At 49.6% G+C, this 121,896-nt stretch overlaps 1 protein-coding gene across 10 annotated transcripts; it reads left to right on the top strand.

Annotated features, from left to right (window-relative positions):
• Positions 1-64,034: 64,034 nt before the first annotated feature.
• On the top strand, positions 64,035-121,207 carry NLRC5 (NLR family CARD domain containing 5). 10 transcript variants are annotated; one of them, XM_068992666.1, is made up of 47 exons: positions 64,035-64,329; positions 65,128-65,187; positions 69,578-69,646; positions 70,839-72,513; positions 73,770-73,853; positions 73,998-74,081; positions 75,426-75,509; positions 75,636-75,725; positions 76,388-76,447; positions 78,064-78,129; positions 78,621-78,704; positions 80,969-81,052; positions 82,031-82,120; positions 84,502-84,570; positions 85,360-85,428; positions 86,285-86,368; positions 86,795-86,878; positions 88,671-88,760; positions 89,988-90,032; positions 91,007-91,093; positions 91,892-91,975; positions 94,183-94,266; positions 97,008-97,097; positions 97,288-97,350; positions 100,152-100,238; positions 102,016-102,099; positions 102,924-103,013; positions 103,401-103,466; positions 105,436-105,519; positions 105,594-105,677; positions 108,148-108,234; positions 108,973-109,050; positions 109,855-109,938; positions 110,243-110,326; positions 112,134-112,217; positions 112,868-112,951; positions 113,605-113,688; positions 115,053-115,136; positions 115,521-115,604; positions 115,882-115,965; positions 116,107-116,184; positions 116,911-116,994; positions 117,081-117,152; positions 117,406-117,489; positions 118,888-118,971; positions 119,294-119,377; positions 120,312-121,207. In XM_068992666.1, the coding sequence occupies exons 1-47, from the start codon at positions 64,035-64,037 to the stop codon at positions 120,424-120,426; spliced, it is 5,607 nt and encodes a 1,868-aa protein (XP_068848767.1). In that variant the 3' UTR covers positions 120,427-121,207. The 10 variants fall into 10 exon arrangements, with proteins under 10 accessions (XP_068848767.1, XP_068848768.1, XP_068848770.1 ...); XM_068992667.1 differs by having other exon boundaries at positions 100,155-100,238; XM_068992669.1 differs by lacking the exon at positions 108,148-108,234.
• Positions 121,208-121,896: the final 689 nt, after the last annotated feature.

The following is a 121,896-nucleotide window of genomic DNA, read 5'->3' on the forward strand; positions in this document are numbered from 1 at the left end:
TGCAGTGATTTTGGAGCCCAAGAAAGTAAAGTCTCTCACTGTTTCCATTGTTTCCCCGTCCATTTGCCATGAAGTGATGGGACTGGATGCCATGATCTTCGTTTTTTGAAATGTGTGGACATGGGTGATCATAAACTGATTTTCATTGGTGACTGGAGGTGGTGACTCCAATTGCAGCTGCTCTTCCATGTGGTCTCATTATTTGAGCAAATTACACATCGCCTGGTTCCTGGTTTACAGCTACTGATCCAACAAGTGCTTCTTCCTTAATACCTATTAGTTAAAACCACGAGAAGCAGTTTGCTTTCAGTTGGCCAGACCAAAAATATTCATTTACCGTCCTGCTTCGGGTGTATCCACTCTGCTGCCCAGTGTAATCACAGTTTGGTCTGCAGGGACCTTGATCACCTTTTCCTTCCACAAAATACCCCACCGGCTGAACACTGATGATAAATGGGAATTCCATCTAGCGAGCAAGTAGTAGTGATGATTAAGACATTTGCATTGTCAGATGGTGGGAAATAAATTCCAAAAAGAGTCAGGGGCCTTCCATCTCAGTGAAATTTCTAGTGATGCAATGGTTGGGTGCGTGTCAAGATAGGTTTTTTCAGACAAGTTATTGGCATCTGGCCCCTCCTACAGCCAAAGAAACCAGGCACAACATATAATTGTCCTCTGGATTTTGGAGCAATGTCGTCCTCAATTGGGTGTGTCACTCTTGGCTTATTTACTTTCAGGCCCAAGTGACCTGAAAAGCTGCCTGTTTTGAGTGGGGTCCAGAGCAAGAGAAAGGCTGGCACCTGCTATTCGCTGCAGATAAATCCCTTGCCTTCTGAGTAACTGCTGAGCCATTGGATTTACACCTGCAATGACCCTATTTCCAAAGAAGTTCACATCCCGAAGTTCTGGATGGGCACAAACTTGGGATGCAATTCAACCCACAACAGGGAGAAGCGCTTCCAGGAGACACGATGATGATTCCATCAAACTCGTAGCTCAGCTCCCCGGCCACTTCGGGCTCTCATGCCTCCAGAACCAACAGGCAGAGAAGGGCATTATCCTATTGGCTTGGCTGGTTGAATCCAACTATCAAGAGGAGACTGGGCTGCTCCTACACAAATGAAGATAAGGAAGAACATGGGAATACAGGAGATCCCTAAGGCTACCCTGCCTGTCGACGGAAAATCCAATGAAGGCAGGACTGCTAATGGCCCTGACTCTTCAGAAATGAAGGTTCGGTCACCCCAGCAACCATGACCAGCTGAGGTGGCTGCTGAGGGTGTGAAATGGGTAGTGAAAGACAGTAGTTGTAAATAGCAACTACATCTGCGTGACCAGTTGCAGAAATGAGGCCTGTAATTATGAGTATTTCTTCCTCATTTCGTTGTGCTGTGTTGGTAGCTTCATGCACAAACTTGTATATTATGGATAGATATATAGTACATATGAAGTAAATATTTTTGTCTTATCTCCTTGTCATGTAACATAAGATGAATTAAAAATAGTTAGCTTTGCATCACAGAATGTTTTCTTCCTTTAGCCACGTGGCGTGTGGGGTCCTAGTTCCCTGGCCAAGGATCAGCAGGGTTCCCTGTAGCGGAATCGCAGAGTCCTAACCACCAGACCACCAGGGAAGCCCCCTGCATCATGGGATTTAAGTTACAGGATCGCATAGAGAAGAGTGACCATCAACCAAGGACTTGGCATCTTCTCCTGGGGAAAGGATCAGTGTGTTTGGATTATGGGCGGGACAGTCACATCACATTCCATGGAAGCAAGGCTTTGTCACTGACTTGATCTGGAGGTAAGTGTGGTTTAAGATTGTGAGGGTACCTAGCTGATAAAGGGTGCACTGGGCTAGGCCCAGTTATTCAAACACTAATCTAGGTGTTGCTGGGGGGTTATCTTGCAGATATCATTAACACCTACAGTCAGCAGACTTTAAGTAAAGGCGATTATGCTCTGCATCTGAGTTGGCCTCATCCAACTAGGTGAAAGATTGGAAGAGCCGGACTGAGGTTTCCATTAAGCCTGAGGACTGCAGTGTCAGCTGCTTCTCAAAAGTTTCCAGCCTGCTGGTCTGCCCTAAAATGTCAGGCTCACCCAACCAGCCTCTACAATCACATTAGCCCATTCCTCGAAAGACAGAAACAAGCAAATAATTAATCTCCTATGAATTGTTTCTCGCTAGAACCCTGACTGATAAAGGGTCCCAGCTCTGGAGGTTAGGGGTCCCACTCCTCAGGCTTATGCACCATATTGACCAACGGGGGTTTCTGCCAACAGACTGTGTCACTTGTTTAGAATCAGGCGCCTCCCTAGGCTCTGCCTGAGACCAAACCCATATGGGGGCCGCTCCTTACAGGCTTTGCTCTGTGCCTCGCCAGGAAGGTTTCCTATTCCCAAAGCGGCAGGGCAGGCTTGTGGGAAAAGGTAGAAGCAAGTTCTCCACTGGAAGCAAGTCCTTAGGGTGGAAGCAGGGGGAGATAAATGGTAGCTATCTCTGACTTGGCACCTCCGAGAGTGACTTTGCCCATGGTGGTACCCAGGGATCCAGCAGCAGCTGACTTTGTGCTGCCTCTTGTATTCATGCAGGTCTGAGTGTGCAAAAGCTTGTGTTTCCTGCTGCATAGCTGGCCAGCAAGCACGCAGGCAGGCACATGCCACGGGGTCAACACTCAGTGCTGCGCTCAGGGCCTTCCTGGTGGCAGGTGTGCCTGCCCTCATGGAGCTCACACCCTGGCAGGACCACGAAGACGAAACAAGGGAACCAGTGGACCCAAAACAGCAAGGACTGGGGCGGGGGAAGCATAGCAAGAGAAAGTAATGGGGTGAGGGATATTTTAGAGTGGTGTGCTTGGAGAAGTTCAAGTGGTTAGACGGTGGTCAGGGAAGGCCTCTGAGAGGTGATACATGAATGATGAGCTGGAGCAAACCAAGCAAAGATTTGGGGAAGAGTTGTCCAAGTGGCAAGAAAGGCAAGCGCAAAGGCCCTGAGGCAGGAACAAGGTCCGCAAAGCCACTGTCTTAGAAGGTGGCAGGTGGCTGGCGGTGAGTGAAGGGGGGTGGTGGGAGAAGGGATCCAGAAGTGGGGGGACGGATCACATAGGGCCTCCTAGGCCTTCGTAAGGAATGTGTGTTCTAGCCAAAGTGAGATGGGGTCCATTGGAGGAGTCACAAGGGAAGGAACAGTGTGGTCTGATGGCTTACAGTTCAAGGAGCTGGAATTTCATGGAGAAAGAGGGAGGAGAAATGATAGACATACAAGGGGTATAGGAGGGAAGGCTGCTCCACTGAGAGCCGCAAATCCAAGGTCAGAGCAAGGAGGTAAGGGCATGGAGCAGAGCGCCCGTGATGATGGAAGCAGGTGGAAGGATATGGGGACTGGGAGAACTAGGGGATAGGGTGTCTGAGGGGAGCCGCGGAGGGTGTCTCTGTGTGGGCTGATGCAAGATTCCACCACTAGGTGGCGCCGGAGGCAACCAGGGAGGTGTTTGCAAGTCTGAGGCCGCAGAGGTCGTCACAGGGAAGGGCAGAGGCTGCAAGGGCAAGACAGCTGGTTTGAGCCCTAGGGCCTCTACGACCAGAGCCCCTGCTTTTCTTCATCCATAACATAGACCCCCAGGGACATATAAAACTGCTCTGCCCACCACATGAGGGCCACGAAGCTTGAAATCATGCCTCCCTTGGATGGGTGTGCAGAACTAATCTAGAGGGCCTGTCCCACTGATAATCTTAGGAACAGTGTTATTTTTCAATATATTAGATAAGTGCATTTTTCCACTTAAATAGGGATATGAAGTTCCCTTTTGAAATACATTTAACTTAAAAAATTCCATTTAAAAGGTTAAGTAAATAATAGTCTAAAGCCTGTGCAGAGAAGACAGAAATCATAGCAGCTGAATGATGGAGGCCAGGAAACACTAAAAGCTTTGTGACATATAGCCCATGGGGGGAAAAAATGTTTTTAAGAAAAAAACATTTTTTTTTAATGTTTAAAAAAATATTAAGAGAAAACTTGAATCCCAGCATATGCATTTGTCTGTATTGGGTGGCTCCCGCGGGTGCAGGTGCGTCTCGGAGGAGGATGTAGCTGGGGGTGGTATCAGCCTGTGTGTCGGTGACTTGGGCGTTCTCAGCCACGTGCACATGCACACATGGTTATTTTCGTGTGCCAGCAGGTTGATTTGTCTGGGTGGGTGTATGGGTACAGGTGTACAGGTGTGTGCACGTCGAGTTACAGTTGCGGCACTGGGCTGGGCCGGAAGCCTGGGGCTGGCTGTCACCAGCCACCAGCGGGCAGCAGGTAGCCAGGCAGGGCCTTCGTCAGGCCAGGTCCCCTCTGTCTGGCGCGTGAGGTCCTCTGAAGTCCCTCTCTGCCTCGTCCCCACGTCCCCTGATAGCCCCAGGCTTCTGCTGAGAGCCCCAGTGGCCCTGGCGGAGGCTTTCTGAAAGTCCTAGGACTCAGAAAGGAGAGCTGTTGTAGGTGGTGTGGGACTCGTGGGGTCCCGGAGTGGCTGGCATCTGATTTCTGGGGGCACAGCTGGCTCTTCTGCAGTCTGGGCTCTGGGTCTCTTCCAGGGGTGCTCTATAGCTGTCTCCCCTACTTTCAGCCCCAAGATTGTTCAGATACTGCTAAACCCTTGGGCTCGTCCCTGGCTTTGTGGGGAGTAGGTCATTCTGAGGCTCCCACGTGGGCATCACAGGGGCAACTGGACCCTAGAGCCCTTCAGCTCTGCCCCGCCTCCAGGGCCACCACCCTCACGAACAGGAGGAGCAGCCCGGGTCAGCCCAGTGGTGGCAGTGACTAACCCAAATCTCCTGTCCTCCTCACAGTCCTTCAGTCCACAGGTATGTAGTGAGGTCCTACTATGCACTGGGCACAGCTGCAGAAACTCACCTCCTAGCGATGGGCAGCTTCCTCCCTGCCAGCCCTGAGGACTGAGGCCTCGCTGGGCCAGAGTGTATTAATGCCCAGCAGCTTTCCTCCCAGCCTGGCGAGGAGGAGGAGCCATGATGAGATAACAGCCGACTGTGGGCCAGGCAAGCAGTACCGCCTCTAATTCTCCCACCAACTCTAGGAGGTAGGTACAATGTGCCCATTTTATGGTTGAAGAAACTGAGGCTCTGAGAGGGTGAGTGATTTACCCAAGTTGCACAGCTGGTGAGTAGCCCACCCTGGGAGCCACACTCAAGTAGTTCACTCGAGTTGAGAAATCCCATTTCTTTAGAGATCCCGGTAGACACAGACTTTGTGATGGAATATGAAGGAGCAAGTCATTCTCCCGGGACTCAAGAGTGACAGTCTCCCCCGTCCTTGCCCTCGCCCCCACCGCAGGGGACCAAGTTAACAGTCTCAAGTGTGTCCTTCCAAATAGTCTGATGTGGACCTACATATATCAATACATAATCCAGGCCCGGCACTGTCATCATGTCCGGTTTATAGACACTTTTCTCCCTCAATGACACTGCGGGAGACAGTAACACCCCCCGCCCCCCTCTCCGCACCAAAAAAATATTCCCGTCCTAAGCCCGGGCTGACTTCCTGCACTGACACAATCAGCACGACGTATGATCCATTTATACAGAAGGTCCGGAGCACATCTGTGGTTCCGGGGGCTGAGGGTGGGAGTGACTGCTCATTGGCTGCTGCTGCTGCTCAGTCGCTTCAGTCGTGTCCGACTCTGTGCGACTCCATAGACGGCAGCCCATCAGACCCCCCCACCCCCGCCCCGTCCCTGGGATTCTCCAGGCAAGAGTGCTGGAGTGGGTTGCCATTTCCTTCTCCAATGCATGAAAGTAAAAGTGAAAGTGAAGTCGCTCAGTCGTGTCCGACTCTTAGCAACCCCGTGGACTGCAGCCCACCAGGCTCCTCCGCCCATGGGGTGTGTCGCTAAAAATGGTCTGGAGTGTGATGTTTGCACACACAACATTGTGATGGTTCTAACTGTACGTTTCAAAATGGTACATTTTAAGGTATGTGTATTTTACCAGGATGAAAATAAGGAGTATTAAATGAGATCATGCAAAAAAGCATATAACTCAAAAATATAGCTGGTATTATGATGATTATTAAGAGTTTAAGATGCAGGATTCTAAGTTTGAAGGGCTAGATTTTTCAAACTGAAATATGGTTGACTTAAAATGCTGTGTGGGTTCAGGTGTACAGCAAAATGATTTGGTTAACTTTACCTATATATGTATTACATATATATTACATATATGTATATTGACATATATTATTTTTAAGATTCTTTTCCTTTATATGTTATTACAAAATATTGAGTATAGTTCCCTGTGCTATACAGTAGGTCCTTGTTGTTTATTATTATTTTATTTTATTTATTTATCTTTGGTTGTGCTGGGTCAGGAAGCAACAGTTAGAACTGGACATGGAACAACAGACTGGTTCCAAATAGGAAAAGGAGTACGTCAAGGCTGTATATTGTCACCCTGCTTATTTAACTTCTATGCAGAGTATATCATGAGAAATGCTGGGCTGGAAGAAGGACAAGCTGGAATCAAGGTTGCCAGGAGAAATATCAATAATCTCAGATATGCAGATGACACCACCCTTATGGCAGAAACTGGAGGGGAACTAAAAAGCCTCTTGATGAAAGTGAAAGAGGAGACTGAAAAAGTTGGCTTAAAGCTCAACATTCAGAAAACTAAGATCATGGCATCTGGTCCCATCACTTCATGGGAAATAGACGGGGAAACAGTGGAGACAGTATCAGATTTTATTTTTGGGGGGTCCAAAATCACTGCAGATGGTGATTGCAGCCATGAAATTAAAAGACGCTTACTACTTGGCAGGAAAGTTATGACCAACCTAGATAGCATATTCAAAAGCAGAGACATTACTTTGTTAACAAAGGTCCATCTAGCCAAGGCTATGGTTTTTCCAGTGGTCATGTATGGATGTGAGAGTTGGACTGTGAAGAAAGCTGAGCACCAAAGAATTGATAGTTTTGAACTGTGGTGTTGGAGAAGACTCTTGAGAGTCCCTTGGACTGCAAGGAGATTCAACCAGTCCATTCTGAAGGAGATCAGCCCTGGGTGTTCATTGGAAGGACTGATGCTGAAGCTGAAACTCTAGTACTTTGGCCACCTCATGCGAAGAGTTGACTCTTTGGAAAAGACTCTGATGCTGGGAGGGACTGGGGGCAGGAGGAGAAGGGGACGACAGAGGATGAGATGGCTGGATGGCATCACCGACTCGATGGACGTGAGTTTGAGTGAACTCCAGGAGTTGGTGATGAACAGGGAGGCCTGGTGTGCTGTGATTCATGGGGTTGCAAAGAGTCGGAACTGAACTGAACTGTGCTGGGTCTTCATTGCTATGCATAGGCTTTCTCTAGTTGTGGTGAGTAGGGGCTACTCTTCATTGGGGTGCCTGGATTTCTCATTATGGTGCCTTCTCTTGTTCAAGAGCACAGACTCAGTAGTTGTGGCACAGACTTAGCTGCTTCATGGCAAAGTGGAATCTTCCTGAACCAGGGATCAAACCCATGTCCCTTACATTGGCAGGCAGATTCTTAAACAGTGGGCCATCAGGAAAGTCCTATGTATTTTATATGTCTTAGTCATTCAGTCCTGTCCAACTCTTTATGACCCCATGGACTGGAGCCCACCAGCTCCTCTGTCCATGTGGATTCTCCAGGCAAAAATACTGGAGTGGGTAGCCTATCCCTTCTCCGGGGGATCTTCCCAACCCAGGAATCGAACCAGGGTATCCTGCATTGCTGGTAGATTCTTTATCAGCTGAGCAAACAGGGAAGCCCATTCTATATATATAGTATTGTGAATTGCCAGTCAGTTCATTCGCTCAGTTGTGTTCAACTCTTTGCGACCCCATGGACTGCAGCACGCCAGGATTCCCTGTCCGTCACCAACTCCCAGAGCTTGCTGAAACTCACGTCCATAGAGTCAGTGATGCCATCCAACCATCTCATCCTCTGTTGTCTCCTTCTCCTCCCACTTTCAATCTTTCCCAGCATCAGGGTCTTTTCCAAGGAGTCAGTTCTTCACATCAGGTGACCAAAGTAGTGGTGTGAATCCCAAATTCCTAATTTAATCCGTCTCCTTCAAAGACAGATTTTTTTTTTTTTTCGCGTTGGTTTTGGTGTTGATTGGTTGGTTCCATTTGTTTTATTTTACTTTCTCATCCATTATCTCTGGGCCTCTCACGCTCTGCTGCCAGGCCCCTCAGCAGCCGGCTGCCCTAGAGATAGGCACGCCTCTCTCTCCACTGCAGGCACAGCCTCAGCTGTCACCACCCAGGCTGGGCGGTCACTGCCCTCCACGCACCCCAGGAATGGGAAATGAGCGGCAGCCAGGAGAACAATAGCACACCAGGAAGTCTTCCCCTCCTGGGAAATGGAGCCGATTAATGCAGCTCCCAGGGCCCAGCCGTGTTTGGGGTCCTGGGGTGTCCTGGGCAAAATCTCTGCCCTCTGACCCTGCTCTGTTGAGGCTGGTGGGCACACGACTGCTCATCAACCTCTCGCGGTGACTGTGGGTATGTACCCCCCAAGGGCCTGCTGCCCAAGGGAGAGACATAGGCTTCCCCTGGCTGGGCCTTGGGAATCAGTGAGGCCCGAGAGGGGGCTGGACACACCCTCCCTTTAGGGACAGTGTCCTGTCATACCCTTGCAGCCCTGGCTCCCTGCCTGAGGACTCTGCGAAGGAGGAATCGGTCATTTGGTCTCACATGCGAAGGGGAATTCTTGGTCCCAGCTGTGATTAAAACACTGTATTTTATAGTTTTTTTTTTTGAAAACACATTCATGTGACTCAGAATTCAAAAGGCATGGAATTCCCCTACCCCTTTCTCCCAGCCACCCAGTTCCTCCCAGAGGCAGCCCATGTTTTTAGCATCTGTACACCCACCCAGCAGTATTTGTTCCTATCAAGCAAAAGCCAATATATAGAGGTCCTTCTAGGGTCCACTGCCTCCATCTCCTTGGCTGCAAAGGGCAACAAGCATCCCTGCCCCATTCAACAGATGAGGAAACTGAGGTTCAGAGAGAGCCAGTGACCAACGCATGGTGACACAGTGAGTGAGTCAGGGGCCAGCTCGACCCCCTCTCTGACTCCCGATGTGTGCTCCTACCCCACCCCCACTCAGGGCTTGGGAACTTGTAAAAGCCCTGTGAAAGGAGTACAGGCCTTACTGTCTAAGTCCTGCCTCCGATGCCCATCTGTTTGAACATCTAGAATATGTTATTGTACCTCTCTGAGCTCAGATCCCTTGCCTATAAAATGGAGATATTTGATGGCTCCTTGCAGGCTTATCATAAGAACAGAATAACATAAAGCGTGTAAAGACCTCAGCAGTCAGCAAGCTCCCCCGGAGAAGGGAATGGCAACCCACTCCAGCATCCTTGCCTGGAGAGTTTCATGGACAGAGGAGCCTGGTGGGTTACAGTCCAAGGGGTCACAAAGAGTCAGACACAACTGAGCAACAAATACTATAGGCTCATCATAAGAATTGAATGATATAATGCATGTAAAGACCTCAGCACAGCACCTGTCTTTTCTACTCTCTTCAACAAGCATTTGTGGCAGGCCTACTATGTGCCGAGCACCTACTATGTGAAGATCCAGGGCAGCCACAATCCTGGCTCAGAGAGCTCACAGCCTAGCAGATCAGATAAGAGCTCAGGATATGTGGATGTTATTATCCAGCAAACAGTCACCTCTCCTCCTGGTTCTGTGAAGTGGGGGTGAGACCGCTGTACCCAAGTCTCCCCCGGAGTCTGTATCTCCCAGTGGAACGCGGAACTGTGAGAGGAGGGGCCAGCATCTTGTTCCCCACCCTCTGTGTCCCTGCCAGGGGTCACATTGGTGACCAGATGCTCACCACAGATTTGTGGAATGAATGTGCAGGGGGAAAAAGACTTGGGAGAGGAAAGCCCATCCCCTCAACACAAACACTGAGATTGCTCTAGGATGGGGGGATGAACAAGTGATGTGATCTCCTTTTCTATGACTTTTGACTGTTCAGACAGCCATTTTATGTTTTTTATGTGTATTTGTTTATTTGGCTGCCCTGGATCTTAGTTGCGGCATGCAGGGTCTTCGATCTTTGATCTTCTTTGCAGCGTGCAGGAACCTTAGTTGTGCCGTGTGAACCCTTAGTTGAGGCGTGTGGGATCTACTTCTCCGACCAGGGGTCGAATACAGGCCCCCTGCATTGGGAGCACTGAATCTTAGCCCCTGGACCACCAGAGAAGCCCCTGCATTTATAAAATTAATGTGATTAATATTGAAAAGTTGAATGGCACAAGAGCTCATCCAGCTGAACGCTGTTATGTGTCCAGTGACTGGTGCGGGTGAGAATTCAGAAGGGGAGGGGCTGGCAAGGACGAGGTGCCCCGGGAAGGCGTCCTGTAGAGGGTGGTCATGGAGACTGAGACGTTGGCACTAGGGGCCCCGATTGTTGTCAGCCTGGCTCCTGTTACCATCGAGGATGTGCGGTTAAGCTCAGCGGGGCAGAACGCCCTTCTCTCAGTGTGTCCTGGGCCTCCTGTCCCCGCTGGACCTAGACACCCCAGACTTTCCGAGCTGCAACTGTGAGGTGCCAGGTGAGTGCCAGTGCCTCCCTCCATGTGTTCACGGGCCCATAGAGCTCCTGGCAGTGGAGGCTGGGGGCACTGGGATGATGGGTGTGCTGCCAGGCCTGGGTGTGGCAGGTATTCACTCAAAACATTCAGACTTGTTCCCTTCCTATCTCTTAATCTTCTGGAAGCCAAGGACATGGGAACCCAACTGGCAGGAGTGGTCCAGACATCCCCCAAAACTCTGATTCCAGGCTACTCTAATGGCAAAGAGAACTTGAAGGGTGCCAGCAAGGGGATGGGGGTGCACTCCAGGACAGCGCCTGCCCCAGAGACAGGCTGTCGGTGATGGCGGAGGTTTGGGAATCTCCAAGGAGGGCAGGTCAGCAGGGGTGAAGCAAGAGCCTGGGGGGGGCGGGGGTGAGGGGAGGCCCTCCCACTGGCTGCTGTGTGGCCTGGAGCCACGCACCTCCCATCTCTGGGCCTCAGCTTCTTGCAAAATTCAATAAGGGAGGCTAAATACCGTGGTCTCTAAGGCAGAATACCAAAGTGTGAGACACGTACTTCTGGGGGGATGCAAGATAATGCCATCCAATACACAGATACAGCATTAAATACCCTATATTCCAAATCACAGGCTTTCCTGTGGCTCAGATGGTTAAGAATCCCCCTGGCAATGCAGGAGACCTGATTTTGATCCCTGGATCAGGAAGATCCCCTGGAGAAGGAAATGGCAGCCCACTCCAGTAATTTTGCCTGGGAGATCCCATAGACAAAGGAGCCTGGTGGGCTACAGCCCATGAGGTCGCAGAGAGTCAGACACGACTTAGTGACTCAACAACACATTCCAACTACAGCAAGGAAAAAGGTCTCAGTGCTAGAGTATCTTGAAAACCCACGAAGCTGTCTCACTTTTTCAATGGTTTTAATTTACATCCAGTAGCATGCTTCACAGTTAGGGTCATTGTCAAGCAAGAGTATCTGGCAAGAATTAAATATCTTTATTGTCATTATATGTTAACCTCTTTGCAAATGAGAGATAAACTTTACGTTTACATACATTTATTTAAGTAAAAAAGAATGGATTTGTTTAAAAAAGTATTAAGCAATTATCCTTGGACTGCAAGGAGATCAAACCAGTCAATCCTAAAGGAAATCAACCCTGAATATTCACTGGAAGGACTGGTGCTGAAGCTGAAGCTCCTATACTTTGGTCACCTTGACGCAAAAACCAGCTCACTGGAAAAGACCCTGATGCTGGGAAAGACTGAGGGCAGGATGAGAAGGGGACAAGAGAGGACGAGATGGTTGGATGGCATCCCTGACTCAATGGGCATGAGTTTGAGTAAATTTAGGGAGATGGTGAAGGACAGGGAAGCCTGGTGTGCTGCGGTCCATGGGCTCGCAAAGAGTCGGACACGACTTAGCGAGTGAACAGCCACAGCAGTTATCCAGGTACAAAGGAGATGGCAAACGTCATAGTGCAGATGGGGATGAGCAGGAGGTGGGGACTCTGGCTGGAGGTCCGCCTCTGAACCTGAGAGGAGGCCAGCGGGGGCTGCTGCACTCAGTCAACAGGCTCGGCCTCAGAAGCGCATCGCGTCCCAGGGAGTTGTGCGGACACCACCTCCAGGTGGGTCTGCCTGCCCCTGCCGCCCTCCTGCCCCCCGCTCTTCTGTGCGGTGCCTGCACCGGCCCCGTGGGCATCATGTGCCGAGTTAGCAAGCCTGCTTTCTTGGAATGTAAGTACCCCTACCATTGGGCTTGTGTCTGCCTGTCCACCCATCTGGGTGTCCATCCAGGGCTCCTCTGGGGGGCACCCACTGAGAAGGAGACTCCCAGCTCCGAGGCAGGGGCTGCCACACTGTAGCCTAGAGAGAGGACGGCCCTCTCTCTCCTGACCTCACTTTCAAGTCAAGCTCTTTGGTGAGAAGGTGCCCTAGTGGCTGTAAACAGCCAGATGTGAGAGTTTGTGTTTGCCTGGAACTCAGGGTTTTTCGGGGCTTCCAGTGAAGTTTGGAGCAGGGCCAAGTGGAGGGTCAGGTTAGAGGGTGAAGGTTAGGAGGTCAGTGTGTATTTGGTAGGATCAGGGGTTGGCATGAGCCCAAGCTGGAGAGGCTCTGTCACTGACTGCTGTGTGACCTTGGTCAGCTCCCCTACCTTCTCTGGGCCTCAGTGTCTTGCTCAAAACAATAAAGGCATAAGGAGGCTAAATGCAATGATCTCTAAAGTTTGCGTCCCAAGACTATAGATTCAGTTTGAAGTTCAGGCAGGGAGTGTCCCAGCAGAGGGACAGGTGGCTGGACTTAGTGCGTGGTTGATTCAGAGGCTGCATTTTGACTAGGATCGTAGGGTTCCAGTGTGTTGGGATCCTGAAGCTAGGGTATGACCAGGATCTCGGGCCAGGGTCAGAGGTCAGGGCTCTCTCTACGTGCCCTGAGCATAGCCATCTAACTTAGGCCAGAGTGAGGCCCAGTCCAAACCCTCATCCCAGAGAGGCTGAGCCATGGCCAAGGACCCCGTGTAACCCCTCTCCACTACCCTCCCTTCTCATGAATGAGAAGAGCACCAAGGGGATTCAGACAGCTTCCAGCAAGCCAGCTACCCAGATATCAAGGGCAACGGGCCATGACGACCCTTGGCCAAGTCAGGGAAGGTCTGAATCAGACCTGGGGTGTGCACAGTTGGGGATTGGTGGGGTGAAACCTAAGACTAGCCCCCAGCCCCCAGAGAGGAAGGACAGTCAGGAGAACTCAGGCTTCCCCACCCGACTTGGGGGCAGAAGCTTGGTATTGCAACCCCCTACCCCCCACCTAGCTTCTTCAACCTATTCACCACCCCCTCCCCCCAAGTAGCCCTAGTGGGGATTTATTGTAGTGTATTGATCTCTCCAACAGGCCCAATAAGATTCAGACCTTAAGACCCTTTCTCTTGCCTACAGACAGGGTCTTTCGGGTATAGCAGGAGGCAGGGTTGTGAGATCTCTTGGCAAAACGAGTCTCCTAGATTTACCTGGGCTGAGGGTGCGCTATGGGCCAGGCACCTTTACAAACAATGCCTCCTTTTATCTTCAGCACATCCCACTGCTGGCCCTGCTTACTGAACAAGGAAACAGGAGCTCAGAGAGGCTAAGTAGCTTGAAGGTCACACAGCAAGGCTGGTTTAGATTCTAACCCAGGTCTGAGCACTAGACTTGGCCCCTGGAACAAAATACATCCACCTTCTGGGCCCCTTAGGCTACACGGGAGCTTGGGTCCACTTCTGTGTGTATGAGGCCTCGCGGGGTGGGGAAGATACTGTTCTGAGGCCTCGAAAGTGAAAGTGAAGTCGCTCAGTTGCGTCCCACTCTTTGCGACCCCATGGACTGTAGCCTACCAGGCTCCTCAGTCCATGGGACTTTCCAGGCAAGAATACTGGAGTGGGTTGCCATTTCCTTCTCCAAGGCCTTAGGTTTGTCCTAAAACTAACCCCGCCCCTCCCATGCCAAAAACAGGCTCAACAAAGGTGGATTCGGAAAACCGTCACCTGGATAACCAGGTGCTGAAATCTGTGTGATCATTTCACTACCACTAGGGGGCGCTGGCGATGCTGAATGCCGCTGTGTCTTGTGAGGAAAGCACCTGCCACCAGCAGTTGGAGAGGGGGTGTCCCAGACCTAGTGGTGATGGGGGGGGGGATCCAGAGGGGCTGCCCTAGCCCCTCATTCTCTGTGCGACCTCGGGCTTCAGTTTCCCTTCTGCAAAGGGAGGATAAAGGCATCCTAGACCTACAGCACAAAGGGTGAGAGCTGGCAAAGTTGCCCACAGAACTTAAGAGATATTACCCTGAATAAATCACCAGCAATTCAATAAGGCCAGACTTCCACAGAATAAATTTCGTTAATATGCAACTTAGCCAAAGTAAACATTGGTGGAGCAGAGATTGCATGTAATTAACCGTGATTGATATTAGGTGAAGCTGCACTCAGCTCCAGGAGGACAGGACAGGGCTTTGCCCACTGCGTCCCTGAGCAGTGCAGGATGGCAAAGAGTGGGAAGGTGACAAAGACACCCGCTGGCCTCGTCCCAGGCCCCGTGACACCCTTCCCTTTTTCTTTGTTCTCCCAGCACCCAGAGCAGCCACCTGCCCATCGCCAGCAGCCAGGTAGAGCTGGTGGAAGACAAGCCCATGGGTGTCTCCATTCAGAACACGTCTGTGATCTTCAAGGGGTCACTGAGGTGCCGGGGGGCAAGCTTTCCCAGGCTGACCACACCTCCCTGGCCCTCTCTGGGCTGAGGGCAGAATAAAGGTCCCTGGCTCTTCGTATGCTGAGTTAATCCGTCTATAGATTTTGAAATTGACTCCTCGGTTGACCAACACACAACTGACTATGAGTCCTACTCCTGCTGGGAAGGCAGGGAGGCTGGACTCCAGGGCTGCTGTGTGGCTCTGACATTTAGCAATTGGTTATGGTCAGGCTATGGCAAGTGGCTTCCCTTCAGGGCTGCAGCCCGACAGGCTGTGTGACCTTGGACACTTCACCTAACCTCACTGAATCTGTTTTCTCATCTGTAAGATGAGGGTGATAACAGCCACCAGCCCACATGGTCGTTGTGAGATTTGAGTGAAAAAACTGTATGTAAAATTCTTAAGATTATACTTGGCCCAGCTGGTCCTGATTACTACTGCTGTGACCCCCCTGGTACCCCCCAGCATGAGCATGCTCGAGTACTTTTCAAGCAGCAGTAAAGATCGAGTGAAAGCTAAGAAGGAATAAGGCGGTTTGGAGATCTAGGACTCCTCCTTTCCTAGGGTCACTTCCCTTCCTTCCCATGCAGCCTTGGGTTAAGGGGGATGGATCTCCCACAAGGCCTTCAAGATTGAAGGCGGGAGGAGAAGGGGACGACAGAGGATGAGATGGCTGGATGGCATCACCGACTCGATGGACATGAGTTTGAGTAGGCTCCAGGAGTTGGTGATGGACAGGGAGGCCTGGCGTGCTGCAGTCCAAGGGGTCGCAAAGAGTTGGACACGACTGAGTGACTGAACTGAACTGAACCCTGTGCAGTGGAGAAAAAACTACTCCAGACTCAGTTTCTCATCTGCCCAACAGCGACATCACGAGGCCATTGAGAGGAAGTCAGAACCTGGGCCAGGTGGTGCAGTGGTGAAGAACCCACCTGCCAATGCAGGAGGTGCAAGAGACGCGGTTAAGATCCCTGGGTCGGCAAGATCTCCTGGAATAGGAAATGACGACTTGCTCCAGTATTCTCTCCTGGAAAATTCCAAGGACAAGCTACAGTCCACGGGGTCGCAGAGAGTCTGACACAACTGAGCAACTGAGCACCAAGACAGGAGGAGAAGGTGATCTAGAGGTAGGAACCGCTGTCCTGTCCCAAACCTAATACAAATACAAGTCAACGTTTGCAGGACTCGCTACTAACCAGCCACTTGACTTAGATTAACTGTGGAATCCTCGCAATCACCCAGCAAAGAAGATACTGCCAACACCCCCATTTAATGGCTGAAGAAACTAAAATTCAGGGAATCAAGGGAGACTTCCCCCACCCTGAGCTGAAAAGCAGAAGAGCATAATTTGAGGCTGAACCATCTAAATATCCCAAGTCCCTGTTTGTACTACATCATGACTGCTCCCACACAGAGTCTCTACAGAGACTGGCAGAGCGGGGGGTGGCCAGGCTGAGGGATGTGCCTGGCTCATTGGACCCTGGCACATAGTAGGTGCCCAGTGAACAGAAGCAATAAAAAATATTCATATCACATCTTCTTCATGCACTCAACAGTCGATTGGCAGTTAAGCTGCTTCCATATCTTGGCTTTTGCAAATAACACTGCAGAGAACATGGGGGTGCATATTTTTTTGAATTAGTGTTTTTGTTTTCTTTGGAAAAAATACCCAGAGGTGGAATTGCTGGGTCATATGGTAGTTCTACTTTTAACTTTAGAGGAATCTCCATACTGTTTTCCGTAGTGGAGAAGGGGACGACAGAGGATAGGATGGTTGGATGGCATCACTGACTCGATGGACATGAGTTTGAACAAGCTCCGGAGTCAGTGATGGACAGGGAAGCCTGGCGTGCTGCAGTCCATGGGGTCTCAAAGAGTCGGACACGACTGGCCGCTGAACTGAACTGAGCTATGTCAATTTACATTCTCATCACACTGCGCAAGGGTTCTCTTTTCTCCACATCCTCTTGAGTTCATTTCCAAATTTTCATTTTTCAAATCTATCCATCCTTGCCTTCCCTGTGGAGTCCTATGATTTCATGTGGCGCTATTTCTTTAATCATTGAAAACTTAGTTCCTGTGTAGTGTCTTCCAGGTTGCTCTATTATATCAGAGCCTTGGGGTGCTAATCCTCTTATTAACTGTGTTTGCTAGCTCTCTCTTGGGGTAAATGGTTTCCTTTGTTTGTGATATTTATTTTCTTAGACGCTCACCTTTAGTGGAATTTGGTTTTTCTGTGGACAGACTCTGCTCCCTGAATCACCTACATTTCCTTGAAGAATAATTTTGCAATTTGACCTGCCAGGGACCCCCAAGGTTACATCATTCATTCACTCCTGTCTTTGTAGGTCCATTTCTCAGCTCAGGAAGTCCTGCACCATGCTAGCAATATAGATGCATACACGCTTCAGAAAGGCATGTGCACGGGCTCAGGTTCTCGATTTGTCCCCACTCAGACCCACCCCAAAACTTCCTGTAGCTTGCTTTGGTGGGTGAAGTCATTTGGTTTCCATTTAACCAAGAGGAGGTATTTTCACTCCTCATCTTGTCTCATTTCTCTCCCTCAGACAGTGTTAAAACCCCAACCCAGTCTGGTCTCAACCCACAACCTGATGCTCATCTCTTTGGATCATCTTAATTACAGCATTAACTCTCATTTCCCTCTTCATCTTTAGTATCTGGGATTGTCCCTTTCTTTTGTTTGAGCTCAGCTGTGTATTAAATAAAACCTTTTGTTGCAAGGTACCCATTGGTTTGGGACTTCCCTGGTGGTCCCGTGGTTAAGACTTCACCTTCCAGTGCAGGGGCACAGGTTCCATCCCCGGTTGGTTTTATTTAATATACAGCTGAGCTCAAACAAAAGAAAGGGATGATCACAGATACTAAAGATAAACAGGTCAGGGAACTAAGATCCCACATTCCTCGTGGCAAAAAAACAACAAAAAAAACAAAAAACAAAAAAAAACACCATACAAAACTGAAGCAACATTGTAACACATTCAATTGTTGTTTAGTCACTAGTCACTCTTTGCAACCCCATGGACTGTAGCCCACCAGACTCCTCTGTCCATGGGATTCTCCAGGCAAGAATACTGGTGTGTTGCCTTGCCCTCCTCCAGGGGATCTTCCCGACCCAGGGATCAAACCAGTGTCTCCTGCATTGGCAAGCTAGTTCTTTACCGCTGTGCCTCCGTGGAAGCCTGACAAATTCAACAGACACTTTATGTGCTGTGCTTAGTCACTCAATCATGTCCGACTCTGCGACCCCATGGACTGTAGCCCATCAGGCTCCTCCGTCCATGGGATTCTCCAGGCAAGAATACTGGTGTGTTGCCTTGCCCTCCTCCAGAGGATGTTCCCAACTCAGGGATCAAACCAGTGTCTCCTGCACTGCAGGTGGATTCTTTACGGTCTGAGCCACTTTAAAAAAGTACCTATTGGTTCAATTTTTTGATGGGGAGAGACCCCCCTGAGCCCAGACCGACAGCCTGCAGATCACAGGTCCTGCCCACCTGCCCAGGTCACCTCGGGCCACACATCCCAGTCCCTGGGCACCTACCCATCCCGTGCACTGGCCCTGTTCCCAGCACAGGGTTTTTGCACATGCTGTTCTCCTGGGGTCCAGAAGTCCCCCCGCTCTTCCGTGCTCCATCTGATTTTCCTTATCCTCGGGGAAGGCCTCCCCACACCCTAACTAGGTGAGGTTTTCTCTCTAAGACCCCCGAACCACAGCCTGGTGCATCTGTCATTTAAGACACTCCTCAGGGGCCATTTTACATTTAGGTCTGGGATTATCTGAGGAACCTTGAGCCTCCTGAAGGTAGAGACCAAGTGTATTGAGCTCTGCTCTGTCCCCCACCTCTTCTCCCAGGAATGAAGCATGGTCACCGAGTCATGAATATTGTTACACAAAAGCAATGGCAGCATCTTTTGCAGAGTAACCCTGTGCAATTCCTTCTCTTTATGTGGATTTCCTCATTTAATCTTTGCCACAACCCTTGGAGGTAGCTACTATTATCATCATCCCCATTTTACAGATGAAGAAGGTGTGGCCCAGGAGGCCTTTTTCTAGACAAGAGAGGTGGACAAGGCAAGGGATTGCTTCCCTATCACACAGGCGAGAAAACCAAGGGCCAAAGAGAGTAAGAGGGTGCCCACATCACTGGCAAATTAGCCATGGGGTGACCTGGGCCCCAGGCATTGCTCCGGCGGCTTCCTCTTTTCTCAGCCTGGGAACTCTGGGTCAGCTTAGGCCCTTCCATCTCCAGAGGCAGATGACCACAGTGGTTCTGATGGGCCCCCATCCGGGCCATGGGACCCCCTCTGTGTCTCCCGCTGTTTTCCCACAGCGTCCTGTCAACCAGGCCCAGGTAACTGTCTTCAGCCTCAAGATGCTCAAGCTCTCCTATGAGAATAAGAGTATCATGGTTCCACCATGATTGTGTAAGTCCCCTCCTGACACCCAGGCAGGCAACTTTTTATGGCTTTCACTTCAGAAGAGTTGAGGTGGGTAGAGATAGAGGGAGGCGGGGAGGCTGGAGGGTGGCAATTCCACCCACACAGATGGGCCTCTGAAACCTCCAGGTTCTTCTCACTGCCCCCTGCTGTGACTGGTTGTGTTTCTAAACTATGACTGTCCTCTTGATCATCAAAATTGTACAAGTTATGGATGGGGTACCCCTGGTGGGGAGAGGGAGGGGAGTTGACAGTTTTAGTAATATTAGATTTCTTAAGCTGAGTGGTAGGGCAGGGGTGTTTGTAACACAGATCCCCAAACCACTGCCCGTCTCTATTAGCGCCACATGACTCTCCAAATCCAGAATTCTGTGGATTTTAGAAGGTAGTACAGGGCGCGTGCACACTAGGTACATTACAGGACACGCCCACGGGATCACGGTGACGCCCTACGGTCAAGCCCACTGATACTATCGGCACATGAATGATCACATGTGGCAGGATAAATACTGTATTTATATCATAAACAGCCTTCCATCCAAGTGGTCAGGTTTGCTGACAGAATGTAAAAAATCTTGCAGCCTTCAGAGCTTGTTTAATTTTGTCTTGTAAATGGGATTGACAGTCCTAGTGGTGGCGTGTGAGATCTTTGATCTTCATTGCAGCATGGAGGAGATTTTAGCTGCAGCATGTACTATCTAGTGCCCTGACCAGGGACTGAATCCAGGCCCTCTCCATCGGGAGTGCAGAGTCTTAGCCACTGGACCGCCAGGGAAGTCCCTTCAATATCTCTTCAGGCATGAAAATGACAGCCAACTGTAATGTAGGCACATGGTGGAAAATAGAGAAAAGTATAAAGAAAACTCACCGTGCTCATTCACAGCCATCACCCATTTGCCATAACTAAGAGATCAATGTGGGTTCTTTGCTTTTAACCACATTCCAGACTTCGAATTTCACAAGTTTTTTTTGCTGATATACTTTTTCTGTCCTAGGACCCAATCCAGGTTAGCATATTGCCTTTAGGGTTTTTTTTTTAATCTTTAAAAATTTTATATTATTAAATTTTTTTTTAATCTGAAAAGTTCAGAGTCCTCTAACAACCAGCTGTAAACCCTGTCCCCCAGAATGCCCATCTTTCCTCCTCGCCTGACTTTTCTCAGAGCCCCCTCTTATTTCTGGCTCCTCAGGACTTCCCTTCTTGCATTTGAATCTGATTATGGACATCATGCTTTTTAGGAATCTGTTAACCAAGACTTGGGTGTGCTGGAGTGCTTCCAGAAATCAGTTTTAAGCAGCTCTTCAGGGGCAGAGAGAGTGCCAAGCAGATGTGTCCTGGCCAGGGGAGAGCAGTGCCAGGACTGGGGCGGGGGGCCGCAGGGGGAGGAACCCCAGGGTGGCTGAGGGAGGGGTGGTTTTCTGGGAGGTGGGCAAAGGAGTTGCAAATCAGGCCAGGAGTTAGGTCGAGATCATGTCAAGGAGACTTTAAGGCCAGAAGAAAGGAGTAGAAGCACCTAGACAGCTTTGGCGTGGGGTGTGGAAGGACATTCCTTGGCTGCCACTGGTGCAGAATGGCTGGACTGGGGAGGCAGCAGCCTGAACCTTTGTTAAAACGATAAGAGAGAGGAGTGGCCCTCTGGGGTCCTTCACTGCACACAGGGAGCTCCAGAGGCTGAGAACCAGGACGCTTGCTCACGGTCACACGTCACACTCATGTCAGAGTCCATCTCTGTGGCCCCAGCACTTTTGTGTATGGATGGATGGGTTTCCAACAACAGCTATTTCGTTCTTACTCTGGGCCAGGCCCACATAGTTCCTGACTTCATGAATCATATAGCTTAGAGGGCATGGGCAGTGATAGATAATAACTAGCCAAACAAAAGACTGTAACCACTCATTGTGCCTGGAGCTATGAATTAGACAGGTGGTCAGAGAAGGGGCTTATACAACTCATAACCCCAAATTAAGAGGCCATTTGAAAGTTATCCAGGGCTATGGGTCTCAGACTTTGGCCTACATCAGAATCACCTGCAGGCGTGGTTAAAACAGATTCCTGGGCTCATTCTCAGTTTCTAACTTGGTGGGCCTAGGGTGGAGCCTAGGGTCTGCATCTCTAACAAGTTCTCTCCCAGGTGGTGCTAATGCTGCTGGTTGAGGGGCCACGCTTGGTCTCCAGAGTATAAACATGCAGTTAAATCCATAGCCAGCAGATGACATATCACTTGGCGTTGCTGATGGTTTCATTTCAGAGGTGGAGGAAGTGAGCCATGTGGGGAAGTCCTGGTACCCGTTCAAACCTGAAAGAAGCTGTTGAGAATGTGGATAAGTGAGAATCCAGGAGAGGAAAAGCCACGTGACCCCCCAGCTGCAGGTCCTGGGGAACTCCCTTCCGTTTTCAGACGACTGATGCTAGGCTGACCCCAAGAGTCCCTGGGGCCCACTGCTCCAGAAACCTCTCCCATCGCTCACCATGGAGAGTCAAGGGTCCTGGGCTTGCGGGTTGCTGTCTGCTGTGAGGAGGGCCCCCTCTCACAGTGAACCCGCTTTCTTCCCCCCTACCCCCACTGCCCTGGAGATATATCTATTGGGCTGCTGTCTGCAGGCCTCTGAGCCTTGTAGTTGCCCAGCCTTGAGACCAAAGAAGAGCCAGGAAACAGCAACAGAGACATCAACGGTTTATTAGACAGATCTTAAGCAGGAGGTTCTGGAGCGACTGGCTATGGTAGAGAGAATGTGGCAGAGGGGGAGAAGGAGGCTACTATTTATAGAATAACCAACATCATGTGGCTCATCAGTCACCAGGGAAACCAGCAGCGAGCGTGTGTCCCTCACCACCCTTCAAGTTAAGGACCACCACCATCTGAACCACGTCGAGGGCAGGTGTTTCCCTTTAATAAACTAGCAGGTGGAGCCACTCTGACCTCAGGATTGGAACAGTCAATCCCTCACCGGGGCCCCAGGGCAAAGGTATTCCTATGAGTGGGGTGTAGGTGAAGCAGAGAGTAGTCGAGCGGAGGGTGTACAAAGAGCAAGTGAACTTGTAGAGTCGCCTGATGAGACACCATCCCTACCATCCGCGCCTCCTACTCCAGGAAGGAGATTTTCTCAAACCTCTTGGATTCTGCAGTGGGGTGAGTGGTTGACTCAGCAAATCCCACCCTGGTCCCTCTGATGTCAAGCACAGAATATTGGTGGGGAAATGCTGTTCCTTCCTTCCAGGACTTATGACCTGACTTCTGGCAAGGGAGAAGACTCCAGAGTCGTGATTGGGAGGAAGAGGCACCATGAACGATGGAAGCAAGGGTGAGGGGAGGTGGGGGTTGGGAGGGCATAAACCGGAAGGGCCTGCCCGAGCAAAGGCCTAGCAGCAGGCATGGCAAATCCCAAGAGAGTGCTCAAAAAGTCTCTGCAGAGTGCCCTAAATATAGACAGAAGCACTTGGAATAATTCCTAGAGTTTCTTTTCTGGGGGATGGGAGCACAGGGCCAAATTTGCATCTCTCTCCTTTTTTTAAAGTATACTTTTAAAAATCATTGTGATTTTTTAAATAATCTTTATGTATTGATTTTCGGTTGTGCCGGGCCTTCGTTGCCATGCTGGCTTTCCTCTGGCTGCAGCGAGTGGGGCCTACTCTCTGGTGGCGGTGCGTGGGCTTCTCACTGCCGTGGTTCCTCCTGTCACGGCTCCCACGACAGGAACACAGGCGCAGTCGTGGCGGCACGCGGGCTTTGCTGCCCAAGGCACATGGGACCGTCCCAGATCTTGGACAGAACCCGTGTCTCCTGCACTGGCAGGCGGATTCCACACCACCGAGAAACCAGGAAAGGTTTCTCTTTTTGGCTTCAGGATTAAACTGACTTTTTCTCACACTGACCAAGGTAGGTGGTCTTGGCAGACCTGGAGAAATAAGCCCCAAACTATCTCATGTCTTAAAAAAAAACAGAGGGCCCTGATGTCTGTCTGCAACAGGACCAGGTGATGCTTCCCTAATCTCATGGGCCTTCTGCCTGTGTTTCTGTTGGGAAGACAATGAGATTGGAGAAATGGGATCCTGGTGACGTTAATTAAGGGGATGGGGAGGGCAGAAGAGCACCCTGGGCCTTGGATCCCCTCTGTGGATGGGACGATAGTCCCAGCACACATACGCCCCCACCCCAGGGCCTATGAGGGACCACCTGGGAGATATACCACTTGGGGGTGGGGGACAGGAAGAGAGGATGGGTTAGGATGTAGTTTTTCATGGACATGTGGATGAATGCCCTGCAGGCCATGGGGCCGTCTGCCCCGTGGGTCACTCTGTGCCTGGAGAGGTTCACCGTGGGCCTGTGACCTGCAGAGCAGTGTTGAGTCTGCCCAGAACTTCTTGTGGATGGACATCACCACTATGGGTGCCCTTTGAGGTCGTGTCTCCAACGTGTGGTCTGGAGGAGGGTTTGGGGACACATGCCTGAGAGTGAGGCTCTTGTTCACCTTCTAGGCTCTTCCCAGGCAGAGCCGCAAGCGCCCCTGACTCTCAGTCATCCGAGCTTTGTGGTCCTGGGTCCCCACTCTCAAGGTGCCATTCCCCATGGGGGGCAATGCACACCCACAACCCGGCCAGAGCGCAGACCCTGGCTCCTGGTTCAGTGGAGAATATTGTCTCTGTCACCCCACGGATGGCTCAACCCACCTGTTTTTTTTCGGTCGCGCGGGGTCTTCGCTCCTGTGTGCTGGCTCTCTCTAGCTGCAGTGAGCCAGAGCTACTCTCCAGCTGCGGTGCTCAGCCTTCTCACTGTGGTGGCCTCTCTCGTGGAGGGGGCTCTAGAGTGCTGGCTCAGCAGCTGTGGCGCTCAGGCTTTAGTCGCCCGCGGCATGTGAGACCTTCCTGGACCAGGGATCGAACCTGTGTCCCCTGCATCGGCAGGCGGATTCTTATCCACTGGACCACCGAGGAAGTCCACACAGTGGCACTTCAAGTGGCAACAAGAGCCCTGGGCTGGGAGGCTGAGGCTTGGTTCTTGCCCAGCCCTGGGCCTCATTTTCCCTTCCTGTAAAACGAGAGTGTTAGACCTAATGATCCCCAAGTTCCCTCTTGATGCTGACCTTGTAAGATATTTGTCCACATGACGTGACTCTAATGGCGGAATCTCAGGCACCGTTACTGGGGTGGGCATGAGGTATTTTGGAGAAGACCCTGCCTAGCACTTTCTGCTGCCTTCCCCACAGGACAGGTTGAGCTGGCCCTGTAGTCTTCTTGAATATCAGCATATTGGAGAAGGAAATGGCAACCCACTCCAGTACTCTTGCCTGGGAAACCCCATGGGCAGAGGAGCCTGGTGGGCTGCAGTCAGTCCATGGGGTCGCGAAGAGTCGGACACGACTGAGCGACTTCACTTTCACTTTTCACTTTCATGCATTGGAGAAGGAAATGGCAACCCACTCCAGTGTGCTTGCCTGGAGGATCCCAGGGATGGTGGAGCCTGGTGGGCTGCCGTCTATGGGGTCGCGGGTCGCACAGAGTTGGACATGACTGAAGTGACTTAGCAGCAGCAGAAGCAGCAGCCTGTGCATAGGGCTCTGGTAGAGAGGAAGGGAGCGGGAGCTAGAATTACCCTGGCTGGGTTTCCCAGCCTCCTCGTTGGTCAGCAGAGAGCATCTCTCAGACAATCTCTCTTCTCTCCCCCTGTAACCCCTTCCCCAGCTACCAGCAGAAGTCCCATTTTCTGACCTGCTTCCTGCATGAGTGGTCACTCATTTTCTGTCCCATGTGGTTCCAGTGTTGGGCAGGAAATACGGGACTGTGGGGGCTTCAGATTCAGATGACGGCAGGGAGGGTAAGGGGATATCACCAAGGTCCAGTTTCTCATAGAAGAGGGGGAGGATGGAGCCTCTAAAAAGCAAATCAGACTTTAACATGGAAGAGAAACGCTGATGAGCACCAGCCAGACCTCTTTACGATGCTCAAAGCATATGTCATCTTCCCACCTCAGTCTAGAATACAAGAGGTTTCTTTCTGCCATCTCAGTCTTGGGAGGTACCAGGCTCCCGAGAAGCTGTGTGAAGAAAATCCCTCACTGCCACGTTGGCCAAATGGAATGGGGAAATGGCACAGGAAGACACTGGTATGTGCAAAGTCCCTGGGGTAGAAGGAAAAATGAATCAAGAACCTGAAAGGAGGTCGGTGTAGCAAAGAGCAGAGGGAGAGAGGTGAGGCCTGGGTCCACACTGTGAAGGTGCAGAGAGGGCCTGGCCTTTACTTTGATGAGCAGGAGAGATGGCCAGGGGGCAAGGGCCAGAGCGGAACTTGGCAGAGGGACACTACTTAGGGTTTGGGAAGATTTGAGGGGACAGCACCATCTTCTGATCCAGGTTCTTTCCTCCTCTCTCGCCTCCAAATGCTCTCTTGGGCCTGTTTCTCTTCTCTTGGGGTCCAAAGCAAGGTCTGACCCAGTAAGCTGACCAGAGGCGCTCATGCAGGCTGGCAGGCAGGGCTCCTGGCAGAGGGGTCAATGTGGCTTCACCAGTTCCCAAGTCCTGAGTCCAACATGGAAATTACAGGCCTTGGGATGTAAGCCTTTGTGGGTAGTGACACCAGTTGGGAGACTCACTCTACCCGAGACAGCACCTCCAAGGGGGTTGGGAAGCCCAGGCCCCCACATTGATGCCCCAAGGGCAGTATGAGGATAACCAGACAGCTCCTTCTCCAAAACAGAAGTTTTCCCCATCACAAGCACCAGAGAGCTTGCTTGCAGCCCTCCCCTTGTGGGCCACAGCCCAGCCAGGACCCCACAAGGCCCTGGGGCTCATTTCCACTCCACAAAAGTGCAGCCCCTCAGCTTCCTTCACCATCCCGGGAGAGCATCTCTGCACAAGAGATGCAGTTAGCATCTCATCACTGTGGCTGGCCGGACATGCGGAGTTCCAGAGCTTGCCAGAACAGTGCCAACCTGCAGGACACCTCTCCCAACTCCTGCCCTTCCCTCCATGCCCAGAGACTCAGACCTAGGCTTACATCAAAAGACTGGGAAGTCCCCCAGCACAGCTGGCGGCATCTGCTGCTTCCTCCAGGGAGGAAACAAGGGCTGCCCAAGGCCAGGTCCTGTGGACACACATCCTGCCACCTGGGCTGCTGACCCAGGAGGTTAGGGCCCTTGTGTGGGACCAGCCTTGGGCAATGGGGAATGCAGGGGGAAGGCTTGGTCTTCAAATCTACGTCCAAATACCAGTATCTTGAAATAGTAGTTTGGAGTCCCTCTGCCTCGTTTTCCTCATCTGTTAAATGGGATGACGATTTCCACACAGTGGTCTGGTAAGGACTGAGTTTGTTTGGAGGGACTAACATGGTGGCCAAGAGCAGGGGTTCTGGAGCGCCCCTGCTTGGGTCCAAACCCCAGCTTCTTCGCTGCTCGCTGTGTAATCTCGACATGTTACCTCTCCATTTCCTCACCTGTAAAAATGGAGATAAAAAGGCTCCCATGGGGATTAAAGGGGCAAGCACAAGTACCTAGAGTAGGTACCAGTGCTCACAAATGTCAAGTATTGGTTTTACTCCATGGAAACGGTACTTCCCACACAAGGCAAATGGTGCTTGCCCAGTAAGTGTAGGCTCCACCCTCTGGTCCCCTTGACTGTTGCGTCTTGTGTTTCCTACCCCAAAATTCAAACACACAAGATTCCCTTTGATCTCCCATCTGTAAAATTTTATTACCTTGTTCATGCTCAAGTGTAAATGACTGGTAGTCATTTAACTTATACCAGGGGAGCAGCCACGCCTTCAGCCAAAGGAACGATGTGCTGGTGGTGGATTCTCAGGCCACCAGCCAGGCTGAGGGTAGGGGGCACTTGGGAAGGTAGCTCTCCCAGAGTTCTTCAATGATAATCTTATCAGCTGGCCAGGTACCTCGAGGGCAGAAAGGATACCAGCCCCGAGACCCAGCTTGGCTCCTGAGTGCTGTGTGACTTTCAGCAACTCACTTGACCTCTCTGAATTTCAGCTTCCTCATCTGCTTAATGGGATTACGTTTCTGCCTTTCTCAAGGGGCTGTTTGAAATTAAATGCACCTGAAAATGGTCTGCATTTGTCTCTCCAGATTGTGGTTATCTGTCCATGCGTCTGTCCGCTCTCGCCAGCCTGGGCAGGGAGCAGGTGTTCCGTGAGCACGAGCTGCGCTGAAGTGCACGTCCCAATCTCGGGACATAACCCCATCCATGCACCCAGTCACAGCCCACCATGCCCTGCAGTGAGCTGGGGAGGCTGGGAATACCCCATTTAGCAGAGGAGGAAACTGAGGCCTGGGAGGTCAGGGCATTTGCCTGAGGCCACATAGCTAGAAGTGGTGGCGCTGGGAATCGGCCACAAGCACTTGACTGCTGAATCTCTGCCGTCACATGATACCTGGTCATCAGAGCTGGTGCTGGAAGGGCAGCAGCTTCCCTTATCCCTTCTCACAGGGTTGTGGGATGGGCAGGAGAGCAAACACGCTAGGATGCCTCACTCGCTTCAGGCACAGGCTGCATCAGCCTTAACTGTAGGAAGTCAAGTTTTGGAGATCTCTACGTGGAGGGATCATCACCCTACAGACAGCAAACTTCAGGCTCAGAGAAGTAAAGGCATTTGGCCAGGAAGTTGAGGACAGGACTTGAACCCAAGGATGTCAGACCCCGATGGTTGTGCTTGTGACCACTACCTGGCAGTGCCCTCTCGCCTACACACCTGGCTTGAGAGGCAGGGGGACAGAAGATCTGGGAGTAAGCGCTGCTTCACTGTGGGGATGCCAGGGTGAGGTGGGCAGATGGTCTTCCTAGCAGGCAGACCTGTCCAGGGAATGTACCCTCTGCAGGAGGACAGGACCGCCTGTCCCCAGAGGAATGCAAAACGCCAGGGAGGTTGCAGTCAGTCCTGAAAGGGCAGTGGACCAGTGGCCATTCAGGACTGCTGCTGACCCCTCCGGGGGGCACCTTCGCGCCCTCTTAGCTCTCCTCCGGTCCCCTTTGTCCCACCCCTCCCTCGTCTCTGCCTGTGACCCTTGTGTGAGTTGGACAAGTTCCTTGACCTCGCCTCTAAATTCCTAGGTAGTGTGTTTAAGCACCGTCCAAAGGATCAAGGGCTCAGTAAGACCAATTACGGTTGTTCTTTTCTCCCCTCCCTTCATCCCGGAGAGCACCGAGGAACCCCTTGGGGCTGAGTCTCCCCCTCCTACAGAACGAGCATCCCTTCCCACCCTGCCCACCCCTCCTTAGCCTGCAGGGAGGCAGGGAGAGCGGAACTCAGCCCGAAGTCTACCGGCGCGCCCCGGGTGCGCCCACCCTCCTCCCTGCGCCTCGGTTTCACATCCACGGAAGGGGCTTGGGCTCCCCGCGTCCCTTGGTGCCATCTCCAGGTCCTGTCCGCACAGGTGGCTGAGCGCAGGAGGCACTGGAGCGGGTGTGCCGCCCCGCCCGTCCCGCGCCCGGGCACCGAGAACCCACGTGATTTCCCGGCAGAGGCAGCCGGCTCCCAGAGCCCGCTGCCCGGCTGCTCTGCGCCTGCTTTCAGTTTCAAGCAGAGCGCGGCGAAGTCGGGAGCGCAGCCGGTGAGTACGCAGCGCTTCGCGGGGCGAGCGGCGCGGGGAGGGTGGGGTGCGAAGGCGGCGCGGCAGCTGGAGGACTCTGGAGGCCGGCGTTCCCACGGCCCGAGGTGGCTGGCCAGGCAGATAGATGGTCAAGTATGGGAGGTCGGGCCGGCGGACGGCTGGACTGATGAACGGGTCAACAGCTTGCGGCGCCGGTGGGCAGGGCGGCTGAGCGCCTGCCGCCCTGCGGAGTTTGGGGGACGAGTGGGCGAGCCGCAGAGGAAAGCGAGTCCGGGTCACCCGGGTTGGGTTTTAGGACGCGGCTGCGTGCCTGCTCCCTCCCACTCCTCTCCACCTTCGCACCGCTCCTGTCACCTCCTGGAGGTTCAACTTCTAATTGCCTGGTCAAGAATTCAGAAGTCCCGCTGCTCCTGGAGCGCAGTTCAGACTTTTTAGCCGAAGAAGCTTTTTAGGATGGACAATTCCAAACACGTGCAAAAGTAGCCCTAGAATTTAGGTTGAGCTCTACAAATAATGCCTGTTCCGATATAACCAAGCCCCGTGTAACCACCGCGGTGGTTAGCTTCAACAGACCAGCCCAGTTTCGTCCCTGCCACACGTCATTTTGAAACAAATGGCAACCAGACATCACAGCAGCTCAACCGAAATTTTTCACAAAGTACTAAGAGATGAAGAGTTTTTAAACAGACGTACCCACGGCACCATCACTTTAAATTTTTTGACAGTAACTCCTTCATGTCAGATCTCCACAGACTATTCCTGATGAATATTTTAGCCCCATAAGTAAGAGCGGAATACACGGGTGGCTTTTTGTTACTTGCTTTTTGCCTTTTCAAGTCGTTTTCAGCCGTTTTCTCATGGAGAGCACGGGAGGAGGAGAGCTGAAGTTTGCTGGAATGGCCCATCTGTGTTTGCGTCCATTTCAGAAGTTACGGTTCTTAGGTTTATTTTTTAAGAAGTTGGAGGTTCTGCAGACTTAAAGCAATTTGAAAACCAGTACTTCCCAGCCTCCCAAACCTGGGGATAGCAGAAGGTGGTGTGTATCCTGGGCCAATACCTGGAGTCTCCTTTCTCCAAATTGCTTTTCTTTCTCTCTAAGAAGCTGTAAGCTCAGAAAAGCATGAGGCTCAGTCTCTTACCAGAGAACGGAAGGGGAGATAAAGCTGATGATTTCATGGTGCGTGCAGGTTCCCCATCTAGGGCGGTTTTCTCAAACCTTAATGAAAGATAGCATCCACTGGGCTGGTCATTGATTATGCCCACCTGCCTTGCCTGCAAAGCACAGCACCAGCTTGACTGGCACCTAGCATAGGAAGCAGACAAATCAGGGCTCTCAGCACCTTGAGTTTGCTTGGTTGTGGTGGTGGTGGTGGTGTTCAGTCGCTAAGTCATGTCTGACTCTTTACGACCCCATGGGCTAAAGCACGCCAGGCTTCCCTGTCCTTCACTGTCTCCTGGAGTTTGCTCAAACCCATGTCCATTGAGTTGGTGCTGCTATCTAACCATCTCATCCTCTGCTCCCCCCTTCTCTTCCTGCCCTCGGTCTTTCCCAGCATCAGGGTCTTGCTTGATGACCGTGGCTGTTGTATCTCTCAGAACCTCGGTCTCTCACCTGTAAAACAGGGATGATAATATGTCCTTCCAAGTGTGTTTTATGGGTTGCTGGATGAGTATGCCCTGTTTATGGTCACCCTCGAGGTATTGCACAAGCATGTGGGGTGAGAGTCCTTAACGAAGGCAGACAAGCAGAAGAGAAAGCTTTTTGGAAGAGTCTGACGATGTACTTGGTCTTATTCCTCCAACAGATACAGAGGTGATGGACGTTTGTGGCATCGGTCCGTCTCCCTACACTCCCTACATACACCTACCTCCCCTCTGAGAAAATCCAGCCAAATTACTTAGGATGTCTTCCTCTGTCTGTTATGGGTGAATTGTGTCCCTGAAAAAGATAATGGTGAAGTTCTAAGCCCTCTCTTTCAGAATGTGACTTCGCTTTGAAAAAAAGGTCATAGCAGATGTAATTAATTAAGATGCGGGCATAGGAGAGTAGGTGGGCCCTTAATTCATTATGACTGGTGTCCTTATGAGGCCGGCATAGAAGATAGAGATACACAGGGGGAGAAGACAGCCATGTGACACAGAGGCAGAGATTGGAATGAGACATCGACAAACTAAGGAAGCTCAAGAACTGCCCGAAACCACCAGAAGCCAAAATTGGCCAGGCAGAGCCCACGCCTTGAAGCTTCAGGGGGAGGGTGGCCCTGCCTGCACCTTGATTTCAGATTTCTGGCCTCCAGAACTATGAGAGTATAATACTTCCGTCATTTTAATTCACCCATTTTGTGGTCCTTTGTTACAGCTGTAGCAAAACTAGAAAACTAATTTGCCATCCCAGAATCTCCCCTCTGCTTGCCAATTAAATACATATGCAAATATTTTGTAAAAACTTTGTTAAGACTCCGTGCTTTCAGTGCAGGGGGCACGGTTCAATCCCTGTCCCGGGAACTAAGATCCTACATGCCATGTGGCATGGCCAAAAAAAAAAAAAAAAAAGACTTTTTGGAGGCATTCTAAAGATGTAAAGTACTGGTTTTCTTTACTAGATCTGTTTTTTGAGTGTTGGCTGGTAGCCCAAAGTCTTCACTGAACTCAGTCTGCAAGGCAAACACCCAGCTGATTTGAGTAGGACAAAAAAGTCTGAAAAATTGATCAGGCTGGAGGTTGGTGCCAAGTGTCTGGGGAAGAGAAGGCTTTTGGTCCCTGAGACTACCCTGAAAGACCATGTTTCTGCCATCCACTCCCCTTAAAATGAGGTGGAAGTGGTGAGGCAGGCAAGCATCTTGGTTATATATTTGGGACTTGTTACCCATAAAATAAGCATGATTATGTAACCTCCAAGCCATCTGGGGTTTCCTAGATCCTTGAGAGCTGGGTGAAATTGTCATGAAACCCCTTTACACCCCTTTGGGAAGCCCTAAGTATTCTCAAGCTCTCTGTGGATCTGAAAGGTGAAGACGAATGTGAGCTTGTTTCTTCTGGCCGCCTCTGACCCCAGACGCTTTCGCTCTGCACTCATCCTCTCTGCCTACGAGACCAGGGCATGAAACCAGCAGGTTACCCGGGGTGAAAAGATGGTGGGCCTGGAGAAACCTGAGTTCATTTGTTTACCCTACCAGTTTCCATTCCAGGTTCTCTGGGATAGGACTCGCGCTACATCCTGTGAGTCATTCCAGAGTCTTCTGATAAATTCCCAGAACCTTTCTAATTCCCAGAAAGGTTTTTAGCAGCCCTTCTGGCTGGGACGCCTCTGACATTTGGCAAAGGAGAATTTCAATGAACTTGATGGAATATCAGTATTCACACTCAGGTGAACTCTTTTCTCAGTTTGGTTTTCCTCCTTCGGGTCTTTTTTCTACATAGGTATATTCCTTTTTTTTTTTATAATGAACTCATAAAAACCAAAATGCAATTATACTTTTTCAACTAAGTAACATAGAATTATATATTGGAGGAAAATCAGTGGCAACCCACTCCAGTATTCTTGCCTGGAAAATCCCATGGACAGAGGAGCCTGGTGAGCTATAGTCCATGGGGTCGCAAAATAGTCGGACGCAACTTAGCAACAACAAAATGCTATGATATCATTTTTTTAAAATTTATTTATTTGGCTACAACAAGTCTTAATTGCAGCATGCAGGATCTTTAGTTGCAGCATTCGAACTCTTGGTTGTGACGTGGGATCTAGTTCCCTGACCAGAGATCAAACCTGGGCCCCCTACATTGGAAGCAGAGTCTTAGCCACTGGACCACCAGGAAAGTCCATGCGATATCATTTTTTAATTGTTCATTTATTTTTTTTGTATAGCAGAGTTTTATTAAAGTGAAAAGGGACAGAGAAACCTTCTGACATAGACATCAGAAGGGGGGTGGAGAGTACCCCCCTTGCTAGTATTAACAAAGGAGTTATAACTTTTTTAATTAGTTATTGCAATAAATCAAAAGATTGTCTCCAGGTTGTAAAGATCTTACTAGACCCACTCCCATAATGTACAGTATAAGATAACAGGATTAGGCAGAAGGTTTTCAGGAAGGAGAAACTGTCCTCAAGTAGCATACATTGTTGTTATATAATCCTTAGTACAGAGTTTAAACTGAGTTTGTTGTATAATCATCAGTTCTGGACTTAAAGAAAAAAACATTTTATGTAATTAAGACTAAGGAATGTAGAGGAAAAAAAGATGTTTGTCCTTTCCTCCGCCTTGAGAATTCCAGACCCCTGTCTCCGAGAACCCCAGACCCCTTTCTCCTCCTTGGGGATCCTGGACTTCTTATCAACCTGCCTAGGAATTGACTCTCTCACTCCCCACTTTGCTTTTAGGAGAATTATGTTGCCGAGGGAAAGGGGCATCGTTTTCATTCCATTAACTACTTCCTGCTATTGAGGGGCGTGCTGAGGCAACATGTTCTCCTGACCCTCATATGGAGGGTCTCTGATCCAGGGGCCCCAGGTAATAGTTGGAGGATGCTCTGGCACTTGTAGGAGCCTGGACAGCCTTTTGTAACTTAAAAGCTTTCAGACGGTTAGAAGCAGACCCCATTTTACAGTTACAGATGTAAGGCAAAATAGCCATTAAACCAAGTTAAAACCTAATCAAAATTAAAAGTCACATTATGTCCATAGTTAAGGTACAATATGTTATACCAGTCCATCTTAGGATTGCTAGATGTCATCACAGAGTTGAAGACAGTCCTTTCCTTGAAGCGGAGAAACCCACCATAGGAAGTCTTCAACTGATGAGGAGGTTGAAAAGCTAAAGCTTGTCCTGAAGATTCCGGACAAGCCCCCAAAATGATAGCTTACCGTGAACGGTGTCAGATTCGTGATCTCCGAAGAAGAAGATTTAACTTTGGGAACAGGGACCAGCCTTGGTCATTCAAGAGTTTTTGTATTGCAGAGTTTTAATAAAGTGAAGAGAGGCAGAGAAGGCTTCTGACATAGACATCAGAAGGGGGGCGGAGAATGCCCCAGTTGTTTAGTTTTTAGAGGCTACTATTCCACATAGTAAAATAATATAAAACATACAAAAAAGTATGTAATGAAAAGTAAGTCTCCCCTTCTCCCGTCTCCCGGCCACCTGTAACCGTTGCTGAAAACAGTCATCAGATTCTTGTGTCTCCTTTCATAGATTGTCTAGGTGGGCCTTTACAGACATATATATATCTGTGTGTGTGCAGTGTTTGTGTATAAATCCCCTTCTCAGAAATGATAGTATACTGCATATAGTATTTTTTATCTTGCTTTTTTAAATTAAAATTGTTTAAAATTGCTTACTTGTTTTTTGACTGTGTGGGGTCTGCTACTCGGGCCTTCTAGTTGCCGCGAGCGGGGGTGACTCTTCGTTGCGGTGTGTGACTTCCCACTGTGGGGGCTTCTCTTGTTGCTGAGCACGCACTCCAGGAGCACTGGCTGCAGCAGTTGCGGCTCGTGGGCTTAGTTGCTCTCAGCATGTGAAATCTTCCCGGACCAGGGATTGAACCTGTGTCCCCCTGCACTGACAGGTGGATTCTTGTCCACTGTGCCACCAGGGAAGTCCTATCTTGCTTTCTTTTTAATTGTAATTTGGAAATCTTTCCACATCAAAACAAGAAAAATCTGCCTTTTTCCTTTCTAAGAGCTACATAGTATTTTTCACAGCTTGTTGTTCCATAATTGATTTAACTATTGTTGGACAACTAGGTCTTTTCACATCTCTTATTATTCTAATCAGCACTGTAATGAATATCCTTGTGCAATCATCATTTTTACCCGTGTGAGAATAAATCTTTAGGGAAAACATCCAAGAGAGTATTTGCAAGGTCAAGGGGAATATTTTCTGCATATTTGCCATTTGGACTTTGATAAATCTGGCAAATTACCCTCCTTAAGTCTTGTACTGATTTTCACTCCCACCAGCCATGTGTGACGGGGCCAGCTTCCCACCCTCCACAATACATGTGTTATCAGATTTTCCGTATTTGCAGATCTGGTAGACAAATAATGGTGTCTTGGGTTTTTTTTCAATTCTCTTATGAATGATTTGAGGCATCTTTTCAAATATTTAAGGGTCACTTTTCACAAACTATTCATATCCTTTGCCTGCTTTTCCATTGGGTTGTTGGTCTTTTTCCTATTGAGTTTTGAATGCACTTTACCTATTAAGGAGATGTTTTGCTGAAAGTTTTGCTTTCAGGTTCAAAGGATTCGTTAACAAATGACTCATCATATACAATAAACAAATTTCAGTATTTAATAGAGTATTAATTGACTTAATTTCAATACACAGTCATTAAAATAAGAGAAATAGAAAAAATAGGGAAAAGTAACAGCACATACATCACCAAACTGGGCTGCCCAACATCTAGACTTAAGCAGCATGCTGGGAAGTCCCTCGCTAACAGCAGTCTGGAGTCCCAGTTGGGAAAAGGTCCGGATGGTGCATCCACCCCACAAGTGAGACTTCAAATTGTCGTTTCAGGGGCTCCCGCTTATAATTGCAGGCTATGAATTGATACCATCATCAGTTTGCATGCACAAATTCAGCTCTTTTTTTACTTTCACCTTTTTACAATGCTGTTTGTTTCACCTTGTGAGTCATAAGATTTCGTTAGACCTCAGGGGATTGGGCCAGACCCTCAGAGGTTCAAGAATTGCAAGACCCACTCCCTTTCTTATCTAAAGTAAGATAAGATTCATGGTGACTCTTCTGACTCACGGTGTCTAGGCAGATCAGAAGCAGGTCAGAGGCCCGCTCTCCTGAAGCCTGCACAAGACTTCCTTCATTTTACTTTCCCTAACAGGAAATTATCTATTTGTATTCAGCTCAGTTCAGTGGCTCAGTTGTGTCTGACTCTTTACGACCCCATGAATCACAATACACCAGGGCTCCCTGTCCATTACCAACTCCCAGAGTTCACTCAAACTCATGTCCATCGAGTTGGTGATGCCATCCAGCCATCTCATCCTCTGTTGTCCCCTTCTCCTCCTGCCCCCAATCCCTCCCAACATCAGGGTCTTTTCCAATGAATCAACTCTTCGCATTAGGTGGCCAAAGTATTGGAGTTTCAGCTTCAGCATCAGTCCTTCCAATGAACACCCAGGACTGATCTCCTTTAGGATGGACTGATTGGACCTCCTTGCAGTCCAAGGGACTCTCAAGAGTCTTCTCCAACACCACAGTTCAAAAGCATCAATTCTTCGGCGCTCAGCTTTCTTCACAGTCCAACTCTCACATCCATACATGACCACTGGAAAAACCATAGCCTTGACTAGATGGACATTTGTTGACAAAGTAATGTCTCCGCTTTTCAATATACTATCTAGGTTGGTCATAACTTTCTGGGATCAGATGCCATGATCTTAGTTTTCTGAATGTTGAGCTTTAAGCCAACTTTTTCACTCTCCTCTTTCACTTTCATCAAGAGGCTTTTTAGTTCTTCTTCACTTTCTGCCATAAGGGTGGTGTTTATCTGAGGTTTAGCCCAGCGTTTCTCATGATGTACTCTGCATATAAGTTCAATAAGCAGGGTGACAATATACAGCCTTGATGTACTCCTTTTCCTATTTGGAACCAGTCTGTTGTTCCATGTCCAGTTCTATATATATTTGTATTAGGAATATACTATCATTTAAAAAATATTTTATACTTTTTATTTTGTATTAAGGTATAGCCAATTAACAATGTTGTGATAGTTTCAAGTGAACAGGGAAGGGACTCAGCCATATACCTACATGTATTCATTCTCCCCCAAACGCCCTTTCTATCCAGGCTGCCACACAACGTTGAGCAGAGATCCCTATGCTATACAGTAAGTATTCTATCATCTTAAGTGGCTACATACTTGTCCAAAGAATGGTTGAACTGTGTTTGTTAGACATTTAGATTGAATCTTGTTTTCTCCTGCATACATGGACTGTTTCCTCTGTTTTATATTTAAAAAAAAAAAAAAAACACCTCAAAACAAGATGTGGCAGTTTAATTCTTTCCATAACCCTTGCCAGAATTCTTCTCAGGGAAGGAAGTATTTCTGGAAAAATGCTTCGATGGGATTGGGGTGAGTGGGACCTGTGTGCAAAGAGGTCATCAGGGATCAGCAGGTCAGCAGAGCTTGTGCGATGGCTAGGGGTGCAAAAAGTGCTCCTGAAATGAAGGAAGGAGGAGATAGGAGAGAAGGGAGGATGAGGAGAAGGGGGAGAGGAGCAAGGCTGAGCAGGAAGAAGACCCCCAGAAACTTCCTTGGGATAGGATGCCCAAAGTGCACTTTCATTGAGGAGATGCACAGACTTCATGCGAGGTGGGAACTGACGACAGAGGCTAGCACCGGCTCCACTCTGTGCTCATTAGCTCAGCACACATCTGCTTGGATTCGGCAACGTGCCAGGCTGTGTGCTAGGTACTGGGCTACAGCTGGGGACATGACAGGGTCCCCACCCAGGGAGCTGATGTGCCAGTAGAAACAGACAGCACCCAAGTATACAAGGATGTGCAGTAGACATCAGGTAACGGCGAGGGAGATAAGCCACTGAGCTCCTTTTGCCTGCAATGTAACAGAACCTGAGTAGGAGCCCTCTGTCCAAGGAGATCTGCCTGTGTGGGAGCTGTAAGCTTCCCCAGGCCATGGTACTTCAGGGTGTCTGAGCCAGTTCATCTGTCTCGGGAAAGATGGGGCTGCCCCAGCTGATTCCCAGCCCTGTGAACATTCTGGTGACCAGAGGGCCACTCACAGCCTGGATGGTTTCCTTCAGCTCTGTTTTCCACTGTGGACTTCAAAAAGGGTATATGGACTTTATTTTTAATTTTGTTGTTGTGTTAAAATACACATAAAAATTTCCCTCAGCCATTTTTAATGGTTTTGAAATTTATTTTTGGCTGTACTGTGTCTCCGTCACTACACAGGCTTTCTTTGGCGGCAAGCGGGGGCTGCCCTCTAGTTACAACGAGCAGGCTTCTCATTGCAGCGGCTTTTCTCGTGGAGCACGGGCTGTAGGGTGCATGGGCTTCAGCAGTTGCAGCACACGGGGCTCAGTAGTTGTAGCTCACAGACTCTACAGCATGGGCTCAGTAGTTGTGGCAAAAGGCTTAGTTGCTCCATCACATGGAATCCTTTCAGACCGGGATCCGAACCCAAGTCCCCTGCACTGGCAGGCAAATACTTATCCACTGTGCCACCAGGGAAGTCCTCTGTCAACCATTTTTAAGTGCACAGTTCAGCGCTTTCAAGGACATTCAGGTTGTGAATCCATCCCCATCATCCACTCCCATCACTCTTTTCATCTTGTAAAACTGGGATCCTGTGCCCGTTATCCAATAGCTCTCAATTCTGCCTTCCCCTCACCCCTAACAGCCGTCATTCTCCTATCTGCACGGGTGTGATTACTCTGAATACCTCATATAGGTGAATCAGACACTGTTTGTCTTTGGGGGACTGACATATCACTTAGCCTAGGTGTCCTCAAGGTTCATTTATCTTGTAACATGTTGCAGAATTTCCTTCCTTTTAAAGGCTGAGTAATATTCCATTGTATGTATAATCACATTTTTCTTCTTCATTCATCCATCAATGGACACTTGGATTGCTTATGTGTTCTACCTATTATAACCAAAGCTGCTGTGAGCACATGTGTACAAATATCTCTTCAAGACCCTGCTTTTAGTTCTCTCGAGCACATATCCAGGATCCAGCATCATAGTGTAATTCTACTTTTGATTTTTTGAAACACCTCCTTACTGTTTTCCACAGCAGCTGTGCTATTTTACTTTCCTACCAACAGTGCGCGAGGGTTCTGATTTCTTCACATCGTCCCCATCACTTTTTGTTTTCTGGGTTTTTTTTCAGTTGCCATCCTAATGGATGTGAGGTGATATCTCATTGTAGTTTTGATTGTGTGTGTGTGTGTGTATGCTTAGTTGCTCAGCTGTATCTGATTCTTTGTGACCCCATGGACTGCAACCTGCCAGGCTCCTCTGTACATGGAATTTTCCAAGCAAGAATACTGGAGTGGGTTGATGGTTTCTACTCCAGGGGATCTTTCCGACCAGGGATTGAACCCACATCTCCTGTATCTCCTGCTTTGGCAGGCAGAAGCCCATTTTCCTAACGATTAGTAGGGTTTCTCTCCTGGCTCAGTGGTAAAGAATCTGCCTCCAATGTGGGAGATGTGGGTTTGACCCCTGGGTCAGGAAGATTCCCTGGAGAAGGAAATGGCTCCCCACTCCAGTATTCTTGCTTTGGAAATCCCATGGACAGAGGAGCCTGGCAGGCTACAGTCCGTAGGGTCGCAAAAGAGTCGAACACAGCTTAGCGACTAAACAGCAACAACAGTGATTAGTAATACTGAGTGCCTTTCCATGTGCTTATTGACCGTTCATATATCTCTTTGGAGAAATATGTTTTCAGATCCTTTGCCCATTTTTTAATTGACTTCTTTGGTTTCTTGTTGAGTTGCAGGAGCTCTGTCTGTAGGCTGGATATCAACCCCTTATCAGATAGGTACTTTGCAATATTCTCCTGTTCTGTGTGTTGTTCTCTGGGTAGGGTCTTTTGACGTATGATTTAAAATTTTTTTATGAAGTCCAAATTTTTCTGTGCTTTCAGTGTCATCTCCAAAAAGCCATTGCCAAACCAAATGTCACAGCTTTCATTCTATATTTGCTTCTAAAAATTTTTATTGTTTTAGGTCTTACACTTAGGGCCTGATCCATTTTGAGTTAGTTTTTATATATGGTGTTAGGTAAAGGGCCAGGTTCATCCCTTCACATGTGGATATCCAGTTTTTCCAGAACCATTTGTTGAAAAGATTGTCCTTTCCCCCACTGAATGATCTTGGCATCAAAAGTAAGACTAGACTCCTTTTTCTATTCCATTGGTCTGTATGTCTGTCTTTATGCCAATACCACACTGTTTTGATAACTGTAGCAAGTTTTGAAATCACGAAATATGATTCCTCCATCTTGTTCTTTTTTTCAGGACTGTTTTGACTATTTGGGGTCCCTTGAGTTTCTGTTTGAATTTTAGGATTATTTTTTTAAAATCTTTGCAAAAAAGAGGTCATTGGGATTTTAATAGAGATTGCATTGAATCTATAGATCACTCTGGGTAATTCTGACATTATAACAATTGTAAGCTTTCCAATCCATGAACATGAGATGTGTTTCCATTTATTTATGTCTTATTCTTTCAGCAATATTTTGTAGTTACATTGTACAAATCTTTTGCCTCCTTTGTTTAGTTAACTTCTGAGTATTGGGTTGGCCACAAAGTTCATTCAGATTTTCCTGTAAGATATTATGGAAAAACCTGAACAAGCTTTTTGGCCAACCCAATGTTTTATTTATCTTTGATGCCATTGTAAATGGAATTGTTTTGGTCATTTTCTTTTCAGATTATTCATCATTCATATTTAGAAACAACTGATCTGTTTGTGTTGACTTTGTATCTTGCTGCCTTGCTGAATTTATTTATTAGTTCTAACAAGTTTTTTTGGTAGAATCTTTAGGGTTTTCTACATATAAGACCCTGTCATCTGCAAACAGATAATTTAACTTCTTCCTTTCCAATTTGGATGCCTTTTATTTCTTTTTCTTGCCCAATTCAGTGGCCAGAACTGCTGGTCCCATGTTGTATAGAAGTGATGAAAGCAAGCATCCTTACTTTGTTCCTGGTCTTAGAGGAAAAGTTTCCAGTCTTTCTCCATTGAGTATGATGTTTTCTATGTGTTTTTCATGCATAATTTTATTATGTGGAGGTAGTTTCCTTCTATTCCTAGTTTGTTGAATATTTTTATTGTAAAAGGGTGTTTAATTTTGTCAGTTTTCTGTAGCAATTGACATGATTGCATGGTTTCTTCTCTTCATTTTGTTGATGTCACACACTACACTGATCAGTTTTCATGTGTTGAACTATCCTTGCATTCTAGGACTAAATCTAACTTGGTTACAGTGTATGAACTTTTGATTTGCTGAATTTGGTTTGCTAGTATTTTGTTGGGAATATTTGCATCATGGTTCATGAGGGATATTAGTCTCTAGTTTTCTTGCAGTGTCTTTGTCTGGCCTTGATATCAGAGAGTGCTGGCCTCCAAGAATGAGTTAGGAAGTGCTCCCCCTCTTCAGCTTTTGGGAAGAGTTTGAGAAGGATTGATACTAGTTCTTTTTTAACTTTTAGGTAGAATTCACTATGAAGCCATCCAGTCCAGGACTTTTCTTTATTGGGAGATTTTTTTTTTATTGCTGATGTATCTACTTACTAGTTATGAGTCTATTCAGATTTTCTACTTCTTTGTGACTTAATGTTGTAAGGTTTTGTGTTCCTGGGAATTTGTCCATTTCATGTAGGTTATTCAATTTGTTGACATACAATTATTCATAGTATTGTAATTCTTTTTATTTCTGTAGAATTGGTAGTGATGTTCCCACATTCTGACTTTAGTAATTTCAGTCTTCTCCCTTTTTTTCTTAGTCCAAAAGGTATGCCAATTTTGTTGATGTTTTTGAGGAACCAGCTTTTGGTTTCATTAACTTTTCTCTATTATTTTTCTATTCTCCTTTTCCTTTATTTACACTTTAATTGTTATTATTAGGCAAACCATTCAATATCACGGTAATCCAAGTCTATGCCCTAACCAGTAACGCTCAAGAAGCTGAAGTTGAACGGTTCTATGAAGACCTATAAGACCTTCTAGAACTAACACCCTCAAAAGATGTCCTTTTCATTATAGGGGACTGGAATGCAAAAGTAGGAAGTCAAGAAACACCTGGAGTAACAGGCAAATTTGGTCTTGGATTACAGAATGAAACAGGGCAAAGGCTAATAGAGTTCTGCCAAGAGAACACACTGGTCATAGCAAACACTCTCTTCCAACATCACAAGAGAAGACTCTACAGATGGACATCACCAGATGGTCAACACTGAAATCAGATTGATTATATTTTTTGCAGCCAAAGATGGAGAAGCTCTAAACAGTCAGCAAAAAACATGACCAGGAGCCGACTGTGGCTCAGATCATGAACTCCTTATTACCAAATTCAGACTGAAATTGAAGAAAGTGGAGAAGATCACTAGATCATTCAGGTATGGCCCAAATCAAATCCCTTATGATTATACAGTGGAAGTGAGAAATAGATTTAAGGGCCTAGATCTGATAGATAGAGTGCCTGATGAACTATGGACAGAGGTTCGTGACATTGTACAGGAGACAGGGATCAAGACCATCGCCAAGAAAAAGAAATGCAAAAAAGCAAAATGGCTGTCTGAGGAGGCCTTTCAAATAGTTGTGAAAAGAAGGGAAGCAAAAAGCAAAGGAGGAAAGGAAAAATATACCCATTTGAATGTAGAGTTCCAAAGAATAGCAAGGAGAGATAAGAAAGCCTTCCTCAGTGATCAATGCAAAGTAATAGAGGAAAATAATAGAATGGGAAAGACTAGAGATCTCTTCAAGAAAATTAGAGATACCAAGGGAACATTTCATGCAAAGATGGGCTCAATAAAGGACAGAAATGGTATGGGTATTAAGAAGATATTAAGAAGAAGTGGCAAGAATACACAGAAGAACTGTACAAAAAAGATCTTTATGACCCAGATAATCACGATGGTGTGATCACTCACCTAGAGCCAGACATCCTGGAGTGTGAAGTCAAATAGGCCTTAGGAAGCATCACTACGAACAAAGCTAGCGGAGGTGATGGAATTCCAGTTGAGCTATTTCAAATCCTGAAAGATGATGCTATGAAAGTGCTGCATTCAATATGCCAGCAAATTTGGAAAACTCAGCAATGGCCACAGGACTAGAAAAGGTCAGCTTTCATTTCAATCCCAAAGAAAGGCAGTGCCAAAGAATGCTCAAACTACCGCACAATTGCACTCATCTCACACGCTAGTAAAGTAATGCTTAAAATTCTCCAAGCCAGTCTTCAGCAATTCGTGAACTGTGAACTTCCTGATGTTCAAGCTGGTTTTAGAAAAGGCAGAGGAACCAGAGATCAAATTGCCAACATCTGCTGGATCATGGAAAAAGCAAGAGAGTTCCAGAAAAACATCTATTTCAGCTTTACTGACTATGCCAAAGCTTTTGACTGTGTGGATCACAATCAACTGTGGAAAATTCTTCAAGAGATGGGAATACCAGACCACCTGACCTGCCTCTTGAGAAACCTATATGCAGGTCAGGAAGCAACAGTTAGAACTGGACATGGAACAACAGACTGGTTCCAAATAGGAAAAGGAGTATGTCAAGGCTGTATATTGTCAACCCTGCTTATTCAACTTATATGCAGAGTACATCATGAGAAACTCTGGGCTGGAGGAAGCACAAGCTGAAATCAAGATTGCTGGGAGAAATAACAATAACCTCAGATATGCAGATGACACCACCCTTAAGGCAGAAAGTGAAGAGGCACTAAAGAGCCTCTTGATGAAAGTGAAAGAAGAGAGTGAAAAAGTTGGCTTAAAGCTCAACATTCAGAAAACTAAGATCATGGCATCTGGTCCCATCACTTCATGGCAAATAGATGGGAAAACAGTGGAAGCTGTGTCTGACTTTATTTTTCTGGGCTCCAAAATCACTGCAGATGGTGATTGCAGCCATGAACGTAAAAGACGCTTACTCCTTGGAAGAAAAGTTATGACCAACCTGGACAGCATATTGAAAAGCAGAGACATTACTTTGTTAACAAAGGTCTGTCTAGTCAAGGCTATGGTTTTTCCAGTAATCATGTACGGATGTGAGAGTTGGACTATAAAGAAATCTGAGCGCCGAAGAATTGATGGTTTTGAACTGTGGTGTTGGAGAAGACTCTTAAGAGTCCCTTGGACTGCAAGGAGATCCAATCAGTCCATCCTGAAGGAAATCAGTCCTGAATATTCATTGGAAGGACTGATGCTGAAGCTGAAACTCCAATATTTTGGCCATCTGATGCAAAGAGCTGACTCATTTGAAAAGACCCTGATGCTGGGAAAGATTGAGGGCAGGAGGAGAAGGGGACGACAGAGGATGAGATGGTTGGATGGCATCACCGACTCAATGAACGTGGGTTTGGGTGAACTCCAGGAGTTGGTGATGGACAGGGAGGCATGGCGTGCTGTGGTTCATGGGATCACAAAGAGTCAGACATGACTGAGTGACTGAACTGAACTGAATTGTTATTATTTCATTTCTTCTGCTAGTTTTGCATTTAATTTACTTTGCTTTCCTAGTTTCTTAAGTTATAAAGTTAGGTTGTTGATTTGAGATCTTTCTTGTTTTTAAACGTAAACATTTATACCTGTAAAATTTCTCCTTAGCGCTGCTTTTGCTGTGTCCCATAAATTTTGTTTTTTTTTTCCATTCATCTGTAAACATTTTCTAATTTCCATTGTGATTTCTTCTTTGATTTGCTTGAATGTGGGCAGTCTTGTTTGCATGATTTTGTGAGTTTTCCAGTTTCCTTTACGTTATTGATTTCTAACACCATTGTGGTCAGAGACTATACTTTGTATGATGTTTATCTTTTAGAATCTATCGAGACATAATTTGTGCCCTTCAGTTCAGTTCAGTCACTCAAACTCATGCCCATCAAGTGGGTGATGCTGTCCAACCAACTCATCCTCTCTCATCCCCGTCTGCTCCTGCCTTCAATCTTTCCCAGCATCAGGGTATTTTTTTTTCAATAAGTCAGTTCTTCAAATCAGGTGGACAGAGTACTGGAGTTTCAGCTTCAGCATTAGTCCTTCCAATGAATATTCAGGACTGATTACCCTTAGAGTTGACTGGTTTGATCTCCTTGCAGTCCAAGGGACTCTCAAGAGTCTTCTCCAACACCACAGTTCAAAAGCATCAATTCTTCGGTGCTCAGCCTTCTTCACAGTCCAACTCTTACATCCATACATGACCACTGGAAAAACCATAGCCTTGACTAGACGGACCTTAGTTGGCAAAGTAATGTCTCTGCTTTTCAATAGGCTTACATACAGTCTATCCTGGAAAATACCCCATGTGCAACTGAGAATGTGTATCCTGTTGTTGCTGGGTGGAGATTCTGTATATATCTGTCAGATCTTATTGACCTATTGTATGAAGTCCTCTATTTCTTCACTTGTCTTCTGTTTGATTATTCTATCCTTTATTGCAAGTGGGTATTAAAGCCTCCAAATATGATTGTAAAATTGCTTATCTCTCACTTCAGTTCTATCAGTTTTTGCCTTGTATATTTTGGTTGTCTGTCATTAGGCATGTAAATGTTATAACTGGTATATCTTCTTGATATATTTAACCTTTTATTAACATGTAAAGTCCTTCTTTGTCTCTTATAACCTTTTTTCTAATTTAAAGTCTACTTTATCTTTTTTTAAATTTTTTTAAAATATAAATTTATTCATTTTAATTGGAGGCGAATTACTTTACAATATTTTATTGGTTTTGCCCTACATCAACATGAATCTGCCATGGGTGTACACGTGTTCCCCATCCTGAACCCCCTCCCACCTCCCTCCCCATACCATCCCTCTGGGTCATCCCAGTGCACCAGCCCTGAGCATCCTGTATCATGCATTGAGCCTGGACTGGCTATTTGTTTCACATTAGTCTAACCATTCCTTCTCTCCTTTGATTACTATTTTCGTGAGATATCTTTTTCCATCCCTTTACTTTCAATCTGTTTTTGCTCTTGAATTTCAAGTGGGTCTCTTGTAGACAGCATATAGTTAGATCAGTGTTTTTATCCATTCAGCCAACCTGTCTTTTGATTGGAGAGTTTAATCCATTTGCATTTAGGTTACTACTGATGAGGAGGGACTCATTTCTGTCATTTTGCTCTTTGCTTTTTATATGCCCTATAGCTTTTTGGTCCCTCACTTTTTGCGTTCCTTTTTTGTGTTTCGTTAACTTTTTGTAGTGAAATGTTTCAATTCTTTCTTAATTTTCTTTTGAGTATATTCGATAGCTAGTTTCCTTGTGGTTAACATGAGGATTACATTTAGCATCCTAATATAACATTCTAATCTGAATATAGTGATTTCACTTCAGTAATGTACAAACTCTGCTAGTTTACAGCTCCATTCCCACTGTTTTCCGTAGCTGGTGTCACAAAGTTACATCTTTATACTCTGTGTGCCTCAAATATAAAATAAAAATTTTAAAAATGCATTAGTCTCCTAGTGTTTGTAGAAACCAAGATTTGGAATTAAAAACCAATTACAGTAATACTAGTCTTTGCACTAATAATTGTTTTTCTTTACATGTATACATAAATCCTATAGAAAACAAAAATACAAACTATTACTGCAATAATACTAGCTTTTATAATTGTCCATATACCTTTATTGATATCTTTATTTTTCATATGGCTTCAAGGTACTGTCTGGTGTCCTTTCATCTTACTTTGCAGGAGTAACTTGAGCATTTCTTGCTGGGTGCATCATGAACTCCCTCAGCTTCTGTTTATCTGGGAATGCCTTGATTTCCCCCTTACTTTTGAAGGACAGTTTTGCCGGATATAGGATTTTTGGTTGGCAGTTTTTCTTTTAGCACTTTGCATGTATGGCCCTCTGTCCTCAGGTTTCTGAGGAGAAATTCGCAGATAATCATATTGAGGAGTCTGTGTATGTGATGATTCACTTCTGTCTTGCTGCTTTCAAGACTTGAACTTTATCTTTGAGATTTTAGTGTTTTTAAAATAATTTTATTTATTTTTGGCTGTGCTGGGTCTTTGTTACTGCCTGAGCTTTCTCTAGTTGTAGAGAGTGGAGACTCCTCTCTCGCTGCACTGTGTGGCCTTCTCGTTTTATTGACTTCTCTTGTTGTAGAGCATGATCTTTAAGGCGCACGGGCTTCAGTAGCTGTGGCACACAAGCTCAGCAGCTGCAGTTTCCAGGCTCTGAAGCACAGGCTTAGTAGTCGTGGTGACCCAGCTTAGTTAGCTGCTCTGCAGCATGTGGGATGTCCCCAGATCAGGGACTGAACCTGTGTCTTCTGCACTGGCAGGCAGATTCTTTACCACCAGGGCAACCAGGGAAGCCCCTCTCTTTTGTTTTTGAAAGTCTGCTTATAATGTGTTTTGATGTCGGTCTCTGAGTTAATTTCACTTGAAATTCACTGAGGTTTTTGAATGTTTATATTCAACTCTTCCATCAAATTTGAGAACTTTTCAGCCATTATTTCTTCAGCTTTTCTCTCTGTCCTTCCCTCTTCCTTCTTCTGGGGCTCCCATAGCACCTATGGTGGTCCACTTAATCATGTCTCACATCCCTTAAACTCTGCTCACTTTCTTCAGCCTTTTTCTGTGTCTCAGCCTGTATAATTTTCTTTATTCTATCTTGAAGGTCCCTGATTCTTTTTTCTGGCTGCTCAAATCTGCCTTTGAATCCCTCTATGAATTTTTCATTTTCAAGATTACATTTTTTGAGTTCCAGAATCTCTTCTTGGTTTCTTTTTAGGTTTTCTATCTCTTTATTGATATTTACATTTTGTTCACACAACTTTTTTTTTCTTTTTACTTTCTCAGCTCTTTGGGACTCTTTAAGGCAGTTGTTCTAAAGTATTTGTCTAATATATCCGTCATTAATTTTCTTCAGAGACAGAGTCTATTGAATGTTTTTTTCCTTTCAGTGGGCCATTGTTCCCTTTGTATGCTTTGCGATTTTGTTGTTGCTGTTGTTCTTGTTGAACACTGGACATTTGAATCTAATGTGTAAAATCTGGGAATCAGATTCTCCCCCCCACCTCCAGGGTTGCTGGTTTTGGTTATTGGGGTTTTGTTGTTTTTTTTTTGTATTGCTGTAAACTGTTTCTGTGCCTAGAGTCAACCTGAGATGTAAACTTGTCTTCTTATGTCTTTTCTGAACCTTTTCTTAGGCATGTGCAGTCACTTGATAATTTTCCCCATATGTGCGGTTGTTTCTGAATGTCCTTGTCTTTAATGTCTGGCTCCCTAAAGGGGAAAAGCAGAATTGAAGGAAGAAACAAAGGGCGTTAACTGAAAGTTGCACAGTCGTGTCCAACTCTTTATGACTCCACGGACTGTAGCCCTTTAGGTTCCTCTCTCCAGGGAATTTTCCAGGCAATACCAGAGGGAGTTCCCATTCCCTTCTCCATGGGATCTTCCCAACGCAGGGATCGAACCTAGGTCTCCCAAATTGCGGGCAGATTCTTTACCACTAGCCACTTTTAAATCTCCTGGAGGTCAGTTCAGCTGAGAAGAGGCTTGCAGTATGGAGGGAGTGGGGTGTATCAACAATGGCTGCTTGTTTCTGTTGCGCCTCTGAGATCAGAAGCAGCAGTCAACAGTTACGGCCCAAGTCTCCAGTATCTGGAGGACAGAGTCCTTTTTACCCACCCCAGCTCCTGCAAGCTGTGTGCAGGTTGTTCCAGGTGCACAGCTGACTGCTGTGAGTCTGAGCGGTAAGGGACAGGCACCTATTACTGTGTTAAGAGCTGAAATTGACCAAAATTAACCAAAATCTAACAGTCCAGACTTAAGTTTTCAACAGACTCCAGAGTTCCAAAACAGTTATACCAGATTCTGCTCACACCACTTTTGTCTAAATGAGGAGACAGAATCCTAATGCTTCCTACTCTGCCATCTTCCCCGAATCCTCTCTTGAACCATTGTTTTTTATATACATTCTTTTTTTTAATATTCTTTCCTGTTACGGTTTATCATAGGATACTGAATATAGTTCTTTGTGCTATACAGTTGGGTCTTGTTGTTTATCCATTCCACACGTAAAAGCTTACATCTGCTAACCCCAACCTCCCACTCCATCCTTCCTCTAGCCCCCTCCCCTTTGGCAACCAACAGTCTGATTTCTGTGTCCCTGAATGAACCATTATTTTAAAAATTTGAGACCATGTTGCTGAATTTCTTTCCTAGAAGACTGTGTGGATACAGAGGCTGCCGGCAGCTATAAAACTGCTTGATCCCCCAACATCCATCTTCTGAGGGGAGGCATGGAGGCTGTACCATCAGCAAAACCCAAACCCCCATTAACTCCTTGCCTGAGAAGTTGCTTCTGCTCTTCATGCCAAATGGAGGGAAGACTCAAACCCTGGGGAACTTGTACTCTGAGGCATTCAGGTCTTGTCACAGCATCTTATTTGAAGAGAGAAATAGCTTGCTGTTTTGCGTGCCTCACAGTAGTCTTTTCCTTATGTTCTTGAAGGTGTCCTGTGCATTTTGCAGCCACAGAATTCTCTTCTTGAGATGGACAAGTCAAGCTTTGTCTCAGACTTACACAGCAGAGTCAGCCAGATGATGTTAAGTGGTGCATGGATAGGGCATTCGTTGAATCATAAAGTGAGAGCAGCTGTGCTCTTTACACTTCTCTCTGATCCTTCCTGATTCGTCAAGAAGAAAGTCTCAGTTGACTGCTAATATCCATAATGCCTGTCACACTGAGGACCACCTTTTCAACAACTGGAGGCCAGGCCTCAGGGCAGAGCCCCAGGGCAGCAGTTTCAGTACCCCGTTTCAGTGGGCATCATTTTGGTTTTGTTTCCCATGGGTTTCTTTGGAGGGGTTACCATCCATGCAAGGCAAACGATACTAGAAAATCAAGTTCAAAGTGAAATGATTTCTAGAAAATGTTTAAGGAAATGATACTCTGATTCTCATATAAGGCAAAAATATTCTCCAATATGGGTAAAAAAAAAAGTCTTAGAACTTGTATTCCTCTTCCTCAAGAGTAAGACTGTGAGAAAATTCACACGATATATTTCTGAAATGTTTAGAACTTTTCAAATGAGTGCAGATTATATTTTATAGCATAAAAATAATCAAATGAGTACAGATTATATTTTATAGCATAAAAATATAAGAGCTATGGAAATGATTATTTTGTTCGGAAAGATCATTGGTTGAAGGCAGTGTGGTGCTTCAGTTAGGAAAGTGCCTCTGAGTTCAGTGGAGGGGTTTTTGAAAAGATTTTTTTTTTTTTTTTAAATTTTTGGCCATGCTGGGTCTTTGTTGCTATGTGAGGGCTTTCTCTAGTTGAAGTGCACAGGCGTCTCATTCTGGTGTTCTGTCTTGCTGCAGAGCATGGGTTCTAAGGCACAGGCTCAGTAGTTGTGGCTCACAAGCTTAGTTGCTCCGTTGCATGTGGGGTCTTCACAGATCAGGGATCAGACGCTTGTCCCCTGTATTGGCAGGCAAATTCTTAACCACTGGACCACCAACGAAGTCCTCAGCAGAGCTTTTAATGTCTTTTTCTTTTTTTAAAAAAAATTTGGGCCATTTACCATGTGGGATCTTATTTCCCCGACCAGGGATCAAACCCATGCCCCCTGCATTGGAAGCACAGAGTCCTAACCACTGGACCACCAGGGAAGTCCCTCAGCAGCGGTTTTTAATCCACTCTTTGCTTCTTGACTTCCCAGAGTCTGCAACATGAAGGTAACATCTGCCTTGAAAGGGTGATTGAGAATCTGCTGAGGAAATGCAAGTGGAATGCTGTAGCATGTTGCCCGGACCTGTGCTAAGAGCCCAGTATATGGATTAGCATCCACTGCCGATGGGCAGTCCCCCTCACTGTGCTGTAATCGTCATTATTGTCCCCCATCCTCAGAATGACCCTGTGAACTAGATGCAGAGTCATCACCCCCGTTTGCAGATGAGGAACTGGAGGTACAGAGGAGTTAGGAAACTTGCCCCAGGTTGCGCAGCACAACTTGTTGAAATCAGGATTTGCACCCAAGCCTCCTGACCCCTTATCAGCTCCACCAGTCCCTGTAAGATGGGCTGGTATTAACCCTACTTGATGTACAAGTGAGTCACGGCTCAGAGAGGGCAAGGACTTGCCTGGTATCACCCAGCAAGTCAGTTTGGGGCAGTGGAGCTCAGAACCGAGGCTCCAACCAACCAATCACTAACCTCCAGCCCTCTCCCCAAGCCTTTCTTCTGCCCACGGCAGTTGGCATGGGAGGACATAGGTCAGTTGATCCATTCTGGAAGTAGAATTCCTCTTCTGACTTTAAAGAGTGCAGCTTTCTAGTCACTGATCTTCTGTCTTCTTTCACTTTCAAAAAAATGTTTTCAGCCTAAACCACACAGGTAATACATGATTAAATTCGCTTTGCAAACAGCTGGATACCATGTCAGGGGCATACATCTCTATTACTCACTGCTTCCTGCCCCAGGCCTGTTATTTGAGATAACTAGTTTTTGAGATAACTAGTTATTTGAGATAACTAGTTTGAGATAACCAGTTTGGTGTGTTGCCTTCCAAAACTTTATCTAAGGCTTCGCATTAAAAAACAAACAAACAAGGGGATTCCCTAGAGGTCCAGTGGTTAGGACTCTGCACTCTCAATGCAGATCCCACAAGCCATGTTGTACAACCAAAAAAAAAAAAAAAAACACCTAAAACCAACAATTAAAAAAAAAACCCAAAACACATCTATTGGGCTCACTAACTGCAAGGCCTTGTTTTAAGCACTTTACATGTATTGACACATTCACAGCCCTGTGAGGTAGATACTGAAGGTATCCTTGGTTTATTTATTTATATTTATTTATTTTATTTTTGGCTGTGCTGGGTCTTTGTTGCTGCATGCACAGGCTTTCTTCAGCTGTGGCGAGTGGAGGCCAGTCTTCATTGTGGTTCGAGAGTGTCTCATTGCAGTGGCTTCTCTTGTTGCAGAGCATGGGCTGTAGGGCTCAAGGGTTCAGTAGTTGTGGTACATGGGCTTAGTTGCCCCGAGGTGTGTGTAATCTTCCCAGACCAGGGACCGAACCTGCATCGGCTGCCAGATTCTTAACTCCTGGACCACCAGGGGAGTCCTATCCTTGATTTATAGATGAGAGCATTGAAGCCTAAAGAGGCTATACAATTTGCCTGATGCCACACAGCCTGCTAATGATGAAATGTTTAGTTCCAACCTAGAAAGCTGGCTCCAAAATTCATGCTCTTAACCTCTAAGTTATAAAAACATGGGATTATAGACCTGGATGAAGACATACAGTGTTGGTGCTTTGTTTTCTATGTATTCTTCAAACAAATGGTATCATATTATGCATATCATTATTCACGTGTCTTGTTTATTCAGTTAATACATATAAGGATCCAGCCATGTCAGTGGTCTTTATGCCCATAACCCAGAGGTGTGGTCACACCAAACTTTATTGAGATATCAGTTGGTCAGACACGGCTGCAGGATTTCCGTATCCAGTATGCTCTGCGTATTCCAGGCTGTGTGGCTCTCCCTGGGCTTTCTGCCAAGCAGCTTGGTTGTAGAGTCAAAGGGTGGACACAGTTTAAGTTTTAGAAATCACCTCCAATTTGCCTTTGGAAGTGGGCAGACCAATCTCCAGGCTGTGAATTTGAACCTCAGGATCTAATTTCTCCCCTTTACATCTTGAGCCTTCTTTGCCCCCCAAACCGGTACATAATTTCTCCGGGATCCTCTTCAACCACATGGTTGGAGACGAAAGGGGGATTTCCAGGTCTCAGCTTCATTTTCGGTTTGGTGTGGGCGTGGGAGGAGTTGGCAAGGCAACAAGGTGCCAAGGAGCAGGCCAGAGGCGGAAGTGCAGGAGGAGTGTCAGTTTTCAGCGGACACCCTCAGGGTCCCATCTAAATGTGGCCATCTCGGTGGCCTTCCTGTCCCCAACCTCTCGAAGGCAAGAAGCCTCGGCTCTGCTGGGGAAGCAAGGCGCCGGGTACAAGGGAACACAAAGCCACTCTGCCCACCTGGAGTGGAGCGCTGGGTGGCAGTGTGGCCTAGACTAGTATTTCCCAAGCTCAGCTGGGTTGCTTCCAAAGGTGCCTGTGTCCCACCCTCGGAGATTGTGCTGTGATTGAGCCGGGGTACAGCCCATTGGAATTTTTAAAACCCTGGATGACTCTAACATGCAGGCAGGTTTGGGACCCACTGGCCCTCCGGAGGCCCAGGACCCTGTTGGGAAGGAGCCTTCTCACCGGCCACTTCTGGTGGGTGCTGGACCCAAACCGCCAGGGCTGAGCGGAAAAGGCAAGATCCCTCCCCGGCCACTTGCTGTCCACGTTTCAGAGAAGGGTGCACCCGGAAACCCCAGGGGGTCTTTTGGTGGAGAGTCTGAGCTGTCTGAGCAGGAAGTTGACTGGAATAAAGAAGGCCGTTTCAGTTCTAGTGATGGGGGCTGGGAGCCAGATTCCTGGTTTTCTAGTGACAAGAAGAGAGAGGCCCTGTTGGATTTAGAACAGGGACCACCCAGGCCTGGGGCTCAGAGTGCAGGCTCGTGCCACCCTCCTCAAAGACTTTGAGACAAGAAGATGCTTCCTCAACTCCCAGCTCTGTATCTTTCTAGCTGGTGGTGTGGGGAGGGCCCCTCACTGCTGGGAGCCTTGGTTCCTTTTTCTTTTTTCAATTAGTTAATTTGGCTGTGCCAGGTCTTAGTTGTGGCGCTTGGGATCTTTGATCTTTGTTGAGGCAGGTGGGCTGTTAGTTGTGGCATGTGGGATCCAGTTCCCTGACCAGGAATCAAATCTGAGCCCCCTGCACTGGGAGCAGGGAGTTTTGGCCACTGGGCCACTAGGGAAGTCTTGGGCCTCGGTTCTGCTTTGGTAGAACATGTGGGGGTGCATGTGACAGGTCCTGCAGGACCCTGTCATTGTGAGGGACAATAAAGATGATGGCTTTCGAAAGAAATCATCCCCATCGCACACCCTCCCCCCACCCCCGCTCCATGGAAATGTGCTGGGTCAAGGACCCCCCTTGCCCTCTCTGCCCACTTTTATGGATGAGGGAAGAAATGGCTGCTCACATCTCCCTGAAGGTACCCCATCGTGGGGACCCATGAAAAGAGGATGATTCCTGGGGTGGGGCTGCATTAGCCCTCACCTAGAAAAAGCCTGATAGCTTAGTCTGGCCCCACTTTCACTTCTTACTTGCTCTGAGTGTCAGTAGGGCCTTCCCCTCTTGGGACTTCAGTTTCCCCATCTGTAAAACGGGCCTGGGAACATCCAGGCCGGCTGGTAGTTAGGACTCTGCACTCCCACTGCAAGGGGCACGGGGTTCGATCCCTGGTCAGGGAACTAAGATCCCATATGGCCCCAGTGTGGCCAGAGGGGAAAAAAGGCCAGGGAGTCGGGGAGTGGGAGCTGGCATGGCTTCTTCCAGCTAGGTTCGCATGGCCTCAGGCATCCTCCAAAGCCTTGGACTGTGATCATCCACCCTGAGGGATGCAGAGGCCCTGAGTTTTCTGTCGTCAGCCCTGTAGACCTTGGTGCGAGAAGGCTTGAGGGCCTCTGTGGACTCTGGTCCACCCCGGGATCCCCAGGCCTGACCTGTCCACTCAATCCTGAGAAACCGACTCCAGCAGCACCTGGCTTGCCCTCCTTCAGATATTTTGGTCCAAACGTCTGGAGTGGCTGTCATGGCCGGGGCCATGCTTTCCTTATTGTCCCCACCAACCATATCCTTCCTGATCTTGAGGTTAGGGTTCTAGCCTTCTTATTTCTGGTCCTCTCTTCCCGCTGTCTGACCTCGGTCACCCTCTTCTGTCCTCTTTCCTCCCACCAGGGCCCTGGTGCTGGGGCAGAACCCCAGGTCTGTCAGAACCAGCCAGAGGACAGGGCTTCCAGCCACCCATGGGCCCTGATGCTCGGCTTGACCCTCCCAGACAGCCCGGGGAACAGGGACGGCCCATGATGTCCCCCTTGTAGAGATGAGGAAACAGAGCCCAACAAGTGAGCTTTGGGGGTGCGGCCAGCAGCTGTGACTGCCAAGCCCCAGCCTCGAGGGGCCTCCTTCTCAATCCAAGCAGGAAGAAGGAAGAAGTAGCCAGAGGTCTGTGACTCCAACCACATCCTCTCCTCCTTCCCTCCCTCTCTTCCTTCTACCCTGTGCCGGGCCGGGGCTGCAGAGGAAACAACACTGGTAATAATAGCTAATGTGCCAGAGGCCGCGTCAGGGGGTTTGCCTGCTTCACCTCCCGATGCCCTTGCCAGTTAACTGTTATTACCCCAAAGGCTGACCCTGCTGGTGCTCCGGGTCTCCAGTCACGGGCCAGTCCCCCACCCCCATTCCCCATCCATTGTGGGCGTAGGCTGCTCACACTGCACCCTGCCCTTAAGGATTGCCCTTGGCCGATCGGAATGCCCCTCCTCCACTACCTGGATATGGCCCATAGCCAGTGTCTGGCGGATGTGGCTATTGGAGGGGCGGGAAACAGCAGCCCAGCCCCCTTGCCTCTTGGCAGGATAGGCCTGTTGACCTGTCACTCACAGAGCTCCCCGTGGTCAGGCTCCTGAAACCGCATCTTTGCCTAACTTCTTCCCTTGCCCCGTCCTGCTTCCCTTTCAGCCTTAATAAAAAACTTCAACAGACACCCCTATCTTGGGTTCTGCTTTTAGCAGCCTGACCTTGAACATCCTCCTTTTATAGATGAGGACACTGAAGTACCAACCCATGGGGTAACCAAACCAAAGCCACACAGCCAGTACCGAGTAGAGACTCCAATCCAGGGCCCTGTTGCCAAGGCGTTTGCTCTTGTCCAGAATTAGGTGGTGTTCCCAGCTGCTGAAGGAGGGACTGACCAAGAGGAAATGACGGTGCAGAATGACAAGCCCTGTTGTTGGGGAGGAAGGAGACATTGCTAAAGAGGGAAGCCCAGTGGTAGCGGCGCAACTCAGTCTGGGAAGGCAGCCGGCAGGACCTCCCTGAGAAGGGAACAGGAGTTGATTGGAGCTGAATCCGTAAGAAGAAGGAGGAGTTTGCAAGATGGAAGGGAAAGGGCAGGGCATTCGAGGCAGAGCAGGGCATGTGTGCAAGGCGGGGAGTTGTGAAAGAGTATGGCGGGGTGGGGCCTTGAGCGTGGTCATGTGGCAGGCAGCAGAGGTGGTGTGAGAGGCCCGGAAGTGGCCAGGACCCAGATGGTGAAGGACCGTTTGTTTACTCACCCTTTGACCCTTTCTTGAGCAGCTGATGTGGACCTGCTCTGTGAAAGTCATACTAACTGTGGTGCCACCCTGCATCTTGCAGGTGGCGGGAAGCTATAGGAGGTTTAGACAGAAAAGAGACCAGACCAGAGCTGAGTTTTAGAGATGACTCCGGCCAGAGGAGTGCGCGTTGGCATGTGTGTGCATGTGCATGAGTGTGGACTGGAAGTTGGGTGGGGGCGGTGGTCTCCAGGCATAGGGAGCAGCAAGCGCAAAGGACTGGGCAAAGGAACTGGGTCCCCTAACCTCCACAGCACGGGATGCCCCGGATAGCAAGAGAGACTCCGCAAGAGCACAGTGATGAGGGCGACGTAAGCCAGGATGGAGCTCCCATCTGGGCAAGCCTCCTATGCCCACCCCTCAGTGAGACCAGCACCCCAACAAGGCCCCCTACCTTTTTTCCCTCTTGCTGTCTGGACCTGGACTGGAGTGGCAGGAGCGTGGGACCGCAAACCCACATGCCTGGATTCCCTTGGGAATCTTACTGTGTGATGCTGGCTTTTCATTACCTCTCTCTGAGCCCCATGTCCCAAGAGTGCATTGGTGATTCTTAGAGGTAACACATTTCCCAGGGAATCTTCCTGACCCAGGGATTGAACCCTAGTTTTTAATATGAACATTTTATGGCTTTGAAACAATTGTACCTGTTGAAAAGTTTTAATGTACGCAGTGGTCCAAAGAGTGCGGGTGGCCCTCAGTGTCCCTATCCTCGGATGCTCAAGTCCTTTATATAAAATGGCACAGCACAGTCAGCACTCCACATCTACGGGTTCCACACTTGAAGATTCAGATCCACAGATACAGAGAGCGAACGGTGCAGTGTAAAGGGCTCTCCTTTGCCTGCTTCCCCCACGTCCACTCCCCAGGTACAATCCTGTCACCTGTTTGCTTGTGTAACCCTAGAGTTGGTCTCTCTGTATGCAGATTCACACAGCACATTTAAAACAGACATATGCCAAAGCTTTTAAAAGTTGAATTCACTTACTAGTATTCTTTGGAGCTTTTTTCACTCAGCATCCTTTAGCTGTTCATCCACCTTGTAGCACGTAACAGTGGCCCAGCAGTAAAGACTTTGTCTGCAGTGCAGGACATGCAGGAGATGCAAATTCGATCCCTGGGTCGGAAGGATCCCCTGGAGGAGGGCATGGCAGCCCACTCCAGTATTCCTGCCTGGAAAATCCCCTGGACTGAAGAACCTGGCAGGCTACAGTCCATAGCGTCGCAAACAGTGGACATGACTGAAGTGACTGAACACAATGTTGCTTTGTTCCTTTTGGTTGCTAAATTATATTCTATTGTAGTGACATACCGTATTTTGCTTACTCATCGGTGAGTTATGGAAATTTTGATATTTTTCACTTTTTGGCTATGAGGGATGATAAACATTTGTGTATATGTTTTTGTATAAGTATATATATTTCATTTCTCTTGAGTATAAACCTAAGAGTAGAAAATTGCTGAGTTATAACTCTGGGTAACATTTTAAAGAACTGCCAAACTCCTCCAACGTGGCTGCACCATTTTGCGTTCCCACCAGCAGTATACAAGGGTTCCTATTTCTCCACAACCTCGTTAGCAGTTGTATTATCTTCTCTTTCATTGTAGATATTTGAGGGGGGTATGAAATGATATCTGGTTGTAGTTTTAATAAGAAAACTTTAATTACTTAATTTAAAAATAATTCTTAAAAAAAAAAAAAGGAATTCCCAGGCAGTCCAGTGGTTAGGACCCTGTACTCTCACTGCCTTTGTTCAATACCTGGTCCGGGAACTAAGATCCCATAAGTAGTGTGGCACAGCCAATAGTAATAATTCTTCCCATTTAAAATACTTGTATTACTATGTGTTTTAATACTATGTATTTTTCCATATTTTCCCTCTCAATACCATTGATCAAATAGTGGATTTTAAATGGGTGTGAAACTAATTTGAACTCTCTTCCATTCCTTAGATCAATTTGTTCTATTTTAAATCTGGCACCATCAGGTTTTAATGACATTTACTTTATAAAGTGCTTTTGTTTGGAAGTCTCTCCATTATTGCCTGCCTTTCCCAATGAATAATCTCTGATATAATTGCCATAGGTGTCCTGTTTTAGATGCTACACATAAGTGATATCGTATGGTCTTTGTCTTTCTCTTTCTGACCTACTTCGCTTAGTATAATAATCTCTAGCTCAATCCCTGTTGCTGCAAATGGCACCATTTCATCCTTTTTATGGCTGAGTAGTATTCCATGGTATATTTGTACCTCATCTTCTTTATCCATTCATCTGTCAATGGACATTTAGGTTGCTTCCATGTCTTGGCTATTGTAAATAATGCTGCTATGAACATAGCGGTACGTGTATCTTTTTGAATTATAGTTTTGTCTGGGCTTTGTCCAGGAGTAGGATTGCTGAATCACATGGTAACTCTATTTTTAGTTTTTTGAAGAATTTCCGTACTGTTCTCCATAGTGGCTACACTGATTTACAACAGCGTAGGAGGGTTCCCTTTTCTCCACACTCTCTCCAGCATTTGTTATTTGTAGACTTTTTAATGATGGTCATTCTGACTGCTGTGAAGTGGTACCTCATCACAGTCTTGATTTGCATTTCTCTAATAATTAGCAATATTAAACATATTTTTATGTGCCTATTGGCCATCTATGTGTCTTCTTTGGAGAAATATCTATTTAGATCTTTTGCCCATTTTTTAATTGAATTGTTTGTTTCTTCTGTTACCGAATTGTATGAACTGTTCGTATATTTTGGAAATTAAGCCCTTGTCTATTGCATTATTTGCAGATATTCTCGCCCCGTCAATACGTTGTCTTCTAGTTTTGTTTATGGTTTCCTTTGGTATACAAAAGCTTGTACATTTGACTAGGTCTCGTTTGTTATACTTTTGGTTTTATTTCTATTGTCTTGGGAGACTGACCTAAGAAAATATTGGTGCTATTTATGTCAGAGAATGTTTTGCCTATGTTCTCTTCTAGGAGTTTTATGGTGTCATGTCCTATAATTGTTTGGCCATTTTGAGTTTATTGCTGTGCATGGTGTGAGGCGTAAATCAACTTCATTGATTTACATACAGTTGTCCAGCTTTTTCAGTACCACTTGCTGAAGAGACTGTCTTTTCCCCATTGTATTCTCGCCTCCTTTGTCAAAGATTAATTGAATGTAGCTGTGTGAGTTTATTTCTGGGCTCTCTATAAAATGTGCCCTCTTGATGTAGATTGATCTGAAGTCTGGAACTTTGCTATTACCTTCTCATACTTCTTAGATACTCCATCAGTGCGTACTTTGATCTTCTGCCTTTCTTCCATATACTTTTTAGCCATCTTTTCTTTGGTCTGTTCCTTATTGTTAGACAAGATCTCCGAAGCTGTGTTACACAGACACTCGTACCAGTGCCACTTTAGTTTATACTTGTTCATTTATGGCTGTCTGGGTCTTCATGCCTGCTGGGGCTTTTTCCTTTGGCTGTGGCCCCGGGGGCTACTCTCTGGTGGCAGTGCTTGGGCTTCTCGTTGCCGTGGCTTCCCTCGCTGCAGAGCACAGGCTTCACTAGTTACGGCACGCAGGCTCAGTAGTTGCAGCCCCTGGGCTCTGGAGCACAGGCTCAATGGTTGTGGCCCACAGGCTTAGTTGCTCCACAGCATGTGGGCTTTTCCCAGATCAGGGATTGAACCTGCATCTACCGCATTTGCAGGCAGCTTCTTTACCCACTAAGCCACCAGGGAAGTGCTGTTTGTTTTCGTTTTTAGTTATGCTGGACCTTCGCTACTGTGCATGGGCTTTCTCTAAAAGTGGCGAGCAAGGCTGCTCTCTAGTCGAGGCGCATGGGCCTCTCATTGCCGTGGCTTCTCTTGTTGCAGAGCGCAGGTTCTAGTCCTGTGGGCTTCAGCGGTTGTAGCACTCGGGCTCAGGAACTCTGGAGTGCAGGCTCAGGAGCTCTGGAGTGCAGGCTCAGGAGTTCTGGAGTGCAGGCTCAGGAGCTCTGGAGGGCAGGCTCAGGAGCTCTGGAGTGTAGGCTCAGGAGCTCTGGAGTGCAGGCTCAGGAATTCTGGAGTGCAGGCTCAGGAGTTCTGGAGTACAGGCTCAGGAGCTCAGGAGCTCTGGAGTGCAGGCTCAGGAGCACTGGAGGGCAGGCTCAGGAGCGCTGGAGGGCAGGCTCAGGAGCTCTGGAGTGTAGGCTCAGGAGCTCTGGAGTGCAGGCTCAGGAATTCTGGAGTGCAGGCTCAGGAGCTCTGGAGTGCAGGCTCAGGAATTCTGGAGTGCAGGCTCAGGAGCTCTGGAGTGCAGGCTCAGGAATTCTGGAGTGCAGGCTCAGGAGTTCTGGAGTACAGGCTCAGGAGCTCAGGAGCTCTGGAGTGCAGGCTCAGGAGCACTGGAGGGCAGGCTCAGGAGCGCTGGAGGGCAGGCTCAGGAGCTCTGGAGGGCAGGCTCAGGAGATCTGGAGCGCAGGCTCAGGAGTCCTGGAGTGGAGTGCAGGCTCAGGAGTTCTGGAGTGCAGGCTCAGGAGCTCTGGAGGGCAGGCTCAGGAGCTCTGGAGTGCAGGCTCAGGAGTTCTGGAGTGCAGGCTCAGGAGCTCTGGAGGGCAGGCTCAGGAGCTCTGGAGGGCAGGCTCAGGAGTTCTGGAGTGCAGGCTCAGGAGCTCTGGAGGGCAGGCTCAGGAGTTCTGGAGTGTAGGCTCAGGAGCTCTGGAGTGCAGGCTCAGGAGTTCTGGAGTGCAGGCTCAGGAGCTCTGGAGTGCAGGCTCAGGAATTCTGGAGTGCAGGCTCAGGAGTTCTGGAGTGCAGGCTCAGGAATTCTGGAGTGCAGGCTCAGGAGTTCTGGAGTACAGGCTCAGGAGCTCAGGAGCTCTGGAGTGCAGGCTCAGGAGCACTGGAGGGCAGGCTCAGGAGCGCTGGAGGGCAGGCTCAGGAGCTCTGGAGTGTAGGCTCAGGAGCTCTGGAGTGCAGGCTCAGGAATTCTGGAGTGCAGGCTCAGGAGTTCTGGAGTGCAGGCTCAGGAGCTCTGGAGTGCAGGCTCAGGAATTCTGGAGTGCAGGCTCAGGAGTTCTGGAGTACAGGCTCAGGAGCTCAGGAGCTCTGGAGTGCAGGCTCAGGAGCACTGGAGGGCAGGCTCAGGAGCGCTGGAGGGCAGGCTCAGGAGCTCTGGAGGGCAGGCTCAGGAGCTCTGGAGCGCAGGCTCAGGAGTCCTGGAGTGGAGTGCAGGCTCAGGAGTTCTGGAGTGCAGGCTCAGGAGCTCTGGAGTGCAGGCTCAGGAGTTCTGGAGTGCAGGCTCAGGAGCTCTGGAGGGCAGGCTCAGGAGCTCTGGAGTGTAGGCTCAGGAGCTCTGGAGTGCAGGCTCAGGAATTCTGGAGTGCAGGCTCAGGAGTTCTGGAGTACAGGCTCAGGAGCTCAGGAGCTCTGGAGTGCAGGCTCAGGAGCGCTGGAGGGCAGGCTCAGGAGCTCTGGAGCGCAGGCTCAGGAGTCCTGGAGTGGAGTGCAGGCTCAGGAGCTGTAGCACATGGGCTTAGTTGCTCCATGGCATGTGGAATTTTCCCAGACCAGGGATCAAACCCACATCACCTGCATTGGCAAGCGGATTCCTACTCACTGTACCAGGAGGGATGTCCTTATTTTACTTTTTATTGAGATATGGTTGATATAAAATATTATATAAATTATAGGTATACAATATAGTGATTCACAATTTCTACAGGTCATACTTCATTTATAGTTATTATAATAAAGGAGCTAATAAAATAAAACTGATTAAATGATCATCATTTTATTGTTCTCTTGGTGAGACAGTGATCAGTGCCTCTGGGTTTTCTCATTAAGAAGGATGTTTACTCTCAATTATTTATAAACTTCTTCATGATGTATGAAGAGAGAAAGCTGCACATTCTAACCTCTTTGAGGTTTTATTAGGAAAGAAGGCTGACATCTTTGGTAAGAGTTAGTCCATCTTCATTTAATAAATTAGCTGTAATAAATCTACTGGATCGGAGAGGTATACAGTGGTGGAACAAGTCACTGTAAGGGGAATATTCAAATTGGAAGAGTAAGAATCTTGCTTGGGGAAGAATAAGATCTGTACATGAAGATGAGAAGGCTGTTTCTGGGTTGATGTCCTCAGGGGAGTTAGGAGTGAGGGTCAGTGCCTTCTTTACAGAGTTCCTCTTGGAATGTGGAATAATGATGAGAAAGCGGTCTGTCTCCTCTCTCTCTTAGGAGCCTAGTCTATGGAAAGAATCTGAAAGTCCAGCTCCAGGACTTGGCCCAGGAACTCAGGAGACCCTCTCTGTGGACATCCTAGAATATCTATAATGAACCAGGGAGCCAGGTCAGTGACCATCCCTTCACTGAGGATCTTTCTAATATAATCCTCTGTCTCCAAGGCTGTTTGCTACTGACGTTCACAATGACCAATAATGATATAATGTGTTTTTTCTTCCAGGGCTGGTTATTTTTAGAGAGTTTAATGTCTTACTCCAAGGGGAAAGAGCACTCATGGTGGAAACAAAGGCATCATGTTAGACGGGCTGGAGGAGAAAATTGAATTTGAAGGACTTTCCCAGCAATTATACCATCCAGGCACTCCTCACTTCCACCTGGCACCTTGCTGCCCTGGATGAGTTCTTTATGGGCCGCATGGACTTTGGACACTCTAGCCCGGAAAAGAAGCCATGCCATAGGCGCCAAGATCATACAGAGGCCATGGATTAGCCCTTGTCTGGTGCCACCTAGGGTTCCCAAGCCTTGGAAATTAACTGGCCTGAGAGGTAAGAAATCTCAGTTCTGAGCATGTGTCCTCCATGGACTTACATGATGATCTTGGGTATGTCCTTTACCCTTCCGCAGCTTAGCCTTTTCATCTGTTGAGTGGGGGCGGTGATCCACGCCGTGGATGTGAGCATATTTCTTGAAGTCTCAAACTCTGTGCCTGAGCAAGGAGTTGTTGCTATTAGTTTGGTTGAACAGGGGTGACCAGAGGAGCTGGGGACATGTGCCTAGTAGGTCTCTGCTGGGGGTCAAGGGAGAAGCTGAAGTCTGAACCCCAGAATACATGGTGTTGGCCCCAGCGTCTGGGAGTTGATAAGGCTGGCCCCTGCATGGGCCTCCTATCTTTTTCAGAGTTAGAAATGAAGTCTCTGGAGTTGTGAGGATTTGATGAAACAAATAAAGCACATAAAACAGAGCCTAACACACAGTAAGTGCTTTCTGAGCGGTTATCTCTATTATTAAGACAATAGTGCCAGAAAGTACATTTGGAAACGTTCTAGCATATTCCACCATGTGATGGATAACCAGTTACTCTCTAACTGTTGGATATTTAGGTTGCTTCCAATTTTTAACTATTAAAAATACTCTTGCAGTGCACAGCTTTGTAACTAAAAATTCTGTTGAAGTCCATGATTGTGTCCCAAGGCCAGCATATTAGAAATGTAATTGCTGAATCAAAGGGCCTTCAGACTTTTTAAGCTTTCACAAAATAACTTCTCCTTGCCTCATTTTAATACTCCTACCAGCAAGTTGTTTGAGTTCCAGTTTAGAAGGGGAGAATTTGCTTAGAGAGAAGAGAGGGTCTGTATTATCTAGGATTATATTTCACTGTGAATAGCAAAAGGGCCTAAGCAACAGTAGTTTAAACAGAATAGAAATGAATTTCCTTGTCATATATTAGAAATTCAAAGTCAGAGAGTCCAGGACAGGAAAGCTTTACTCTCCACCTTCTTCAGTGCTGGCTTCTACCTCACAATCCAATATGGCTGCCCAAGGTTTGGCCATCACATCAGCATTCCAGCCAACAAGAAGAGGTTAAGAATGATATACAACACTTCCACCAACGTCTCATTGGCCAAAATTTAATTACATGAGTATATCTAGCTGCAAGGGAGGCTGGGAAATAGTCTATTTCAGATAACTAGGAAATATTTAGGGGTTCTAGTACTAAGAAAGAAGAGAAGAACAAATACGGGGGGACAGGTATTTGTCTCTGCCAGAGACAACTTAGCTCAGACAGAGAGCAGCACAAATGGGTCCATGGAAACAAGAACAAATAAAGCATTATCAGGGCTTATCCACAGGGGATGAACTAAACCATCCGGGCCCATGACATAGGCATGGATTATTTTGGCAGAGAATACAGAAGAAGGAGATTAATTTCTGGGCCTGAGCTCTGGGCAATGACATCGAGACACTACAGAGAGACCACTTCTCTACCTTCTGTGTCCATCCCCTTAGCTGTGGGGAGTGGTTTCTGACTGCCCCTCCTGGCTTTCCCCCAGCTCACCTACTTCGCAGCTCACCTGCCTACCTGGTCCCTGTAGGGTCAGCTCCTCATGGACCCCATTAGCCTCCAACTGGGCACCAGGAACCTGCATGGATGGCTCGTGAGGCTGCTCAGCAGAAACCTAGAATGGCTAGACGCCAAGGTGAAGCTATTCCTCCCCAACGTGGACCTGGGCTCCGAATATCAGGCCCCAGACCCCACACAGAGGGTCATCCTGCATCTCCAAAAACTGCATACCCAGGGTCCGACCACCTGGAAGTCATTCATCCAGGGCGTGTGCATGGAGCTGGATGTGCCGATGGACATGGAGGTGCTGCTGATGAGCACGTGGGGCCATGAAGACGGTAAGAGTGGCTGTGGGAGGTGCAGTGCCGCCAGCTAGTGCCCGGGGCCTGGGGAGCCAGAGAGCCCCAGGCGAGGCCAGGACTTGCCTGGGTCACACAGAGACGTGTGGCCCAGCCAGGAACAAACTTCCGTGTTTCTGTGCGCCTCCCAGAGCAAACGCCCTAATGCCACCACATCTGCTGGGGACCTGGAGGACTCCTCCTTCCACCTTGTACCACCCCAGTTGCCCAGAAAGGCAGGATGCAGAGAGAAAGGACCAGGTGACTCCTTCCTGCCAGGAAATTCCTGATAGCCCATACTGCCTAAGAGGTTTCTTTTTTGCAAAGATACAGTCCTAGGCAGAGCCCTCTGGCCGGCACTTAGGGGCAGGCTGATTGGATTCTGTCCCGTTCAGTGAATGTCCCTTGGGCTCTTCCATTTACAGAGCACTGTAGGGAAGCTCAGAACACTGATTGTGTTCATGGAGAGGAAGTGAGAGCTCACTCAATAACTCTACAAGGCAGAGTATGGGGCAGGTGGGGATACACAGGTGTGCACTTGGGCACAGGCATGAATAAACATGTGCATGCACCCATATACTTGTATGTGCACAGAATTTTTGATATGCACGTGTTTCTGCCCCCAGCTGCCTTCAGGGCTCACTTCCAGCTGTGCCCTCCACAGATCGCCAAGTGTAGATTTCTGGCTTGCTAGGAACACCCCCTGAGGGATGAGCCCTGAGCCAGACTCGGGGCCAGATCTGGTCCCAGGGCATCCTAGCTCATCCCCATGGCATATCATCTCCTTCCCTCTTCCAGGCTTCCCCAGTCTTCTGGAAATTGGCAAGGAAAGCCGATCAGACTCTCAGCTCCACCCTGGTAAGGCCTGGGGTTTGGGGGAAGGGGTGGGATGTGGAGGGTGGGTGCACGCTAAGTCCCCCATCTCAAACCCAGAACAGGCTGGTGGTGGCTGGTCAGAGCCATTTTCCGTAAACTAGCCTCCTCGTGCGTGGACCCATTTGCACATTTCCCAGGCCCTCACCAGAGCTCCCAGCCTCGCCTGCACCCCATTTCTGCCCCTCAAGGCTTGGGCTTGTCTGAAAGCTTTTCCCATGAGTCTCACCTGGAGCCTCCTGGGAGAGTTCAAGGTTTTCAGCCCTTAGCCACTGCTGGAATCCCCCACCTGGTTTCACTTGGGGAAGCCCGTTCTCACTTCCCTGTCCCCAAACCTCAGGGCCTCAGGCTCCAAGCCCACAGACTCAGGCCTCTCACCATTCAGACACCCTCAGGCCTGACACTGACCCACAGTCTGCCGTCCACACCCAGGGAGCCTCTGACTGGTTTTCTGGTGCAGCGCAGAGAGGTTAGTGATCAGATGGTCCACTTCACTGATTCACCACTCTCTTTTCAGAACTTTTCTTTCCTTTTTGTTCCATCTTTCTTTTTTAACCATGGTCAATTACATAGCATCAAATTTACCACCTTAACCATTTTTAAGTGTACAGTTCAGTGTATTAAACACATTCACGTTGTTGCACAGTTATCATGTCATGTGAGAGGCACTCAGTCATGTCCGACTCTTTGGGACCCCATGAACTATAGCCACCAGGCTCCTCTGTCCATGGGATTCTCCAGGCAAGAATACTGGAGGAGGTTGCCATACCTTCCTCCTGGGAATCTTCCCTACTCAAGGATCGAACCTGAGTCTCTTATGTCCCCTGCATTGGCAAGTGGGTTCTTTTCCACTAGCGCCACCTGGGAAGCCCATGACCACCATCCATCTCCAATACTCTTTTTTCTTCTTGCAAAACTGAGATTCTATACCCATCAAATAATAACTCCCCATTCATCTCTCTCCCAGCCCCTGGTAACCACCATTTACTTTCCATCTCTATGACTTTACTCTAAGTACATTGTATAAGTGGAATCATACAATATCTGTCTTTTTTGACTGGCTTATTTCATTTAGCATAAATGTTTTCAAGGTTCATCTGTGTTGTGTCATAGGTCAGAATTTCCTTCCTCTTTAAGGCTGACTAATATTCCCCTGTATGTATAAATCCCATTTTGCTTATCCATTCATCCTTTGGTGGACTTTCGGGTTCTTTCCATAGTTTAGCTCTTGTGACTAATGCTGCCATGAATATGGATAAACAATATCTCTTCAAGACCCTGTTTCAGTTCTTTCGAGTCTATGTCCAGGACCCAGGTTCACATGGCAACTCTATCTTTAAGTTTTTGAGACACCTCCGTAGTGTTTTCCACAGAAGTTGCACCATTTGACATCCCTTCCAACAGTCCACAGGGCTTCCAGTTTCTCCACATCCTCGCCAACACTGTTTTCTTCTTTTCTGATAGTTGCCATCCTAATGGGTGTGAGGTAGTACCTCACTGTCATTTTGGTTAGCGTTTCCCTAATGATTAGTAATGCTGAGAATCCTTTCATGTGCCTATTGGCCCTCATATTTCTTTTTTGGAGAAATGTCTATTCAAGTCCTTTATCTATTTTTGAATTGACTTCTCTGGTTTTTTTGGTTTTGTTTTGTTTTAGGAGTTCTCTCTGTATTCTGGTTATTAACCCCTTATCAAATATATGTTTTGCAAATATGTTTCCTATTCTGTGGGTTGCCTTTTTACTCTGTGGGAAGGGCCTTTTGATGTACGATTTTTAATTTTTTTATGAAGTCCAGTTTTTCTATTAATTCTTTCGATATCTGTGCCTTTCGATATCTGTGCCACTTGAAGAAATAAGTGCCAAACCTAACGTCACAAGCTTTCACCTTATGTTTGCTTCTAACAGTTTTATTGTTTTAAGTCTTACATTTAGGGTTTTCATCCATTTTGAGTTAGTTTTTGTGTATGGTGTTATGTAAGGGTCCAACTTCATTCCGTAGCCTGTGGATACGCAGTTTTCCCAGCACTGTTGAAAAGACTGTCCTTTCCTCCACTGAGTGCTCTTGGCACCCTTGTCAAAAATCACTTTACCGTATGTGTGAGGGTTTATTTCTGGGCTCTCTACTCTATTCCATTGGTCTTTATGTCTGTCTTTATGCCAATACCACACTGTTTTTGATCACTGTAGTTTTTTAGTAAGTTTTGAAATCAGAAAGTGTGAATCTTCCAGAATTTTTTTTTCCTTTGGGGGATTGTTTTGACTATTTGGGTTCCCTTGAGATTCCACATGAATTTTAGAATGGACTTTCTATTTCTGCAAAAAAAAAAAAAAAAAAAGGCATTGGGATTATAAGGGCATTGAATCTATAGATCACTTTTGGATAGTACTGATAATTTCAACATTAGTAAGTCTTCCAGTCCATGAGTATGTGATACCGTTTCATTTATTTATGTCTTCTTTCGTTTCTTCCAGCAACATTTTGTAGCTTTCATTGCACAAATCTTTCACTTCCTTGGTTAATTCCTAACTACTGATTCTTTTTGATGCTATTGTAAATGAAATTGTTGTGGTATTTTTTTCTCAGATTGTTCATGTATAGAAATGTAGCTGACTTTTGTGTGTTGACTTTTTAGTCCTGCTACTTTGCTGGTTTCATTTATTAGTTCTAACAGCTTTTCTTTGTGGTGTCTTTAGGGTTTTCTACATATAAGATCCTATCACTTGCAAACAGAGATTATTTTACTTCTCTTTTTCAATTTGGACATCTTTTATCTCTTTTTCTCACCTAATTGCTCTGGCTAGAACTGCCAGTTCTGTGTTGAATAGATGTGGTGAATACCTTTTTCCTGATCTTAGAGGAAAAACTTGTAGTCTTTGACCATTGTGTATGATGTTTCTGTGGTTTCAGAACCTTTATTTCTGTAGAAGTACTGACTTTTTACTTACAGATGTACATGGTAATAACATCACCAGGCTTTAACAGAAAACATCCTTTTGGACCGTAGCCCATCAGACTCCTCTGTCCATGGGATTCTCCAGGCAAGAATACTGGAGTGGGGTGCCATTCCCTTCTCCAGGGGATCTTCCCAATCCAGGGATCGCACACATGTTCCCTCCACTATAGGCGGATTCTTTACCATTAACCCACCAGGGAAGCCCCATCCTAGCCCCCCAACAAATCAAAACTGATACCTGGTCCTTCTGTCCCTTATCACTGAGATGGCATAACTGTCACCTGGCTGTAACCAGGTCTGGTTGATATTTAGCTAATGAGTCCCTTATTAGTAGAAGACTTATTAAAATATTGAAATACAAGGGAATTCCCTGGCAGTCCAGTGGTTAGGACTCTGTGCTCTCACTGCCAAGGGCCCAGGATCAGTCCCTGGTTAGGGAACAAAGATCCTGCAAGCCACACAGTGTAGCCAAGCATACACACTTGGCTACATATATATATGCACACACTCTTACCCTGATTGCAGCCCCTCTTTGGGACCCCTGGCTCTCCCTGCAAACCAGCAACTAAAAATTTAACACCTGGCAGGTAAGGGGCCTCCTTCAGAGCCATTCTGATTGATCACTAAAGCCTGGCTTTAGGAATATCCACCTTTACTTCTTTTATTTTAGACTTTTTTTTTTTAATGTGGACCATTTTTTAAAGTCTTTATAAAGTTCGTTACAACTTTACTTCTGCATTTGGTTTTTTGGTCCTAAGTCTTGTGAGATCTTAGCTCCCCTACCAGGGACCCATCCCGCACCGGCTGCATTGGAAGGCGAAGTCTTAACTACTGGATCACCAGGGAAGTCCCCTGCTTTACTTCTTAAAATCCTTTCTTCATCCTCTTTCTTTCTTCCTCCCTTCCTTTCTGTCTCCCCTTCATTCTTGTTCTCCTTCCTTTCCCATCCTCTTCAGAAAACTATTAGCTCTTGAAAATCCATGCACCCAGACAAGAACTCATGAGACTAGTGAGAGTGGTGAGGACGTGTGGAAGAGGGAACTAAGGGGGATAAAGCACACGGGCGCAGGAGGGAGGGCACAGGCCTGCCCAAGCCTAGGGGAAGCTCCACTTCTCTAACCAAGAGTCCCCTTAACAGAGCTGGGTCCTTTCCAAGCCATTTAGTGCTTAAGGCTGTTGGCTGTGGGCCCGGCTTCTTGCATTCTGGGTTGGGAGGTCCCCAGGCCCAGGGACCCCCTGCAGACAGAAGCTGATGTGGGCACAGCCTTTGCTTGTTGTCGGCCTTCATTCAGTCCTTGAGTGTAGATATACTTGTCTGGCTGCTGCCTGTCTGTGGATCGGAGCTCCCTGAAAGTGCTGGGTACCTCCTCAACCTGAGCCCCCAGACCTCACCCCTTACTCCTCCTTTCTTTCCTTCCAGGCCTCAAGCGGACTTATCAGAGCTGTGGGTCCTCACCTCGCCGAAAACAGCTCAGGAAGCAGCAACAAGGTGGGTACCAAGGTAGGAAGTGGATTGCCTTGGGGCAAGGACCCAGACCCTGGACTCTGTCCCCTGATCACAGGCTTCCAGCTGGTCAAGGGCTCTTGTCTTCCTGGCTCCCAGGAGGTCCTGGGTGGGCAGAGGAGGGAGGTGGATCTGGCTGGGAGGCTTTGCCAAGCCCCCAGGGGCAGGACTTCTGCAGAGATGAGGGAGCTCAAAGCATCCTAGAGGTTGCAGCTCCATCACCCAGGCTTTTCTAGGAATGCTTCCAGGTCCTCAAGGTTTAAGGAGCCCCAGGGATGTGACAAGCATGACCTCAGAACTGGGCTCTCAATGACCAGGTTATAGCTGAGCTGGATGCCGGTATAGAAGCCTCGGGGGTCCCTGGGGAGACATGGAGGCTACTGAGAACCAGTCAGGACAGACAGAAGCTTCTCTCATTCTCCACCAGTTGTCCCACCAGCTGTGATACCCAGCCCCATCAGGCATAGCCAGAGGATTCGCAGCTGGTCAGAAGATTTGCATCAATATAAAATAGGACACTATGTCAGGGGTCCCCCCTCTTTGTGGGCATCTCCAGTGTCCCTCAACACTGGAACCCTCCCTAAGACCCCAAGCCTTTCCCTGAGCTACCAAAGATCTCCCAAATAACTCAGCAGTTAAAGTCAACACCTGGCACTGTAGGTGTTGACTATTGACCGGTTTGGAAGTCCTGATTGGTCAGAACCTGGGCCCATAGGTGGTTGGTGCTCATCCTTGACCTCGCAGAACTGAAATATTGTTGGGGGGAGGTGGTGGCAAAGGCAGGTTACTCCAGTATCATAGTAAAAGTTTGTTCCAATAAGATATTCCAAAGGAAGTGCCCCCCCTTTCCTCTCCCCCATCTTTTTGAAAACTTTACGCCACTTGCGTTGTTGCAAAACAGACAAGAGCCATGATCCACACGTCCCCATTCATTATTTCCATGTGTAAATGGCAGCCAAAGCCTGTGCTTCTGTGCAGCCAGTTAATTCTGGGAATTTGGGTGGAACAAGACCACCTGGGTGCCCTCACCATTTCTGCCCCCACACCCACACACACATGCAGAGCTGAGGCTGCAGGCTCCCAACAACCTGATGAGGGGGAGGGGGGTTGGGGGGAAGGAGGGAAGCTGGGGGCAGGGAGGCATTCTGCTCTCATGCTGTCTCCCTGTCCCCTGCAGAGTTGGCCAAGAGGTACCTGCAGCTACTGAGAACTTCTGTCCAGCAGCGCTATGGTGACAGGACCCCTGGGCTGGGGCAGCCATTGGCCTTCCACCAAGTCTATGTCCCTCCAATCTTGCAATGGAGCCGGGCCTCGGCGCCCTTCCACACTCAGGAGGGCGCCACGACAGGGGACCCCAAGGCAGAAGATGGCGCCGATGTGAACATTCGGGACCTCTTCAGTACCAAGGCCAGCAAGGGCCCAAGAGTGACGGTGCTTCTGGGGAAGGCAGGCATGGGCAAGACCACGCTGGCCCACCGGCTCTGCCAGAAGTGGGCTGACGGTCAACTGGACCGCTTCCAGGCCGTGTTCCTTTTCGAATTCCGCCAGCTCAACCTGATCACAGGTTCCTTGACACTGCCGCAGCTCCTTTTCGACGTGCACCTGAGGCCCGAGGCCAGCCCGGAGGCCATCTTCCAGCACCTGAAGGAGAACGCGGAGGGAATCCTGCTGATCTTTGACGGGCTGGACGAGATCCTCCAGCCCTGCTCCGACAAGGAGACCGCGGACCCCGAGGATCCGGCGTCAGCCCTCACCCTCTTCTCCCGCCTCTGCCGTGGGACCCTCCTGCCTGGCTGCTGGGTGATGGCCACTTCCCGTCCAGGGAAGCTGCCCGCCTGCCTGCCCACCGAGGCGGCCACTGTCCATATGTGGGGCTTTGACGGTCCGCGGGTGGAGGAGTACGTGAACCACTTCTTCAGCGACCAGCCGTCCCGGGAGGCGGCCCTGGCGGAGCTGCGGGTGGACAGATGCCTCTGGAGCATGTGTGCGGTGCCTGCACTGTGCCAGGTCGCCTGCCTCTGCCTCCATCACCTGCTCCCGGGCAGGTCTCCAGGCCAGGCTGCGGCCCTCCTGCCCACCATGACGCAGAACTATGTGCAGATGCTCCTCGCCCTCGACCCCCAAGGGGTCCTGCAGGCCGAGCCCCTGCTGGGTCTCGGGGAGGTGGCCCTGAGTGGCCTGGAGTCAGGGAAGGTCATCTTCTCCACTGGAGACATCCCTGCATCCACCCTGGCCTTTGGGGATGCCCTTGGTCTGCTGACCTCCTTCTGCGTGTGCACAGGGCCTGGGCACCAGGATAAAGGCTACGCTTTCTCCCACCTCAGCCTGCAGGAGTTCTTCGCAGCCCTGCACCTGATGACCAGACCCCAGGTGGACAGAGAGGCCCTCAGCCAACACGTCACCCTCCATTCTCGTTGGGTGCAGCGGACCAAAGCCAGACTGGGCCTGTCGGACCACCTTCCCACCTTTCTGGCTGGCCTGGCATCCCGCGCCTGCTGCTCCTTCCTCAGCCTCCTGGCTCAGCGGGAGGAGGAGTGGGTGGCTGCCAGGCAGGAGATAGTCCTGCAGGCACTGAAGAAGTTGGCCACCCGTCGGCTCACGGGGCCCAAGATTGTAGAGCTGTGTCACTGTGTGGGTGAGACGCAGGAGCCTGAGTTGGCCAGCTTCATGGCCCACAGCCTCCCCCAGCAGCTGCCCTTCCACAACTTCCTGCTGACCTACGCCGACATGGCCTCCCTGACCAACATCCTGGGGCACAGGGATGGCCCCATCCACCTGGATTTTGAGGGCTGCCCCCTTGAGCCCCGCTGCCCTGAAACCCTGGCAGGCTGTGGGCAGGTAGAGAATCTCAGGTGAGAGTGAGGACAGGGGACCTCTGGGGAGGACCTGGGGACATCCCTGGGAGAGAACTGGACTTTGGGGGGAGTGGAGGCCAACCAGTCTGGCAGACTCCTGCTGAGAGAAGCAGAGCAAGAATCTTGAATATCATAGCAGGGACTTATCCGGTTGTCCAACAGTTAGGACACCATGCTTTCAATGACAAGGGTGCAGGTTCAGTCCCTGGTTGAGGAATTAAGATCCCAGAAGCCACATGGCATGACCGAATTAATTAATTGATTATATGAAGAACAGATGGGCCCCTCCTTACAGCCCTTTAGCTTGTAACACAGTGAGGAAGCTCCATGCCTTGCCAGGAACTCTGGGGTCTAGTTAGATGTCCTCTAGTCATGGTTCCTGGATTCAGTCTTTCCCTCTCTTTGCCTCAGTCATGGGCTGGAACACCGATCAAGGCTGTGCTACTAGAGCCTATTGGGTCTGGACAGGTTCTTTAACCTTGCAACCCGAGTTTCCCTATCCCTCAGATGAATCAGTAATTGTACCTAACGCATAGGGTTGTTGTGAGAATGCATGCAAAACACTTCTTAACACAATTCCCAGCAGGAGTAAAGGCTCAATATGTGTAGTAGCTAGGAAAAAAAGGTTAGGGTACAGTAACAAAGAACCCCTCTCTTCCCTGGCCAAATACAGTGGATTAAATCATGTAGTTTATTATTATTATTATTCTTATAGAAGACTCAGAGGTAAATGGTCCAGGTCAGTGGGATGGCTCAGCTCCCACGATCATGCAAGAACCCGGGTTCCTTCCATGGTTGCTCCATCATCTCCTAGGGTATCTTGATCTGCGTGGTCACAGACACATCTGTGCTCTGGCATGGGGGAAAGGTGAAAAGATGGATTAGTCATGCCCAATGTGTTAAAGCTGGTCCTGGAACTAGGGCACATCCTTTCCACCCCCATTCCAGTGGTGACGACATAGTTGGAGTTGTATGGTCAATACTGAGCTGCAGGTGAGGCTGGGAAACACCACCTCTGTCTGGGAAACTATGTTCGCAGTCGCAGCTGTAGTGGAGGGAAGGTTTTGGTGGAAAGTCAGCCGTGTTTGCCATATATGTATTTGTTGCTACTGCAGCAATTACAACAACTCTTACTACTGCTGCTACTGCCGTTACTGTATTAAATTCCTCCTCTCAGAGGAGGGATAAATGATGACCTCCTCTAAGCCCTGCCCATCCTTGATCTTCTGCCACTTTGCCTCTTCCTGTGGCAGCTTTAAGAGTAGGAAGTGTGGGGACGCCTTTGCAGAAGCCCTCTCCAGGAGCTTGCCAACAATGGGGAGCCTGAAGAAGCTGGGGTGAGTCAGGCCTCGGAACCAAGACGGATCCTCAGCTGGGGATGCTTGAAACTCCCCTCCCTTCCCTCAGCCCTACACAGGGAAGATTCCTGGTCACCCCCTTCCCCATCCCTATTCCTCCCTCCATCTTTGCTTCCCCTGTAGGTTAGCAGGAAGTAAGATCACTGCTCGAGGCATCAGCCACCTGGTGCAGGCTTTGCCCTTCTGCCCACAGCTGGAGGAGGTCAGGTGAGTGATCTCCAGGAGGGCTCGCTGGTTGAGGAGAGAATTCACTGCCCAGGGCCCTCCTTGGGCCTGGACTGGGTGCTGTGTATTCCGTTAGGGTCTGGCCAGTACTTCTTCAGTGAGACCCAGACAGAGGAGGCATCAGCCTGAGAAACAGGTGGGACTGGGTCCAAACTCAAGGCTCCCAGAGAAGTGCTAATATTTTGGGCCATCTTGAAGGAACTTGAGTTTTGAGGCTCCCTCCCCTCTTTCTGTGACCTTGAGAGAAGGGATGGCAGTGTGTAGGCAGGTGCTGGGTGGGTACACATAAAGGCATGAAGCATACACATACCTTCACATTCATGCACATATGTCTATACACGGTTAAACTCACCTGCTCGCTTAAGTACATGCCCCACTTGCATGCAAACGTGCAGCAGAATATGCCTGCACACTTAGATCCACATACACATCTAAACACATACGCACGAATATACTCCTGCCTTGTATCTGGGACGTGTGACCTGAGAAGGGTGGGGCCAGGGATCCTCTCCAGCAGTTCCCTGGCAGGACCTCTGCTACCTTATATGGCACCTTGATGAGCTTTAGAAGTCACCCCTTCATCCAGGCAGATGCAGCCAGCCTCAGGGTGCACTGCTTGTTGAGAGGAGCTTTAGCGGGACTGGGCTCTACTCCGCCCCCTCGGCTGGGTGTCTTTGTTCACAGTCACTCTGGGTGATTGGAGAAAAGATGAAGATCACTCTCAATAATTACAAAAGGAAAGTAAATGTCAACAAGTTCACTGTCACCAATCCTTTGTCCTGACCAAGTGGTTCCACACAGAGCCACCCTTACATTCTTCATCTCTTTTGTCCCTCCAGCTCAGAATCCAGGCAGAGCTAGTTGTAGAAAGGTGGGAAATGTGAGGTCAGAAAGGACAGTGCTTGGCTTAGGATTCTGGATGAATCAGAACCCGAGATGAGGCCGGGAGCCACTTCTGCTGTGTCCCAGGCTGCTCATCACCTGGGAGCCTAGAGACCCTGATGAACTCAGGTCTCAGGCAGATCCTGAGTTAGAGGCCTGAGCAACGGGCCCTGGGTCTTTACACCTCTCATGAGACCTCACTGTCCATCATCTGCATCCCCTGGGACACCAGGCAGAAACTCCCCCAGGGGGACTGAACAGGGACAGAAGTGAGGCCATCAGAGGGCCTCTCCTCCCCCCTGGAACTGCTGGATACCATGAACTTCTTGTGGGCCCCTGTCTCATGTCTCCTGCATGATGATGGCCATGCCTGTCACCTGCCAACTGAGGCTTCCAAGTCTCCCAACTCCAGGGCTGAGGGACTGGGCCTTGGTCTCTCTGCAGCTTCCAGGACAATCAGCTCAAGGACAAGGAAGTGCTGAACATCGTGAAGGTACTCTCTTGCCTACCACGGCTCCAGAAACTTGAGTAAGCAGTCTTTCTACTGCCCCTACCTAAGACACCCCCCCCCCCCCCAATTCTTTGGAGACAAAGAGAGTCTGGGGTGGATGGGAAGGGAGATTCATTCCTGGCACCCTTGCCACAATCATGCAGCCTGAGCCGCAACAATGTCTCCGTGTCAACACTACTCTCCTTGACAAAGGTGGCGGTCACGTGCCCTACCATCAAGATGCTGCAGGTCAGGTGAGCACAAGTGGGGTCCTGGCCTTCAGGGTCTTGAAGAAAGGGAAGGAGAAAGTAGGGGATGGGAAAAGGAGGAGGCCACTGGTCTGTAAGACCTATGTGTGTATGCGTGAGTCTGTTTTACTCACATTGATATCTCCAGAGCCTAACTCAGGCTGGCACCTCGTACTCAAAAAAAGAATGGAAAAATAAATAGATGGATGAGTGGATGAATGAGGGAATGAATCAGCAAATCTAGGAACTATGGGCAGAGTGGAGGGAATCCTGAGTCGCATGTCGCTCTCCGTGGTGCTGAACTAGCATTGCCAGTTTAGGTCACGGGGTAGCTCAAATGTCATGCCTTTTAATCCTGAAACACTGACTCCTGTAGAAACTCTCAGCAGTACTAATTTTTATTGTTTTTCTAGCAAAAAAAAAAAAAAAGAAAAAGTGTTTTCCTGATTTTTTAAAACACTCAGGATTCATCTAGCAATGTCATAGTCACAATTGTACATTTTGAGCACTTTCAGCAATTTGTGCAATTGTCTAATTTTGAGCACTTTCGCCAATTCTGCCGTTTCTCTGTGAATTACAAATCAGCTTTCTCTGGAGATTTGGGGTAGCCTGGGGTGCACAGGTGGGGGTGATGTACTGGTTTCACAGCTCAGTGTCTGACCTTACAGGGAGACGGACCTCATCTTCCTCCTCTCCCCACCCACAGAGACAGCTGCTGAGCTACAAGGGTAAGGAACTAGGGATGGAGCGGATCTGGGCTCATTCTGAGAAGCAATCTGGGCTTAGGCAGCTGTGGGGAAAATGGCAAAGGAACTTAAGAAGAACTGGAATGTGGGGGTTTTCTTGCTACTACTTCCCTGAGAAATGACTTACTTCTCAGAGTTGGCCAAGGATTTAGCTTCCTCTAGTGTCTCTGGACCACATCCAGCTCCTGTGATGAGAAGGTATCCTCAGAAGTCTCAGAGTGATCAGACCCTTAGGGAGGGCATGAAGACACAATGAGTTTGGCATTACTAGGCAGGGAAACACTTCCAACTGAAAAAGAAGGAAGGCAATTATGGTTTCAGCATCTTAGACTTGTTCTAAGACTTGAATGAATTAACACATTTAAAGTGCTTAGAACACTGCTGGCATCCAGTTGCCATGCAAATGCTGGCTGTTTCAGCTGTTCATGGATTCTAGCTTGGCCATTCCTGGCTGGGCAAAAATAGGGAAGTTACCATCCCATTAAATTTTTTTTTCTGTGTTTCTCTCACACCTCCCCCTTGTGAGACTCAAGAGATGAATGAAGTTGTATGTCCTCATAAAGCTCTGAGCCTCAATTTGCTCACCTATTCAAGGATCTGGGGGCCTTCCCTGATGGCTCAGATGGTAAAAAACCTGCCTGTAAAACAGGAGACCCAGGTTCAGTCCCTGGGTTGGGAAGTCCCTGAAGAAGGGAATAACTACCCACTCCAGTATTCTTGCCTGGAAAAATTCATGGACAGAGGAGCCTGGTGGGCTATAGTCCAGGGAGTTGTAAAGAGTCGGACAAAACTGAGCAATTAATACTTTCACTTTTTTCATAAGGATCTGGGAGGACCAATATGTTTTTACCCTCTGACTGCATAGAGCTATGATGCCCCTCTGGCCATTAATTTTATATTAATTAGCATTCAGTAAAATGAGTATTTCAGTTCATCAGCACTTTAGCCACTTTTCAAGGGCTCAATGGCCATGAGTGACTCTAGTGGCTCCCATAGTAGATGCCACAAATAGAAAACATTTCCATCGTTGCAGAAGGCTCTTTTAGACAGCACTGCTCTAGAAGTTGGTGAAAACCTATGATGTCCCAGCTTCCCTGCAGCCCCCAGTCCTTTCTTGGTTTTCCACCATATGCACCTATGTACCATCCCATCCATTCTCCCAGCCTTCTGAACCACAGATGGTACAAGTGAAGACAATCACATCTTGAACAATAACAGCTTCTTTTTACTAAGCTTCAGTTTTATGCCTATGCCAGACACTTGACCATATGTTGTCTCATTCAATCACTTTATGTGTTGGATGTTGTCATCCCACTTTAGAAAAAAGAAAATGGAGGCTCAGATGGATGAAGTGACTTGCCCAAGGCCACACAGCTAAATATGGCAGAACCAGAATTTGAATCAAGGTCCCACTTGACTGCAGAGCTTGTTTTCTGCTGCTTTGTTGAATAGCACCTTCAGTACTTTCGAGCAACCGTCTTTGCTACTCATTGACTGTGGGTCATGCTGTAGGGTTACCATTTCCTAGAAACTAAGGGAAGAGGTTTGGTTCTTCATGCCTCGGTCTCCTGAGCCAATGTTGGATTTGTTCTTGCCAGAGACCCAGACTTAAAGGGAAATGCCAACCAGAGGAAAGAGGCTCAGAGGAGAAGCCTGGCACTCAGGTACCTCGGTGGGATCCATTGCCTTGAGGGGAGGGATATGATGTGGGGAGATGGTACCTTCCCAGAGAAGTCATGACAGGGGCAGGGAAGATAAAGGGAAAAGCAGATGTGTGGCAGGGAAAGGATATGAATAACCCATCCTGGCCTGAACCAGGAGCATCTGTCATAAGAGCAACACTAAAATCTGCTATTCAATGGCCCTCTGCTTTGTGCTTGGCACTGTAATATTTTATATCCATTACCTCATTTTAATTGTTTTGAAAACCTGCAAAGTACACGTTATTAGCCCCATTTGGTAGAGGAGGAAACTGAGTTGCAGACAGGTTAGGTGCGTTGTCTAAGGTCACTCGACTGCTGAAAAACAGAGCCAAGATTAGACCCGGCTCTGCCGGCCTCCTGGCTCCTGCAGCTCCCAGCAGCCACACTCAGAGCTACAGGAGCCATAGTGTAGCTTCTGGCCTTGAGCTTCTCTGCTCTGACCCCCACTTCAGGCTCCAGAAGTGTCAGCTTGGGGTCCATGATGTGGAGGTGCTTATAGCCCAGCTGCAGGAGGGCCCACAACTGGATGAAGTGGAGTGAGTATCATGGGGAGCACTGGGGCAGGAGGCGGAAGGGGAAGGCAGGGCAGCGTAGGCAAGGCCTTTCGGGTGGATGGTGTGGGGAAGGGCATGCTCTTCATTAAGAATTTTGGGGAATCAGATCATCAGGATGGCCACCATTATTTAGCACCTGTCAGGTACCAGGCGCTTTAACATACATCCTCTCATTTAATCCTTATATCTCTATGATGTAAGTACTGCTACTGTGGGCATTTTATAGTGGAGGAAGTTTAGCCACAGAAAGGTAAATTTGCTCACGGTCACAAAGCTAGGAAGACTCCAGGCCAGGGTTCAGGCTCAGTCTGACTCCTGTCCTTATCCTCCCAGAGGTCTGCAAAGCAGAAAGCTCATGACACTTAGGTCTTATCTTCTAAACCACAACCCTCAGGGTCCCTCACCCTGTCTTCCTCCCAGAGTGGCATGAGATGACCTTTTTGGGACTGGAGAAAATTGTCAGGATGTCCAGCTCCCGGGTGATGCCTTTGAGAGTGTGGTTTGGGGAAAACTGGAGGTCTTGTCACGTCACCAGGAAGGGACCCCTGCCAGGATCATCCCAGAAAGTCAAATGGGCTTGAAGCTGGGTTGGGGCAAGTTGGATGGGGTGAAGGCAGCCTTGATGACCAAAGTTTCAACCTTGATGTTGTCCCATTGCAAGAACCAAGACAGGATTAAAAGCTGGTTTTTTACCAAACTCACATACTTCCACCCAGCTTCCACCAGCTTCCAGCCAGCCACCATCAGGCCTGTCCCTCCCCCAGTGTCCTCATCTGCAGGTGGGCCTCATCACCCACCTGGTTACACAGATCAGACAACCTCTTAGCCCCTGTCCTCCTCCTATAGCCAGTCTATCCTGAGTTGTCCTTCCGCCTATATAGTTCCCTTGGGGCATTCTCTTGGGACTTTCCTGGTGGTCCAGTGGTTAAGACTCCACACTTCCACTGGAGGGGGAATGAGTTTGATCCCTGATAGGGGAGCTAAAACCGCACATGATCTGGGACTAAGATCCTACATGTGGCATGACACGACCATTCTCTTTTCTCCATCCTCTTCATCCACCTGCCTAATCTAAACCACTCTCACCTTCCACTTGCATGCCTCCTCACTAGGTTCCCTGCTTCCATCCTGGCCACCTCCACCTGGCAGTAAACTGCCTTTTATTGCTGCCTGCCCCTTCCGCTTGCTGAGGATAAAGCCCAAATCCTTAAATACTGTATGATCTAGAACCAGCCCGCAACCCCACAAGCCCCATCTGACCCCACTTTCCCACTCAGTCTTATTTACTTATTTCTTTGTTTAATTTATTTACTGTTTTGTGGCTGTGCTGGGTCTTCCTTGCTGCACTTTTCTAGGATTTTCTAGTTGCAGCTTTTTTTTCAACTAGGCTCTTCTCGAGTTGCAGCGGGGGGGGGACTCCTCTCTAGTCGCAGTGCACGGGCTTCTCACGTTGCAGCTCTAGGCACGCAGGCTTCAGTAGTTTCAGTTCCCAGGCTCTAGAGCACAGACTCAGTAGCTGTGGCACCCGGGCTTAGTTGCTCCGCAGCTTGTGGGATCTTCCCGAACCAGGGATCAAACCCATGCCTCCTGCATTGGCAGGTGGATCCTTTATGACTGAGCCACCAGGGAAGCCCCCACTCAATCTTTAGCCTAGACATACTGGCTCTTTTTCAGGCCCTTGAATGTGCTATGCCTCAGGGTCTTTGATTGTGCTCTCCCTGCTACCAGGAACCCCCTTCCCCCACCTCTCTCCCACCCCTTACCTGTTGAACTCCTCGTTTTTCTAGCAGGTAGCTCAAACATCAGGGAAGTCTTCTCTTTTATCCAAATTAAATCAGATCCCCCTAAAAGCATGGAGCTCATCACAAGAAGTAATTGTGTAGGTTGTGGCATAAGGAAACAGTCGATGGTGGGGCCTTGAAGTCAGGCTGCCCAAGTTCAAATCCCAGGTCCAACTTTGATCAAATATTTCAACCACTCTGGAAGTCAGTTTACTCATCAGTAAAGTGAGGATAATAATAGTGCCTACTTCATAGGGTTGTTATGAGGATTAAATATCCAAACATTGTGAAAGCACCTAGGACAGTTTCAGGCATATGGTACACAATCTTTCAATGTTCTTTATAACTGAGTCTCATTTATTGGAGTGATGCTTTGACTAAAGTCATTGAGGGACTGTGTGAATGCTGAGGGTGGAGGGGGCACCCCACCCAAGCTTCACAGGACATTAGACCCCTCTGTCTCAGCCTCTCAGGGAACCAGCTCAAAGATGAAGGCTGTCAACTGATGGCAGAGGCTACTCCCCAACTGCACATCACGAAGAAGCTGGAGTGAGTTGCCTGCCGCACTGTCGGGTACCAGGGAGGGTGTAGCAGAGCCCCAGCTGGTCCCTGCCACCCCCGATCCCCGTGCCCACAGTCGCCAGAAATGATGCCACTCCATGACCTCCCATGCTTTCTCCCAAATCCAGTGTGGCTGGAGTCGTTCAGCCACGTCCTGCCCTTGCCTCTGGCATGTGCCACCTGGGTCCCATTATGAAAACCCCTTGTACACGTAGAGCGTGTTCAGTGTACACCAGTAGCTTGTGTTCCAGTTTGCCCTGACAGCCGCCCCGTGGTGGTGGTGGTGGGGGGGGTGCAGTGTTTTATTGGCGCAACTTTAGGGTATTGGGTGGATGGGTGCTGGCGTGTTGTGTTGGGATGTTGGAGTGGAAAGTAGTATGTTAGGTGGGGATATGGTTTGGAGGTGAAAGGATGGGTTGTGGTGGTGGTGGTATGAAAAGAAAGGGTAGTGGGCTATTGGGTGTGCTGTGGTGATGCATAGTGTGGGGTAGGGTGCTGTTTGAGGGGGATGTGTTGGGTTCTTAGCATCAAGTGTGAGTTATGTGGGGAGGGAAGTTAACAGTGATTTGGATTCTTAGCCTTGGATTTAGACCCTGGCTCTGGCACTCAGTAGCTCTGTGATCCTGGGAAAGTAATGTAGTGTTTCTTGGCCTCAGTTTCCCCCATTGATAAAAATGGGATTAAAATGGTGGTTATCTTTCAGAGCAGAAAACTGAGGATCAGAAAGGCAAAAACAGTAAGTCAGTGCTTATTGCTCCAGCTGGAGAACTTTATTCTCTGTGTGGGGCAGGGGGTCACGTGCCTCTTGGCTCATCCACCTGGGCCAGAAGCCTTTGAGACGCCTTGGTTAGGGACCCAGGACATTCCAAGAGTGACAGCTGCTGAGCCAGGAGGAGAAGCTGGAGCTGTCTGGGGCCGGGGACTCCAACCACCTGCTGATGGTTGCCTCCCTCCTCCCGTCCACAGCCTCAGTGACAATGGGCTTTCTGTGGCCGGGGTGCTGAGTGTGCTGAGTGTGGTGAGCACGTGCCAAACCCTGGCAGAGCTACATATCAGGTAGGAACTCCCAGTGGGCCACCGTCACCCACTGCCACCCACAGCGTGGAGTGCCCAGGCTCTCCTGTCATCCCTCTCCAAATGCTCTACATTCTTTCTGGCCGTGGGACTTTGGGTCCTATAGAAGAAACTGCTGCTGCCCGCCCAGACCCGCTTTACAGCTGGGCACCCTTTCCCAGCTACTAAAGGTGTTGGCCGCTCACAGTTTATACCTCTTCTGAAGAACTGACCCAGGTGGATAAGATCCAGTGATGCCTGGGAGGGTACACCTCCGCCCTATCCCCCCAACCAGGAATAGCCAATGACGGAGGCAGAGGTGTAACTTACCAGCCCCCTTGCCTCAGGTGGGGCATGCATCTTTTAGTGAGATGCATGCACCCCAAGGGATCTGGCCAAGGATCTGCCCTGTTATGCTTCCCTCTGTCCCTTATTGATTTCTCCTGAGATCAGACCCTCAGTACATCATGTACGCGGTGACCAAGGGACTCTGCTTCTAAGGGGGCCTGACCTTAGACGGGGCCCGACCTTATTTCTGTAAGACTCTGTGTTCAATCTGGGCAGCTGAGGACAGATGTTAATAAATGTCAACATGGTCCCCACCCATAGGGGCTCTCAACTTATTTGGGAGGCCCTGCTTTAAACACTCCTCAAAGGAGGAAAGGGAGACCAAGTTCACCTAAGAGGTGGATTAGGGGACCTTGGTTCGCTGTATATAATTGAGCAAAGGCCCCTGTGGTGTTGCAAATGTCACTCCATTCACTTCTAGGAATTTATAATGAAGAGGTAACCATGATCGTGCAAATACTTAGTCCTGCAGGGGTGTTCGTCTGTGTCTTGGTTGTAGTAGGAAAAACTGAAAATAACTTAAATCTTTAACAATAGAATATTAGTGCTATTAGTTAAATAGACTAAATTGGCTCCAGAGAGAACTCGAGGGAACCATGATACAGCTGCAGCTTTAGTGCAGAGGGAAGACTGTGGCCTATTAAGTAAACATAAAAATTTTAATTCATTGTTTATATAATAAAGCTTTTCAATCACACTGAAAGGGAGTATAGTATAATGAACTCCCCAGCTCCCACCAAAAACTGTCAACATCATATAACCCTTGCTTCATCTGTCCTTTGAAATATTAATTTTTAAAGAGAAGCTGTAAATATATCCATTGTTTAAGAAAGAAAAAGAAAATTCTGTGGAAAATGGAGACTGTCTATTAGTGCGATGGTAACAGCCAACTAATAAAATTCAGAGGTTTGATAATGTAAAAAAAAAAAAGAAAAGAAAAAGAAAGACTGTTAACTGCATTAAGAAGAGAAAAGACTTGAAGGGCCCACTCCACATGTTATCAATACCATCAGTGGTAATTGATATGTGGAAGAGATTGTGGGTGATTTTTCTTTATTTTCTTTTTACTGTACTATGTTTTCTAAGTTCTCTAGAGGGAAGAAGTATGACTTGTGTAATTGGAAATATATTGGGTTGTCCCAAAAGTTCATTCAGGTTTTTCCATTCATGCATGTTTTTCCATTACATGGAAAAACCCGAATGAACTTTTGGGACAACCTAGTGAACTCCAGGAGTTGGTGATGGACAGGGAGGCCTGGCGTGCTGCGATTCATGGGGTTGCAAAGAGTCGGACACGACTGAGCAACTGAACTGAACTGAACTGAGTGTCTATAACCGGAGAAGGCAATGGCACCCCACTCCAGTACTCTTGCCTGGAAAATCCCATGGATGGAGGAGCCTGGTAGGCTGCAGTCCATGAGGTCGCTAAGAGTCGGATATGATTGAGCGACTTCACTTTCACTTTTCACTTTCATGCATTGGAGAAGGAAATGGCAACCCACTCCAGTGTTCTTGCCTGGAGAATCCCAGGGACGGGGGAGCCTGGTGGGCTGCCATCTATGGGGTTGCACAGAGTTGGACACGACTGAAGTGACTTAGTAGCAGCAGCAGCAGTGTCTATAACATTCAGTTGGGAAGGCGAGGTTAGGGCTGCACTGACTGTCAGTCACAGCCTCCCGTGGACTCCCAGTGCGCGTCCAGGCCCGGCAGTGGCCTCCCCATGTGGCGCCGAGCACCCACAGCCTCCAGGCACAGAGGAGCAGGAAGAAGGAAGAGAGGTTTCAGCCTGAGGCAGAGAGAAAGCAGAGCTGAAGTTTGATTTCAGAGAAAGAAAAGACTTACCAGGAAATGAGGGTCCATACCTTTGTGAAATTTCTGCAGTAGAAAGACTCTAGGCCCCCAGGAATGTTAGGGCAAATCAGAGGAAGTGCTGCAGCTAGAGGCAGGGGGGTGACCCCTTAGAGGCCCAGCTGAAAAAATGGCTTCAGGGAGCCCCATAAACCTCCTGCCTCCTCCCTCCCCTCTTTTCTTTGCAGCCTGCTGCACAAAACTGTGGTCTTCACGTTTGCCCCAGAGCTGGAGGAGCAGGAGGGGATCCAGAAGAGGTAGGGCCCTGACGTCATCCTGGCCCAGCCCTCAGCCCGGACCATCCCCTCCTTGAGCTCCACAGCTGGACTGTGCAACTCAGCGGCGGCGGGTGGGGATGGCAAATTCACGAAGGTGCAGGAAGTCAGCAGGCTCGGCTGGGATGCTACCCTAAAGGGGAGGCTCAAAGGATGAACCACCTCCCCCCTTTCCCAAAGTGGAACCTGAAGAGAGCCCTAGGGTGCCAGATGCAGCCTGGGACAGGGATGGAGTAGCCAGAGAGCTCCTCCTGGGAGACTGAGGCCCTGCAGCCTAAACCCAGAGGACCCCCTGGTCTGCAGCTCTGATTTTGGTCAGAACTTCAGGCTCCCTTTGGTGCAAGGATCGTTTAGAGGGTGTTTGCCTCCTCCAGGGTTCCTTCCTGGGTTTGCTCAGCCCAGCACACAGGCAGAGACTCAGCTCAGTGCTCGACTACAGTCTTCTGTAGGATCTGAGCTTTTGAAGGCTTGCTTGCCACTGAGGCAGACATCTTCGAAGGCACAGACGGTGATGAGATCAAAGATACTAAGAGCCAAGGTTAACTGAGAGGCAGCGAACTACCTGCAATTCACTTATATTCTCCCAGTGCCAGGCTGAGGGATTTGTCCCAGGCTACCCAGCCAGGAAGTCAAGAGGACCTGTTGAAACCAAGATCTGACTGTCCCCAGGCCTCATATAGGGACTGAATGGTGGGGAGTGGCGCTAAGGTTGGAGTTTGAGACAGTGGATAAGGCGTTTGCTGAGACTGGCCTTGGGATGTGTCCCTCCAGGGCTACGTTTCCTGACAGCCTGACGTTCCAGATGCCCTCTGAGCCGTCTCTGCGCTCCCCGAGGATCAGGTACCACCGTGATGGCCTGTAGGCTCCTCCGTGCCTCCAGCCTCCTCCCTTCCTGGGTGCAGAGTCTGTCCCCGGGCCCCAGCCCCAGGTGCTCCCAGAGGACATGACCTGCTGTCGAGGCCTGGTTTTCCTGCCTGTCACCTCCCTTGCCCAGCCCACCCCACATGGGGCTCACAGGGCAGCCCTCAGTCACTTCCCTGCCCAAGGTCCCCACCCCCGTTAGCCCCCCAGACCTCCAGTAGCTGAGGACTTGTGGGGACTCTGGATGCAGAGAATGGGTAGCACGTAGCCCCTTCTTTCCTGATCCAGGGGCCTAGGCCTTGGGGCTCAGCTCAGCCCCACAGGGCTCCCATCACAACTCTTCCAGCCTTCTCTCTGAGTCTGTGTCCATCCGAATTTCCCACTCTGGCTGTCAGTCTGTCTCTCCATCTCTCTCTCTCCTCTCCTTCTCTTATCTCTGTGTCTTCCCTGGTGGCTCAGGGGTAAAGAATCCACCTGCCAGTGCAGGAGACCTAGGTTCAATCCCTGGGTTGGGAGGATCCCCTGGAGGAGGGCATGGCAACCCACTCCAGTATTCTTGCCTGGAGAAACCCATGGACAGAGGAGCCTGGAGGGCTACAGTCCACGGGTTGCCGAGAGTCAGACATGAAGCGGCTAAGCATGCCTGCTGACTCTGACTCTTATGTGCCCGTGTGACATCCTGTGTGTGCCATGTGTCGGTCCCTCTTGGTCTGTCTGGGTGCCAGACACACCCTTCCGCCAGCCCCTCCACCTGTGTGCCTGGGGGCGGCAGGCCGCTCTGGCCCCTCTGCCAAGCGGTGCAGGCGCTGCAGGGCTGTGGTTCTGCCCTTCTCAGGCTGACGCACTGTGCTCTGCAAGCCCAGCGCCTGGAGCTGCTCTGCAAAGCGCTGGGAGGAAGTTGCCGCCTCGGTCACCTTGAGTAAGTGGTTGTGGCTGGCGGGCGGGTGGGTGGGGCCATCAGTTGGTAGGTATTAGTGTAGCGCATTTTGTATTGTTTGTTAAGATTTAGATCATGTGTTCATTCCCGGCTGCATCCCCTTAGAGAACCTGGTCAAAGTCGTGACTCATCCCCCTAGAACATAGCCCCCCCCCACCGCCGACATTTGACACTCTGTAGCCCAACTCTGATCCCTCAGGGGTCACAAACCTGAGGATGAGAACCCCTGGGGTTGGAGGGACCCCACTTGACCCAGTGCTGGGGCTGAGATCCAGCCTGGCAGCCCAGGACTGTATCCCAGTTCCCGGAGACACTGAGTGGCTGAGAAGCAGGGATGGAGACTTGAAATTTTGCTATCTCCACCCCTGCCACCCTCCACTGATTTGTCATCCCCGTTGCCCCTCCCAGCTTATCAGGCAATGCTCTGGGGGATGAAGGTGTGGCCCTGCTGGCTCAGCTGCTCCCAGGACTGGGCTCTCTGCAGTCCTTGAAGTGAGTAGCCCTCTGGGCAAAGCCTCTGAGATGGGATCTCATCAAGATGAGGGTGTGTGTGGGGGGAGGGGGGCAGAGGGGATGGTGATGAAGGGGTGGGGGCATATTCTGTGTCCCATCTCATTCCCACCTGGGATTATCATAAGGATCAAATCAGACAGGTGGTCCTATTCAGGACAGTGTAGCTACTACTGTGATTCTCGCTAAAAGAGAAACTAGATTCTATGACTCTGCAACCCAGCTTTTGAGTTGAGGTTTCACTTCTCAAACCTGGCTCCTTGTCTCTGTGCATGCTCTCAGGAAGGCCCAGGCAGGAAGGTCTGGGGTTTTGCCTGATTAATGTAACAGCTGGCAGCCATTCTGGCCCTGGGGTGTGGGAAGGGGCTGTTTGATGGGGCCCTGGCCGGGTTGGCAGGGACGGTTTGAACTAAAGAAGACACCCAAAGCAGTGTGACTGGACACTTAAGAGCCCTGCGCACCTGCCAAGAGAGGGAAGAAGTTCACCACGGGAGGGGGGCCCTGGAAGAAGGCCAGGAACCCCCAGACTTTGCCTGCAGCCAACCAGAGTTTCTAGGCCCTTAAAGGTCCCTCTTCCAGGCTCACACGCCCCCTCCTCCTCACTGGCTCTTCGAGGAGAGCCTTCCTGGCCGCAGGAACCTGGTTACAGGTCCTAGGTTCCCAGTGTCCCGGGACAAATTACATCACCTCTCTGAGCTCCTGGTTCTAGTCAGTTCACACGGAAACACAGAAGGGGGTGGCTGTGGCTTGGGCTATAACCCGTGCTGTGGCTTGAGAGTACTGCCCACTCCAACCGCCTTTCACTGGGAGGCTGGTTGCTTCTGTTCCTGTTCACAGCCTCCAGAGGGTGGGGAGGAAGACCTCACTGATGCAGGAAAATGTTATGCAGACGTGAAGTGAAGTGAAAATTGCTCAGTCGTGTCTGACTCTTTATGACCCCCATGGACTATACAGTTCATGGATTTCTCTAGGCCAGAATACTGGAGTGGGTAGCCTTTCCTTCTCCAGGGGATCTTCCCAACCCAGGGATCAAACCCAGGTCTCTTGCATTGCAGGAGGATTCTTTACCAGCTGAGCCACAGGGGAAGCCCAGGAATACTGGACTGGGTAGCCTATCCCTTCTCCTGGGATCTTTTCCCTCCTGAAAAGATCCTGACCCAGGAATCAAAACGGGGTCTCCTGCACTGCAGGCAAATTCTTTACCAGCTGAGCTATCAAGGAGCCTTCCAGAATATCCTCCTGTGACCTTGTCAATACTGGGAATGCCTGGCATGGCTTCCTGGTGTGGGTGAGGGTCTGCACCCACCTGCCAGTCTCCCAGTGGCTGGGGAGTGCTTTGTTAAGTGGCAAATATTAAAACACTAGGGTGGATTGACAGGCCATGAAAGAGGAAAAGCTCTGTTCTGCTTTTTCAACAAGGGGCCTCACGTTTTCACTTTGCACTGGGCACTGCCCCTCCTGGATCAGGTGGGGAAACCGAGGCACAAGTCACCCCAGATTCATTATAAATAGAGGGAACCACTGAGTTCTAATCTCAGCTCTGTCACCAACTTGTCTCTTAATCTTGGGCAAGACCTTGCTGCTCTCTGGGCCTCAGTTTCCCCGTCTGTGCAATGGGGAGTTAGCAGAGACACTCTGAGTAACTCTGGGGTTCCGAGTGTTCCATTGTCTGGTACAGGGAGGGGCAGCCCTCCCCAGCCCTGTGCTCTAACCACAAAGAGGGTGTTACTGAGTCCTGAGTGACCTCGTCCGCAACATCCCTCTGATTCTCCAGCCTCAGTGAGAACCGTTTGTCCCTGGAGGGCGTGCTCAGTTTGACCCAGTGCTTCTCTACTCTGCCGTGGCTTCTGCATTTGGAATTCAGGTGAGAGTGCCCCGGGACCCTGCCCTGTCCCTCGTCTGCCCCATTCGTGATGCCGCATCCTCAGGGCTCTGGTGTGATACCAGGCCCAGGGAACAACTGGTATGTGTCTGTGGAATGACTGAATAGATGAATGAGTGAAATATAGCTCCAGGAATGCTCAAATTTCTCAAAATTCACCGTGGGACACAATCCGTATACTGTCCCATACGTCCTCTCTGGACTGCCCCGGGAGACTTCTAAGGAAACTGAGAGCTCTCTGATAGCCATTGAATTTTCAGGGACCCGCCTGAATGGTGGGGTCTTTGGAGCTGATGAGAGTGTAGAAGGGAAGGCACCATTGAAAAGAATGAGATAATGCCACTGGCAGCAACGTGGATGGACCTAGAGACTGTCATACTGAGTGAAGTAAATCAGAGAAGGAGAAATATCATCAGTCCTCCCTTTTATGTGGAGTCTAAAGAGAAATGTACAAATGAACCTACAAAGCAGAAACAGACTCACAGAGAACAAACTCATGGTTGCCGGTGGGAAGGATCGGGGGAAGGGATAGTTAGGGAGTTTGGGATGGACTGATACACTCTTCTGTATTTAAAATGTTTAACCAGCAAGGCCCTACTGTATAGCACAGGGAACTCTGCTCAATGTTATGTGGCAGCCTGGATGGGGGGGAAGTTTGGGGGAGAATGGATACATGTATATGTATGCCTGAGTCCCTTCCTTGTTCACCTGAAGCTATCACAACATTGTTAATTGGCTATGGCCCAATACAAAACTTAAAGTTTAAAAAAAAAAAAAAAGAAGAAGGGAAGGCACCCAGCCAAGCAGCCCTGGGCCAGGCAAAGCAGATGTTCCATGGTTTCCGGTAAAGTCTGCCCATTCCTCCCCTCCCCATTCGGAGAGTAGGTGGCGCAGTAGCAGAAAGACCAGGTTCAGAAGTCCAGGCTCACTGCTCACTGGCTGTGTTGCTCTGAGCAGACCACTAGGACTCTCTGTACCTCAGCTTCCTCCTCTGCGAAGTGTGAGAATACTTCATTACCTCACGATTTTATTGTGAGCATCAAAGATCATGTCAGTGGTGTGCTTTGTATGCAGTATGCTTATTATCCTGTTTGCTGAGAAAACGGGCCACCATTAATTAAGCCAGCGTGTCTGGCCTCTTGCCTTGCCACTGCCCGGGAGGGGAGCCCTTGGCTCTTTCTTATGCTACTGCTTTCTCTCTGTCTACAGCTCTGCGAGCCAACACATCATCCTGAGAGGGGACAAAAGAGGCAGGTAAGGAGGAAGCTCTGAGGTTTGGACAGGGTATGGTCCCCTCTCTCTCTGGTCCCCACTTTCTATAGGTACCCCCACCCCCAGGCCCATACTGACCGTTAGCTAGAGACTAACCCACCCATATCTGACAGGCTGGAATGGATCACTTCTGTAGCCCTCTTCCCCATATTAATGTGCAGTAGTCAGCTGCCTTAAATCTCTTCTCAAAAGGCGGGCACGTGGGAGGGAGGGCGGAGCCGACGGGTGATGCCACCACAAAACAGGTGCTGGCAGATTGCGGCTGTGTGGGAGGGTGGCGGGGAGCAGCCCCGTCTCTGCCTCCGGAGACCTTTGTAGAATTGTGCAGACTCCTGCCTTCCTGTGAATCACTGCCCTTCCACACGCTGAGAATCACCTTTGAGAAACCAAGAACCGTTGGTGCTCTGAAAAAGTTTCCGTGCCTTTGCTGTAAACAAGTTGCTTCTGTGCCAGGGCTCCGGGCTGCCCCCTAGTGGAGCCCGGCCACCTGGTCTCACCTCGGCCGGTACAAGGGCGCCTCAGGTGGGGCCAGCTGGGCAGAGTGGATGTCCAGACAATGCCTTAGAGAAAAGCCTCGCGGTATCAAGTGGGCTACCTGAAGCCGGGGTGGTCTTGTTTGCCGAGCTAGGGTCTCCATTTCTAGGGACTCTCTGGGTTCTTGAAACCAGAAGGATCAAGGCACAGAGAGAGGAAGTCATGTGAATGCTACCCACAGTGATGGTCAGAAAGAGGAGGGCTCTTGTCCTCGCATCCCCCGACCTGGTCAGGTGCTGCCCACGTGGGCAGGTATAAGCTGTGGGCATCCTTGCTCTGACTTCCCTTCCCTGGGCCTCAGTTGCCCCATCCGTCCAGGGAGGGGCTTGACTGTGACAAGAGCTCCTTCCGGCCCTAATGAGTCGAGTCTTCCAGTGCTGATGCTTCGAATTTTCCTCTCAAGATGGTTTCCCCGCTTGCAGGGATCTGTTGGCTCCTGGATCTTTGCCAGAGTTCCGAGCTGGAGCCCGGTTGGGATTTGGTCAGCGCCACGTCCCCAGGAGCTTCTGGTACCGTCTTACCGCTTCTTGTTTGGGGGTAACCACAATGGGGTGAGGGAGTGGAGAGTCTGGGAGGGCTGCTGATGGGGCTGCAGGATCCAACATTCCCATTGTGGAGGAGTCACGTTATTTTCTCAGAAGACTTCCCAGCCCTACCGTGAGGGGCTGTGAGACCCTGGCTGGGCCCCTCCTGTCTCTGGGGCTTGATTTCCTCACCTAAGAAGAGAGACACCGTAGCTCATAGCTGGTGCCTGAACAGGGTTATCAGGGAGCGGGGAGAGGCAGGAACCAGGCAGGGTGGGAACACCTCATGGGGAGGGGGCAGTGGTGGGGAGTGAAGGCTTGGCTCCTGGGGAGCGTTTCTGGGTGGCTGGAGCTTATCTGGGGAGAGTGGAGGTGAGTGGAGACATGGGAGAGGCGTTTTACTTTTAGCGTAAGGACACTAGGGAGCCACAGAGGGTTTTCAGCACAGGAGAGGGTGGTCAGGTTTATACTCTTCCAGATAAGATGCCAGCAGGGTGGAGAGTTGCAGGAGGCGAGACTGGGAACCCAGGGGATGTTAAAGTAGCCCAGGTGAGTGAAAGTGGTGGCCTGGATGTAGGCAGGAGTCCCAGGAGGACTTGGGACTGGTTCAGAGCTGCTGAGCACTCAGGCAGCCTTGTTGTGACTGTCAGAGTAGGGGGCCTGGGGCCTGTAGGGGGTAGGGTGTTCCGTGTCAGGGGAGGGGCCAGTGGCCTGCAGGTTTAGGGGCTGGACAGGGGCCCTGAGCCCTCCCTGACCTCATCGTGCCTGCTTGCCCCTTTTCAGCCTCAAGGAGTGTCAGCTGGAGCCCCTGAGCCTCTCCCACCTCTGCAAGTCTCTGGAGAAGTGCCCAGGGCCCCTGGAAGTCCAGTAAGTACTGAGGACACAGCCCAGGGCCACAACGTGGGCACCTGCCCAGTGACCTGGGTGGGGGTGGCCTGGTTAGAGGCCAGGTGAGTCCTTCCTGGTCCCTTCCTGCCAGACCCCGAAGCCCGACCCCAGGGGAGTTCCTGGAGGCTCGCTGCCTCCCAGTGGCCCCAGCTTCAGGCACCTCACCCCTCCCCCTGAGAGAGGCTGTGCCGGGCCTGGGGCTTCATCTCCTGTCTGCTCAACTCAGGGCACCCGTAATCCCCAGTCTGCCCCCACCCCACCCCGGGAGCCCCACCCTGGCTCCCACCCGGGCCTGCCTGTGTGGCTGGAGCCTGTCACTCTGAAGGCCCCTCCTCAGGGGACCCCGTCCACCCCGGATACCAGCTCACCCTAGAATACCTGGGTCTGTGATCAGAGGCTAGGCTTAGAATCAGGAGTCCTGGCTCAGCTTTGTCGTCTGCGAAGTGGTCAGTCAGACTTTTCCTACCCTCATCATCGTTGTTGTCATTTTCTTATGATAATTACTATAAAATAAAGGAACCCAGGACAAACCTGCCTCACCTAAATAACTCAGCATCATTGTTTTCCTGGTGGCCCTCTCCACTTGTGTATACAGTTTTTCCCTGTTTGAAGTCATAGGCCAGCTACGTTCTGCAGTTGCACTTTACATTGCCCATATCTTCTTTTCCATTTTGTTAGTTTTTTTTTTTTTTTTCCCCTTGCTTTCTGGCTCCCGTTTCAAATGCCCTTCTGGCCCTTGCAACAAACTCATTATCCATTATTATTAACATTATCATTGTTAACAATATCCTTATGTTGACACCAGGAGTGTGTCCTTTCATGCCTCTCTTCTTGTTCAAATACATATGGACACAGAGGACAAGGGGGTGTGATATTGTTAACAGACACGATCTCAACAACCTTTTGTCTATCACAGAACATTGTGGCTTTCCTGAAATATCGAGACATGTGGAACCAATGAATTTTCAAACGAATCATTTATTTTAGAACAGTTGATGACTTGCTTTATAGAAAAGCTGCAAAGCTAGTCCAGAGTTTCCTCACCCACTTACCCCTGCTTGTTAATATCATTTATATCATGGTACATGATGTGTACGTTTCAGCATTCCTTGTGAGATGTAATGGGTAAAGGTTCTGTTGCTTTAAAAAAAAAAAAAAAAAAAACAGTGTGTAAACCCAGCATTGACCCAAGCAGAAGCCATGGCACTGTCTGTTGGGGGTCCAGTGGAAAGCCACTGGTGTTTGTGGTCAGACCACCCCTCAATGAAAGCCACTGTTCTGCCTGTGCCCTGAGCCCCAGACCCAGTCCTAGGACAGAGGAGGTATAGCGGAGCCTACAGCCTGGGTCCTGACAGGCTCCTCGCTTCCAACTCCAGAACCACAGGAGGCCCCTGCCACTGTTCCCCACAAGCTGGGTTCCCCGCCAGCCAGAAAAGCACATGTTGGGATGCTCCTGATATCCCCAGTGAGGGGAAAAGGGCAGCCTTCAGGGAACCAAGAACAGGGACAGAGAGAAGAAGGGAAGCAAGAGGGGAGGAGGCAGAAGGAAAACACTGTCCAATGCCTCTGGGGGGGAGGTGGTGGCTCCTGACCCCCAGGGAGGGCTGTATGTAAATCCCAGAGTGCTGGGAGATGCGGTCAGCACAGTCCACCAGCCAGAGCAGAGAGCACAGAGTGGGCATGAGGAGTTCCTCCTAAGTGGGCTGGCTTCTGATGAGTTATCTAGATGAGCAATCAGCTGGTTGGTCTGGTTTTCATGGACAGTTGGAGATCCAAGCCACCTTGCGTCTATTCTTTGCTGACCCATTAAATACCTGAATTGCCACTGGTCTGTTCACTACTTTGGGTTAAGGCAGCATTCTCTTCTTTACAGGTGTGTTCCACAAGGCCCTCAAAAGAATGATCCTTCTTGTCCATGTCTTTTGGGGAAAAAGATACCTACTATAACCCCTTAGAAATTCACAAGGCACAAGGGCAGATTAAAAGCTCTGAGAAGTCCTGCAGCCAAGAAAACTAATGTGACTTAACCCGGCATTTTCCAAGCATGTACAACCTTCCTTTTCCTCCAGCCTCAATGATAACTCAAGGACCCAGTATTCAGAGGGGGTGTTTTGGGCAGTCCTGGTATAGAACCCATCTAGGTTTTCCCGATTTCCCCCACCTCAGTCAGATGCTTTGTTTCTCAGATTGTCCTGCGAGGTGCTGAGTGACCAGAGCCTGGAGACCCTGCTGCACCACCTACCGCAGCTCCCCCAGCTAAGCCTGCTGCAGTAAGACCGGTTTCCCCAGTTCCCTGTGCAGAGCTGAGGCGCTTGCATTGGAAAGCCATTCCCTTCTGTCCCTCCATCCTTCTCTTGAGCTGTTTCATAATTTGACCTGGCACAACTCGGAGCTTAAGTCTGCTTCCAGCTCTTCCCTAATACTTTATCAACCTCCTAGGAGTTATTGGACCCCTCTAAGCCTCAGTTTCCTCATCTGACAAATGCGACTAATAGTCTTCACTCTCCCCCCAGGGTTGGGATTCAGACAAGACAGTTGCTCTAAAAGCACCTTGAAGAATGGAAGGCCTGTGACACCCGGGCCAATGTACCTCTTCCTACCCACAGAAAGGTCATCTGCTCCTCTAAAGAGATTTTACAGTTGTAGGTCATGTATACATCACACACCCGTTTTGAAAGGTCACCAGCTAATTCTGTAAAAGGGGAATTTAAACAGCATCCCCCAAAGTATTTAAAACTCTGTTTTCTAATTTCAGCTCAGACTGCTTAGAATTTAAAAAGGATTTACTTTAAATATTTTTCTAGCAGAGAGCAAAGCAGCTGTAGCTGAGATGGAAAAATATAGCAGAAAATTAAATTGTACCATCAAGAACATTAAGTACTCCTGCTAAGGATCTCTCAGACACCTGAGACGGCTCTCCGTCACACCCAGGATCTTACTTATCCCTGAGTCCTATGGGAGAGGAAGGAGACTTCTCAGAGGTGGGGAAGTGTTGGACTGTAGCCTGCCAGGCTCCTCTGTCCATGGAATTCTCCAGGCAAGAATACTAGAGTTGTTACCCATTCCCTTCTCTAGGGGATCTTCCTGACCCAGGGTCTCCTGCATTGTAGGCAGATTCTTTACCATCTGAGCCACAGGGAAGCCCCAAGCGTGGCAGAGCCCATGTCAAAATACAGAACCCACTGTGGCTCCTCCCTGCCAGGAAAGAGGAGATTCCTTGGGACACATAAGTTGCAGGTTAAAATAAATAGGTAGGAAACCCCAGACCAGAGAGGGCCTTCTCTGTGCCCAGGTCACACAGCATCAGTGCCCGACTCTTCGTCTGTCTTTGGAATGAGGTGACCAGCCTGACTCTCGCCAGCGCTTCAGCTTTGTATTACTCAGTCCGTACTGTTTGTACACTGCTCCGAAGCACTGTTTGGGGTGCTGGAGACACAGTGGAGAGGGAAAAAAATGACCAGACCCTTGTCTTCTTGGAGCTTACCTTGTGGTAGAAGGAGAGGTCAATAAGCAGAGTGAAAGCAAATAAGATGAATTCAGACAGTGATAATGTGTTTTCCTGGGTAATATGGTAAAGAGTGATTATTGGAGGTGATTTAGACAATGGTGAGAGTGGTCAGGGAACACCTCTAAGGAGGGACACTGGGGTATGGCCAGAGGGAGGAGAAGGAGCCAGCCTTGTGCAAAGCAGGGAACAGCATGCCAAGGAGATGGAACAGCATGCATGAGGCCCTGAGGCAGGGTGGAGCTTTGTGTGTTCAAGGAACAGGCAGAAGGCCAGTGTGGCCAGAGCACAGTGGCCTGCAGAGTTGTAGGAGAGAAGGTAGAGAAATGATCCTGGGCCCGGTCACACAGGGCCTGGTAGCCATGGGGAGGAGTTTGGGATTTTGCCCAAGGAGACCTGGAAAGGAGAGGAATGATGTGTGTTTTCAAAAGCTTGGTCTGGCGGCTGGGTGGAGAAGGGCATCCCGGGACAAGCATGGAAGTCAGAGCACCGAGGAGCTGTGCAGCCAGAATAAGAGACGAGGGGGCTGGGAATGGGAAGAGGAGAGGGAAGTATATAGATTCAGGGTGGACCTCGGAGGTGGAACTGACAAGACACTGATGGAAGGTTGATGGAGCGAGGCAAATGGAGGCACCAAGGATGCCTCCAGGGGCAAGGTGGAAGCATGTCACTTTCTCTAAGGCAATGCTTCGCAACTGGGGGTGATTTTGCTCCTTAGGGGACATTCAGGATGGAGACATTTTTGTTGTCGTTGGTGGAGGGGGCTGGAGGTTGTGCTCCTGCTGGCATCTAGGGAGTTGTTCAGCCGCTTGGTCGCGTCTGACTCTTTGCAACCCCATGGACTGCCGCATGCCAGGCTTCCCCATCCTTCACTATCTCTGGGAGTTTGCTCAAACTCATGTCCACTGAGTCAATGATCCCATCCAACCATCTTGTCCTCTGTCATCCCCTTCTCCTCCTACCCTCAATCTTTCCTGGCATCTAGTGAGTAGAGGTCTGGGATGCTGCTAAACTTCCTACTGGACAGCCCCCAATACCAAAGAATTATCTTGGTAGTGCTGACCTTGAGAAACTCTCACGGCTTGCATCTTCCCACTCCCTGTCAGCAAGGGCTCACCTGTTAGTCCTTGGGATAGAAGCAGTATAATAATAACAACACAGCAAGCATGGGGTATTGTGTTAGGCAGTGCACAAGCGCAATGTTTCAGTACTCGCAACACCCTCGAGGAAGGTGTGCCATAAGTAGTCCTGTTTTTCAGATGAGGAAACTGAGGCTCAGAGAGGTTAAGTGACTTGTCCAAGGACACAAAGCCTATAAGCAGGACTAGAGCCAAACCTAAGCCCACTTGACCCCAAGCTCCTATTTTTCCCTCTTGAGTCGCTGCCTCCTTCCTTATTGCCTGGCTCACCTGCCAGTGCCCCCATCCTTTGTGTCCAGGTTTCTTGCCCACCAATCTTGCTTGGCTCCAACTTGCTCACATAGGACCCCACCTCTTTCCCTGTCAGACTGAGCCAGACGCAGTTGCCTCCAGGGAGCCCCCTCCTGCTAGCTGACCTCTTCAGCCTGTGCCCACAGGTTCAGAAGGTGGATCTCAGGTGGGCATTGCCCTGGGGCAACCAGAACTCAGCTGGGAGGGTGGTGCTGGAGGCTGTTGGATATGAAGGGTGGGGGTGAGGCAGTGGGACCCAAATCAGAGACTCAGCTGCTCAAGAAGGAGAGCCTGCCCCCTGGGGGCATCCTGGAGCTGTGGTCGAAGGTGGCTGGTGAAGGTGCTGTCTGTTCCAGGTCCCTGCGTCATCTGACCCTGCACCTCAGGTCTAGTGAGGAGCAGGAAGACGGGTGCTGTTGGTAAGTCCCCCGGAACTGGGCCCTGGTATGATATGGGATGATCGGGGACAGACAGTTCTCCTGTATGTCCAGAGCAGAGGACAGCCTGAGAGGGCCGGGCACTGTCACGGGCAAATGAGGAGTCCGCAGCAGACTGGATTAGAACTCAAGGGCTGCTCCGAGGAAAAGGACTCCACTACCTGCCCCCAGGCTTTAACAGCTCTGGAACTTCTCTGGTAGTCTAGTGGTTAAGACTCTGCACTTCAATTGCAGTGGGGTATGGGTTTGATCAATGGTCAGAGAACTAAGATCAGGCATGCCATGCGGCATGGTTAAAAATAAATAAATAAAATCTTAAAAAAAAAAAACATCCCAGCAGGATCTGGCACCTTGGGCAGGTTCCTTAAGCTCTCCGATCCTCAGCTTCCACTGAGAGCAGGGAGCTGGTGATAGCAGATGGTAGATTGCAGGCTGTTGGCAAAGATGATGCAAGGCAACATATAAAACACAAGAGGCACTCACAGATATGAAAGCCCCCCTCCCCTGACTCCTGGACCAATGCTTTGTGGTTGTCTCGGTGACAGGGGGCAGGCATTGCACAGGAGGCAGGATAATGGGCTGAGGGGGCAACTTTTAAAGGCACAGATGCCATTTCTAGTGGCTGTCCAATGCCACTGGCTCACCAAGTGACCATGGACCAGACCTTCCTCCTCTGTGTCTCAGCCTTCTCAGCTGTGAAATAACAGTAAACGAAGAGCTGATATTTGTTGAGCATCTGCAGGACACCATTCTGAGAGCCTCACGCACATTACATCCTAGAAGCCTCTCAGCGGTGGTCACGCAGCAGGTTGGAGTGCAGCTAGGACTGGAACCCAGGCAGTACTGCAGCGCTCCTAGCCCAGGGGCAAACAAACGCGTCCTGTAAAGGGTTAGATCATAAGTCTGAAAGCAGCACAGACAATATATAAGCAATGGCGTGTCTGTAGAATTGGAGTTGTGAACGCTGAGACTTGAATTCATGTAATGTTTACATGTCATGAAATGTTACTCTTGTTTTGACTTTTTTCCTCAGCTGTTTGGAAACGGATAGACCATTCTTAGCGTGCTGGTCATATAAAACAGGCTGCCTTAGGCGGTAGTTTTTCCAGTTCCTATCCTAACCCAGCACTATGGAGACTTCTAGAATACCTTCATAGTTTCCAAATCTGATTTCCAAAATGTAGGACATAGACCAGGTTGGGATGATTTTTAAGAGGTTAGGCTGATGGTAGAATACTTCAGTTCAGTCGCTCAGTCGTGTCTGACTCTTTGTGACCCCATGGACTGCAGCACGTCAGGCTTCCCTGTCCATCACCAACTCACAGAGCATGCTCAGACTGAAGTCCGTCAAGTTGTTGATGCCATCCAACCATCTCATCCCCTGTTGTCCCCTTCTCCTCCTGCCCTCAATCTTTCCCAACATCAGGGTCTTTTCCAATGAGTCAGTTCTTCATATCAGGTAGCCAAAGTATTGGAGCTTCAGCATCAGTCCTTCCAGTGAATATTCAGAACTGATTTCCTTTAGGATTGACTGGTTTGATCTGCTTGCAGCCCAAGGGACTCTCAAGAGTCTTCTCCACCACAGTTCAAAAGCATCAATTCTTCCCCACTCAGCTTTCCTTATAGTCCAACTCTCACATCCATACATGACTACTGGTTCACTTTCATCAAATTCTTCCATTTTCAAGTCTGTGTTTGATTAAGGCCCTGGTGGCTCAGACAGTGAAGAATCTGCCTGCAATGCAGGAGATTCCTGGGTTAGATCCCTGGGTCAGGAAGATCCCCTGGAGAAGGGAATGGCTACCCACTCCAGTATTCTTGCCTGGAGAATCCCACGGACAGAGGCGCCTGGAGGGCTACAGTGCACGGGGTCAGAAAGAGTCAGACACGACTGAAGTAACAAGCACACACACGGCCAAGAGAAAGTGCCAGTTGCCTCAGCGTGTCTGTAGCACCTCTTCACGTCTGCTAAGCTCCCTTTTAAGTAGAAGGAGGGCCCTCAGCAGGTGCCAGTGTCTGGCTTGAATTTAATGATGATATTTTGCCCTCATTCCCTGCATCCTCATCCTTACAGTCTGCTCGGGACAGGAATTGCCAGTTTTCCACTGGAGTAAGTGATACAGGGTTTTCTCTTCTGATAAGTGCATTAAATAAAAAGAATGAGCTGATTTTAAAACAAGAAATAAACAATAGTAGAATAAGGAATTTGGGACTGAGAAAAAAAAAGGAAAGTAACAATGATAAAAATCTGAGTTACTTATTTTAGGTACTTTATCATTCTAAGTTTATTTTTTAAGTTGCTGGCTGGCCCTAAGCTATTCATTTACCTTGTTGTGTGGTATCCGTGTAGGCCTCTCAAAGACAGACTTTACTATTACTTTGATTCCAGTATGAGTAACCCTCCACATAAGGAGACATCACCCTGGGTCTCCTCCACTCCACCCCCGTGTCTGCTCATTAAAGTGACCCTAAGAGCAATAGTTCACCTTGACTGAATCAGAATCACCCTGGAGAGCCTTGTTCCTAGAGCTGTTTGTTCAGCGGGTCTGGGTTGTGTCCCCAGGATGTGCCCCTCACCACGCTCCCTAAGGGGTGCTGTTGGGGCTGGTCAGGGACCTCACTTTGAGAACCATCCCCTCAGAGGAAACATAGGTGGGATCTGCTGGGCGGGGCAGGTGGTATGCGTGGGTGCTGGATGTTTCTAGAGAGTCCAAGCTTGAGTGAAGCCCCGCTGGAGCTTCAAGGCCATACCCAGCTTAGGGACCCCATCTCCCTTCCTGCAGGAGGTTTACTGACTGCGGCCTCCGCCAGGAGCACGTGGAGCCGCTGTGCTGTTTGCTGAGCAAGTGTGAAGACCTCAACCAACTGGAGTAAGTTGGAGCACGTCCTGCGTAGCACTTGAAGGGTGTGTGTGTGTGTTTGTGTGTACACACCCATGCGTGCTCTCAGGACCACCTAACAGAGGAGAGGATGCCTGGGACTCAGTCACATCTGTAAAGTTTCTCTGTCCCCATCTTATCCCTTCCATCCTCCACTGCTACCACGTAGAGCTAGTTCAGGGTGTACCTGTGATCAATTTAGGGGAGCCCTTTGCAAAGGAATGGGCCTCCCTGGTGGCTCAGATGGTTAAGAATCCACCTGCAATGCGAGAGACTTCGGTTCAATCCCTGGGTCCGGAAGATCCCCTCAAGAAGGGAATGGCCACCCACCCCAGTATTCTTGCCTGGAGAATCCCATGGACAGAGGAGCCTGGCGGGCTGCAGTCCACGGGGTTGCAAAGAGTCAAACGCAACTGAGACTAACACTTTTAGTTACTTTCACTTTGCAAAGGGCCACAGGAGCCCCTTGGCCTCTTGTTATTCAAGGCATTGGGGCTCTGCTGGCTGGTGGAGCCTGAAATGAAGGATCCGTTGTCTTGCTGTGCAGGTGGTTAAGAATAGCCAATGCCTCGGCTTGTAGAGGGCCCAGAGCCCGCTAGAGTAGGGATGTGTGGGCTCTCAGGCTGATGAGAAGTGGTATCAGTGTGGCCTGTCTTGGGTGCCTGAATAGTGCAACCCTGCATGGGTAGGGAAAAAAGAGCTTTGAGCACTTTTTCTACTATTCTAAGTGCTTTACATATCCTTTTTATCCTCCTTCTCAACAACCCTGAATACCGTAGATGAGCGGACTGCCAGAGTTTAAAAATCTGTGTCAAGTCACACACCTAGTTCAATGCAGAGCCTTTGCTCAGAACTGTTAGAAGTCCAGCTTAGAACAAGCAGAACATACAGAGAGCTATCCACCAAAAAAAACACAATTTCAATTCCTTGTGGTGTGGCCAAGGAGAGAAATGTGGCTGATGAAAATCATGGATTTTAAAGAAGGATGAATAAGCAAAGATGTCTTTTGAGTTTTTCAATTTTTTCATTCTAGAGGGAACTTTTTCATATTCTAAAAATTATTTCATTAAGTGGCTTCCTGAGACAGACTTTTTCGTTTTTAAAGTGTCTCAGGAAAAGATAGAAATAAATAAGCCTCAAAAGTCTTATCATCAGGGGCAAAATGAGTTCAAATTTGCAGGGTAAAAATCAGATATTCCCAGGCACACTGATTATTTTGTTCCTGAAACTGTAGCTAAAACCATAGGATGCTACGAATGAAGGGAAATAAAGTCATTAAGTGCAGTTTCCGATATTGCATTCCCAAATTAAAAGAAGTATTCTGGGTAAATGCATCCTCCAAATGTCTGTCTTTTTCCTGAATTCACTCTGGTTCAAAAATGACGGCTCCCAACAGGCAGAGGCCGAGTGCTCAGTAAAAAGCTAATTGCTTTTTCTCTAATTCCTGAAAGCCTGGTGGAGTCCTGGGAGTGGTCACCAGATACTGAAGGGGAAGATGAGGACTGGTTAACTGTGGTGCTGGTGAGGGGATGGGGGTGATCGTGCTAGTGTTGATGGAGGTGATGGGGATACAGACAGGGATGCTAAGTAGTAGTGAAGGGGTGGCGCTGGTGGTGATGACGGTGCTGCTGGAACAGAAGTTGTGCACAGTGGTGGAGGTGATGGTGGAGGTGATGATGACGGTGTGTGGTGGGTAGAGTAGCAGTGATGCTCACTGAAGAGCAGGCACGTCAGAGCACCAACCACCTCCTCCTTGTACCTCTTGCAGCCTCTCAGCAAACCTGCTGGGTGATGATGGGCTCAGGTGCCTCCTGGAATGTCTCCCCAAGGTGCCCATCTCCGGTTCGCTCAAGTAAGTGATGAGCAGCCCCAAGGTCAACTAGGAGGAAGACTCCCCAGGGCCCAGAATGTTAGTGGGCTTCTTTTCAGGCAACCCTGAAGAACTCCAGGGGACAAGGGCTGGGGTGGGGTGACTTTTACCGTGATTCCCCCCGCCCATCCACCTTGGGTCCTTTCCTCCTTCCTTCATTGCCCACTATTGGCAGAGCTCTCACCAAACACCCGGTAGAGACTGTGACTAATGTTCAGTGGCCCAAGTTGACTCCAGGAAGGGAGCAACAGTTCATCCCCAATCAGCTGCAGAAATCGCAGTTGTCCTGGCTCTTGGTCCATCCATCCTATCCCTGAAGCTCCTCTGACCAGATTTAGGGGACACAGATTTGGATATGTCGCCACAGCAGGGAGGGCCCCTGGGAAGGGAAGTCATCTTCAGTTACTCAGTCTCCCCAGTGACCTGGGAGACTGATGTCCAGACCCAGGACACAGCCCGTTGCTAGGCAACTGAGCTTTGCGCTCCGGGCATCCCTGGCCCCCATGGAGCTAGAGCTGGCAGCCTGGCCTTATCACTGCCCTCATCCCTGGTCTCAGACCACAGGGGCAGCAGGCACAGTCAGGGTGACTCTCAAAGATTTCAGAGTATGCTGCCTGGCCTGCCAGGTGATGATAGCATCTCTCTGGCTTCTCTATGGACCTCAGTGTCTCCACCTGGAGGATGGAGACTTGGACACTGAGGACTCCCCTCTAGGGGATGATGGCTGGAATGGAGATGAGGGGGCTGGGCAGGGCTCCACTGAGGTGCTACCTCACCCCTCATCCTGAACCTCTTTTCTCTTCTAGTCTAAGCCACAACAGCATGTCTCAGGAAAGTGTCTTGTGCCTGGTGGAGGCTCTCCCCTCCTGCCCACGTGTCCAGGAGGCCTCAGTGAAGTAAGGAAACATTGGTGCCACTTGCTAATGGTGGGGAAGCAAGACTCGCACGCTCAGTGGCCCTCTGTGTGTGTGACTTGGGGTAACCTCTGAGCCTCTCTGAGTCTCAGAGTTCACTGATTGTGGAATCACAGTTTTCATCCTCTGAGGCCCGTGTGCGCATGCACGGGGCCCAGGGAGGCCACCGGGTGGGGAAACGCCAGGTTTAGCATCCTCGAAGGAGGAGGTGGGGGCCTCCTCTGGTCAGCAAGGGTCTCTCCTGTGGCTTCCACCCTCCTGTGCCCCTGTGGGCCCAGCTCCCATCCCTCCCCACACCCCCTGGCACCTGGGTCCTGGGGACGCTGGCAAGGCTGAGTCTTGGGCTTCCATACACCCCTCTCTCTGCAGCCTGGGCTCCAAGCAGAGCTTCTGGATTCACTTCTCCCGACAGGAAGAGGCTGGGAAGACACTGAGGTAATTCGTAGTCTGGGGTGACAGGAAAGGCGGAGGAACCAGGGAGAGGTGGCTGACCCTGTGGTGGCCTCCGTGCCTCCTTCCTCCCGGGGTCCCCTCCTCCTTCACACACCCTGCCTGGAGCTACTGCCTGGCTTTGTCTCTCCCACATCTGCCCCCAGTCTCCCCATACCTTCACCCTGGACCAGGCCTTCGAGTGGTGTTTGTGCCCCTTAGCCACAGCCTGACTGAGTCTGGAGGCTTCTGAGTTAAATAGTCAGACTCTGGAGCTGCTTGGGGTAGATCTCAGCAAAGAATCCACCTGCCAATGCAGGAGACGCAGCTTTGATCCCTGGGTCAGGAAGATCTCCTGGAGAAGGGAGTGGCAACCCCCTCCAGTGTTCTTGCCTGGAGGATCCCCATGGACAAGGAGGCTGGCAGGCTATAGTCTATGGTGTCGCAAAGAGTCAGACACGAGTTAGCGACTAACACTTTCACTTCTGCTCTACCACGTAATAGCTGTGTCACCTTGGACCAGTGACTTGACCGCTCCGTGTTTCAATTCCTCACCTGTAAAATGAGAATAAGAGTGAGACCTACCTTTTAGGTTTATTGTGAGGATTAAATGAGTAAATGTGTTTAAAGTGCCTGGAAAAGACCTGCCTTATTTGAGTTGCTGTGTCAGTTATTTTTCACTTAATCCCCACCCCCGGGAGCCTCAGGCTCTGTCTTTCTCAGCCTTGGGTGAGTTTCTCTACATGTCTTGCTTCACCTGTGATCGTGGCCTCTGAATTGGTCCCCTGCCTCTGACCAGGCCTCCTCCAATCCCCCCGCAGCCCCCAGAGGGGCTTTCCCACCATGCATGTCTGCCCATGGTGCTCCACTGCTCTGAGCCCTGCGGAAGCTCCCAAGTGCCCTGAGGATCAAGTTCGAACCCTTAGCCTGGTCTTCTCAGAGTCTGATCTGGTTGCCACCTCCCGCTGTGTTCTTCCTCACTCCTCCCACCCCCCTACACACACCACCCTCACACCAAAACATGTACATACCACACATACACACACACACACGTACATAGCATAATACACCACACACATGCACACACACCAGACATACCCCCTGTACACGCCACACAGAACATGCACACATCACACACACCACTCACACCCCACATGTGTGCACACAGATTCAGCCGCAAGGGATCTTTGTTCACCAAGCACGCACTGCCTGAGGAAGTGTCCCAGCTTCTGGGTACTCAGCCTGGCGTTTTCTTCCTTGCCTTTTCTGAGCTCAATTTCTCCCAGTGCTGTATGGCCCAGCTCACACGTCAGCCCTTCCTGGACGCCTCCAGTGGCCCCTGTCCTGTGAGAGGGAGCGGCCCTCTTATGCTGTGCGGGGCTCTCTTCTCAGCCTGTCTGTGAGACAGTGCTCCGGGGCCTGTCTGCCGGCCACACGGGCTGGGCCCTCGGAGGACAGGGCCATAGCAAGAATCCCAGCCCCACCCCCGCCCCTCCGCACCCAAGGGAGCCTGGAGTAGGGTGGGCCTGGAGACTAGGGAAGTGGTTACAGGTTTAGGGTCTGGAGTCAGGCTGCCTTGGATTGAAACCCAGATCTGTGGCTGCTTTTTTCCAACTGTGCGTCCTTGGGTTGGTCAATCTCTCTGCCTGTAGGTCATGCCGTTGGGGTTCAGTGAGATGCCACACGTACGGCTGGCATGCCTGCTTGCTCACCGGGTGCACCCAGAGGCTGGGCCAGGGCCGGCCTTAGAGTCGGGGCTCAGTGAGTGATGACTCTAGCACTTTGTTGGGAGGTGGTCTCTCCAAAGAGAAGCTCCCAGAGCACAGGCTGCATCTTGGGCCTTTTCTCAGGTCCTGGTCCAGGCCTTTGCACCCAGTGGGGGCTCCCCCATGGGTCCTGGGGGAGGCTGAGGGACAGCAGGACTGTAGTCCCAACAGGCTTTGCCCAAGCTCTGCCCCTTGCCCTCTGCCCTCAGGCTGAGCGAGTGCCACTTCAAGCCAGAGCACATGCCCAGACTGGCTGCCAGCCTGAACCAGGCCCTGCAGCTGGCAGAGCTCACGTGAGTGACTGGGCCCAGCCCATGGGGGCAGTTGAGGGGTGGGGGCTCCCTGCCAGAACGACCTCTGTCCACAGGCTGACCTGGTGTTTCCCGGGCCTGGAGCAGCTGATTGTCCTCCTGAGTCTGCTAACGTGGCCGACGGGGGTGCTCACTCTCAGGTACCGCCTGCCCGTGACTCTGGGAGGGGGCTGTGGTAGGAATGGAGGGCAGAAGTGGGCTCTGAAGAAGGGTTTCCCCCAGGGTCACAGTCTTAGCCATTTCCTGCATCCAGAACCCTGCCATCTGGATGCAGAGCCCCCCAGCCCCCATTAGTCCCAGAAACCCCTTCAGCTGCAGAAAAACTCCCCCACCCCCGCCCAAGGTAGGACTTGTACTTGAGGACTTCAGAAAAAAAGGAAACTTAAAAGGATGTCTGAGGACTTCCCGTACTTCCTCTGCAGGGGCACAGGTTTGATCCCTGGTTAGGATACTAAGATCCCGCATGCCCCACCACATGGCCATAAAAATGAAAGACCCCCCAGCCAAGGTCAGAAGTAACATGTAACAAATATGTTCACTCTGATCTTTTGAAAACTTTCAGAAAAACAAAGATTCCAAAAAGGAGAAAAGCAATTTTGAAAACTCATCACCTAGGTTTGACAGTTCATGGTTTTTCCATATTTGCTTTGTATTTTTTAGCTAAGTTATTGATCTCATAAACTATCACACCAAAAGAGTTCACTGCAAGTCTTTAAAAAATAAGGACATTTTCTACATAACCACAGCTGAATTAGGACCCCTACAAAAATGAGTAGCAAGTCCTTAGTGTCAGGTATTAGCCAAGCCAGTCTGAAATTTCCCACTGCCCCTATATGGGACAGCTGGCTCTTTGGATCCAGGATCCCATCAAGGTCCACATTTTTGTGGCAAAAAGGTGACAGCTCTTTGGACTTTTTTCATGGGTGATCTGTCCTTGGGGACTTCAGGAAAAAAAGACTTCGACACCCAGGCACTTCCCCAGTGGTCCAGTTTTGGTGAGAAAACCGGTCCCCTGGGCCATTTTCTGGCTCTGTCTGGTGCTTCCTTGTGAGGTCATTGAGTTTGTTCCTCTGAACCCCTGACTTTCCTAGAACTGGAAAGGCTCCATGAGATTCAGTTACATATTTGTGTCCCAAAATACCTACTTGGTGGCCAAGGCTGTGCACTTCCCAACGCCGCCGGTGATGAGACACATGAAGTCTGGTTGTTTCCCAGCATGACATTTTTAAAGATCCTGGTAGAATACGCATAACAAAGTTACCATCGTAACCATTTTTAAGTGTACAGTTCAGTAGTGTTAAGTAACGTTCACGTTGTACAACCAAAACACTTCATGAAAGCTGAAACGCACTGCCCATTAAGGCTCCCACCGGGCCTCCTCCCCCGACCCCTGGCAGCCACCTTTCTACTCTGTTTTTATGGGCCCGACCCCTCTCCGTGCCGTAACCAAGTGGAATCATGCAGTACTTGTCTTTTTGTGATGGGTCTGTTTCACTTAGCACAATATCCTCAGGGTTCATCTTCACTGTACCTTCTTCCCTTCTGTTTAAGGCTGAATACTATTCCACCATGTGTATAAGCCACATTCATTTACCCATTCATTCTTTACCCATTCATCCATCGGTGGCCATTTGGGTGGCTTCCACCTGTTGGCTGTTGTGAATATGCTGCTCTGATGTATCTGTACACATATCTCTTTGCGTCTCTGCTTTCCGTTCTTTGGGGTATATACCCAGGAGCATTGAATCGCCCCAAATAATATTTTTACTTAAAACTTGCCTTACTCTAAAAATAATATGTACTCCTCATAGAAGTTTGTGGAAAATCCAGAAGAACATAAGAAAATAGTACTTTGAAAAAAAATTCAGCATAACTTTAAAAGCAGCAATATTTTAAATCTCTTTTTTCCTTCTTCTAAATTAATCCATGCACATTGTAGAAAGTTCAGAAAATATTGACAACTACAGAAGAAAACCAGGAGAATTCTGTAATTGTACCATCACCATTAACATTTAATATATTTTTCTCATAGCTCTGTCTCCCTCTTCCTCACCATATATGTTTCTATATATATTTTCCCTTTTCTGAAATACAAAATTGGGATTATGTCTTATATATAATCTAATTTCCTTATCTTTGCCACGTGATGTTATATAGACTTTTTCTAAACCTTAAAGTACTATTAAAAAAAAATTTTCTCTTTGAACTGTTGGAACACGGATGTTAATTTTCTGTTTTATGCTTATGCCTAATTTTTAATTTTATTGTTATTCAGCAAAACCCAAAAAGCCTCTAGCCGCCCCCCGCCAACCCTTAGTACTCTCCTCCCCTCCCACATTAACCTTGAGGGAACCCTTGCCCCCCAAGGGACACCTCTGTATCCACCTCTGTGTCTGCCCTGGTAGTTTAGACGGTAAAGAATCTGCCTGCAGTGCAGGAGACCTGGGTTCGATCCCTGGCTTGGGAAGATCCCCTAGAGGAGGGCATGGCAACCCACTCCAGTACTCTTGCCTGGAGAATCCCATGGGCGGAGGAGCCTGGCGGGCTCCAGCCCATGGGGTTGCAGAGTCAGACACGGCTGAGCGACTGTCACTGTCACCTCTCTGACAGGGTGGAAGAGCCATGGGTGGGCAGAGCCGGGCTGCTCTCGCTGCTGGAAGTCTGTGCCCAGGCCTCAGGCAACATCACTGAAATAAGGTAAGTCCAGGAAGGCGGCCCCTCATACTCTTTCATCGTTTCATGACCACTGGGGTCATCCCTTATGTAGCCATTGGTCTCTTGTCCTGTGGTGTCATAGCTGGGTCCCCAGTGGGTTCTCTGGGTCCCCAAGATGGCAGGAGCTCCTGGGACCTATGTGAGGGGCTACATGTATTTGTGGGGCTTCCCACATGGCTCAGCAGTAAAGAATCTGCCTGCCAATGCAGGAGACTTGGTTTCAATCTCTGGGCTGAGAAGATCCCCTGGAGAAGGAAATGGCAACCCACTGGAGTATTCTTGCCTAAAGAATCCCATAGACAGAGGAGTGTGATGGGCTACAGTCATGGGATCACAAAAGAGTCGGACACAACTTAGCTACTAAACAACATCGCCACACATGCTTGTTGGGACTTGTGCAGTAGGTAGGCAGCAGTGCTGGAGAGAGGAAGGCAACCCTAGATCCAAGACAATGGGCTCTTAGGTCCCAGATGGACACTGCCGGGAGTCCATGCTGGTTGTCTGGAAGTGGCCCCTGGTGACAGCCACACACACCATGGCTCTATGACCAAAGGTACCAGAATCCCATGGATTAGCCAAGAGCAAAGACTTTGGTGTCCTGTTGACCTACGTCTGGATCCGCACTGGGTCTGGGAGCTGTCAGCTGAGTGGCCCAGGCCCAGCACAGCCTACAGGGGGAGCTCCCGTGAACCTCATGCTGACCATCCCTTCCCTCCTCAGCATCTCCGAGACCCAGAAACAGCTCTGTATCCAACTGGAATTTCCCCATCAGGAGAACCCAGAAGCCGTGGCCCTCAGGTGGGACCCAGTACCTGGGACCCCAAGAAAGAGGTTGAATGGTGACGGGAAGGGAGAGGAGGGACAATGCCGCTTCTTACCAATATTTCTCATACCCCTACTCAGAATCCTTTGATGCCTAAAGTCTCTCCAAGGCCTATGAGACCTGGCCTGACCTGCCTCTCCATGCTGTCCATCCCCACCCCAAAGCCTGGTCTTGGCTCCAGCCATCCCCGCTAGCTTTCAGTCCTCAAACACCACCTTTCTCCCTTTGACTCCAGGGCCTTTGCACAGGCTGTTCCCCCCAACTCAGCATGTTCTCTCCTCTCTTTCCTTCTTCATCCTTCTTCACCTGGCTAACTCAGTCCCATCCTTCAGGCTTTGGCTTGAATGCCACCATCTCAGGGAGGTCCCTGCAACCACCCAGACTTAGTCAAGTCCTCCCTTTATCCACTCTCATAGATGCCTGGGCTCACAGCTCCTCCGATCCATATAGCACACTCATGGAAACTAAAATGTCACCTCTTTCGGGGTGAGTGCAGCCCTGCATGTGTACACTGTGAGGCATAGATCATGCCTGGATCTCAACCCCGACTCACTTCCTTGGTTGGACCCCCTCATGCAGTGAACAACCTGCACAGCCATGCCAGGCCCCCCATCTGGACCTCTCCTTCACAGTACTTCCCATAGTCAACTGGCAAATTGTGGGACTCTCTTTGATTAGCATTTATTTACCACCTTCAGACACACTCCTTGCAGGCAGGGACTGAGTCCTCAATACTGACCCAGGTGTTTACGGACTGCTGCTTCCCTCTCCACCTCCAGGCTGGCCCACTGTGACCTGGGAACCCACCAAAACCTCCTTGCCAGGCGGCTGATGGAAACGTGTGCCCGGCTGCGGCAGCTCAGGTCAGTACCCTGAGACACTGAGGCCCTGAGTTCTCTGGTTGACCCCAGTGCCTGCTTCAGGCCACAGGTGAGAGGTTGGCCAGCACAGGATGGGGGTGAACAGAGCCTGGGCCCATGCTAACCCCGGCATTCTGGCTTCTCTCATTGGGCCAGTTGGGGAGAGCCCCAGGGTGGCAGAGGGGAGTCCTGCCCCATTGGGAGCTCCTTGGTGGGGCCTTTCCCCTCTCTTGGCCTTCCCATCCCTATGTTGATCCCTGAAGTGTGTTCAGCCTGAAATCTCTGGAATATGCTTGGACCTTTCCAGCTTGTCCCAGGTGAACCTCTGCGATGCCGGCTCTCTGCTGCTGCAAAGCCTCCTGCTGTCCCTCTCTGAGCTGAAGAACTTCCGGTACGTGGACAAGACGTTCACTTGGGAACACCTCTTTCATCCCCCACCCCCATGCTTCCTGTCCCCTCCAACCCTGGGCTCAAAGGAGCTCCGTGTCCCCCTCCCACTCAGCCCTGGAGATGATGCCCAGGTGCACAGTCATCAACGCGGCCACGTGGTGAGGAGCAGGGCCTTGTCAGTGCTCTTTCTTTTCTTTATTATTTCAAAACAATTGCAAACTCATAGAAACTCTGCAAGAAGACTGAGAAGAAGCTCCGTAGGCCCTTTTCCCAACTTCACCTTCCATCATTATTTTCTCATGTTTGCTCTTTTCTTCCCCCCCTCCTTCCTCACCCCTCCCCTCTCTCCTCCCTGCCCCCACTTTCTTTTTCTGAACCATTTGAAAGTAAGTTGCATAGTCATGCCTCTTGACCCCTAATATTTCAGTAAATTTCCTAAGAGAAAGAACATTCTCTCCCCTAATCCAGTAAAAGTATGAAATTCAGGCAATTTAACATTGATACCCTACTGTTACCTAAACTACAGTTCATATTCCAATTCTGCAAATTTGTCCCAGTAATGTTTATTGCTTTTTTTTTCCCCAGTCCCAGATTCCATCCAGGATCACACAGTGTGTTTAGTTGTCATCTCTCTTTAGTCCCCTTCAATTTGGAACGTGTCCTCAACCCGTTTTTGTGTTTCGTGATCCTGTCATCACATTTCTACGCCAGTTATGAGTGTTTTGTATCAGAATGCCCTTGTGCTTGGGTTTCTCCGCTGTTTCCTCCTGCTTCGATTCCTGCATCTGGGGCAGGAATATCACAGAGGTGCTGCTGTGCTCTTCCCAGGAACACATCACATGTGCCACATTGGGAAGCACATGATGTCTGCTTGTCTCCTTACCCGTGATGTTACCTGTGATCGCCTGGTTAAGGCGGGGTGTCTGCCAGGTTTCTTCACTTGCAAAGCTACTGTTTTCCCTTTTGTAATTAACCAAGTATCTGGTAGGAAGACACTTGAAGACAATGTAAATATCCAGTTTTCCCTCAAACTTTCACTCACAAGTTTTGGCAACCATCGATCATTCCTGCCTGAATCAAATATCAGTATGATGGTTGCAAAATGGGGCTTTTCTAACTGTCAGTTCTCTTTTAAACCAACTGCATCAGGGGAAATTCTCCTTTTGGTGCCACTGTGCCTTTAAACACCCTCTCCAGTACTTGCTATGCTTTTTTGTTGTTTAAAAATAAATAAATAAAGATGCAGGGCTCGTGGGAAATGAGGGTAATGGCACCCCACTCCAGTACTCTTGCCTGGAGAATCCCATGAACGGAGGAGCCTGGTAGGCTGCAGCCCATGGGGTCGCTAAGAGTCAGGCACAACTGAGCAACTTAACTTTCACTTTTCACTTTCATGCATTGGAGAAGGAAATGGCAACCCACTCCAGTGTTCTTGCCTGAAGAATCCCAGGGACCGGGGAGCCTGGTGGGCTGCCGTCTATGGGGTTGCACAGAGTCAGACACGACTGAAGTGACTTAGCAGCAGCAGCTAGAGTTTACAAGCGATGCCTGATTATGGCAGACATTGTGAAGCTGCTACCTGAATGACTGGTTTAAGGAACTATTCAACTAGTCTATGTTCCTGCCTCCAACCTGTATCTTGACTTAATGATTGCCTGATGGGAGAGGTTTATGAAGGGAAGGTGGGTCCCCTCCCACTGCCCCAGGAACCACTCCCCACCCCCACCTCCCTGCCCTCTGCCACTACCATCCAAGAGCTCCAAGACCCAGAGCTCCTCCCTGACCTGCTGCCTTTTGACCTCCACCAGGCTGACCTACAGCTGTGTGAGCTCCAAGGGGCTAGCCCACCTGACATCTGGTCTGAGCCATTGTCACCTTCTGGAGGAGCTGGAGTGAGTCATGGATTGGAAGGGTCTGGGAACCCAGCTGAGGGAAGGGGTGGAGAGGACAGTTGGGCCTTTGCTAAAGTGGGTGGTGGGAATTCAGACTATTACTTTTTTCCCTGATGAAGGCCAGCAACTCTGAGTGTGGTTTAGGGAAGCCTGAGTGCTACGTTCTTGGTCCTGACTTTATCTGTCACTCAGAGTGACCTTGAACGAGTAACTGTGCCTCTTTAGACTTGGACTAGACTTAGACTAGAGTAGACCTACAGCCTCATCTGTAAACTGGGGCTCATCACCTTTCTCTGTCTAGAGTGGTGTTGGGTACAGAGAGAGCTTAGGGGCAGAAGGGATCATTGAATGTGTGAGTGTATGTGTCCCTTGTCCCTGGCTTCCTCTGGTACAGCCATCATCCAGAGCATCCTTTCTCAGGTGGGTCAGCTATGACTACAATGCACCCCTCCTTGGGGACCCCTGAGCCTGACCCTTGGGGCCAGGAATGCCCCCATGGAGCCTGGATAGGAAGCATGGTCTGGGACCTGCAGACCCAGAGCTAGTCTCCTAGGGGTGACTCAGAGGGTGTGGAGGCGCTGATGAGACAGCTCAGCTCCAGGGGCTGGGCAGGCTTTTCTAACCCTTATCTCATGCTTGGTCCCCTCCAGCTTGTCTAACAATCAATTTGGAGACGAGGGCACCAAGGTGTTGTTGGGGGCCCTTGAGGGCAAGTGCAGGCTGAAGAGGCTTGAGTAAGTGGTGGTGGTTAATGGGGGTGGGGGCAGGGGTCTTGGGAGCATGCCTCAAAACTGTTGTATCTCTTATGAACATGACTGTCACTGTCCTCGATGGACCCAGGTGAGCTCAACGCCCTCCCTTTTTACTTCCTTACCTGGCTCTTGAGTGTTAACTAAAATACCAGCTCATAAGAAACAGAACACCCACTCAAAGCAACCCAACCCAGAACTATATTAACTCATGTCATGGAAAATGACAAGGCAACTGACTTCAGGCTTGGCTGGATCCAGGTTCTGTATTTGTTCCTCTTTTTCTTTCTTTCTCTGTCTCCCCACCTTGACTTCATCCTCAGGCAGTGTTCCTCGTCTGTAAAACGGAGATGACTGTGTATCACATTATCTCTACATGGCCCTTAATATGTGCTTGCTTACCAATCAGTAGTCTGAGTCCAGTGTGATTCAGAGCATAGAACTGCTGCCTGAATGACCTTAATCATTTGTACAGAGAACCAGCATTTGAATTTCCCAGTGCAGGTTTGTTTGTACAGTTATTTTTTAAATACTACGTGGCTGTCTTGGAGATCACTGGTCATTGCCGAGCACTTGGGGTCCATGTTGGGGACCCAAGACCACTATGCTAAGTCCTCCTGTGGCCTCCTCTCCTCTAGCCTCAGCCACCTCCCTCTGGGCGGCTCCACCCTGGCTGTGCTCACTCAAGGACTAGGCCACATGACACTCCTGCAGAGCCTCCGGTGAGTGACCCCATGGGAGTGAGTGGGGGGCATACTGCCCAGCTTTGCTGGGACCACCCATCCAGGGGAGCCCTGGGGCACCTTCCTGAGAACCTCCATGGCTCCTGTCCTCGGGACATTCCTGTACCCTCCCAGGTCAGTGTCACAGCCTTCCACTACCCAGGTGGCTCAATGAGTTAAGAATCTGCCTGCAATGCAGGACACGTGGGTTCGGTCCCTGGGTTGGGAAGATCCCCTGGAGGAGGAAGTGGCAACCCACTCCAGTACTCTCACCTGGAGAGTCCCATGGACAGAGGAGCCTGGCTGGTGACAGTCCACGGGGCTGCAAAGAGCTGGACACGACTGAGCGACCGAGCACGCACATGCAGCCTCCTCCTGGAGAATGGCCGGAAAGGGCTGGGCCCGAGTCCTGGGGCAGCCCTCCATGTGCACAGATTCATCCTGTGTTCTTGTTTCTGATTCATGATGTGGGTGGCCTAGACTCTGCATTTCAAGCTCCCAGGGGATGCCCATTCTGGGGGCCACAGACCCCACTTTGAGCAGTGACAGTCTCATCTCAAAGCTGATGACCTTGATATTCTACCCTGTGCCCCTGGCCACTTTGATAAACAAATAGCCCATGTTCTTTTTGTGTAGTCTTTCAAAAGAGGAAATATTGTGACTCTACACAAACCCAAGACAGGGTAGAGCATGTAGGATATGAGCTCAGAGAGTTTGGGGGACCAGGCCATTTCACCCTAAATTAATTCACCTAAAGGAGGCTCCCTAAAAATTAGATTGCAAAACAAAAGACAGCAAAACAACCCTCAGACTAATACTTTGCTTCAGCTGTTTTCGTTTGGTTCCCCACTGTCCCTCCCACCCCCACCTTCCCTCCCCCACCCCCACCCCCACCCCCTGCTACTCAACAGAGGCAGGGTGTGGTCAAGTGCAGAAAAGACCATAAATTGACTGGGTTTAAGGAAAAGCCCACTATGTGTATAGATTACAGCAGGGTGAATTGTGAGAGACCTGTGATATTGACATTCAGCCGGGCTGGCCTGAAGATCCCCCACTCGGGTGCTGAGGCGAAGCCTGGCCAAACCAAAAAATGAGGCTACTGTTCCAGGCCAACAACTCTGGGCTTCCATTTCCACCTTGCCTGTGAGTCCCTGGGAGTCTTTGGCCCATCACAGCTCCTCCCTGGGCCTCTGATTTCTTATCTGGATATTGGGTACAGTCTGCCCACCTTGCCCATTCCCATCCCCTGAAAGTTTTGTGACTGGTATATGAGTTCTTGGATGTGTAAAGGCTTTGCAAACTGTAGAGTGCTGAGCACAGCACGTGCAAATGCCTTTACTCCTGACTGAGGCCTGCTTCTCCAGTCTGAGCAGGAGTAACATCGATGATGTCGGCTGCTGCCACCTTTCAAAGGCTCTCAGAGCTGCCACCAGCTTGGAGGAGCTGAGGTGAGTTGCCTGTCCCTCCCCCAGACCCAAGACAACTTTGGCAGGGCAAAGTGACAAAAGTAAGGGGCTCCTTAAGGACACTCTTCACTTCTTAGTCTTGTCCCCTTCACCCACTTCTATACTGCATAACCCCAGACCCAGGATCTTGGGAGACCCAAAGATAGGATATAGGATATTGATTGCAGCAAGAAGGATTTAGGTCAGACACCAGGGGGATCATCCTAAACAGAAGACAAGAGTTTGGAATCCTCACCCATCACAGGGTGAGGGGACTTACCAGTGTGGCTTGAGGCCCTTCTCTAGACTCCAGCCTCCTCTTCTGGGATGGAGACAAGATGGGTGGTGGGCTGACACTTCCGGTTCTCCTGCTGTTTTCTCCCCAAGCTTGAGCCACAACCAGATCGGAAACACCGGTGCCCAGGACTTAGCTGCTGTCCTGCCGGGGCTCCCTGAGCTCAGGAAGATAGAGTGAGTGGCCAGCCCTCCAGACAGGGGCCCTCAGCAACCACGCTATGGTCTGGGGAGACTGTGGCTTCCTCCCCTAACCCTGGTGTTCAGGCAGTGGGGCTGGTTACCTCCTGACACTGCTGATTAGGGGACCTTGAGCCAGCCCAGCCCCTGCTCCTCTCTGGGTCTCTCTGCCTCATCAGTGGGTGGTGGGGGTGCTGTGGGTGGTGGGGGGCCCAGCGGATGTGGTGGGGTAAGGCATAAGGGAGTCGAGAGTCTGACATCTGCCCCTCTTCAGCCTCTCAGCGAATGGCATCGGCCCAGCAGGGGGAGCGCGGTTGGCAGAATCTCTCACCCTTTGCAGGCACCTCGAGGAGCTGATGTGAGTGTCTGCCCGGGTGGGCTGCCCTCTGCCCTCTGTGTCCTTGTGGCCCACCTGGCACTTGGGTCCCCCACTAGGCACAGGGCAGGGGTCTGGAGTGGGCCAGCCTGGTGCTCAGTTTCATCCCTTCTCTTTTTCCAGGCTTGGCTGCAATGCCCTGGAAGACTGCACAGCCCTGGGTCTGGCCAAGGGGCTGCCCCAGCACCTGAGGGTCCTGCAGTGAGTGGCCCCTGTCTGTGGTGTGTGCAGGGTTAGCGGAAAGCCCCTCCCACCCCCGCCAGGAGCACTCGGGGGTCAAGGCCCCATCGCTGAACAGCCGTGCTGTAGGAGAAACTAGGATGTGTCCTGGGCTAACTGCCCTACCTCTGAGGCCGGGAAATCAGGGGACCCAGCTAGTCCGGGCTCAGCCACCAGCCTTTGGCCAAGCCCCTGCCCTTTCTGAGTCTCAGTTTCCTCGTCTGTAAAAGAAAGCAAGGATCCCAGCTTGGTGTACCCTGTGAGCCAATCTCCGAGGGTAAAGGAGGAAGTGTCAGCAAAGGGCTATGCAGGAGCAAAGCACCCTGTAGCATGGCCTCGGCACTTTACAGTTTATGTCCAGGGTCTCATCTGAGCCCTGTGAGACCGCGATTTCTACCGGCTCCATTTTCCAGGCAAGGGAACTAAAGCCAGGAGAAGTATGGAAAGCTTACCCTCTTGCCCTATTCATACGTGGAGGAGCCAGGCCTTGAACTTGGGATCTCAGATCCCAAAGCCAGGGCCCCTTGATACCCACCTATGTCCTGTGTGGGGCGGGGGGGCGGGGTGGGGGGTTGGGGTGGCAGTTACCCAGAGAGGGTCTAAGGTCTGGCAGTGCAGCCTGAGATAGGCTGAGGCTGGGGGGATCCAGCCCCTCCCAACCCCCATACCTGCCCCTCCAGGCTGCCCTCACCCCTTCCCTTTCCCCAGCCTGCCATCCAGCCATCTGAGCCCAGAGGGGATGCTGAGTCTGGGCCAGGCCCTGGATGGATCCCCACACGTGGAAGAGATCAGGTGAGTAGGGGCCCTGGAACCTGGGCAGGGGGACAGGCCGGGAGGGTCTGGGGCTTCCGCCCACGGCTGTCTCCCCTGCCCTGCAGCTTGGCAGAGAACAGCCTGGCCGGAGGGGTCCCGCGTTTCCATCAGGGGCTCCCAGTGCTCCGGCAGCTTGAGTAAGTAGCCTGCTCTGACCAGCTGGGGTGCTGTGGCAGGCAGCCCTTCTTTGGCTAAGCTTGACACCTGGGAAGGCTTATCGAAGTGACAGAGACCTCAGGTATGGGGGAGCCTGGGACAAAAAAGAGGGGGCACTTTCTTAAGACTCCCAGCATGTCCTAGCCCCTAGCCACTCTACTCCCTCCTGCTCTGATTGCAGGCTGGGGCACCCCTGACTCAGACACCTCCATCCCATCCCCTTCTTCTCTCCAGCCTGGTGTCGTGTGAGATTGACAACCAGACCGCCAAGCCCCTCGCTGCCAGCTTTGTACTCTGTCCGGCCCTGGAAAAAATCATGTGCGTGCTTGGGGGGCTAGCCCGGAGCTGCGAAGAGCAGCCACCTGGGGGCCTGGTTCCTTCCTCCCTGGAGGCCTTCTGGTCTTACATGGGGAAGGTCATTCTTGCTCAAACCTCCTCTCGAAGAACTTTTAACACTTGAGCTGCAAGTGTTGTTGGTCTAAGTTGCCAAAGGTCCCCAACCTTTTTGGCACCAGAGACCAATTTTCTGGAAGACAAGTTTTCCATGGACTATGGGGGTTGGGGGGGAATGGTTTCAGGATGATTCAAGCACCTTACATGTATTGTACACTTTATTTCTATTATGATATCAGCTCCACCTCATATCATCAGGCATTAGATCCCAGAGGCTGGGGACCCCTGCTCTAAGCCATTCAGCCTCTTCCCCAGCTAAGGAGGGTGGGAGGGAAGGTGGACCAGGTGGAGATGAGCTGGATGGTCAGGACCATTGCCCCTGACTCTCCCTTTGGGAGGCGCCTGGATGGATCACCCCATCTGGTGGATGGAGTCTTGATTTTCAAACCACCTGTTGGCAGTGAAGAGTGGCTGAAACCAGCAGGCCCCCTGACTTTCCCCTGACTGTGTCCACCTCTCTCTTGGCAATCAGAGGTGCTTGGACCTTGGGGCCTTGGCAGTATTGCCTCAGAGATAAACTAGACTGCCAGGACCAACCTGGACCCCTGAGCATAGCAGAAGAAAATGTGATTTCCTTAAGTACAGGATATATATAATTTTATAAGATTTTAGGTTTGCGTCCTGAAGATTTTAATTCTTCTCATTACTTTATACAACAAAGAGAAGGTCTCAGATCAGTGCTCACTCACCCAACATGGGTGATTGCCCCTTTTTAGTCAGCAGGAGGGCAGACCACGGGGTCAGCACTTTAGGAAGGACACAGGTTCCAGTTAGGAGTGAATGCCATTGTTTGCCCTGTTGTATCCTTGTAACTACTTTCTGGTTAGGGTCCCCAACACAGGCTTCTCATTCATAGTAGTGATAGATGTTTCTGAAGATGAATTTCTTAAAGTGAATAAAAGAGGGGATAGAGGACTGATTTAAAGAAAAGTGTGAAATAATAATACAGGTGGTGGTGCATGGATGTGGCAAAGTCAGGAGGGAGGCCTGTGCATGGTGGAAGTTTAGATCCTGATGTTTCCACAGTCACGTGTCCTGAACTCTCAGGACAGCCAGCTCCTAAGCTGTCTGGGTTCCTGTGGGATGACCAGCTCGGGAAGGGAGCTGGGGGGAGTAGGGAGGAGCCCTCTGTGCCTGATACAGTCTTCAGGGAGGGCACACAGGTCCCCATCAGGCAGCAGCCCCCAGCCCTCCCCACTGCCACCTTGCCTCCCCCTCTCGGCTCTCCTGCTGCTGACTTTTGGACCCCTCCCTACCCTGCAGGCTGTCCTGGAATCTGCTCGGGGATGAGGCAGCTGCTGAGCTGGCCCGGGTCCTGCCGCAGATGGGCCGGCTGAAGAGAGTGGAGTATGATGGGCACATCTGGGGAAGCCAGAAGGGAATGGGAGGACTAAAGGGGGCCCTGTGTCCTGGGGAAAGCCAGGAGGCCACTGGGTCAGGCCCCTGCCTCCAGGAAGCCCTCCTGGACTTCCCCACTTTGTCCATTAGCTCTCCTGGGTCCCAGTCTTCAGCCTTCCCACTGGACTGTTGAATGTTGAGTTCTCTAAGCAGAATTGTAGGGAGCCTATGTTCCCCAACCTTGTCCTGGGGAAGAGACATAGGGAAACTCCCTAGGCCATCTCCTCCCCATCTCATCTCAATCTGTTTCCCTTTGTTGTCCATCCGGAAGCCTGGAGAAAAATCGGATCACAGCTTATGGAGCCTGGCTCCTGGCTGAAGGGCTGGCACAGGGATCTGGCATCCAAGTCATTCGGTAACAGGGCTTGTGGGGGCAGAGATGGTGGGGGTGGGGTGAGCACACCAGCCCTGCAATGTAAGAGGACTTCCTGTAGGCGGAGGCAGGACCTGGATTGGGGATTATTTAAGGAGACTTGGACCCACTCATCAGGGATTTGGCAGCAAACAGACCCGGATCAAACCCCAGTTCTGTCAGTTAACAACTGTGCAATTTCACATCAATAACTCAACGTCTTTGAATCTCAGTTTCCTCATTTGTAAAATGGCAATAGTGATAGTATCTACGTCAGAGCGCTGCTCTGCAGACTAAACGATCAGATTAAGCCCCGAGCACAATGCCAGGTACATGGTAAGCGTATAACATGGTAGCTGTAATCAGGGCCAGTTGTATAGGTTGTGTACTGCACCAGGGCACAGCATCTAAGGGACACCATTCACATAGTAGAAGTATTACATTTCTAGTGGTAGTGAGGTGTCTCTCTCTATAAAATTCAACATATTACGACAGTCAGACAATGGAAGTGGTGTCATAAAGAAGGGGAGCTTTTTTCTCATTTATACAATGTATCATATGAGCACGGCTCTGGGGAAGAGGCTAGCTTCTGGGGAAGAAAGTGGAGGGGACTTCTCTAGTAATCCAGTAGTTACAGGTCCATGCTTCCACTTCAGGGGGCACAAGTTCAATCCCTGGTCCAGGAACTAAGATCCTGCATGCTGCAAAGTGCAGCAAAAAAAAGATGGAGTGGAAGAAGTTAGGTGAGCGTGGGGGATACCATCTCCCGAAGGCAGCCATGCTGGCCTTCCACCTGCTCTTGCCTGCCACCTAACTCTGACAGCAGCTCTTCCCCTTTGGGGCCTCGGTTTCCCCATCTGTAGGTAGGACAGAGAGCAGAGAGAAGAGGGTAAGTGAGCAGCGCCCAGTGCTAAGTGTCTGTCTCTGTGCCCGGCAGCCTCTGGAATAACCCCATTCCCCCGGACATGGCCCAGCATCTGCAGAACCAGGAGCCCAGGCTGGACTTTGCTTTCTTTGACAACCAGCCACAGGTCATCCCTCGGAGTACCTGATGGTGCCCTCAAGTCCCTTTGAATCCAGCCGAGTGATGCCAGTTTTCATCCACAAGGATAGAGGGCTCATGAAAAAAGCTGGCTGTCCCTGGATCAAGAGGGAGAAACACGCTTTTCCTGCAACAGTCTTCAGGGAGGACATTTTTGGTGACAAAGAGTGGAGTATGACTACCCTACATCCCTTGGGACATGCATGACCAGTCAGGAACATGAAGCACAATGAGCATGTCATGGTGTGGCGTGTGATGTGGAAGGTCACGCGTGGCAACATTCCGTGTGACATTGCATGATACCTGCAATGTGGCCTGTGGGTCAATGGCATGGGTCCCAGCACTACATGTGATGGGTGGTGCGTATATGAGACGTGACAGACGTCCAGGTCTTGTGCCATGTGACTGGCCATATTCCCTCAGGCTGGTCCAAGATCTAATTTATTACTTTTTAAAACCAAATCTGTATTTATAAATTGCATTTCCAGAGCAGCTAAACCAGGGAACGTCTTCTGCCCAGAATGGGCTGGGGAGACTGTCCAAGCACTGACAAGCCAGGGATTTAGCCATGAGGCTTCTGAATGAGTGTTTTCCTGCCTCAAGTCTCAGTTTTCCCATCTGTAAACTGGATCACCCCCTCTCCCTTAATTTCTAAGGACTTTTGGGTCGAGCCAGCATGACCTTGGACGGGTCCAGTCTGTGTGGTGTAAGGGACAAAGCTAGGCCTAAGGGTGCAGGGGGCAGGGACTGTCAAGACAGTCAAGGAAGACTGCTGGATCCAGCCACTACCTCAGCACAATCTGCACGAGTGCCCAGGGGCTGCGTGCCACACCGTGTCCTCGTTACTTCCAAGCGGGGCCAAGGGTGGTCCTGCTGCACTGTAAGCCTAGTTTGACCAATAAATGTGGGTGGTCTTCCAGCCTCTAGTCTCTAGTCTGATGTGTTCTGCCACCTAGCCAAAGTCAGAAATGGTTCCCACCCCACCCTGGGGCCTGGAGAGCAGCCAGAACACAGAGCAACGTGCTGAGATGAGCACTGGCCCAGGAATCAGGAGACACGGGGTCAGGTCCAGACCCTGTCATGGTCTGTGATCATGGGTAAGTCACCTCCTCTCTCCAGAGCTTACCTGTCGTGTCCGACTCTCTGTGACCCCACGGACTGTAGCCTGCCAGGCTCCTCTGTCCATGGAATCTCCAGGCAAAAATACTGGAGTGGGTTGCCATTTCCTCTCCAGCGGATCTTCCCAACCCAGAGATTGAACCCTGGTCTCCTGCACTGCAGGCAGATTCTTTCTCATCTGAGCCACCAGGGAAGCCCGAGCTTACCTATACCATAAGGCTATTGTAAAAGCTCTTCGTGTTAAAGAGTCTTTGTTTGGCTTGCAGTATATCTACACTCTTCTCTGATTTGTCGATATTTTAAATTGGGAACTTATACCTCAAATTCACCTTTCAGCTTCTCTTAGGTGCTAGTCCAGCAT

This window comes from Capricornis sumatraensis, chromosome 20 (assembly GCF_032405125.1).
Source record: "Capricornis sumatraensis isolate serow.1 chromosome 20, serow.2, whole genome shotgun sequence".
NCBI lineage: Eukaryota > Metazoa > Chordata > Mammalia > Artiodactyla > Bovidae > Capricornis > Capricornis sumatraensis.

Bases quoted from the DNA above. Each gene is read 5' to 3' on its own strand.
- NLRC5 (XM_068992666.1), top strand. From the start codon at position 64,035: ATGGACCCCATTAGCCTCCAACTGGGCACCAGGAACCTGCATGGATGG. The intron at 73,854-73,997 runs GTGAGTCAGGCC...CTTCCCCTGTAG, and splicing joins GGGAGCCTGAAGAAGCTGGG to GTTAGCAGGAAGTAAGATCA. The intron at 90,033-91,006 runs GTAAGGAGGAAG...CCCCGCTTGCAG, and splicing joins AGAGGGGACAAAAGAGGCAG to GGATCTGTTGGCTCCTGGAT.